This window comes from Salvelinus namaycush, chromosome 1 (genome assembly GCF_016432855.1).
Source record: "Salvelinus namaycush isolate Seneca chromosome 1, SaNama_1.0, whole genome shotgun sequence".
In the NCBI taxonomy this organism is placed as follows: domain Eukaryota; kingdom Metazoa; phylum Chordata; class Actinopteri; order Salmoniformes; family Salmonidae; genus Salvelinus; species Salvelinus namaycush.
The window spans coordinates 65,964,363-66,083,678 of NC_052307.1; the positions used below are offsets into that span (position 1 = coordinate 65,964,363).

Here is a 119,316-nt window from a genome sequence, read left to right on the forward strand (position 1 = left end):
ATCAACGAATTGGTGATGGCACTAGAACAGTCTGCAGCACCCGGCCTCACCCTACTAGAATCTGAAGTCAAATGTCTACTGTTTGCTGATAATCTGGTGCTTCTGTCCCAAGCCAAGGAGGGCCTACAGCAGCACCTAGATCTTCTGCACAGATTCTGTCAGACCTGGGCCCGGACAGTAAATCTCAGTAAGACCAAAATAATGGTGTTCCAAAAAAGGTTCAGTTCCCAGGACCTCGAATACAAATTCCATCTAGACACCATTGCCCTAGAGCACACAAAAAACTATACATACCTCGACCTAAACATCAGCTCCACAGGTAACTTCCACAAAGCTGTGAACAATCTGAGAGACAAGGCAAAAAGGGCCTTCTATGCCATCACAGGAACATCAAATTCGACATACCAACTAGGATCTGGCTAAAAAATACTTGAATCAGTTATAGAACCCATTGCCCTTTATGGTTGTGAGATCTGGGGTCCGCTCACCGGAATTCTGAAAAAATATCTTCCGTGTACAATGTAAAACACCAAATAATGCATACAGAGCAGAATTAGGCCGATGCCCGCTAATGATCAAAATCTAGAAAAGAGACGTTAAATTCTACAACCACCTAAAAGGAAGCAATTCCCAAACCTTCTATAACAAAGCCATCACCTACAGAGAAATAAATAAGGAGAATGGTCCCCAAAGCAAGCTAGTCCTGGGGCTCTGTTCACAAACACAAACAGACCCCACAGAGCCCCAGGACAAAAACACAATTAGACCCAACCAAATCATGAGAAAACACCAAATATCAATGTACATTTACATTTAAGTCATTTAGCAGACGCTCTTATCCAGAGCGACTTACAAATTGGTGTGGTATCCAGTGGAACAACCACTTTACAATAGTGCATCTAACTCTTTTAAGGGGGGGGGGGGGTTAGAAGGATTACTTTATCCTATCCTAGGTATTCCTTAAAGAGGTGGGGTTTCAGGTGTCTCCGGAAGGTGGTGATTGACTCCGCTGACCTGGCGTCGTGAGGGAGTTTGTTCCACCATTGGGGTGCCAGAGCAGCGAACAGTTTTGACTGGGCTGAGCGGGAACTGTACTTCCTCAGAGGTAGGGAGGCGAGCAGGCCAGAGGTGGATGAACGCAGTGCCCTTGTTTGGGTGTAGGGCCTGATCAGAGCCTGAAGGTACGGAGGTGCCGTTCCCCTCGCAGCTCCGTAGGCAAGCACCATGGTCTTGTAGCGGATGCGAGCTTCAACTGGAAGCCAGTGGAGAGAGCGGAGGAGCGGGGTGACGTGAGAGAACTTGGGAAGGTTGAACACCAGATGGGCTGCGGCGTTCTGGATGAGTTGTAGGGGTTTAATGGCACAGGCAGGGAGCCCAGCCAACAGCGAGTTGCAGTAATCCAGACGGGAGATGACAAGTGCCTGGATTAGGACCTGCGCCGCTTCCTGTGTGAGGCAGGGTCGTACTCTGCGAATGTTGTAGAGCATGAACCTACAGGAACGGGTCACCGCCTTGATGTTAGTTGAGAACGACAGGGTGTTGTCCAGGATCACGCCAAGGTTCTTAGCGCTCTGGGAGGAGGACACAATGGAGTTGTCAACCGTGATGGCGAGATCATGGAACGGGCAGTCCTTCCCCGGGAGGAAGAGCAGCTCCGTCTTGCCGAGGTTCAGCTTGAGGTGGTGATCCGTCATCCACACTGATATGTCTGCCAGACATGCAGAGATGCGATTCGCCACCTGGTTATCAGAAGGGGGAAAGGAGAAGATTAATTGTGTGTCGTCTGCATAGCAATGATAGGAGAGACCATGTGAGGATATGACAGAGCCAAGTGACTTGGTGTATAGCGAGAATAGGAGAGGGCCTAGAACAGAGCCCTGGGGGACACCAGTGGTGAGAGCACGTGGTGCGGAGACAGATTCTCGCCACGCCACCTGGTAGGAGCGACCTGTCAGGTAGGACGCAATCCAAGCGTGGGCCGCGCCGGAGATGCCCAACTCGGAGAGGGTGGAGAGGAGGATCTGATGGTTCACAGTATCAAAGGCAGCCGATAGGTCTAGAAGGATGAGAGCAGAGGAGAGAGAGTCAGCTTTAGCAGTGCGGAGCGCCTCCGTGACACAGAGAAGAGCAGTCTCAGTTGAATGACTAGTCTTGAAACCTGACTGATTTGGATCAAGAAGGTCATTCTGAGAGAGATAGCAGGAGAGCTGGCCAAGGACGGCACGTTCAAGAGTTTTGGAGAGAAAAGAAAGAAGGGATACTGGTCTGTAGTTGTTGACATCGGAGGGATCGAGTGTAGGTTTTTTCAGAAGGGGTGCAACTCTCGCTCTCTTGAAGACGGAAGGGACGTAGCCAGCGGTCAAGGATGAGTTGATGAGCGAGGTGAGGTAAGGGAGAAGGTCTCCGGAAATGGTCTGGAGAAGAGAGGAGGGGATGGGGTCAAGCGGGCAGGTTGTTGGGCGGCCGGCCGTCACAAGACGCGAGATTTCATCTGGAGAGAGAGGGGAGAAAGAGGTCAGAGCACAGGGTAGGGCAGTGTGAGCAGAACCAGCGGTGTCGTTTGACTTAGCAAACGAGGATCGGATGTCGTCGACCTTCTTTTCAAAATGGTTGACGAAGTCATCTGCAGAGAGGGAGGATGGGGGGGGGGGGGGGGGAGGGGGAGGAGGATTCAGGAGGGAGGAGAAGGTGGCAAAGAGCTTCCTAGGGTTAGAGGCAGATGCTTGGAATTTAGAGTGGTAGAAAGTGGCTTTAGCAGCAGAGACAGAAGAGGAAAATGTAGAGAGGAGGGAGTGAAAGGATGCCAGGTCCGCAGGGAGGCGAGTTTTCCTTCATTTCCGCTCGGCTGCCCGGAGCCCTGTTCTGTGAGCTCGCAATGAGTCGTCGAGCCACGGAGCAGGAGGGGAGGACCGAGCCGGCCTGGAGGATAGGGGACATAGAGAGTCAAAGGATGCAGAAAGGGAGGAGAGGAGGGTTGAGGAGGCAGAATCAGGAGATAGGTTGGAGAAGGTTTGAGCAGAGGGAAGAGATGATAGGATGGAAGAGGAGAGAGTAGCGGGGGAGAGAGAGCGAAGGTTGGGACGGCGCGATACCATCCGAGTAGGGGCAGTGTGGGAAGTGTTGGATGAGAGCGAGAGGGAAAAGGATACAAGGTAGTGGTCGGAGACTAGGAGGGGAGTTGCAATGAGGTTAGTGGAAGAACAGCATCTAGTAAAGATGAGGTCAAGCGTATTGCCTGCCTTGTGAGTAGGGGGGGAAGGTGAGAGGGTGAGGTCAAAAGAGGAGAGGAGTGGAAAGAAGGAGGCAGAGAGGAATGAGTCAAAGGTAGACGTGGGGAGGTTAAAGTCACCCAGAACTGTGAGAGGTGAGCCGTCCTCAGGAAAGGAGCTTATCAAGGCATCAAGCTCATTGATGAACTCTCCAAGGGAACCTGGAGGGTGATAAATGATAAGGATGTTAAGCTTGAAAGGGCTGGTAACTGTGACAGCATGGAATTCAAAGGAGGCGATAGACAGATGGGTAAGGGGAGAAAGAGAGAATGACCACTTGGGAGAGATGAGGATCCCAGTGCCACCACCCCGCTGACCAGAAGCTCTCGGGGTGTGCGAGAACACGTGGGCAGACGAGGAGAGAGCAGTAGGAGTAGCAGTGTTATCTGTGGTAATCCATGTTTCCGTCAGTGCCAAGAAGTCGAGGGACTGGAGGGAAGCATAGGCTGAGATGAACTCTGCCTTGTTGGCCGCAGATCGGCAGTTCCAGAGGCTGCCGGAGACCTGGAACTCCACGTGGGTCGTGCGCGCTGGGACCACCAGGTTAGGGTGGCCGCGGCCACGCGGTGTGAAGCGTTTGTATGGTCTGTGCAATGTAAAACACTAAATGTCAACATAAAACACAAAATAATGCATGCAGACCAGAATTAGGCCGATACCCGCTAATTATCAAAATCCAGAAAAGAGACATTAAATTCTTGACAAAAAAACAGAGCAAACTAGAATGCTATTTGGCCCTAAACAGAGAGTATACAGTGGCAGAATACCTGACCACTGTGACTGACCCAAAATTAAGGAAACCTTTGACTGTGTACAGACTCAGTGAGCATAGCCTTGCTATTGAGAAAGGCCGCCCAAGGCAGACCTGGCTCTCAAGAGAAGACAGGCCATGTGCACACTACCCACAAAATGAGGTGGAAACTGAGCTGCACTTCCTAACCTCCTGCCAAATGTATGACCCTATTAGAGACACATATTTCCCTCAGATTACACAGACCCACAAAGAATTCCAAAACAAATCCAATTTTGATAAACTCCCATATCTACTGGGTGAAATACCACAGTGTGCCATCACAGCAGCAAGATGTGTGACCTGTTGCCACAAGAAAAGGTTAACCAGTGAAGAACAAACACCATTGTAAATACAGCCTATATTTGTTTATTTATTTTCTATTAACTATTTGCACATCATTCCAACACTATATATATACATATTACATTTGAAATGTCTTTATTCTTTTAGAACTTTTGTAAGTGTAATGTTTACTGTTAATTTTGTATTGTTTATTTCACTTTTGTTTATCTATTTCACTTGCTTTGGCAATGTAAACATATGTTTCCCATGCCAATAAATCCCCTGAAATGAAATTGAAATTGAATTGAGAGAGAGAGAGAGAGAGAGAGAGAGAGAGAGAGAGAGAGAGAGAGAGAGAGAGAGCGAGAGAGAGGGGGGGGGGTGAAGTAGAGAGAGAGAGAGTGAGAGTGAGAGAGGTGATGTAGAGGGAAAGAGAGAGAGAGAGAGAGAGAGAGAGAGAGAGAGAGAGAGAGAGAGAGAGAGAGAGAGAGAGAGAGAGAGAGAGAGAGAGAGAGAGAGAGAGAGAGAGAGAGAGAGAGAGAGAGAGAGAGAGAGAGAGAGAGAGAGAGGGAGGGAGGGAGGGAGGGAGGGGAGAGAGAGAGAGAGGGGGGGGGAGGGAGGGAGGGAGGGAGGGAGGGAGGGAGGGAGGGAGGGAGGGAGGGAGGGAGGGAGGGAGGGGGTCAGTATGTTTTGGGGAGCTCTTAGCCCAGGTGGAAGTCTCCTCCTGTGAGGATCTCAGACTGCAGTGTGGGGTCGACTCAGCAAATGTCACACCTGTCAACCACAGCTAAACCCCTGACAGCTCTCCTGAGGTTGCTCTGATTGACAGCTTATTATTTGCCCTAGATGTTTTTCCCCCCTTTTTCTCCTCTACTGTTGAGCTGATGCTTTACCGTCCTTCTTAAAGGGTCAGGAACTGAAGGAGCCGGGGCTGGTTTCTGTCTTAAAGAGGATGTGTCCTGTGTAGAGGGGTTCACAGATGGGCTCTCACCCTCAGTAGTTCACAGTTTTCATTCTGTGTGTGGTTAGTAAGTCAAGTTAGGAAGAGTTTTTCACTTTTCAAGTAGTGCTTTCATATTTTTGAATTGTAGTTCACTGTGACAGATTTGATTAGGGTTGCTAGATCATTTCAGAACAACTTAGAGGGACATGAAAGAGCTAAACTCTCCTTTATCTGGGTATGGCATATTAAAAGGGCTAGTTGGATTAATTACAGACGCCAGTTTCTGACAACCTTTTAATTGAGCGTTTTTACTTTTACAGTGACATTTTAAGGTATCTCTAACAGTGAACATCCTGATCTCCCTGAACAGTATCCTCTCCTAGAGACAGAGATGTGGTGGGGGGGAAGGACACACACACACACACACACACACACACACACACACACACACACACACACACACACACACACACACACACACACACACACACACACACTACATACACCCTCCACTGCCGCCGCCACTGTCACTCATCACCTTACTACTGTCTAATGCTCCTAATTAACACTAACCATCCTAATGAATGCTTTTCATCTTTGAAATTTCCAATTACTGTTCTGTCCCTTGTTCCTGGGCTCAGACAGACCATAAAGGGACAAAGCTCTGACTGAGACTGGAGAGGAGGCTCACACACACAAACTCATAATCTTCGCTGAAAATGATGAGGGTCATGTGTCACCATGGTTACAGCGAGGTCATACTATACCTAATTATTAAAAGTCAGTTGAATGTATGATGGTTTTGGACTGAGAAAGTGGTGCTTTGGAGAGAGAGGTGGCTGGGTGGATGGGCGGCGGGGGGTGGGGGGGTTCTCGGGAACAAAGACCTTTAGGATGCCATCTGAGGTACATTGTTTAGGACATAAATGCAGTCAGAAATGTTGTAGATTGTGCTCCTCTTCCAGACATAGTGGGTGTTTTAGTGAGATGAATGAATCTAGTCTGTGAAAAACCAAAAGAGGAATGTCTCTGATACAAACACACACACATGCCTTAAGATGTACTTCCTTTGTTGCGAGTGTTTAGAGTAAAGCACCCTCTTGTTTGCAGCCTCCTGTCGTCCTGTTTCACAAAGAGATTAGTTCAATCTATCATTGAATCTGATTACCTGCAGGTGTTTCCACCAGGAAAAGGCAGGATGGTATGCATATATCCCCCCCCCTCTCTCTCTTTCTCTTCCTCTGTCTCTCTCTCTCTCTCTGCCAGGAGCCTAAGTGAGTAATTATAATAATAGCGTTTGGTTGGTAATCACAGTAAACACCTGTAACCTGGGCTGATTTGAAAGGCAAATGAATGCTAATCTGTTGTTTAACCAGCCAAAGCTGTTGTTGCCCAGAATTTGTTCTCTCTCTCGCTCTAAAATATACTTTCATACACTGGACCACACTACTGCTTTGATACACACACGATGGAGGGAGTCATTTGGACCTCTTGTTACCTCTTCTTCTCTCCTTTTGATTGAATTGTTTCTCTCTTATCTTCTCTTATGTCCTCCTCTCTTCCTCATCTCCTGTTTTCTTTTTCTATTCCCTCCTTCTCTTAATATTTTACCTCTGAAAACATCATTTGTTACGTTGATATCTCACAAATCATATTTTATTCTAATATGATTGCTCAGAGAAATAGATTTTGTTTAACAAGTAATATGTTTCCAAAATTATTGGCACCCCTGTTTCCAATACCTTTCAATACCTCACCTTGCGGGGATGACGATACTGTTGAATGAGATTGGAGAACACATTGGGAGGGATCTTAGACCACCATTCCTCCATACAGAATCTTTCTAAATCCTTGATATCCTTCGTCTGCACTTATGAACTGCCCGTTCAAACCACAGGTTTTCAATGGGGTTCAAGTCCGGAGACTGAGATGGCCATGGAAAATGTTGATTTTACTTGGTAAAGTTCATGATGCCATTGACCTTAAGAAGGGCCCCAGGACCAGTGGAAGCAAAATAGTCCCATAACATCAAAGATCCACCACCATATTTTACAGTAGGTACTGGTGTACATGGCCAAAGAGATGTATTTTAATGTCATCTGACCATAGCACCGGTTCCAAGTGTCAATCCCGTTTAGCAAACTCCAGGCGTTTACATTTGTTGGATGACATGAAAATAGAGCTCTTTGGCCACGCACACCAGTGGTGGGTTTTACGTGGAATAAGGATGCATAAGCAGTAATAGTCCTGCTCCCTCACAACACAGTAGAGCACAGCAGTGAAAGAGGAGTGACTGGTGAGATAGTAGCAGGTGAATGTCAGAGGAGCAGGGGGCAGGGGCTCCCACTGTGGGAAAAGGATAGGGCCCCCCACTGTTAACCATCAATACTCAGACAGAGAGAGTGGACAGTCTGACTCTCTGCACAAACACAAACCCACACCACACTGGCTGGTCCCTCTCAGTTGGTTTGTCAGCTCATTCTCAGGAAACAGCAATAACCCCCCAGGGAGAGGTGTGTGTGTCGTGCGTGTGTGCTTGTTTGCGTGTGTGTGCGTGTGTGTGTGTAGGTGCGTCATGTGTCCATGTGTTTGTGATTGCATACCTGCATTCTATGTTCAAGACCCAAACCCTCCAGACAAACTCCAACTCACAACCTCCTATCCTAAACGATTTCCTTTGTTCCTCTGTGTTCTGTCTGTCCCAGTCTCCTGTGTTCTGGTGCACAGCTGTCTGCTCTATCTGCGCTGCTCCAGGCCCAGCGTTTACTCTAGCTCCAATGCCTTATCAATGCAGCACACTCCCATTCCTCTCTATCAACCTCTTTAACTTCTCTTTTAGTTGTGCTCTTCTAGTCAAACTGTGAAGAGGCATCAGTCAGGCCTACTCAGTACAGAGGAGCAGACACAGGGTGCCTTGAGGTTTTATTTCAGTCACTCAGTCTGGCTCTGAGTAGCTAACGATGAATACTGCATTTATCCTGACTTAATACATCACTTGCCTCTTGTGGTGCACTCGCTTACTCTCTCAGGGACAAATCATCTCGCCAGATCCATATTTGTGTTTCAGACTTTTGCATCAATCATGCACTGATGTAACAGGGAGATTTGCACCATGTTTTAGAAGATGCTACTGTGATCGTCCAGAGCCTATGTTCAGCAGCCAGACCACCCTGTGTCCCTCTGCTGCTGACCAGTGAGTCGGTCTGTAATGGATGTTGAACACTAGATTACATGGCTCCCAAGTGGCGCAGCGGTCTAAGGCACTGCATCTCAATGCTAGAGGCGTCATTACAGACCCTGGTTCGATTCCAGGCTGTATCACAACCAGCCGTGATTGGGAGACCCATAGGGCGGTGCACAATTGGCCCAGCGTCGTCCAGGTTAGGTTTTGGCCGGGGTAGACCGTCATTGTAAATAAGAATGTGTTCTTAACTGACTTGAATAAAGGTTAAATAAATATAAATAAAAACATTGTGGTGTGTTATTGATTAGGCTCTGTAGAGGAGGTACCATTTAATTTTATTTAACCTTTATAGGCAAGTCAGTTATGAACAAATTCATATTTACAATGACGGTCTACCAAAAGACAAAAGGCCTCCTGCCGGGACGGGGACCTGGGATTAAAAATACAAACTTAACACAATATAAAAATAGGACCAAAGACACATCACAACAAGAGAGACAACACAACACTACATAAAGAGAGACCTAAGACAACAACATAGCAAGGCAGCAACACATGACAACACAGCATGGTAGCAACACAACATAACAACAACATGGTAGCAACACAACATGGTAGCAGCACAACATGGTAGCAGCACAAAACATGGTACAAACATTATTGGGCACAGACAACAGCACAAAGGGCAAGAAGGTAGAGACAACAATACATCACACAAAGCAGCCACAACTGTGAGTAAGAGTGTTCATGATTGAGTCTTTGAATGAAGAGATTGAGATTAAACTGTCCAATTTGAGTGTTTGTTGCAGCTCGTTATAGTCGCTAGCTGCAGCGAACTGAAAAGAGGAGCGACCCAGGGATGTGTGTGCTTTGGGGACCTTTAACAGAATGTGACTGGCAGAACGGGTGTTGTACTGTATGTGGAAGATGAGGGCTGCAGTAGATATCTCCGATAGGGGGGAGTGAGGCCTAAGAGGGTTTTATAAATAAGCATCAACCAGTGGGTCTTGCGACGGGTATACAGAGATGACCAGTTTACAGAGGAGTATAGAGTGCAGTGATGTGTCCTTTAAGGAGCATTGGTGGCAAATCTGATGGCCGAATGGTAAGGAACATCTAGCCGCTCGAGAGCACCCTTACCTGCCTATCTATAAATTAAGTCTCCGTAATCTAGCATGGGTAGGATTGTCATTTGAATCAGGGTTAGTTTGGCAGCTGGGGTGAAAGAGAAGCGATTACGATAGAGGAAACCAAGTCTAGATTTAACTTTAGCCTGCAGCTTTGATATGTGCTGAGAGAAGGACAGTGTACCGTCTAGCTAAGTACTTGAAGTGACTATCTCAAGCTCTAAACCCTCAGAGGTAGTAATAGCACCTTTGAGAAGAGGGGCATTCTTCTTACCAAACCACATGACCTTTGTTTTGGAGGTGTTCAGAACAAGGTTAAGGGTAGAGGGATTGTTGGACACTAAGAAAGCATTTAACACAAAATCCGGGGAGGGGCCAGCTGAGTATAAGACTGTATCATCTGCATATAAATGGATGAGAGCGCTTCCTACTGCCTGCGCTATGTTGTTGATGTAAATTGAGAAGATTGTGGGGCCTAGGATCGAGCATTGGGGTACTCCCTTGGTGACAGGCAGTGGCTGAGACAGAAGATTTTCTGACTTTATACTCTGCACTCTTTGAGAGAGGTAGTTAGCAAACCAGGCCAAAGACGCCTCAGAGACACCAATACTCCTTAGCTGGCGCACAAGAATGGAATTGTCTACTGTATCTAAAGCTTTGGCTATGTCAATAAAAATAGCAGCACAATATTGCTTAGAATCAAGTGCACTGGTGACATCATTGAGGACCTTTAAGGTTGCAGTGACTCATCCATAACCTGAGTGGAAACCAGATGGCATACCCGAGAGAATACTATAGACATCAAGAAAACCAGTCAGTTAATTATTGACAAGTTTTTCCAACACTTTTGATAAACAGGGCAAAATAGAAATAGGCCTAACAGTTAGGATCAGCTTGATCTCCCCCTTTAAATTAAGGACAACCCGTGGCTGCCTTCCAAGCAATGGGAACCACCCCAGAAAGGAGAGACAGGTTAAAAGGTTGGAGATAGGCTTGGCGATGATAGGGGCAGCAACCTTAAAGAAGAAAGGGTCTACACCATCTGACCCAGATGGTTCTTTCGGGTCAAGTTTAAGGAGCTCCTTTAGCACCTCGGACTCAGTGACTATCTGCAGTTAGAAACTTTGTAGCGGGGCAGTGGAAAAAGAGGGAGAAGCATCGAGGATAGTCACATTAGATGGGGTGGGAGATGAGGAAATGTTTGACGGGCAAGGACGCATGGCTAAGTCAAATGGGAATCCTGACTTAATGAAGTGGTGATTAAAGAGCTCAGACATGTGCTTCTTGTCAGTAACAACCACATCATCAACATTAAGGGACATGGGCAGCTGTGATGAGGAGGGTTTATTCTCCAGGTCTTTAACCGTTTCCAGAACTTCTTGGGGTTAAACCCACAGAGAGAGAACTGCTCCTTAAAGTAACTAACTTTGGCCTTCCGGATAGCCTGAGTGCACTTATTTCTCATTTGCCTGAACGATAGTCAGTCAGCCTGAGTGTGCGTGTGCTGAGCCTTTCACCAAGTGCAATTCTTGAGGTGGGGTAACTCTGCAAGATCATGGTCTAACAAGGGGCTGAACCTGTTATTAATTCTAATTTTCTATACGGGGGCGTGTTAACAATACAACTGAAAATATAAAAAAAGAAGGTCCAAGCGTCTTCGACAGAGAGGATCAAGCTGATTCTATACCATTTTACAGAGGCCAGTTCATGAAGGAAGGCTTGCTCATTAAAGTTTTTTAGCAAGCGTCTATGACAAATCAAGACAGGTCGTTTCACTGAGCAGCCATTACGAACACATGCTGTGAAACAGTGATCACTAAGGTCATTACAGAAAAAACCAGGGGGCGTGTTAACAATACAACTGAAAATATAAAAAAAAGAAGGTCCAAGCGTCTTCGACAGAGAGGATCAAGCTGATTCTATACCATTTTACAGAGGCCAGTTCATGAAGGAAGGCTTGCTCATTAAAGTTTTTTAGCAAGCGTCTATGACAAATCAAGACAGGTCGTTTCACTGAGCAGCCATTACGAACACATGCTGTGAAACAGTGATCACTAAGGTCATTACAGAAAAAACCAGACTAATACCTATCAGGATTATTTGTGAGGATAACATCGAGGAGAGTAGCCTTTTCTGGGTGTTTGGAGTCATACCTTGTGGGATTGGTAATAATCTGAGAAAGATTTAGGGAGTCCCATTGCTTTAGGACTTGGTCAGGTGGTTTAAGCATGTTCCAGTTTAGGTCACCTAGCAGGACAAATTCAGACTTAGTGTAAGGGGCCATTGATGATGCATGATGCTGATAGCTGTTTGTTTAAGTATTGCCTCTCACTGGGAGTGGCTCAGACGAGCGATTGAAAGATTTAAGGTTATGTCTCTCTCAGAACCTAATGTCTAGAATTGTAGACGTGCTGTGTCTCTGACTGTTCTTCTGAACATGGGGTGAAAATGTGTGTGTGTGTGTGTCTGGAGGGGGAGGGGTGAGAGAGAGTAAAGGAGAGAAGACCAGAGAAGATGAGTGCGGGAGAGAGAGAGTAATTGAATGAGGGAGCGAGAAGGTTAGCCTTGTCCGGAGGATCTCCCCAGAGTGTGTGCTGTTTGAGGAGAACAGGCTGGTCTGAAATCCCTTGCCTCACTGCCCTCTCCCTCCTACACCCACGCCTCTCTCCACCTATATCTGGGTCACACTGACCTGTAGCTACCAGTATTTCATTTTCAGTATTTCGTATTCAGTATTTAGTTTTTCTCCTTTTCTTTCTTTCTTTCTTTCTCTTTCTTTCTTTCTTTCTTTCTTTCTTTCTTTCTTTCTTTCTTTCTTTCTTTCTTTCTTTCTTTCTTTCTTTCTTTCTTTCTTTCTTTCTTTCTGCATAATGTGGCCTGCTCTGACGTTTAGTTCACATAATGTACCAGCCTTTCTCCAGCAGCATGTTTAATTCCATCTCCTTTTACCCATTTCATCCTTCATTCTATTTCATCCTTCATTCTATTTCATCCTTCATTGAAATAAATATATCATTATTTCCTAAAGAGGGGACATTTATGTTCACTTTGAGCTGGGACATCTCTTGGGTTGTGTCCAAATATCCGTACTTGCATTCTAAATAGTAGGCTGATTCGTTGTTTGAAAATATGTTTTATATTATGTCACATTTCGATTGAGTATGCTTTAAATACCAGGATGCCATACTCCTTTCAGGTTTTTATCTAGAATGAATTGCCTGCATGTTATTTAGGAAGAGAATCGTCTTTTCAGACACACATGTGTTTAAAACATACAATATACTCGCAGTGAAGCCGCTCAACAACTGCATCATACCAGTCATCCAACAGATTCCCATTCAGAGCGACACACAGAAGCATCCAGGGTCAATGCCCTGCTCAAGGGCATGTTGACCGATCTACCACCAGGCCAAGAAACGTGAACCTGAATAGCTGTCCCTCAACCATTTGAGACCCCTCCCACCCCTCCCCAGGAAGAAAAAAAAACAATGAATTCCATTCCCCACCCTCCAAGAACCCCCCAATGCACCAACAACCAAGAGAATGAGCTAAAGAGAAAAAAGGAAAAGACAGAAGAAAACAGCAAACAACAATGCAAATTTTGTAATAAAAATTTAACAAAATAATAAATTTAAAACAAAGGACATCAAGGACAACTAAAATCATAACAGCAATGCAACTGTATATGTTTGTGTGCAGGTCTGGCACTATTACATGTATGTGTGTGTTCTTGTCTGTGTTTATTTGAATGAGAGTGTGTGTATATATGCATGTGTGTCACGCCCTGGCCATAGAGAGGTTTTTATTCTCTATTTTGGTTAGGCCAGGGTGTGACTAGGGTGGGCATTCTAGTTTTTTTATTTCTATGTTTTCTATTTCTTTGTTTTTGGTCGAGTGTGGTTCCCAATCAGAAGCAGCTGTCAATCGTTGTCTCTGATTGGGAATCATACTTAGGTAGTCCTTTTTCCCTCTTTCATTTGTGGGTTCTTATTTTTGCATTGGTTGGATTTTTGCCCTGCAGAACGTCACGTTCGTATTTTGTTTTGTTGTTGTTGGTGTTCGTTAAATAAATAAAGAGAATGAACACGTACTACGCTGCGCTTTGGTACACTTCTTCCCATGACGATCGTGACAATGTGTACAAACACCTGCATGGCATCAGCCTCAGGCAAACCGGCATTAGTTGTAAAAACACTGCCACTTAGTGCCATTCAAATGTACTTTTATTATGTTTTATGACTTTTTATATATTTTTTTTTACTTTTATCTTCGACCATCATTCTATCTCCCACACAGCAGCTCCACTCCCACTTGTTTCCAATTACACATACCAACCCTCAGCTTCCCTCAGGCCATCCCATCTACTGTTGAAGTCTGAAGTTTACAGACACCTTAGCCAAATACATTTAAACTCAGTTTTTCACAATTCCTGACATTTAATCCTAGTAAAACATTCACTGTCTTAGGTCAGTTAAGATCACCACTTTATTTTAAGAATGTGAAATGTCAGAATAATAGTAGAGAGAATGATTTATTTCAGCTTATATTTCTTTCATCACATTCCCAGTGGGTCAGAAGTTTACATACGCTCAATAGGTAATTGGTAGCATTGCCTTTAAATTGTTTAAGTTGAGCCTCCCGAGTGGCACAGTGGTCTAAGGCACCAGAGATTCTGGGTTCGAGCCCAGGCTCTGTCGCAAATGGCTGCGACCGGGAGGCCCATGGGGCGGTGCACAATTGGCCCAGTGTTGTCTGGGTTAGGGAGGGTTTGGCCGGCAGGGATATCCTTGTCTCATTGTGCACTAGTAACTCCTGTGGCGGGCCGGGCGCAGTGCATGCGACAGCCAGGTGTACGGTGTTTCCTCTGACACATTGGTGCTGCTGGCTTCCGGGTTGGATGTGCATTGTGTCAAGAAGCAGTGTTGGGTTGTGTTTCGGGGGACTCATGGCTCTCGGCCTTCACCTCTCCCGAGTCTGTACGGGAGTTGCAGCAATGAGACAAGACTGTAACTACTACCAATTTCATACCATGAAATTAGGGTAAAAAAATAATTGTTTAACTTGGGTCAAATGTGTCGGGTAGCCTTCCACAAGCTTCCCACAATAAGTTGGGGGAATTTTGGCCCATTCCTCCTGACAGCGCTGGTGTAACTGAGTCAGGTTTGTAGGCCTCCTTGCTCCCACACGCTTTTTCAGTTCTGCCCACAAATTTTCTATTGGATTGAGGTCAGGGCTTTGTGATGGCCACTCCAATACCTTGACTTTGTTGTTCTTAAGCCATTTTGCCACAACTTTAGAAGTATGCTTGGGGTCATTGTCCATTTGGAAGACCCATTTGCGACCAATCTTTAACTTCCTGACTGATGTCTTGAGATGTTGCTTCAATATAGCCACATAATTTTCCTTATTCATGATGCCATCTATTTTGTGAAGTGCACCAGTCTCTCCTGCAGCAAAGCACCCCCACAACATGATGCTGACATCCCCGTGCTTCACGGTTGGAATGGTGTTCTTCGGCTTGCAAGCATCCTCCCTTCTGCCTCCAAACATAACGATGTTCGTTATGGCCAAACAGTTCTATTTTTGTTTCATCAGACCAGAGGACATTTCTCCAAAAAGTACGATCTTTGTCCTCATGTGCAGTTGCAAACCGTAGTCTGGCTTTTTATTGGTGGTTTTGGAGCAGTGGCTTCTTCCCTGCTGAGCGGCCTTTCAGGTTATGTTGATATAGGACTCGTTTTACTGTGGATATTGTCACGTTCCTGACCTTGTTTTCCTTTTGTATAGTTGTGTTTAGTGGGTCAGGACGTGAGCTGGGTGGGCAGTCTGTGTTGTTTGTTCTATGTTAAGTGTTAGGTTTAATTGACCTTGTATGGCTCTCAATCAGAGGCAGGTGTTTTCGTTTTCCTCTGATTGAGAACCATATATAGGTAGGTTGTTTCACATTGTTTGTTGTGGGTGGTTGTCTTCCGTGTCTGTATGTCTACCACACGGGACTGTTTCGTTTGTCGTTTCGTATATGTAGTCTGTTCCTGTTCGTGCGTTCTTCATAGTTTGTAAGTTCTCAAGTCAGGTCTGTCTACATCGTTTATTTGTTTTGTAGTTTGTTGTAGTGTTTTCGTGTTTCGTCTTTACGTTAATAAATTCATTATGTCATATAACAACGCTGCGCTTTGGTCCAATCCCTACTCCTCCTCTTCGGACGAAGAGGAGGAGAATGACCGTTACAGAACCACCCACCTAACAAGGATCAAGCAGCGTGAGAGGAACCAGCAGCAGCGGCCAAAAAAACAGGACTCGTGGACTTGGGAGGAAATATTGAACGGAGAAGGACCCTGGGCTAAGGTGGGAGAGAATCGCCGCTCTCGGTAGGCGATGGAGTCAGCGAAAGCCCAGGATCGGTGGTATGAGGAGGCAGCAAGGAGACGTGGCTGGAAACCCGAAAATAAACCCCAAAAATTTATTGGGGGGGGGGGCTAAAAGGGAGTGTGGCGAAGTCAGGTAGGAGACCTGCGCCTACTCCCTGTACTTACCGTGGAGAGCGAGAGTACGGGCAGACACCGTGTTACGCAGTAGAGCGCATGGTGTCTCCTGTACGCGTGCATAGCCCGGTTCGGTACATTCCAGCTCCACGTATCGGCCGGGCTAGATTGAGCATTGAGCCAAGTGTCATGAAGCCGGCTCTACATATCTGGCCTCCAGTACGTCTCCTCGGGCCGGCTTACATGGCACCAGCCTTACGCATGGTGTCCCCGGTTCGCCTACATAGCCCGGTGCGGGTTATTCCACCTCCCCGCACTGGTCGGGCGACGGGGAGCATACAACCAGGTAAGGTTGGGCAGGCTCAGTGCTCAAGGGAGCCAGTACGCCTGCACGGTCCGGTATTTCCGGCGCCACCTCCCCGCTCCAGCCCAGTACCACCAGTGCCTACACCACGCACCAGGCTTCCAGTGCGTCTCCAGAGCCCTGTTCCTCCTCCACGCACTCTCCCTGTGGTGCGTGTCTCCAGCTCAGTGCCTCCAGTTCCGGCACCACGCATCAAGCCTCCTGTGCGTCTCCAGAGCCCTGTACGCACTGTTCCTTCTCCCCGTACTCACCCTGATGTGCGTGCCCTCAGCCCGGTACCACCAGTGCCGGTACCACGCACCAGGCCTATAGTACGCCTTGAGAGTCCAGTGTGCCCTGTTGTTGTTCCCCGCACTAGCCTGAAGGTGCGTGTCCTTAGCCCGGTACCTCCAGTTCCGGCACCACGCACCAGGCCTACAGTGCGTCTCAGCCGGCCAGAGTCTGCCGTCTGCCCAGCGGCGCCTGAACTGCCCGTCTGCCCAGCGGCGCCTGAACTGCCCGTCTGCCCAACGCCGTCTGAACTGCCCGTCTGCCCAACGGCGCCTGAACTGCCCGTCTGCCCAACGCCGTCTGAACTGTCCGTCTGCCAAGCGCCGCATGAACTGCCCGTCTGTACTGAGCCTTCAAAGCCGCCCGTCTGTACTGAGCCTGCAAAGCCGCCCGTCTGCCATGAGCCTTCAGAGCCGTCCGCCAGACAGGAGCCGCTAGAGCCTTCCGCCAGACAGGAGCCGCTAGAGCCTTCCGCCAGACAGGAGCAGCCAAAGCCTTCCGCCAGACAGGATCAGCCAGAGCCTTCCGCCAAACAGGATCAGCCAGAGCCTTCCGCCAGACAGGATCAGCCAGAGCCGTCAGCCAGACAGGATCAGCCAGAGCCGTCAGCCAGACAGGACCAGCCAGAGCCGTCAGCCAGACAGGACCAGCCAGAGCCGTCAGCCAGACATGACCAGCCAGAGCCGTCAGCCAGCCATGACCAGCCAGAGCCGTCAGCCAGCCATGACCAGCCAGAGCCGTCAGCCAGCCATGACCAGCCAGAGCCGTCAGCCAGCCATGACCAGCCAGAGCCGTCAGCCAGCCATGACCAGCCAGAGCCGTCAGCCAGCCATGACCAGCCAGAGCCGTCAGCCAGCCATGACCAGCCAGAGCCGTCCCTCAGTCCGGAGCTGCCGTCCCTCAGTCCGGAGCTGCCGTCCCTCAGTCCGGAGCTGCCGTCCCTCAGTCCGGTGCTGCCCCTTATCCCGGTGCTGCCCCTTATCCCGGTGCTGCCCCTTATCCCGGTGCTGCCCCTTATCCCGGTGCTGCCCCTTATCCCGGTGATGCCCCTTAATTTAGGTGGGTTTATTTGGAGGGTGGTCATTGGGAGGGGGATACGGAAGCGGGGAGTGACTATGGTGGTGTGGGGACAGCGTCCGGAGCCGGAGCCGCCACCATGGACAGATGCCCACCCAAACCCTCCCCTTGAGGTTGAGTTTTGCGGCCGGAGTCCGCATCTTGGGGGGGGGGTAATGTCACGTTCCTGACCTTGTTTTCCTTTTGTATAGTTGTGTTTAGTGGGTCAGGACGTGAGCTGGGTGGGCAGTCTGTGTTGTTTGTTCTATGTTAAGTGTTAGGTTTAATTGACCTTGTATGGCTCTCAATCAGAGGCAGGTGTTTTCGTTTTCCTCTGATTGAGAACCATATATAGGTAGGTTGTTTCACATTGTTTGTTGTGGGTGGTTGTCTTTCGTGTCTGTATGTCTACCACACGGGACTGTTTCGTTTGTCGTTTCGTATATGTAGTCTGTTCCTGTTCGTGCGTTCTTCATAGTTTGTAAGTTCTCAAGTCAGGTCTGTCTACATCGTTTATTTGTTTTGTAGTTTGTTGTAGTGTTTTCGTGTTTCGTCTTTACGTTAATAAATTCATTATGTCATATAACAACGCTGCGCTTTGGTCCAATCCCTACTCCTCCTCTTCGGACGAAGAGGAGGAGAACGACCGTTACAGATATAGATACTTTTTTACCTGTTACCTCCAGCTTCTTCACAAGGTCCTTTGCTGTTGTTCTGGGATTGATTTGCACTTTCTGCACCAAAGTACATTCATCTCTAGGAGACAGAACGCGTCTCATTCCTGAGCGGGATGATGGCTGGGTGATCAAATGGTGTTTATACTTGCGTACAATTGCTTATACAGATGGACGTGGTTCCTTCAGGCATTTGGAAATTGCTCCCAAGGATGAGCCAGACTTGTGGAGCTCTACAATTTTTTTTTGAGGTCTTGGCTGATTTCTTTTGATTTTCCTATGATGTCAAACAAAGAGGCACTGAGTTTGCAGGTAGGCCTCGAAATACATCCACAGGTACACCTCCAATTGACTCAAATGATGTCAATTAGCCTATCAGAAGCTTCTAAAGCAATGACATTATCTTCTTGAATTTTACAAACTGCTTAAAAGCACAGTCAACTTAGTGTTTGTAAACTTCTGACCCACTGGAATTGTGATACAGTGAATTATGAAGGAAATAATCTGCCTGTAAACAATTGTTGGAAAAATTACTTGTGTCATGCACAAAGTAGATGTCCTAACTAGAGGTCGACCGATTATGATTTTTCAAAGCCGATACCGATACCGATTATTGGAGGACCAAAGAAATCCGATACCGATTAATTGGACGATTTTTATATATATATTTGTAATAATGATAATTACAACAATACTGAATTAACACTCATTTTAACTTAATATAATACATCAATAACATCAATTTAGTCTCAAATAAATAATGAAACATGTTCAATTTGGTTTAAATAATGCAAAAACAAAGTGTTGGAGAAGAAAGTAAAAATGCAATATGTGCCATGTAAAAAAGCTAACGTTTAAGTTCCTTGCTCAGAACATATGAAAGCTGGTGGTTCCTTTTAACATATCTTCAATATTCCCAGGTAAGAAGTTGTAGGTTGTAGTTATTATAGGACTATTTCTCTCTATACCATTTGTATTTCATATACCTTTGACTATTGGATGTTCTAATAGGTATTTTAGTATTGCCAGCAGCTCTTCGCTGTGCTTCAAGCATTGCGCTGTTAAGTTTAAGTTTAATGCTAGCTAGCACCTTACCTTGGCTCCTTGCTGCACTCGCATAACAGGTAGTCAGCCTGCCACACAGTCTCCTCGTGGAGTGCAATGTAATCGGCCATAATTGGTGTCCAAAAATGCCGATTACTGATTGTTATGAATACTTGAAATCGGCCCTAATTAATCGGCCATTCCGATTAATCGGTCGACCTCTAGTCCTAACCGACTGGACATAACTATAGTTTGTTAACAAGACATTTGTGGAGTGGTTGAAAAACGAGTTTTAAATCAAATCAAATCAAATGTTATTTGTCACATACACATGGTTACCAAATGTTAATGCGAGTGCAGCGAAATGCTTGTGCTTCTAGTTCCGACCATGCAGTAATATCTAACAAGTAATCTAACCTAACAATTTCACAACATCTACCTCATACACACAAGTGTAAAGGAATGAATAAGAATATGTACATAAAAATATATGAATGAGTGATGGCCGAATGGCATAGGCAAGATGCAGTAGATGGTATAGAGTACAGTATATACATATGAGATGAGTAATGTAGGGTATGTAAACATTATATAAAGTGCCATTGTTTAAAGTGGCTAGTGATACATTTATTACATCAAGATGGCAAGATGCAGTAGATGGTATAGAGTACAGTATATACATATGAGATGAGTAATGTAGGGTATGTAAACATTTTATAAAGTGTCTTTGTTTAAAGTGGCTAGTGATACATTTCTAACATCAATTTTTCCATTATTAAAGTGGCTAGAGATTTGAGTCAGTATGTTGGCAGCAGCCCCTCAATGTTAGCGACGGCTGTTTAACAGTCTGATGGCCTTGAGATAGAAGCTGTTTTTCAGTCTCTCGGTCCCTGCTTTGATGCACCTGTACTGACCTCGCCTTCTGGATGATAGCGGTGTGAACAGGCAGTGGCTCGGGTGGTTGTTGTCCTTGATGATCTTTTTGGCCTTCCTGTGAGATCGGGTGGTGTAGGTGTGCTGGAGGGCAGGTAGTTTTCCCCCGGTGATGCGTTGTGCAGACCTCACTACCCTCTGGAGAGCCTTACGGTTGTGGGCGGAGCAGTTGCCGTACCAGGCGGTGATACAGCCCGACAGGATGCTCTCGATTGTGCATCCTTAAAAGTTTGTGAGTGTTTTTGGTGACAAGCCGAATTTCTTCAGCCTCCTGAGGTTTCTTCACCACGCTGTCTGTGTGGGTGGACCATTTCAGTTTGTCCGTGATGTGTACGCAGAGGAACTTAAAACTTCCCACCTTCTCCACTACTGTCCCGTCGATGTGGATTGGGGGCTGCTCCCTCTGCTGTTGTATCCTGTAGTCCACGATCATCTCCTTTGTTTTGTTGACATTGAGTGTGAGGTTATTTTCCTGACACCACACTCCGAGGGCCCTCACCTCCTCCCTGTAGGCCGTCTCGTCGTTGTTGGTAATCAAGCCTACCACTGTAGTGTCGTCTGCAAACTTGATGATTGAGTTAGAGGCGTGCATGGCCACGCAGTCATGGGTGAACAGGGAGTACAGGAGAGGGCTGAGAACGCACCCTTGTGGGGCCCCAGTGTTGAGGATCAGCGGGGTGGAGATGTTGTTACCTACCCTCACCACCTGGGGGGCGGCCCATCAGGAAGTGCAGGCCCCCGTTGCACAGGGCGGGATCGAGACCCAGGGTCTCGAGCTTAATGACGACTTTGGAGAGTACTATCGTGTTAAATGCTGAGTTGTAGTCGATGAACAGTATTCTTACATAGGTATTCCTCTTGTTCAGATGGGTTTTTAGACTTTTTAGACTTCCGGCGCCGACAGAGATGGCCGCGTCGCTTCGCGTTCCTAGGAAACTATGCAGTATTTAGTTTTTTTTATGTGTTATTTCTTACATTGTTACCCCAGGAAATCTTAGGTTTTATTACATACAGTCGGGAGGCACTATTGGATTTAAGAGCAACGTCAACTCACCAACATTACGACCAGGAATACGACTTTCCAGAAGCAGATCCTCTGTTTGGTCCACCACCCAGGACAATGGATCGGATCCCAGCCGGCGATCCAAAACAACGGCGCTGCAGAAGGGGCAGACGGAGTGGTCTTCTGGTCAGGCTCCGTAGACGGGCACATCGCGCACCGCTCCCGAGCATACTACTCGCCAATGTCCAGTCTCTTGACAACAAGGTAGACAAAATCCGAGCAAGGGTTGCCTTCCAGAGAGACATTAGAGACTGTAGCGTTCTTTGTTTCACGGAAACATGGCTCACTCGAGACACGCTATCGGAGTCGGTACAGACACCTGGTTTCTTCATGCATCGCACCGACAGAAACAAGCATCTCTCTGGTAAGAAGAAGGGTGGGGGTGTATGCCTTATGATTAACGAAATGTGGTGTGATCATAACAACTTTTTGTTCACCTGACCTAGAATTCCTTACAATCAAATGCCGACCGCATTATCTACCAAGAGAATTCTCTTCGATCATAATCACAGTCGTGTATATTCCCCCCCAAGACACATCAACGGCCTTGAAAGAACTTCATTTGACTCTATGTAAACTGGAAACTAGATATCCTGAGGCTGCATTTATTGTAGCTGGGGATTTTAACAAGGCTAATCTCCCTAAGGCTCCCTAAATTTTATCAGCATATCGATTGCGCGACTGGGGCTGGAAAAACCCTGGATCATTGTTATTCTAACTTCCGCGAAGCATATAAAGCCCTCCCCCGCCCCCCTTTCGGAAAAGCTGACCACGACTCCATTTTGTTGCTCCCAGCCTATAGACAGAAACTAAAACAGGAAGCACCCGTGCTCAGGTCTGTTCAACGCTGGTCCGACCAAATGGATTCCACGCTTCAAGATTGCTTCGATCACGTGGACTGGGATATGTTCCTCAGAGCGTCGAACAACAACATTGATGAATACGCTGATTCGGTGAGTGAGTTTATTAGCAAGTGCATCGGTGATGTTGTACCCACAGCGTCTATTAAAACATTCCCCAACCAGAAACCATGGATTGATGGCAGCATTCGCGCAAAACTGAAAGCGCGAACCACTGCTTTTAATCAGGGCAAGGTGACCGGAAACATGACCGAATACAGACAGTGTAGCTATTCCCTCCGCAAGGCAATCAAACAAGCTAAGCGTCAGTATAGAGACAAAGTAGAGTCGCAATTCAACGGCTCAGACACGAGAGGTATGTGGCAGGGTCTACAGTCAATCACGGACTACAAAAGAAAAACCAGCCCCGTCGCGGACCACGATGTCTTGCACCCAGACAAATTAAACAACTTCTTTGCTCGCTTTGAGAACAATACAGTGCCACTGACACGGCCCGCTACCAAAACCTACGGGCTCTCCTTCACTGCAGCCAACGTGAGTAAAACATTTAAACGTGTTAACCATCGCAAGGCTGCAGGCCCAGACGGGCCCAGACGTCCTCAGAGCATGCGCAGGCCAGCTGGCTGGTGTGTTTACGGACATATTCAATCAATCCTTATCCCAGTCTGCTGTTCCCACATGCTTCAAGAGGGCCACCATTGTTCCTGTTCCCAAGAAAGCTAAGGTAACTGTGCTAAATGACTACCGACCCGTAGCACTCACTTCTGTCATCATGAAGTGCTTTGAGAGACTAGTCCAGGACCATATCACCTCCACCCTACCTGACACCCTAGACCCACTCCAATTTGCTTACCGCCCCAATAGGTCCACAGACGACACCTATCGCAATCACACTGCACACTGCCCTAACCCATCTTGACAAGAGTTGTAATGACTCCAACCTAAGCGTATGTAAACTTCCGACTTCAACTGTATATTATACTGGAAAAATTCAGTTATAAATTATTTTGTCTTAGTTAAAAAATAAGTTGTCCTCCAGTCATGAGCTGCCCTCCAGTCATGAGCTGCCCTCCAGTCATGAGCTGCCTTCCAGTCATGAGCTGCCCTACAGTCATGAGCTGCCCTACAGTCATGAGCTGCCCTACAGTCATGAGCTGCCCTACAGTCATGAGCTGCCCTACAGTCATGAGCTGCCACTCAGTCCGGAGCTGCCACTCAGTCCGGAGCTGCCACTCAGTCCGGAGCTGCCACTCAGTCCGGAGCTGCCACTCAGTCCGGAGCTGCCATTCAGTCCGGAGCTGCCATTAGTCCAGAGCTGCCTCTCTGTCCGGAGTTGCCTCTCTGTCCTGAGCTACCTCTCTGTCCTGAGCTACCTCTCTGTCCTGAGCTGTCTCCTTAATCATGTGGGGGCCTTGGGGAGGATTCCTAGGCCAAGGTCGGGGGCGAGGGTCGCCACTCAAAGGACGCTAAGGAGGGGGACAAAGACAGTGGTGGAGTGGTGTCCTCGTCCACCGCCGGAGCCGCCACCGCGGACAGATGCCCGCCCAGACCCTCCTCTTGAGTTTTAGGGGTGCGTTCGGAGTCCGCACCTCAGGAGGGGGGTACTGTAACGTCCTGACCAGAGTTCTTATGTGTTTTGCTTGTTTAGTGTTGGTCAGGACGTGAGCTGGGTGGGAATTCTATGTTGTGTGTCTAGTTTGTCTGTTTCTATGTTGGGTTAAATGTGTTGCCTGATATGGTTCTCAATTAGAGGCAGGTGTTTGACGTTTCCTCTGATTGAGAACCATATTAAGGTACGCTGTTCTCACTGTTTGTTTGTGGGTGATTGTTCCTGTGTCAGTGTTGGTGCTACACGGGACTGTGACGGTTAGTTTGTTTTGTCATTTTGTATAGTGTCTTGTTTTGTTTGATTAAATTCATTATGTCTAATTACCACGCTGCACATTGGTCCTCTGATCCTTCTCGCCTCTCCTCGTCTGAGGAGGAGGACGACGTAGACTGCCGTTACAAATTGACGTTTCCCATGATCATGGAAGAGACCTTGCATTACTCTAGAGACGGCTTCACTACAGTACAAATGTATTCCGCACAATATGTTATTATTCCCCAATGCCCCTATTCTGATATCTTCCCCTTGATTGTTGTAAATGTATATAAAAGTGTAGACAAATACATAAAAAAGATAGACAAACAATAAACACATTCAATTATAAAACAGTTCTCGACAATAGAGAGAGAGGGAGAGAAGAGAAGAGAGAGTGAGAGATGAGAGCGAGATCAGGTGTGTGTGTGTATGTATAAGTCTGTATGTGTAAGCAAGCGTGTAATTGAGTTCGTGTGTGTTCATATCCACTTCATAATGTTCAGATATTGTTACAGTTCCCATACCTTCTTTTTTCCGTAACCTGAAGACCCTGTAGAATTTAGTACAGCCACAGTGTTATGGAGCTGTCTCGGAATAGCTGTCCATCTATAAAGAGTTTGTTCACAATGATAAAGGCACGCTTACCATTCTCCCTTTGCTGTCTTTGTACCGGATACAGTTTCTTAAGACGTTCGTTTATCTCCCTTGGAAACTGGTCATTGAGACCGAATTTGGTCCCTTTAAGCTCCCTTCCCCTGCTTTTGATCAGCTCCTTTTGTTGGTAGTGTTCCAATTTTGCGATGATCATTCGGGGACCCTTGGTCTTGTCGCTCTGAGCTCCAAGTCTGTGTACTCGGTGGAAAGCCACCTTGTTTACAGTCTCTATAGGAAGTTTCAAGGCGGATTGCATAAATTCTCTGATCGCGCCCTCTGGATTATTGGATGCGTCTTCAGGAATCCCAGAAAAAAATTGATTTTCATGCATGCTACGACTTTGTATGTCTAGTAGCGACTCCTTCAACACCCTGTTTTACCTGAGTAAACAATCCATGTTGGAATCGTGGACTTTTACCTTGGCTGCGAGTGTCTTGTTTTCTCTTTGGAGCGTGAGAATTTCACTCTGGCTGAATTCCAAACTCCCCCTCAGCCCTGCTACCTCCTCACACAACTTTTCCAGTGTTGCATGGATTCCAGCCAGAGCACTAGCCTCTACCTCAATGGTAAGTAAATCGTCCGTGTCTGTACATTAATTTGTTTTTCTTTTTTTGTCGGGTTAAAGTTATTTTGTGAGGTGGTCGGATCTTTCCATGATGGAGTATGTTGTTCCTCCATAGCGTAAAGCTGTTGGTACTTGTCGATTTCCCTCAGGATCTCCTTAGTATCCAGATTGGCTCTTTACTGCAAGTGTAACGGATGTGAAATGGCTAGCTAGTTAGCGGGTACGCGCTACTAGCGTTTCAATCAGTTACGTCACTTGCTCTGAAACCTATTAGTAGTGTTGCCCCTTGCTCTGCAAGGGCTGCGGCTTTTGTGGAGCGATGGGTAACGACGCTTCGTGGGTGACTGTTGTTGATGTGTGCAGAGGGTCCCTGGTTCGCGCCCGTGTCGGGGCGAGGGGACGGTTTAAAGTTATACTGTTACATTGGTGCCGTGACCCGGATCACTGGTTGCTGCGGAAAAGGAGGAGGTTGAAAGGGGGGTGAGTGTAACGGATGTGAAATGGCTAGCTAGTTAGCGGGTACGCGCTACTAGCGTTTCAATCAGTTACGTCACTTGCTCTGAAACCTATTAGTAGTGTTGCCCCTTGCTCTGCAAGGGCCGCGGCTTTTGTGGAGCGATGGGTAACGACGCTTCGTGGGTGACTGTTGTTGATGTGTGCAGAGGGTCCCTGGTTCGCGCCCGTGTCGGGGCGAGGGGACGGTTTAAAGTTATACTGTTACACAACCAGTTGTTTTAGGAAAAAATAACAATGAGTCTTTCCCACGACGACGACAGGTGTCTGTAGTACAGCCAGCTAGGACTCGCGGAATCCACGCAAAAAAAGGAACACAAACTTGCAGTCCCAGCCGACCCACGTGTGTTGACAACAGCTGATAATCAGGTAAGGGGACTGGCTGTACCAAAAATGAACATATGGCGATAAAACAATGTAATTGTACATTAGATGACACATTCTCAGTATAGATGAAGCTAGTATGTTGATATTTGTTGCTTACTACATACGTTTTTACTAAACAGTACATTCTAAATACTATTTAGTACGATTAGTACAGTTTTAGTAAGTAGTAGGTAAGACAGATTGTGGACACGGCCTTAGTTCCTCATGCACATCTAAAAACTGAAGTCACCATATGTCACTCTGCAACTCAGACACAGTCAGACAGAAGCATTGAGGTTAGTGTAGTATTTAAGAGGGAATTCTTTATCCCTTAGCATGCACAGTGCCCACTGATGTTCATTTTTCTGTCTATGTTAGAGAAGGACTCAGTGAGAGACTCAGTGAGAGACTCCGTGAGAGAGACTCCGTGAGAGAGACTCCGTGAGAGAGGCTCAGTGAGAGAGACTCAGTGAGAGAGACTCCGTGAGAGAGACTCAGTGAGAGAGACTCATTGAGAGAGACTCAGTGAGAGAGACTCAGTGAGAGAGACTCATTGAGAGAGACTCATTGAGAGAGACTCATTGAGAGAGACTCATTGAGAGAGACTCCGTGAGAGAGACTCAGTGAGAGAGACTCAGTGAGAGAGACTCAGTGAGAGAACCTCCGTGAGAGAGACTCGGTGAGAGAGACTCCGTGAGAGACTCCGCGAGAGAGACTCCGTGAGAGAGACTCCGTGAGAGAGACTCAGTGAGAGAGACTCCGTGAGAGAGACTCCGCGAGAGAGACTCCGTGAGAGAGACTCAGTGCATGTTCCTATGATGACTATATGTGATACAGAGCCTCTCTGGGAGGTTTTTCTCTCTTTCCATTATCAGTCCATTTCCCTTGTGGTTTGATGTATGGTGTTGGACGAGATGATGGAGATGGATAGAGGCTGAGGATATGACTGATAGAGAGAGAGCCAGGGGCAGATATACCATCTGATAGAAGGCAGGAGAAATTGTAAGCTGCACTGGCAGCGCATGGATTCCTCTATGCTTTATCTCTGAAATGGCAAAATAAGAGAGATATAGAGATAGAACGATGGAAACAGAGATTGGAGGAAAGCCGAGAGAAAGGGGCATATGAGGTGGGGTGGTGGAGTTTAGAGAAAAACATTGAGTTGTAAAGAGGGAGATAAATGGAGAGCATGACAAAAAAATTGAGAATTACCACAGAGAGCCCAGACTGAAAACACCTTGCCTTGTATAGCTCTGCAGCTGCATGCTTAGTTTAGTTGCAGCATGGAACTGGTAATAGTAGTGCTGGGCAGGGTGCACAGCCAGCACCACACAGAGCACTACCAGCCTGGGCCGGTCTCTTACCCAGGGCTCACAGTGGGGGATCAGGGGCTTACGAGGGACCATTCTTGGGCACATGGTGGAAAGTTGGAAAGGCCACAGCAACAAAACAATAACTTATTCCTCTGGCTCTGGCTGATGATACGGAAATGCCCTCCCCTCCAGGTTTGCTGTATCTCTGCAGCTGTCTGTCTCTGCGTGTATCTGTCTGTCTGCCTGGAGTCCCTGGCTAGGATCAACAGATTATCAGATGAGTCAGTGTGAAATAGTTTGACTCTATTCAATGTTCTGCTAATCCAACTAGAGTCCAATAGGCCTGTCCCACAGATAGATGCACTGCAGGGACCATACTGAGGGAGAGGACAGGAGCGGAGAGGAGAAAGGGGAGTGAATGAAAGGGGGATAGGAAAGGGAAAAGTTGGGGGAGAATAGGAAAGGGAAGGAGGGAGAGGAGATCATAGAGAAAGGATAAGAGAGGGGAGATTCATGGAGGGGGGGGGGGGTGTTGGAGAGAGGATAGTAGGGAGAAACAAGCAGAGTGGAGAGCTCTTATCTCTGAGCCCAACTCCCTATAGCTCTCACTGTGCTAAATTTGACCTTTATCATACACAGAAAATGTGAGGGTGTTAAAAAATCTTGGTGTTAAAAAAGTGGTAAAAGTGTTGTGTTATGAGGGTGTTGATTTTAGTGGGGTTAACACAAGTGGGATTGAAATTGACACCACCTGCAGTGAATAAATTAAGTGTTATTTGAATCACAGTGGAATCAACACCACATGGTGTTGTTGTTACTTGAATGTGTTTACTTAATTTCCGTCAACTCTTTCAGAGTGAAAAAGACATTGGAAGGGCCTGGAATATTTTGTCTTAATATCAATGTTTTTGCATGCACATTGATTGATTCGTTGATCTTATACTACACAAACATAAATAATATACATTTTTCTAAACTTTTCAAATCTGTAAGTGGTTAGACTTATTTTACCCGTTATTGAGATGGTTCTTCCAGTTTAGATAGTTTAGGTAGTCTAATTTCAGAATCTTCCTTGGCAGTCATTCTAATGGCAGATTGTGGGTGATTAAAAGTTCCAATTGTTGGATATCTGAACTGGCTGGATTTCAATAGGAATTACAGTGCCTTCAGAAAGTGTTCATACCCCTTGACTTATTCCACATTTTGTTGTGTTAGTCTTTTTTTTCTTATCCATCTACACACAATATCCCATAATGACAAAGAGAGAGCAAGTTTTTACAAAATCAAATACAGAAATATCTCATTTACATAAGTATTCACACCCCTGAGTCAATACTTTGTAGAAGCACTTTCTGAAGGCACTGTATATTACACCTTGCAAGACAGCATAATATGACTTGCCAATGTGGCCTGCAAACCAGGAGTTTCAGACCACTGTGTTAGGGTAAAACTAGGTTGTCAAAGTATGATATTGTCAAAAAAGGTCATTTATTGTCACGAATAATTACATTTTTATGATAAAATATTAACTTAGGCACTCACCTGGTGAAGGCTACAGGACTGAAAGCCATCGAATGCAAAAAATAATGTCTCTGTCACTAGCAAACACTGTTATTGCTGGTACTGGTACCTAGAAAATTCACTCAAAAGGCAGCCTGGGAAATATTATAAAAATAAGGCGTAACCACAGGTGTTAGCATCAGCTCTAATAAAGAGGTAATTTAAGTTGGAATTTGCAACACCCATGGTGTTAGGGACCCTACACCCTTGAGGTGCTAGTTTATCAACACTTTGAAAAGTGTTAATTGAATACTATTTTTGTGGGTCACAAATACACACTAAGAAAGTGTTAAATGGAACACTGTGGGTGTTTAAAATTCAGATCTCAAATGTTCTGTGTAGGAGCTTATAGAATGCACCCACTTGGATTGTGTTCAGTACTAAACTATATACAGTGCAAAAATGTCAGTGTACAGTGCTTCACTGTGTGTATACATGTACATGTTTGACACTGCATGATACTCTGCCCCCTGATGTGCACAGTCTAATCTCAGAGTGTACAGTACAGATAGTTGTGCCCCAGCTAGAGAGCAGAGGAGCCCTGCTAAATCCCTTGTTTACCAACGCAGGAGCAGTCAGCACTTTTCTCTAATAGCCCTCTAAACACACCCCCAGTGGGGAGAGAGAGCGTTTCCCCCAACTCTATAACCTAGCCTGCCCGTACAGCACTGGACAAGCCACGGCAGTGAGATTGATGTCTCTTACCTCCACTACGTCCACGTTAGTAGCAAGAAGCGGAAATGTCCTGCACGGCCAGTAGGAAAGGCTCAGTTCATCAAAGAGAAGTGTGAAGCTGGCAGAGAGCAGTGAGGCGCTACAAGCTCAGTAAAACACACCTGAGTTAAGGCTTCAGAGTGTTCCATTCCTCTATCACACTCTCCTTTCTGTGTCCGACTAGAGACTTGGACTGGGCTCTCTGGACGTTCTCTTGTAAGAGTTGAGTGTGAGCATGATTGTACGGCTCTCTGACCGTTGGCAGTCATAACTCAGGGCTGATGCTCCTCCCCTGTGTTTAAGAGGCTAGTTCCATTCCCCCTGCATTAGACTGATATGATTTACACCAGCACAGCACGGCTCAGGTCGGAGTGGGAACTTTATCTGAACATAAATCACCTGCTACCTGCCTACAAGGGCCTCAGGGAGGAGAGGGACGAAGACAGCACTTCACAACTAATACACCAGGGAGGGAGGGGAGAGAGAAGGAGAGAGGGGGGAGGAAGTGGAAGGAGAGAGGGAGGAGGAGGTGGAAGGAGGGGGGGAGGAAGGAGGAGGTTGAAGGAGGGGGGGGGGTTGAAGGAGAGAGGGAGGAGGAGGTGGAAGGCGGGAGGAAGAGAGCAAACAGTGGAAGGGTTGTTCCACAAAATTAGTCCCTTTTGGGTAGTGTAACTTGGTAGTGTCACTTGGTAGTGTCACATGGTGGCGGGAAATTTGTTTTTATTTTTACATTCTGTCATGAAGAGCACATGTGCAACTTAATAAAAAACATGTTTTCCCATCTCAAGGGGTTCAATTAAAAAAATACTATAGTAAGTACTTATTAAGTGCCAAATAAAGTAACAGGGTTGACCTTAACAGGGTTAACGACTTAATCTTAAATCAGTCATAAATGGAAGCTTGTGTGCAACAGGGATGGGCAATTGAATGCATGGTTCACAATATAAATTGCTAAAAAATGTCTAGCCTGTCTATAGGTAACATGGTTGACGTGTTATGCTCGACCCACTCAGTTTTCCACCACAAAACACCAGACAATGGTCAAAAAGAGTAGAACCAGCTCACCTGCTTTTACACTAGGATTTGGCTATTAGATGTTCAATGTTTATTTAGATTTTCTTTCTAAGGAATAGTTTCACCATATTAAAACAATAAATAATTTCATGCAACGGTAAGGACCAACGCTGGAGATGAGAAGCAGGTACAGGGAGTCAACATGTAATATATCACAGACATTAAACAGGACAGGGACAGCATCGGCACCGGGTAACATAACGACATACGAACATTAATCCTGAAGCACGGAACAGAGCTTGGGAACAGACAGATATAGGGGAGGTAGTGACCCAGGTGATTGAGTCCAGGTAAGTCCAATAATTGCTGATGCGCGTGACAGGGGAAGGCAGGTGTGCCTAATGATGGTGGCAGGAGTGAGTAACGCTGGGGAGCCTGGTGCCTTCGAGTGCCAGGAAGGGGGAGCGGGAGCAGGCGTGACAGCAACAGGGTTGACCTTATTTTTTTAACCTTAATATGAATCACTAAATAACATGAAATAAATAATACTCTTCAGAAATGACTTTGTCAAAGCAACAAAATAACTACGGGTTCTTCCCCACCCCTGTTTCAGTCAGAATCTGAGGAATAAGGCTGGAGAATTGAACCACTCTCAAATTCATAGACAGAGCTATGGAAGTAAGGACTGACCATGATATCAAAACTATAAACACTTTTTCAGGACCCTGTCTTTCAAAGATAATTCGTAAAAATCCAAATAACTTCACAGATCTTCATTGTAAAGGGTTTAAACACCGTTTCCCATGCTTGTTCAATGAAGCATAAACAATGAATGAACATGCACCTGTGGAACGGTCGTTAAGACACTAACAGCTTACAGACGGTAGGCAATTAAAGGTCACAGTAATGAAACCATAGGACACTAAAGAGACCTTTCTACTGACTCTGAAAAACACCAAAAGAAAGTTGCCCAGGGTCCCTGCTCATCTGTGTGAACGTGCCTTAGGCATGCTGCAAGGAGGCATGAGGACTTCAGATGTGGCCAGGGCAATAAATTGCAATGTCCGTACTGTGAGACACCTAAGACAGCACTACAGGGAGACAGGACGGACAGCTGATCGTCCTCGCAGTGGCAGACCACGTGTAACCACACCTGCACAGGATCGGTACATCCGAACATCACACCTGCGGGACAGGTACAGGAAGGCAACAACAACTGCCCGAGTTACACTAGGAACGCACAATCCCTCCATCAGTGCTCAGACTGTCCGCAATATGCTGAGAGAGGCTGGACTGAGGGCTTGTAGGCCTGTTGTAAGGCAGGTCCTCACCAGATATCACCAGCAACAACGTTGCCTATGGGCACAAACCCACCGTCGCTGGACCAGACAGGACTGGCAAAAAGTGCTCTTCACTGACGAGTCGTGGTTTTGTCTAACCAGGGGTGTTGGTCGGATTTGCGTTTATCGTCGAAGGAATGAGCGTTACACCGAGGCCTGTACTCTGGAGCAGGATCGATTTGGAGGTGGAGGGTCCGTCATGGTCTGGGGTGGTGTGCCACAGCATCACCGGACTGAGCTTGTTGTCATTGCAGGCAATCTCAACGCTGTGCATTACAGGGAAGACATCCTCCTCCCTCATGTGGTACCCTTCATGCAGGCTCATCCTGACATGACCCTCCAGCATGACAATGTCACCAGTCATACTGCTCGTTCTCTGCGTGATTTCCTGCAAGACAGGAATGTCAGTATTCTGCCATGGCCAGCGAAGAGCCCGGATCTCAATCACATTGAGCACGTCTGGGACCTGTTGGATCGGAGGGTGAGGGCTAGGGCCATTCCCCCCCAGAAATGTCCGGGAACATGCAGGTGCCTTGGTGGAAGAGGGGGGTAACATCTCACAGCAAGAACTGGCAAATTTGGTGCAGTCCATGAGGAGGAGATGCACTGCAGTACTTAATGCAGCTGGGGGCCACACCAGATACTGACTGTTACTTTTGATTTTGACTTTTGATTTTGGACATTATTCTATTTCTGTTAGTCACATGTCTGTGAGACTTGTTCAGTTTATGTCTCAGTTGTTGAATCTTGTTATGTTCATACAAATATTTACACATGTTAAGTTTGCTGAAAATAAATGCAGTTAACAGTGAGAGGACATTTCTTTTTTTGCTGAGTTTAGTTTTAACTATGTTTTGAGGCTGTATAGTGTGTGTTTACATTAATTTGTTTACAAACATTGGAGTGAAAAAGCTTATATTTTGGGTTCTGATGGGGTATGACAGTTAAACTAAGCTCATGAGGCATTTATAAATTATATTCATCAATATGGGAACATTTCATTAATCCAGAAGTCCCAAAATGGATGAAGCAACTACAGATTGCCCCTTAGTCTTAAATCTTCCTAGATGTGCACAAAGGTGCACAAAGTGAAATGTCAAATGCTGAATTTTGGCATTTTAGCAAGTCTTTATTCATTAAAAAAATCCTATTTATTGAATTATCCATGTGGTCTATATTTAAGGGGACTTTATTTAATATAACAGTATTTTACAATTCAATATTGGGGCACAATTGGTACTTAAAATATCAAAGGGACGCAAAAGGATCTCATTTCATGGAACGACCCAGAACAGCAGAACATTATTACGCTGAAATCAGTCTTCTGTGGCTTCTGACCCATCCCCCCTGCCGTGTGATTGGGCAAAATGCCCTCTGACCCTTCCCCCTCTCGTGTGATTGGGCAGAGGGGGCAGATTGGGCTTGGCGGCTCTCTGGAATAGATAAATATGTGTTCTGTCTGGCCCATTGCCCCACTCCCCAGCCAGATGAGCAATTAACCATCACAGTGAAAACCATAGAGAGAGGGAATAAGAGGAAAAGGGAGGGGAGAGAGGGAAAGGGGGAAGAACGTGAGAAAGCATACGTGTGTACGTGTGTGCATTTGTTCGTGAGCTGCAATCCATCCTGTGTATGACGTGGGACTGTGCTCACTCTTCTCTGGGGCTCGTCAAACACAGATCAATATGAACACTTGACACACACCATTACACGGATGACGACAAACTACTGGGACAGAATGAGAGGGGAGGATATTTATGAGAGTGTTTGATTCTAGGGGAGTTGGAGTGAGAGTAAGTAAGGTTGTGTCCTTATGCCATGGGATGACTTGGCTGTTTTATGGAGAGAGTAGATGAGGGCGCATGTTCCTCCCTAGGCTAATCCCCTAAGAGCAATGAACACATACTCATGAGGCCAGTTTCCTGATCAAAGGGATTGATGATCATGGCATCCTGTTTATATCAACATATAGTGTATGTAGGGATGTGTGAATATACACTGTGTGTTGACAGGAGGAAGTATAAATGCTTACCACAGACAGCACCTCCACCTTCCACATCTGCACTTGTGCACACACACACATACACACACACGCTATCCGACCAGCAAGGTGAGATGATTTGTAGCCAGCCATGTCTAATAGATTGCCGGGGAACTCGAGAAATTATGAAAATAAATTAATTAGCCTTTAGCGACCCCGCTGTCCATTTGGCTGTCCCTGCACTGCCTTTTCACACACACACACACACACACACACACACACACACACACACACACACACACACACACACACACACACACACACACACACACACACACACACACACACACACATACACACACACACACACTTCACTGAGCTGCCACTCTCTCTCAAATACGTTTCCACTCACAAACTCAGAGACCATTATGTAATTAAAGAGAACCAGCGTGTGATTGGTTTACTCAAGGTGATGCTGTTGCTGGTTGAGTATTGCTGAGCGATTAACAGAAATGTCAGTAATTTTTTGTTTTATAAACAACTTATTGACCAACGTTGGTTCAGTTATTATAATTCCATTTTGTTCGTTTTTTTTCTGTGAGCTCAATGCTCATTTTCTCTAGAAATAAATCAGATCAGCCCGAACTGCAATGTAGTAGGGAGTTGTAGTTTCCAACAGGCCAATATTCTACTAGTTTGGCGCGAAAACGTGGTAATTAACTCCAATGACCACAATCCCTTGCGTGCCTTCTTGTCCGATCTATGCGTGAGCGCAAAGACACGGAGAGAAGAGACAGAAGAACGTGTGATCGAGAGAGATAGAGAGCAGTTGCTTCACGAGGTATCTCTCTCTGAAAATACATGATCTAAGTGATTGATAGTTAGTATTCAGCAGTCATAAAATGATGCCTTATTAACTTTGAAGAACTACTAAAATTGTGATTTTGTCAGACAGCATAGGCAGCAGCTCTATAGAGCTATAAATACCCTTGCGACAGGGGGAATGGAAGCTTATTGTGTGCAAGGGCACCTTGCTTTGTCAATGCAACCAAGCTTCCATTCCAGAGACCATTATGTCATTAAAGAGACAATCCAGAGTGTGATTGGTTTACTCCAGGTGGTTGTGTTGCTGGATGAGTAGTGCTGAGTAATAAACCAACATTTTGCTAGGTATCTCTTTCTGAAAATATATGATATAAGGGATTGATAGTTTATATTCAGCATTCGTAAAAGTACGCCTTATTTGCTTTGAAGAAAAAAAACGGGAAAAAACTCCAAAATAGTGATTTTGTCAGACAGCATAGGCAGCAGCTCTATAGAGATGAGAGGATGACTTGGAATTAAATAATAAAGTCATCAAATAAAACAAATGTAATATACACAAATAAAATATTTTATTAAAGTAAAGTGAATAAATTATAAGTAGTAATTGTCATGTACTACCATCATGGGACTTGTTTTATTATCTGTTGTTACAGCATTCAACCCACATAATTAATTAATTAATGAAAAAGTGTAATTAATGAAACAAATTATCATGTGAAACCGACATTTTTAGAATCGAACCGAAACCAAACCGACCTCAAAAAGCACTAATCGCTCAACATTATTTTCGAGAGATGTGCTGTGGTTCTAATAGATTCTGTTTATGTCTAGCGCTATTCAAACTTTTTCAGCGGGGACCCCATTTTACCGTCAGATTTTCTGGGGACCCCATTTTTTCCCCAAAAAATTCTCGTGATCCCACGCCAAATCTAACCTTAAACCTTAAGACCTTAAAATTGGTACATTTAGAATTTTACATCAACAAATAACCTTCAATTCATTGCATTAAAAATATATTTAAAAAATTGGCTACCCCATTGAAGTTCCCCCACGACCCCACTAGGGGAATAACACTGATTTATGGTCTCACATCAGTCGTTTTGGTCATGGTGACCATTCTGGAGCCGGGAATCAGTCTTTTCACCAGGCAGGTGGTGTTACAATCACAATGCCTCTCCGAAGTGCTCGGCTAAAAGGATGATGATACTGTAATGCACTATGCGGTCTCCTATGTTTCCAAACTGCAGAAAGGCACTAATACCTGACATGTCTGTCTGTTTGTCTCAGACTTGGTTGAAGAGTTTAGCCACTCTAATAACAGAAGATGGCTTGGATAATGGAAGAGGAAATGGAAATTGTTTTCTGTCCTGACTCTCTCTCTCTCCTCCCAGTGCTAAATGACACAGATTACCAACTAGAACATTGCTGCAGGGAGAGAAAATGATAGAGAAAAAAAGGGAGAAAGAGAGTTAGAGTGAGTCAGTCTGTCTTAGTTTTCCTGCTGTGAGAGTTTGGCAAATAGTTGTTATTTTCTCTGTCTTCCGCTCGAGTTCCCCATTAGGACACAGAGCCCCTCATCTGTGCCGGGGACCATGGGGCTGTTCTCTCTCCCGATTGCTCACTCCGCCTCTTCTCCCTGCCTGAGCACAGAACTTCTATTGGCCGCCAGATCTGTTAGCTCATGGTGTTCTGCTGAGCGCAGGGAATCTGTGGGTAGAGGTTGAGAGGTTGTGTTCAGTTGGTTCCTATTAGCAGACTGAGTGGAGAGGTTCTGTTTGAGTTCAGTTTCAATGGTGGCTAAGTAGAACGGTTTTGTCAGGGTCTTGGAACTGGCTAAGTAGAGTGGTTTTGTTTTGGTTCAGTAGTACAACGCACATAAACCCTAATCCACACAGCCAACCCCGCACTGTGCAGACCAACACACACATTTGGACATGGAAAGAAACCTTCAACCAAAGTGTGCTCCCCTGCAGAGGACTGAGTTTCCATCATGTTAAATAGGGATAGCTGGAAACATAGATGTCTACCATTTCACATGAAAGGCCTACCGGTATTTAGAATAACAGAAGGCTTTCTGCAAATTGATCAGACCTCGAGCTAAATCATAAAACACAGTTGGGGAAGAGCGTGATGAGGCGTAAATGTTTACACTTATTACAGATTATTTGAAGCTGTCAGAATCTGGAGCTCAGAAAAACCAACTGTCTTCAGAGGAGGGGAGAAAACCAGAAACAGTTTGGCTGTGGGTAGCTGGAGGAGAATTCATTAGGAATTCACACACACCTCAGGTACACAAACACACACTTTTATACCAACACTGCTAGCTATCTCAACACTTCAGGGACAGCGTTGCTACATTCTGAATCACATTTACATACAGAGTGAGCGAGAGAAAGTGTGTGTGTATGTGTGTGCAGCACATCTGTCTGTGTGTCTGTGCTCATGCATGTGTGTACTGTATGTTTTTAGCTGTGAAAAAGTGTTACGTTTAGTCTCCTGCTGTACTTCCTGACATGTTTACTGATACATCACTTTCCTCCAGTCAACAGCATGATTACAGCACTGAGACTCACCAGCCCCCTGCAGAGACAGATAGGACAGAGGGGCTTTAGGTGTGTGTGTGCGTGCGTGCATGGACGTGATGAGAGTGTGTTATGTGTCTGTCATTCATCTGTGTGTGTACGTGGGTGTGATTGTGTGTGTGTGTCATCTGTATGTCATGTGTCTGTGTGTGTCTGTGTGTGTCTGGTTTGATCCATCTGTTTGAGAGCCTCTGATGAACCCATGTACTGTATGCTACTCACTTTGAGGTGATCATGTATTAGATTCAGTAGAGGCTATGCTGATGGTTCTATTTATACAGTGTATTAATATATGTGTAATAAATAGGAATTAGTATGGGTACATGAGTCACCTTTCAGGCACCTATAAATACACTGCTTCTCTATGGTTGAAAGTTTTACAGAAAGCAAAAGTGGAGGGTGTTTGCTGATAATGTCTATGTGCTATGTGTGTATGCTTGTGTGTGCGCACATGTGTGTGTGTGTGTGTGCGCGTGTGTGTGTATGCTTGTGCGTGCGTACTTACATGCGTGTGTGTGTAGACTTTAGGGCTGGGGTATCAGTGTCCAGGCAGGGATTAAACACACAGAGAAATGCTGAGCTCTATTTAACTACACACCAGGGTATGAGCTACTTACCATCAGGCTTAGTGTCACTCCTCTCTCTGCCCTGGTCCTCTCTACACACCAAACCGTACAGGGTAATCTATAAACTACAACCTACAGCAAACTCTGCCCATATATTGTAGGCAAAGGTGTGAGCAAGTTGAGTCTAATCAAACACACACAGAGATGCACAAACACACACACACACAGGCACATACACAGATGGGTGCATACACACCAACACACACACACACACACACCTGACAGTCCAACTTCACAGTAAATGAGCTGGAATATGTAGAAGCACATAGAGTGCGCAGCCTGTGGTCATTGGTGCATAACACAGGACAATTTCTATGGATTTTCCACCTTGGGTGCTGTGGCACAACAAATCCATTGTCTTTTTCCAGCTGGCTAGAAATCATGAATAGCATATTCCTTCCAGTTGCCAGAGCCCTGCTCTAACTATGTACACACTATTCCAGCAGCCTGCTTACAGAGTGAAATATCTCTGATGGCACAGTATATTTAGCTCACCTAATAAGGAACAGATCTGAAAGGCTGCTTGTATCCGAGATAGATGTTGTTTGATCTCTCAGTTTTTCATCAGCCTCTGCTTTCACAGAGGATGACTTTGTATATGTGTGTGTGTGTGTGTGTGTGTGTGTGTGTGTGTGTGTGTGTGTGTGTGTGTGTGTGTGTGTGTGTGTGTGTGTGTGTGTGTGTGTGTGTGTGTGTGTGTGTGTGTGTGTGTGTGTGTGTGTGTGTGTGTGTGTGTGTGTGTGAGAGAGTGTGTGCGTGCATGTGTGTCAGTAACACCTCTGTCAGTCAGCTGTGAAGACAGTTGTGAGCCTTTGTGTCAGGCCACTGTCAACTCACTCTCTCTCCCCACCCCCCCCCCCCTCTCTCTCTATCCCCCCTCTTCTATCTCTCTCTCTCTCCCCCCTCCTCTCTCTCTCCATCTTCCCTCCCCTCCCCCCCTCTCTCTGCAGATCTGACTATGACCTGGACTATGAGTGCTATCAGGAGGACCTCTATGACAGGTACTCTCAGCCCGCTCTGCACCGCACCTCTCACACAAACCCTGAATGTTCAGAGTCGGACAGAGGAAAAGTCTAAAACACACACTTAACCCTCCTTGTCTCCCCTGTCTCCTGCTGGCCCTCTCCCTCCTCCCCCTCCCCCTGCCTGTCACTGAGCTGTCAGTCATGTGTCTCTGCTAACAGAGCTGCCTGCCACTGCCCACTAATTGTACCTTGGTAAATCTTCACTCCACTCAGCCTGGCAGGTGTTTGAGGCACACACATATGAATGAACAAACACACACACATACTGTACACATAGACAAACACACACACACATACATCCTGTGCACGAACCCACACCCTGTTCAAGTGTACACACACACACACACACAGACAAACACTCCCAAGACACACACATCAACACACAGGGAGCTGATATGTGCTGTGTGGCCTCTATACGGAATCCAGTCAGGTTGTAAGCCACTCTGACCCTAGCTGAGACTCTAATAATTATGAGTCAGCTTAAACTGTTCTAAGTGCAGCAGCTTATATTACAAGTTCCATTAAAGCTCAGGTTAGTTTTCTGTGGCTCACAGCAGAGGTTGGGCCATGGGTCAGGGAGGCTACGTTACAGTAACTGAAGCATATAGAGAATTAATTGTAGGCTTCAAAACTGCCATAAAGTTCCTGTTCACTTTCCGGCGGTACAGTACTGTAGATGGTACTGTGTTTTGACATGGAGCTGTGGAGTGTTTTTGCTACAGCTCCAGCCAAGAGATCATGACCTCAGTTCAGATTCCAAGCCAGAATTTGACAGCCAGTCCGGTTCAACACAATTAATTCAAGTTTAGTGCGGCCCTACCCAGGTCACAGTTCAATCCCGTTCAGTCCACTCCAGTCTTGCTCAATGCCTTTGTCTGATGATCTCTGATCTCGTCGGATTCCGTCCATATCAGTCCGGTTTAGTCCAGTTCAGCATGGCTTAACCCAGGTCAGTCCTGTTCAGTCTGACTCAGTTGTGCCAAGTCCAGTTAAGTCTGATTCTTTCTGGTTCAGCATGGCTCAACCCAAGTCCGTCATGTTCAGTCTGACTCAGTTATGCCAAGTCCAGTTGAGTCCGGTTCTGTCTGGTTCGTCACCCAGGTCAGTCACTCAGGTAATTGCTGTGGGAGCTCTCCACCCCCCTCTGGCACACTGAAGGTGACACGGCTCATTCATAAACACAGCACTCAGCACATTTGAATAAAGAGTGCTCTCTCTCTCACACACAACACACACACACACACACTGAACAACCTTGTTGTCCTCTGTGTGAATGCACTCAGAGGCAGTCAGATGCTGTAGATGTAGTTATGCACAGAAGAGTTGAGGACGTCCTCTATGTTTATGTTTCTATCTTCAGTTTAAACAAACATGCAGAAAGAAAATAAGATAGTGTAAGGAGGGTGGTTAGAGAAACAGGCTGTCCAACATAGAGATTACAACTCCACCTCCCTTTATCTCTCTCTCGCACACACACACACATACAGTATTGTACAGCTAACCTTGTGGAGACACACAATTCTCTCCCATTCAAAATCCTATTTTCCCTAACCCCTAACCTAACCATAACCCTAACCCGTACTCTTACCCTAAACCTAACCTTAACCGAAAAACCTAACCTTAGTCCTAACCCTAAACCTTAGCGCCTAACCCTAACCCTAAAACTAACCATAGCTCCTAACCCTTAACATAATTCTAACCCCCTAGAAATAGCATTTGACCTCGTGGGGACTAACAAAATGTCCCCAGTTGGTCAAATTTTTGTTTACTATTCTTGTGGGGACTTCTAGTTAAACATGTCCACACACACACACACACACACACACACACACACACACACACACACACACACACACACACACACACACACACACACACACACACACACACACACACACACACACACACACACAGTACTGTAGCTGTGAGTTGACACTGTCAACTTTTCTTTGCATTTTGTTGTTTTGCCGCACTCTGCATTTTTCTGTCTTCACACAGGAAAAAACCCTCACCACTGATTTTCAATTTGCTTCAAACACGGTACATGATTTTGCCCTACGTGGCTGGCTTGCTCCATCAACAGCGTGTGTGTGTTAGTGCCTGTGTATGCGTGTGTGTCTGTACATCTATTTGTGTGCATATGAGAAAATGTCTGCCTCTACACACAGATAACAGCTCTAGCAGAGACAAAGCCTCTTTTATAATCTCTCTTCTAATCCACACACACACACTTACACAGACACTTACACACTCTCGCTCTGTTTTCTCTAATACTCACACATCTACACTCTCTCGTTGTCTGTTTCACGAGCTCCTATTCTCTGAAACTACACTTCAAAGTCGTTGTAGCAGCACACTGCAAACTCCACTAAAGGACTTTAAACTCCCATAAGTCTTTAGTCTCCCAGCGTCTCTGCTGAACGGCAACGGTCGCAGCCCTCTCACTACATTGGTGGCCGGTTGATATACTTCATGCACAGTGAGGTGGCTGTATCTGGGGAACTGAAGTGTGAGATAGATTTCAGTAAAAGGGTAACACACGTTCCTCAACTGAACACTAAAGTCTTGTCTCTCTCAGCGACTTACAGCTCAATCACTGAACCCAAACTTACATCACACCACAAGGCTTCCCGACTGGCATCCTGTTTGCAGCTGGTTTAAAGTGTGTTTCTCTCTCCTCAGCAGTCTGCCTGGAGCCTTACTGCAGAGAGGGTGGCTATCTCCACACAGCCCTGACTGTGTAAAGGCCACTCAGGCTTACATAGGACATGTAAATAAACAATAACCAAATCTGTCCATGAGTCTCTGAGCCCTGCTCTGCTGTAGGCTACACTCAGGGCACAGGAGAACAGGGCTATGGTTCCTGGGGTGGGTGTTTGGTGGTGCAGGATCTTCTTGGTGTGTATGGAGGGTGATGTGTCCTTCTCTCTCTCTCTCTCTTACTTTCTGTTTTGCTCCAACCCTCCTTTTCCCCCTCCTCCTCCCTCCTCTCTCTCAGTTTTTAAGAGCTGGAGCCAGTGCCCAGGTCTCTGTCTGTCTGGCTCTCAGCCCTAATGGCTCTCTGATGCTGTAAGCAGATACCATATGAAAGGCATTCAGGTTGGAATGTGACTCAGTCTGACTCAGTCAGTCTCGCAGGATTTAATTAGGTGGCAGAGCTTATTAAGAGGTTAGGATGATAGCCAGCCCTTAGATAATGTAGACTGGAGCCAGGTAGGCAGTCCTGTACTTCATTTCAGAGTGGAAGACATTCATTAAAGCTGTGGTTATAGGGCCTACAGGTTAACATAGGTCCCAGTCAAGCTGAGACTAAATTGACTTACAGCCTATGGTTGTTATCTGATTGGAGTGCTGACTCCTGTAAAGTGTGTGGTGTGTGTGATTGGCTAGCTCTGACCCTCGGAGGAATCTGATTTGCTGGCTGTGCTCCTGTGTCTTATTGGTTCGTTTTTAGCCTTTAACAGTAGGTTGACATGTGTCCTTCCCCCTGGCTGAACGCCACCTCTCTCTGTCACAGCCTCTGGCCTCTCCAATCCCACACACACACACACACACACACACAACATACACTCTCCCATGTTTCTGTAACTGCTATATAGCGAGTGTGTGATACACTCTCTCCTGTCACCTGCTCCGCTGCGCTGCCAGAGAGCATTTGATTGGCCCTGACAGAACCAATTAGATTTAGCTATAGATGGGCATACGGAGCTAGGGGGTGGGGGAACGAGGGAGGAGGGGGGACTGACAGTGGAGACTGATCCAAATCTAACTTCTGTCACATAGTAGATCTCTCCCCTTCTCCTCATCTCATCTCCATTCCCATTTCTCCTTCAATCCCTCCATACCTCGCCTCTCCTTCAGTATGTTCAGTCATTAGTAGTCATTACACTCATTAGTCATTTGTAGTTTGTTTGTGTTTTGTCACATGATGTGGTGAGACTTCCAAATCCAGTGGTACTGTTTTCCTGTCGGGTAATACTATAATGGTTGTGTGAGGAGTACCAGGGGTCTTCAACCTGTAGGCTAATACTATAATGGTTGTGTGAGGAGTACCAGGGGTCTTCAACCTGTAGGGTAATACTATAATGGTTGTGTGAGGAGTACCAGGGGTCTTCAACCTGTAGGCTAATACTATAATGGTTGTGTGAGGAGTACCAGGGGTCTTCAACCTGTAGGGTAATAGTATAATGGTTGTGTGAGGAGTACCAGGGGTCTTCAACCTGCTCAACTTCATTTCCTCATTCCCTATCTGGGATATCCTCTGCCTCACCTTATCAGATACTATTTCTTATTATTTTTTCACTTGTGTACACATTCTGTATGTGTGTGTATATTCCCTCTGCTTGTCAGATCGTATTACACCATCCTGTCAACCTTCTCCCTCTGTGTCCTTCATTATAAGAGACATACATTCACAAATACACACACACACCCACGCACACATCCATCCAACCAGGTGGATCCATCCAACCACTGCCCATACACGCAAACACACACACATGCTTGCTCACACACTCACTCACAAACATCCTGTCACTGTACTTTTCTGACATGCGTCAAATACACATCTAGTCACACTGACAATACTACACAAAGTACTAGTAGTTGGATGACAGTGTGTGTGGATGTTTCCCTCTTCAGGATGTATGACTACCAGCGCGTGCCAGCTTCCCTACCTCCCCTGTCCCAGGGACCTAGCCTGGCCAAACGACCCCGCTCCTCCTCCACTTCCTCTGGGCACAGACGTAGCCGAGACAGGCCCCCCTCCAAGAGCTCCAGAGCCCACTCCACCAGCTCCAACAGGGCCAAGTGTGAGTAATACACACACACACTCACACACACACAGTCACACACTACACTCAAGATGGTTCTCTCATTACAACACTTCCATAGCAGCCTCTTTCCTTAATGGATCCTAGCCAATCAGGTCGCATTATTAGGCCAAATCAACAGAGCAGAACCAATAGGCAGTGTATATGCTGTTCTAATACCCACCCTCATCACCTTGATAGTCCTTATTACCAACACATTCACAGAAACTTGCCTTGGATCCTTTTCTTCCTTCTCTCCCCCTCTCTCATTCTTTATATCTCTCCTCCCCCCTCCCTCAACCTCTCCCTCCTTGTAGTGCGGATGGAGGAGCTGCAGGTCATTAAGAGGGAGCTGACTCTGATAAAGACACAGATTGACGGGCTGCTCGACAACCTGGACAGGATGGACACACAGAGGCGGGACCACACAGGTGAGACAACCAATCAGAAAGAGAGACAGGGGAGTGGACAGGTGAAACAGCAGTAAAGCATGATAGGGGAAGCCACAGTGTGTGCTTTCACCTGTACAGTTCTTACGAATCAGTGCAGAAGAATGACAGTGAGAAGTACAGAGATGGCGAAAGAAGGCTTATAGGAGAATAAATACAAAGCCCTACATGGAAGTGTTGTAGCTGCTGCTGCCCTCATGTGGCCACATGGACAAACTGCACCTTTGTCCTTTCAACGACACACATACTGTACCGACAAATAAAAAAAGAAATGTGTTTGGGTGTGTGTGCCATCTCATCCTTTCTATCTATCTCTTATCTGTGCGCGTTGCCTTTGGGTGATTGACTGATCTCATCTTCATATTAATTTATTCCAGCGTAAATTACGATCCTCCTCCACTCAGTCCCCCACTCCTTCATCTCTCCTTTCTGTCTCCCCTCTCCCATTTCTCACTCTATCGCCACATCTCTCCCTCGTCCTGTCATTCTTGTTCTCTCCTCTCGTCTGTCAAATAGTGCATTGAAGTTGACCATCGATGGTTTAGATTGAAAGTGAGCACAGGCACACCAACACTAATCTGCCCTATAGAGGGAACTTAGTGAATGTTCACTCCTATTCACTCCCTCTCACGCCATGTTTTTTAGGGTCTCCCGTGAGGGAGGGCAGTTTGGCCGGGTCACCGTACCCCCCCTCCGCCAGCAGCGGTGACCGCTCCCCCTCCCCCCTGTCCCCCCCACGCCGCTGCATCCAGAGAGAGAGCCCCGAACTCGGGGAGGCCAGCGACGATGATCACACGGTAACTGGCTTGATGTCTGTGTGTGGAGAATATCTGAATGTGAGTGGGAGTGCTTTCTCCTTGTCTCAGAGCAACATGAGGACCTAAGCATGTCCTATGGATGGCTGTGATTTAGCAGTTGTCAGAGTGATTCGCCATGCAGCAGAAATAAAGTGCTTATCGCCACACACATACACACAGAAACACACACACACATACACACAGAAACACACACACACATACACACACACACACATACACACAAAGAGAACAGTGACAAGAGCAACAAATCCATAGCCATCAGTCATTTTGAGTAATACAGACACATCAATAGCATGACACTTGAAGATCTCATTCTGGGTTCATCTCACCCACGCACAGTTCACACTCATAACTGACATGCAACTCAAACACACAAAGAAAATCTGAGAGTAAAAGCAAGAGAGCGAAAGAAAGAGAGATTGAAAATAGGACAAACGAAAGCAGGACAGGATGCTCTTACCCTGACAGATGAGTGGGTGTTTATATAGAAGACTATTATCCTCCAGACCTTCCTCATCACTGTGTATAATCACCCTGGAGAGGGGAGCCTTACCTGAACAAAACACTCTTTGGTGTTTTGACACACTGTTGCTGATTGAGTGTGTGTGTGTTACAGATGAATAACCACAGCTCTGACCCTGAGGACGAGATGTGAGGATGGAAACAGAGAAGAAACGGAGGAGCGCCAGACATAGAGGAAGAGAACATCTTGTCAAGAAGTTACCATGCCAACAACTGATTCAGAGGCCCCACTCCTGTCTAACCAACCAGTTACATTGTATTCTATATCCACATATACATCAACAGCACACATACAAGGACACACTGTAATTATAGTTTATCAGAAATCAAGTATCTCCCTTGGATATTCACCACTGAGATCAGCTTAGATTACACACACATTTTATATGTAGAGTGTAATTATTAACCAGAACAGGAAAGTGAAATAATTTTTATATTCATAATTTTCTTATGTTCTTTTTAGCCCGTCTTCATATTTTCCAGAAAAACATTCTGATTACCAGTTCGTATAAATTTGACATGCATATTGAGAGACTGACGGTATCTGAAATGAGCATACTATAGATGTCGCAATCATAGTTTTTCGGTGACTTGAGTTACTTTGTTTTCTGTATATCATATCACTACCAGAGCATGAGTCCATCAGTTGATACTTGTCCATCAGTTAATCCCCCCCCCTTATGTCTGTGTAATGTTATCTCTCTGCTGTATTACTACCTGCCTGTATTAGGTATGAGGAGACAGTAACCCATCTCTTCCTCTATGTACCTGGCGCTATGAGCTGAGGAGAGGCCCCGGCCCGGTCCATGTGTAATATTGTGTATTACTGTAAAACTTTACTGTATTAGGTCAGCTGTACGATTTTAATCCAGCATTTTGTTTTAGTTTTTTTTATTTGTTAATGTTTTTTAAAGCGAGAAGAAAACAACAATGTTAATTGTTTATTATAATTCCAGTGGTGTTAGATGTTTTGTTAGTTCTGTTTGCATTCATGAAGAAGCCAAGTGGAAACACTACTCACACTGTCACAGTAGTAAAGGTATTTTCATATTGATTAAAAACACCTCTGGGAGTGTTTTTTTAAAAATCATTGTGTGTGTGTGTGTGTGTGTGTGTGTGTGTGTGTGTGTGTGTGTGTGTGTGTGTGTGTGTGTGTGTGTGTGTGTGTGTGTGTGTGTGTGTGTGTGTGTGTGTGTGTGTGTGTGTGTGTGTTTGTTTGGTTTTACTATCCTAGTGGGGGCCAGAAGGAAGTTTCGGACAAGTGGGGACATTTCGCCAGTCCCCACAAGAAAATAGGTTATTTAAGGCTTAGGGTGAAAATTAGGGTTACGAGTCAGGTTTAGAGTTTGGGGTTAGGGAGAATAAGAATCAGTTGCTTGGTTCCCGTGTCTGTGTGTGTGTAATAAAGGGAAACAGGATGAAATTCAATGCTGTAGTGTGTGTAACTAATGCTGCCTGAACAACAAACATTGTAAAGCTCAATATCAGACACAGCGGAACGTGTGTAAACTGTGTGTGTACAGTATGTGAGTGTTACAGAGAGGATGGGGAGAGCAAGATGCTTTTTATCTCTCAGAATCACCTTTATTCGCCAAGTACATTTACACATACTCAGAATTTTATTCGGTGATATAGTGTTGCAGCTGCTAGTGATATACAACATTTAGAGACAGAATACAGACAGTGGAGTTTCAACAAAGTTTACATACAGTACATTTGGAAAGTATTCAGACCCCTTAACTTTTTCCACATTTTGTTAAGTTACAGCCTTATTCAAAAATGTATTAATGACATTTTTTTCCTCATCAATCTACACGCAATACCCCATAATAACGAAGCAAAAACACATTTAAAAAAAAATGTTTGCTAATTTATTAAAAAATATATATAAAAAAATGTTACATAACTATTCAGACCCTTTGCTATGATACTCGAAATTGAGCTCAGGTGCATCCTGTTACCATTGATCATCCTTGAGACCCTTCCTAGAGCTGGCTGCCCGGCCAAGCTGAACAATCAGGGGGGAAGGGCCTTGGTCAGGGAGGTGACCAAGAACCCAATGGTCACTCTGACAGAACTCCAGAGTTCCTCTGTCGAGATGGGAGAACCTTCCAGAAGGACAACCATCTCTGCAGCACTCCACCAATCAGGCCTTTATGGTGGAGTGGCCAGACAGAAGCCACTCCTCAGTAAATGGCACATGACAGCCTGCTAAAAGTTTGCCAAAAGGCACCGAAATGACTCTCAGACCATGCATGAGAAACAAGATTCTCTGGTCTGATGAAACCAAGATTGAACTATCTGGCCTGAATGCCAAGCGTCACATCTGGAGGAAACCTGGAACCATCCCTACCGTGAATCATGGTGGTGTCAGCATCATGCTGTGGGGATGTTTTTCAGCTGCAGGGACTGGGAGACTAGTCAGGATCGAGGGAAAGATAAACGGAGCAAAGTACAGAGAGATCTTTGATGAAAACCTGCTCCAGAGCGCTCAGGACCTCAGCCTGGGGACGAAGGTTCACCTTCACCTTCCGACCCTAAGCACACAGACAAGACAACACTGTAGTGGCTTCGGCACAAGTCTCTGAATGTCCTTGAGTGGCCCAGCCAGAGCCTGGACTTGAACCCGATCGAACATCCCTGGAGAGACCTGAAAATAGCTGTGCAGCGCAGCTCCCCATTCAACCTGCCAGAGTTTGAGAGGATCTGCAGAGAAGAATGGGAGAAACTCCCCAAATACAGGTGTGCCAAGCTTGTAGTTTCATACCCAAGAAGACTCGAAGCTGTAATAACTGCCAAAGGTGCTTCAACAAAGTACTAAGTAAAGGGTCTGAATACTTATGTAAATTAAATGAAATGAAATTCAGTTTTAAAAAAAATTGCTAACAAAAACAGTTTTTGCTTTATCATAATGGGGTATTGTGTGTTGAGTGATGAGGGAAAAAATCTATGTAATCAATTTTAGAATAAGGCTGTAATGTAACAAAATATGAAAAAAGTCAAGGGGTCTGAATACTTTCTGAATGCACAGTTCATTATATACAACTAGCTTCTAAACTGGATTGAAAGGGAAATAAAGCAACTCATAGAGCAGTGTTGGGATGTTTTTAAGCTTGCTCCCCTGTGTAGAGCAGTAGCCGATATGTTATTCACCCTGACTGAACCGATGTTAGGCTACACAATTATGCTAATAATGGCATTTAGGCCTACAATCCTCACGATTATCATTATTAAGGACTTATCTAACGTGTGCTAAATCGCACTTTGACCCAAGCCTGTTTCCAAAAATGTTAAAAGGCCATTTGTGACTGGGATGTTTGCATACTCTGAACCATTAATAAATGCTGATGTTCCTCCCAACGAGATATGTAAGTTGCAACAGCAAACAGAGCAGCCCTAGTCATATGAATAACCTCGTGAGTTTTGAATTTGTGCTTAAAATCTGTTACAGTTAATTCACCGTAAATGCCATACTTTTCACTAGAGGGGGAAACTGGTTTGGGATTACTTTGAAATCAGCGCGCATGAGTACCAGCCGATTACAGCACATAAAGGGTCATCTTTTGGGTGAATACACGGTAGGCTAATATATTGCTTTTGATTTTCAGAAATAGTGTTTTTTGTATTACAATATTATAAACCGAAATTATTGACATGTGACATTCGTTTGTCTGCAGGATTGTTATGAAATGTATGAAAATAATAAAGCGAAAGTAAAAGATGGTCAATCTAACAAATGTTGGGTTAGTTCAGCTCATAGACATTAAGGGTTCAGCTTGGCCTACCTTCTATTTTAACCCAAATAATACATAATTTATAGGCTACAGTTAGCCTACAGCTTTCTGTATATATTGTGCAAAGTTACAGTAGCCATATGTCCATAATGCTTACTCACTATGCTGTCGGTGTATGCGCTGTAGAATGCAGAGATAGCAGCTCCATACAGCCCCCTGACCACTCACATCCTGAACACCGGGAGCCCACATGGCCCTCAGCCTGCATCGCATGGATCCCTCCACTTCACCCTGGAACCTTCTCACCACAGGGTAACCTCATCACAGAGAGTGCTGCAGCACCAGTTAGCATAGACAGAATGGAAATTAACACAATAGTTACTTAGCAGCTCCATAATAATCAATTTAATAGACAAATACACATTTAGTATTTATTTTAGCATTTTCAGATTCACCTCTACAGCCTCTTTCAGTAGGGCTGCATAATATGATCAAACATGAATATATACCGGTAGTAATGTTAATGAGCCAAGGCTTATTTAAGGATCATATCAAACCAATGTCGAATGTATTCAGTATTTTATATAATTTCAAATAATTTCTTCTCAGGACTACTAATGATGATGGGCGCTGCCCAGGACTCATCACCAGAGAAAATTTCACTCCAGCGGTGTACAAGATGCGCTTTGAGACGGGCCAATACTGGGAGAGACCTCTTTCTACCCATACGTTGAGGTTAGTTGAAGACAGTCTTCAATGCTTTTATCATAAATAATAGGTGTATTTAAATGTATAACTGTTGGACATATAGAGTTAGACATAAATGTTTCTTTATATCTACAGAATCAGTTTATGTTTATTTCCTTGTCAGCTATGCGATCGCTAACTGAACGCTAAATGATTTGGTAACTCCTATTGGTTGGCTGAGTGGTTACTAACATATCGGTGGTCTGTGTTTATCTGCAGATAGTCTTCACCATAACGGACCACAGTCAGAAGTTCCATGTTCCTCTGCTCTGCAGCCGCTTCTCCTTCACTACCTACCGGGGAAACTAGAGAGTCTGTCACTCACCATCTCTCACCTGGGCCACGTTCAGCTGCCAAACGTTGTCTAATCCCGGTTAACCCAGAACTGATGACTTGCGTAATTGTCAGATGCTTGATTAAGTTCCGGGTCCATATGTGTTAAAGGAAGAGATCGGAACCGGAACGAAGAGCTCCACCCTTCTCGCTTTGCAAGTCTATGGTGTAAGAAATTGTAATAGATACTGGAAACTTGTTATAACAAAATTCTCAACACAAGCTATACTTGACACAACAGGCACCCATCCCCTCTCTTCCCCACACATGTTGTTCTCATCAGATAACAGCCACAGACCCACACACACAACCCTCCCCCATGAACAGGAATCTGCTAAAACAACCCCACACACACACACTATGTTCAGGGTTGGGACTAAAGACAAAGAACTGTGTTGGGAGCCAACGGAACGTCGACATCAGGCCGAACAGGACTACCCACGACCCGGAGCGACCAATCAGAAGGCCAGACTACCAGATCAACCTACTTCATTCAATGCATATATAAAGCTGTACAATATGTTTAGCGCTCTCTTCTCCGACGATTCCATAAGAATCAGACAGAAAGGGGCCGTGCTGCACGCTTTGCCAGATATTTTTACACTTGAATAAACTGCCTTATTATACAATTATACACCTCGTCCTATGTCTCAACTTGATCTCCTGTCTCTAGTAACTGTTTTATCAACAAAACTTGGTATGCAGAGGATGGTTGGTTAAAATCTTGGAATTCGGTCCATAGAAAGTGATGAGAGAGGAGACGGGTTGGAGAAAGATTCGAGAAGGAGGGGTGACTGGTAATCAAGAGCATTTCGGTGATTCAGCCCGCCTCAGGATACTGATCAAAGAGCTCGACAAATAAAGAGGTAAGCAGTACCTGTTAAATCGAAATCTGCATATTATATTATAGTCATTACCCAAATTAAGATCAGTGTTTCTGAAGGCGAGTATGGATTATTGTTAAATTTTATGTGAAAACTGTCCGTAACCGAAGGCATTGTGTAAAGATATCTGCGAAGTATAAAATCAAGTCGAATTAGTAATCTGGAACTAGTTGAATTGTTCTTCAACTAGGAGTATCGGTGAGAAATCTAAGCTTGATGAAGTGTTGAAATGTCATGTAATCTGTTCAAGTCGTATTAGTAATCTGGGGCTAGTGGAAATGGCACCCCACTAGGAGCATCGGTGAGAAATCTAAGCTTGACATTTCGGGATTCAAGTCGCATTAGTAATCTGGGACTAGTCGAAATATTCTTCCACTAGGAGCATCGGTGAGAAATCTAAGCTTGAGCTAGGAGTAATGGTATTAAACCTGAAACTCTCCAAATGAATGTGAGTGATTGAACGTTCCACGAGACTGATTGCTACTAATTACTGATATGCTAAATTGAGACTGTGTTGAAAGTGACCGCCGAGTCCTAATTTAGGCCGTTGTCCAGCCGCCGCGCTGAAAGTTGACCTGATTTTTCCCTCTCGTGCTGTTGGTAAATCCTTAAGGGTTAGAATTAATTTGACAATTATTTTAGAAGCGCTAGAATATACTAGTATATTGTTCCAAAAGGAAATTTCTGAAATGTTTTGGCAAAGTATTTAATTAATCGAAAAAGTTAAAATTAATCGAAAAAGTTAAAAGCAATAATAACTTTCGAATAAAAGACCCTAACATTATTATTCCAATTATATCAGGAGCGCTTGAATTCATTAATATATTGTACCAAAAGGACAGTTCTGAAATATTTTGCCAAAGTATTTAATTAATCGAATAAGCGAAAAGCAATAATAACTTTCGAATAAAAGACCCTAACATTGTCATTCCAATTATATCAGGAGCGCGTGAATATATTAACATATTGTTCCAAAAGGATATAGCTGAAATATTGTTGGAAAACGAAAAATAATTCATTGAATACACGGTAATAAAATTCTTTGTGCACGCGGGTCGGACACGAGAATAGGTCGGTGTTAGAGCCAAGGATACTTCGCTGGTTTCGATCAGTGACGGGCTAAAGTATACAAAGATAGTAATAGACCCAGACATAGCTTAACGACAAAATGGCCACGACCATCGTCCCCAAACACAAATTCAATGAATGCTTAGATCAGAGAATGCAGGACAGAAGAGGGGGAGGGGTCCGTCCCATGATGTATCAACCACGTGCGGCCCTTCAACCCGCATACAATCACCCCAATCCAGACCCGAATCAGCAATCACCTCCCCCTTTCCAGGGCATGTCTGACGAATATGCCCCATGGCCCTGAAGCTGCCCACCACTAACCTACACTCATCATTGACCTGGACTACTGAAGCATAAAAGGCTTTTGCACTCTTGAAAACAGATCTCTCAGTGGCAGCAGCCTTAACAGCACCTGACTACAAAAACAAGTTCCATCTGGATGTTTCTGAAAAAGAAGGATTTACATCATCCATCTTTTTCCAGGAAAAGAGGGGGAGAGAAGAGTGTTGATGTATCACTCCTCCAAACTGGACCACATTGAAGTGGGACAAACCACATGCTCCAGGTATGTGGCTGCAGTGGCAAAAGCTATTGAAAAAACAGCCCACCTGGTAATGTGCCATCCATTGGAAATCCACACCCACCATGGGGTTGCAGCATATCTGATGAGCAAAGAATTCACGTTCAGCGCTGAAAGAAAAAAAAAAAATCCAGAATAAATGCACACAATCACACATCACTTTTGTCAACACTGACAAAAACATGGCAGACGCACTCAATGCTGAAGAAGGTCTACCCCACTCCTGTGCAGAAAGAGCTGCACAAGAACTGAAACTGAGATCTGACCTGGGGAACGAACCACTCACCAACCCTGACCTATGGTTGTACACAGATGGATGCTGTTACAGAGGAGAAGAAGGGAACATAGCAGCATACGCAGTGGTGCAGCAGCTTCCGGATGGATCACACGTGACTTTGGAATCTGCTACCATCCCACAACCTGCATCAGCCCAATTAGCTGAAATCATAGGTTTGACACAAGCATTGGAAAGAGCTGAAGGGAAGACTGTGAACATCTACACCGACTCAGCTTATGCTCATGGAGCAGTCCATACGAATGGATCACAATGGCTGAGACGCAACTTCACCACCACAGGAAACCTTCCAATCAAACACAAGACACAGATGGAAAAAACTGATTAAATCGGTCTCACTACCTGAGAAGGTGGCCATCATGAAGTGTAAAGGACACCAACAACTGAAAAACAGAGTCGGCGAGGGAAATGATGCAGCTGATAAAGCAGCCAAGAAAGCTGGCGGATACACCCCGAGACAAATGGTACTACGGACCCAACCAGCTCGGACTGAGCTCACAAAGCAACACATAAAAGAACTCCAGTTCACAGCAGGACCCTATGAACACTCAGTATGGGGACAGAAAGGGGCCACCAAGGGACCTGATGAACTGTGGAGATGCCATGATGGCAGACTAGTGGCCCCAGCAAACCTATGTCCAGAACTAATACGAGAAGCTCATGGGCCCACACACGAAGGCAAACTAAAGACTTTACAGAAGGTGTCCCACATCTGGTGGCACCCACACATGAAAGACATGACAGATTTATTCTGTGATAAGTGCGGCATTTGTGGTAGCCACAATCCAAAGAAACCATATCAAACGCCCATGGGTTCATACCCAGTCCCTAACGCTTGTTTTCAGGACAGAAGAATAGATTACACTGACATGGAGCCAGATAATGTGACATATGGGAAAAGGTGCCTTTTGGTAATGGTAGACAGGTTTTCCAAATGGGTCGAGGAAATACCAACAGCACGTGAGGATGCCAGGTCAGTCATTAAGTGGCTGCAGACTGAACTCATACCAAGGTATGGAGTTCCAAGGCAAATCCGATCCGACAAACGGGTCCCATTTTAGTAACCAACACCTGAGACAGGTGGAGGAAAGATTGGGTATTGTGCACAAGTTTGGGTTAGTGTACAGGCCACAATCTCAAAAGCCTCGTGAAACGCGCCAATCAAATGTATGTGCAGGTTTGAAGTTGATTTGGGTTGAAGCCCTGCCCCTGGCGTTGATGGCCATGAGAGCCTCTCCAGGTGCAGGCACCCATCTCTCTCCTCATGAGATAATGGCTGGAAGAGTCATGCCTGGTCCACCAAGGGAGGGAGGTCATATGCCCGCCCTTGATGTACAACAAATTGTAATGTCTGATATTTGTCAGAAAATTGACGGAACTTTCTGCAGCTCTCTCCACACAGATTCACAAGGTCCAATAGGGGGAGCTGACGGGAGATCCGCCACCACTGAAGGTAAAAAATTGGTGACTGGGTGGGGTTAAAGTCCACAAGAGAAAGTGGCTAGAACCCAGGTGGACTGGACCGTACGAAGTGAGGGAGGTTACTTCACACTCAGTCCAGGTCAAAGGTAAATCAGGCGCACCTTGGCACCACCTCACACATTGCACTCCAGCCCCAATCCCTTCTAGAACACTGACAGAAGTCAGAGCTGATTTAAACAGCTTAAATTCGATTCCAAATGAAGACATTCCTGACTCAGGGGATGCGGCATCAAACTCCGCCTCCCCTGAAAAAGGAACCTCGCCCAGTTAGAGGGACATTTCTCCCTCCCTGGGCAAGGCTAGGGAGATCTGGCCCCTTATTTGTGATATTCCTACTGATATTTGGGGTGTCCCTGGGCACTTTCACATGGTTGATAGAATAACTATAACCGGATCCCCATGGATGTATGTCACGGACACTCTAGTCTAACTAGGTAATAACAGATTTAAAAAAAAAATAATAATAAAAAAATAAAAAAAAAAAATAAATAAAAAAAAATATTAAACAAAAGTTAAAATAAGAAACTAATATGGATTAAATTGGGAAGGTTGAATAGAGCGGGTGGAGAGCTGTGCAGAGAATGGACAGAAGATGGCAGTATTGCAGCACTCAACGGTCTCCCAGCCGACGGGGAGCCTGGTTGAATGCTGGTGACATAATTTTGTTTTTGTAGTAAACGTTTAGGTTAAGGGTTTCCGTGTTCCCAGAGATAAGATATCTTAAAGGAGTACACTTATATATATATTAGGAGGATTATTTTCTGAGTTTTATTTAGACAAGGGATTTTTTAAGATAAAGGGTTCTTTTAGTATGTCTAGATATAGTATGGAACACGAATGTAAGGAGGTGATGTAACCTCTTGACCTGTCTTCATTGCATTTTCATGTGGTTTGATCACCCACGGGGGAATGTAGTGAGGATAATGAAATTGTGGTCATTTGGAATACTAATTTTGAGGTAAATTGATTATAATAGAGTTTATAACTCTTGACCATAATTGTAGTTTTAACCACAGAGGAGTCAGGTTTCTGTTTTTAAACATTGGCTATGACGGTTTTGAATGGGTTGTTATTGATTTGGTAATACAACAGAAAAAATCCCATTTGTCATCGATAATAAATGGGGGAAGATATGATACATTGAGGTGTGAACAGGAGATATTTTAAGCCTATAGGGCAGGAAAATACATAAGCATTTAAATATAAGAATATTTTACTAATCTTACCTAAGTCAATATTAAGAGTAGGTAAGGTTGATACCTGGCCAGGGCCAGGTATCAAACGGGAGAGGGGTACATTGTGGTCTAGGATAGGTTTGGGGCCTATTGGATAATAAACTAATTTAAAATTAAAAATTACTAGCTAACAAATGGGTATAGAAGTTAAATATATAATCAGATAGAACAAATGAGAAACTGTTTGTTAGCCAAACTTGTATGTCCAGGATTTTATGCGTTACAGGTGAATTAAAGGAGAAGGTGATTCACTCGACCTGGGGGCATATCGCACTTGGAGGGTGAGACACACTGACACTGTCGAATGATCACAGAGTTAAGGAGAAGAACCGTTGCTAATAGAGCTCGGGGATCAACTCCTTAATGAAGAATCCCTGACCCCGACCTCTCAACACTGTGTACGTTCATAGAAGTGGAAAGTGTTGCTTGATCTCTGGCTGATGATGTGTTCTCTGGGAGAGGGTGGGGTTTTTACAGGACTGCTTGTAGTCCTGAGCTGTCTGATTAGGATACGATGGGGATGTTACCATCACAGTACTGCCAGTTCCAACGGACCAGGGTTCAGCCGGCCTCCTCCACCACTTCAAGACCAAGTCCCACACCACCACCTAAGCTCTCCAATCCGGTACAGGTAATAAATGTAAAAGACATCTCAGATAGTGACCAATTGGGGACTGAAACTGGTTATGAGGAAAGGGAGAATATGTGGTTGGCCTACAAAACACTTAATAGAAAGGACTGTGTCGTAGGTGGACATGCCAGACCTATTCTGGCTGCTCACCCAATTGCCCTTAGTAATGGGGAAGGTTGGATGTGTATATTGGAAAGTTTAAGCCAAATTCAACCCTGTGTAAAACTCTGAGTCTTGTGTTCCCAGAAGTCCCTCCCCAGAAGGTACCGTGGGGAGTTAAGGCATAGGGGGGATATTACAGCTGTATCACTGGTACAGGTAGAGGTATAGACTATGGGAGGCTCCCTACTACTGCCTGCATCACTAATGTCACTATTAACTAGAGGTGTTGCTGATGTATGGTGGATGTGTGGACCTACCAGGCGGTTGACCCCCATTTTGAAAGGAAATTGTCGTTGCACATGTGCTTTGGCCAGTCTGATACCACCATTGCCTATTATTGAGGTTATAGCTAACCAACTTCTGGGAGCTGCACATGACACAGAGACTCGGTACCAACACAGGAGACGGCAGAACCGTGACGCTCCTTGGTCCGAGGGTACAGATAACATGCACACCAACCTGTGGGGGTCCCAATAGGGGTCCCCCACGAATACCAGAAAATCAAACAGGAATGATGGCCTGTGGCATTTATTGCCCATTTTTGGCCCAGCTATTGTTGATGCTAAGCAGAATGCCTGGATCAATTATATCTACTATAATCAACAATGATTTGTTAACTACACACACACAGTACTTACGGGGATGGCTGAACGATTGGATTGGATGCTACCTCTCAAACCAGTAGACAAAATAGACTAGAACTGGACATGATTCTGGCCAACCAGGGAGGTGTATGTAAAATGATTGGAGAACAGTGTTGCACGTTTGTCCCTAAACAATACTAGTCCGGATGGGAGCATTTCAAAAGCTCTGAGTGGGTTGGCAAGGTTATCAGTGGAGATGAAGGGTCTTGCAGGTGTGGAGGAGAGTGGACTGTTCCCCTGGCTGGGTGGTTGGTTTGGTAAGTACACTACAATGATGGTTACTGGATTTCTGACTCTAGTTGTTGTTGTTTTTCTTATGCTCATGTGCTGTGCTGCCTGTATCATACCTTGTTTGAAGAAGTCTGTTACAGATGTGGCAAGGACCTCTGGTATGATGCCGTTGCTTGATGCTCCAGTTGGAGAGGCTGATACGGAATCAAGCTTTCGCAGGAGAGTGGGCCTGACAGAGGAGGACCCTTGGTTTGCTGTAGAAGAGGTTGTCGAATGAATAAAAAGTGATGTTTGTCCTCCCTGTTGTGAAGGTTTGAAGTTCCCGGGTGGCGACGAGCCCACCTGGTACAGGTTGTATAGAGGGATGGACCTGAGGGTTTAAATTTTTTTCGTTTTTTGGTTAATAATGTGTGATTTTGGACTCAACAAGGCTTCGAGGCGGTCCATGGCCAATTGGCAGCTACATCCCTGATGGCATTTCAAAATAGAATCACGGTAGATATGTTGTTGGCTGAACGCGGAGGTGTTTGTGCCATGATTGGGGAGCAGTGTTGTTCTTTCATTCCCAACAACACAGCTACGGATGGGAGTCTGACTGTAGCATTGGAGGGACTTCGTACCCTTAATGGTAAGATGAAACAACATTCTGGAGTGGACACTTCTATGTGGGACTCATGGATGGATGCTTTTGGTAAATATAAGACGCTGGTTTCCTCTGTCCTGGTATCTATTTCCGTTTGTGCGGCTATTCTTGTACTTTGTGGATGCTGTTGCATTCCATGTGCTCGCACGCTTGCTAGCCGTGTTATCACTGCCGCCATAGACCCTAATCAGGAAAGGGCCCAAATGTTCCCATTGCTTGCTGATGGGGAAGCTGGACCTGTCTATCTATTTGAGGACTAAGAAACTTTTATGTCACGTCTCTTGTGAGACGTGAAGAGAGGGAATTAAAAATTTGTCTTCTGACAAATTTTATCCCATAGCTTTGTCTTTTATACTTTTATGTCACGTCTCTTGTGAGACGTGAAGAGAGGGAATTAAAAATTTGTCTTCTGACAAATTTTATCCCATAGCTTTGTCTTTTATACTTTTATGTCACGTCTCTTGTGAGACGTGAAGAGAGGGAATTAAAAATTTGTCTTCTGACAAATTTTATCCCATAGCTTTGTCTTTTATACTTTTATGTCACGTCTCTTGTGAGACGTGAAGAGAGGGAATTAAAAATTTGTCTTCTGACAAATTTTATCCCATAGTTTTGTTTTTTACTTTTATGTCACGTCTATAAAGACGTGAAGAGGGGGATTTGTAAGAAATTGTAATAGATACTGGAAACTTGTTATAACAAAATTCTCAACACAAGCTATACTTGACACAACAGGCACCCATCCCCTCTCTTCCCCACACATGTTGTTCTCATCAGATAACAGCCACAGACCCACACACACAACCCTCCCCCATGAACAGGAATCTGCTAAAACAACCCCACACACACACACTATGTTCAGGGTTGGGACTAAAGACAAAGAACTGTGTTGGGAGCCAACGGAACGTCGACATCAGGCCGAACAGGACTACCCACGACCCGGAGCGACCAATCAGAAGGCCAGACTACCAGATCAACCTACTTCATTCAATGCATATATAAAGCTGTACAATATGTTTAGCGCTCTCTTCTCCGACGATTCCATAAGAATCAGACAGAAAGGGGCCGTGCTGCACGCTTTGCCAGATATTTTTACACTTGAATAAACTGCCTTATTATACAATTATACACCTCGTCCTATGTCTCAACTTGATCTCCTGTCTCTAGTAACTGTTTTATCAACAATGGTTCAAATGTCTCCTTCCAAAATTCGATTCGTGATCGTCATTAATCCAAAGCACCGGAACTAATGCTGCTCATTATCTCATGCATCCCGTTGTATCATGCCAGATCTACGCAACCATTTATGTTTACGTAGTCTGTCCACGAGATATTAAACATTGTCGAACGTTGCAGATAGAAATGCCATAACCAGAGTCGACATGATTCCTTGTTCTACATGTCAGATAAAAATATGTTATGAAGAATAAACATCTGAACGTTCCAAAACGTTGTGTCCTGATGGAACGCGCCCCTGGCTGACTGTAACCCGCACCTGTCACCTGGGCCTATTCAGGTGGTTGAAAGTCATCCTTCAGTTATTATAGGTAGAAATGTACCTAAGAAAGCACTCTCTTCTGTAATACTAGTTATACTATTATACTTATTGAGTACAGAACACAAGAACTCTATCCTTTCTATGTGGTACATAGAAAGGATAGAGTAGACATTCTCTGAGAGATCCCAGTCATTTGTTTCACTGGCCTTTAGATGACAGCAAAAAATGTAAAAGCTTTATTGGACAGTGGGGTTGCAAAATAAACAATTACAATCTTATGTTTATGTATGATTACAATAATTATATTTTATGTTGTAAGTGTGACTGGTTGATGGGTTGGCCTAAGGTGTCCAGCCCCTCATCATTTCTACCTAGATCATCCTTTTGTGGCTCGATTGCTTTATTCTGGATGCATATTGGATTATTCTGAGATCGATTACATTATACTGAAGCAGGGCCCGGCCCCCAACGAAACACAAGACTCGTGAAGTAACAGATTTTCTTATTTTACCACTAAGGCCTATTTTCTATCAATTCTAACACAATGGCAGACGACGAATTGGAGGCTATCAGGCGGCAACGCATGGCCGAACTGCAGTCAAAACATGGGGTAAGGAGAGAACCCGAGGGGACCAAAAATGCATAGTTCCGACCATATATGGAGATCCACTGTTCAGTCTGTCGCTAGCTAGCTAGTGTTAGCCTTATAGTTCAAGTTTAGAGTATTTTAAGCTAACGAATTCTCTATTACTGTTCATTGCATGTTTGCATAGCAGCCAGATAATTCTTTACCTAGTTAACTAGCTAAAGTAGTTATAAGATACTGTAGCTAGATAGCTAGCTAACGTTAGCAAGCTAACTCATGCCATAGTGAGAAACGAGTTATACTACCAGTAACTAGTAAGCTATATAATGTAATCAGCATTTATGAATAGCAGACACTTCAAGGAATAGGCGAAACAAATGTACATTTAAGTAATGAACAGGACAATGATCAGCTAACAAGTTGACTTTGGCGCTTGCGTCTCCCACTCCTCTGGGGTTGACAATCGCGTGCCCGCCCCACCACTCCCCTGGTGCGCGTGCATGTGCCCAGGTGTTTAGGTGAACATGTGCGAGAGTAGTGTGAATGTCAGTTTTTCAGACCTAGTTTGTAACAATAAACTAAACATCATTGTCTGTTTGGATTATCTAGCAAGCCTGTTTGGCACTGATTTCTGAAGCTCATTAAGCAAAACACTTTACTGAATAGATATACCTAGATTAGCCCAATATTGGACTAAAGGTGCCTAAAATCACACCTTTTAGTCCAAGGACCTTACATGTTCTGTTTAGAGGTGTTGGCTCTGGCAGCCAAAATAGCCATCAAAACTTGAATCGATTCTCAATTGCGGTACGGTTCTAGAAACATAAAGCCCTAAAACTTCAAATCACATTTAAATAATTTCACAAATGCAAAATGTACACATTACTGTACACTGTTTTAACTGGTTAAAAACAGTTGCAGCAGACAGTATTTTTCAATGACAACACCTTTGTGGCATCCTTCTGTTTACGCACTGGTGTTCAAAGCGCAGAGAGCTAATTAGCACAACAAGCGCTTCTCGGATTTCTATCACCTGAAACAGTCACAGAAGATAAAATTACATGCACGAGATGTGTGCGTACTTGCCGAGCTCGTGCATGTGTTTACATGGTTCTGCTCATGCTTCATGTGATAGAAGTCTGAACACATTTCCAGCGCTTTGAAACATTTATGTAATTATACTTTCCTGTGGATATATTGTTTCAAATTCCTACTGCCAAAAGGATCAACTTCACAGACAACCGGTTAAGTACACTATAATATTTTATTCAACATTCTAGCTTGTAGAGGCCGTGAGAGGAAACATTCTTGACTGAAACGCTCATTTCTGCCCAAAGTAGAATTCAATGCATTTCAAAGTAAGGTTTTCAGGCAACTGCACGACAGAAGTCAATGTATATCTTCTGATGGAGTTCAGTCTAATTTTCTTAACATAACCAAAGGAGTGCCACAAGGCTCAATACTAAGCCCTTTACTGTTCACTATTTACATTAATAATGTTGGTTTGTCCCTGAAGAAGAATAATAATAACTGGGGCTTACATCTCTATGCAGATGACAGTTATTTATTCCCGTGCCGCCTCAGTGCAGCAAGCCATTCATGACCTTCAGCTTGGCTTTGATTCAATTCAAGAATCGCTCACCGATCTTAAATTAATGCTAAATGTGGATAAAACCAAGTTTGTTTTTCTCCAGGTCTTGTAAAATTGATGCATTAGACCTTGAGAGGAGCCCAAAATGAGCTTAGTTCCCATTTTATAAGTAGCTAGGCATTTGGATTGATGATAAGTTGGCCTTTAAAAAAACGAAAGAGTTGCAAGTAAAGATTGATTACCTGTATACAATGGCAATTTTAGCATATCAATCTTGGTGGGGCAAACTCATTATTATGATGTTTTATGTATGTCAGCAAAGTCACAACACTAAACAATATATTAATTGCACTATAACGGTGACAAACGTTACCCACAAACTGTTAGGGCCTACATAAAGCAGTCCCAACTGCAGAGCTTTCTTTTCAGCACCATGGAGTGAATCCTTACTACCGCTACACCTGGCTGTCAGTGGAGCCTTGTCTGGCAGCGAAACAGTTCATTCAGCCTCATTTACTGCCTTTTTTAAAAACATAGCTGATATGGCTGACTTGCTTAAACAAATGTGGTTTCTACTGACAATTGAGATGTACGAACTATGGCTTAAAGGAACAACGAGCGGATAAGAGGCAATACGTAATTTCGACTAAGACATTAATGAGCGAGGTCTTACCTCGTGGCTTGCTTGTTTGCAGACTCTTTTGTACATCTTTGACAGTGCTACTGTATATTTTTTGACACGTAAAGACCCAAACGGCGTTCCATAGTATGTATCGCGTGAAGCTAATAGCAGTGACGCTATCAATGTGTACTACTTGGTAGTGTGTACCGGTGCTCGACCAGTCGGCGAAAGCCAACATCACCCACGACAGAGAACGGTTGATTGTCAAGGGCAATGAATCCCATTATCTTGGCTTTAATGGTTTTCGGCTTTGAGTTGTCTCGCTGAAATGTTCTTACTCTTTCAAATGAGTGCTCGACTTTTTTAACTGCTCGATCCACACAGCAAACATTGTGTGGGCTAGGTTAGGAATGCTGTGTTGCACGTGTAGCGCAACATTTTACGTGCCGTTATTACGTCATGTGCCAACGTTATATAGGTATGCATGATATCTTTGACATCGGTTTTTAACATCGGCGTTAAACTAGACATCGACCGATAGCGATGTTGGCATTTTTAGCTAATATCATCCGATTCCGATATATTCACCGATATATCGTGCACCCCTACTATCCTCAATAGGTGCTAAAGGTTGTTAGCCTCTATGAATGGGTTATACCTAAATATGAGTGACATGATGACAGAGATTATCAATCAAAAGATTGGGAATGGGATGGACATAGTCACACTAGGAATCCTTTCCTCCAACAGAGATGTTGTCATTGAGTTTGAGTTGCTAATTTTTCAGAGTCTGTCATGGAACCAAATGAATCCAGGGGTAAGCTGCTGTACAGCTACTGTACTGCACATTGTGTGATGAGGGTGACATGGCAAAAGGCTGTATAATTAATGACCTGGACTGAGCAATGCAGCATGTCTGCCAGTTCTGCTTGTGCTCCATGAGAAATGTGACCCAAGTATGTTTGCAATAAAATGTTTGAATGCCAGACCGTGGAGTATTGTGAATGGTTTGGGACATGGTTATCAAGCTTATATGAAGCTTATATGTTAAAGTATTTAAAATGTTTTTGTATTATTTTGAAAGATTTAGTATAAAAATATTTTCCAGAAACCTGTAAATATGAACTTTCTATTCTACTGTAATACAGTTTTTTTTGTATCCCAGTCCAACTCCCTATCCCTGTCCTCAAGGTAGGCTAGATTTGAAGGAACCGGGTAGGTGTAATCAATACGGGGGTGGCTCCACCCAGTCTACCAATAGGTTCCTTCAGATCTGCAAACTCCAAAGGAGTAGGATAGGGGAGGGGGCAAAGGGTTGTTTTCTGAACCACGTTTTGGTACAAGTTAAGCTGTGTTGTTCAAGGATCTAATCCCATTGTTTTATAATGCTTTGCCATGGGTGTGAAAAATGAATATCGATATTAGGATAGGCTACACTTCAAGAGAGAGCTGATTTGCGCTCTCAGCATGGCTGTGTGATACAGTAGCCTGTTGGCTAATGCAAATAAAATACACATTCTCTCAAATAGCCTGTATCCAGTGGCTGGTCTGTTCTCTTGTTGTTGTTTAAAAATAAATATTTATTTTATGCAATTAAGAAAAAGGCAGAGTAATGTGTGGACTTTCTGACTGTCTCTTTCTCCCCTCGCTTCCCAGGACTCCTCAAATGACCAGCAAGGGCAGCAGGAGGCCAAACAGAGGTTAGTTTTCATTATCTATCAAAACTTTTATTCCTGTCATGCATTCACAACTCAGCGCTGAGTATAGCTACATTTCAGAGACACAGATGTCTCCCCTGATGTTGGTTTAGTTCACAGTAGTTTGCTAATGTTGCATGTATTGACCTGCACTTTGCAGCTCTGGTTTATGAAGAACTATGTGACAGACTATTTATAAAGCTAGTCAATGTGATAAAACAATTGGCTTCGTTTACACAGGCAGCCCAATTGGGCTGCATGTGTCAATGCAGCCACTGTGGCCTAACTAATCTTCTGTTCGGTCTTTTCACAGGGAAACAGAGATGAGGAACTCCATGCTGGCTCAGGTTCTAGACCAGTTCGCCCGCGCCAGATGTAGGTCTTTCATATCCCCCTGGTTTGAATTAATCATTGATCTGATATTGGAACTTTCAGTACCTACACATGGTTAGCAATAGGTGGCGCCATTGCCTAAAAGTCTGCTATGTTTTGTTGCAGTGAGTAACTTGGCTCTGGTGAAGCCAGAGAAGGCCAAAGCAGTGGAGAATTACCTCATACAGATGGCCCGCATGGGCCAGCTGGGAGGAAAGGTGAGAGAACTGGACCTAAAGCAGTGTACAAAACATTAGGAACACCTTCTTATTATTGTGTTGCACCCCCTTTTGCCCTCAGAACAACCTCCATTCATTGGGTCATGGACTCTACAAGGTGTCAAAAGCGTTTCACAGGAATGCTGGCCCATGTTGATTCCAATGCTTCCCACAGTTGTGTCAAATTGGCTGGTTGTCCTTTGGGTGGTGGACCATTCTTGATACACACAGGAAACTGTTGAGTGTGAAAAACCCAGCAGCGTTGCAAAAATCTGGCACCTACTACCATACCCTGTTCAAAGGCACTTAAATGTTTTGTCTTGTCCATTCATCCTATGAATGGCACACATACACAATCCATGTCTCAATTGTCTCTTGGCTTAAAAATCCTTCTTTAACCTGTCAACTCCCCTTCATCTACACTGATTGACATGGATTTAAGTGACATCAATAAGGGATCATAGCTTCCACCTAGTCAGACTGTCATGGAAAGAGCAGATATTCCTAATGTTTTGTACACACTTTATTTATTTTTTAAACTGTTTGGACAAAAAAAAAACTCTTAGACGGCCTGCCGGTTCTTTCTCTTCACTAGTGACTGCATTGCCCCCTAGCAGTCATACGCAAGACCATATTTTTCCTTGTGAATTCACATTAAATGTTATGATTTTTTTCCTTATCGTTTAATGGAAAGTTTTAAAATTAAGAAAAATTCCCTATGAAAAGCACTGACTTGACCCATCTGCTATTGGCTCTTCCTTACATTTGGATTGTCTCTTTCAGATTTCAGAGACTGGTTTGATCGACATCTTAGAAAAAGTTAGTCAGCAAACAGAAAAAAAGACAACTGTCAAGGTGAGTCCACGGATCAAATACAATTTCACAATTTCCGACAGGCTTTTAACTGACTGCGTCCCCTCTCCTACCCACAGTTCAACCGACGAAAGGTGATGGACTCAGATGATGAGGAGGATGATTGATGCGTTGAAAGGAGCCCAGGAGCCAGTCAGACGGCTGGCTTAGGGCGGGATTCAGGACATAGGTTGGAGCAGGGCTCTGTTCGTTGGCGGCCATCTTTGACTTGCCAAAGGCCCTGCATTAGTGATGCACCCTGGGATACCACATCAGCCCCTGTGTGCATCTGGAACTCGTTACTATATTCTCTCTTATATCCATTTTCACCACGTTTTACTTTTTCTCCACAACAAGAAGCAGAACAAAATGCAACTTAGGGTATATTCCTGCTGCTGCATTTTTTTGAGACTGCTTTGTGAATACTGTGTGTGTGCTGCTACTGAGCAATAGTGAAACCAACAAACTGGACAGAGCACATGGGTATAGTCATCGTTTTTTAAATTCATTTTTGCTGACCTGTATCTTCAACAGTTTTACATTTAAAAAATAAAAAAGCCTTACATTTGAATGCTTATTCCACAAATAATCAACACAGTTTTATCATGATGATATTTTGTCTTTGAGCTGAGTGCTTGAAGACTCGTTGATTGGTCATATGGGTTTGCACTATATTTGCTTTCATAAAAAAAAAACTTCAAGTATAATCACATAAGAGCAATGGTGTAAGAAAAAAAGTCTAAAATATAGTTTGTATTAAAATGTAGTCGATATTCTTTACAAGGCCTCCTAGGTCGTGTATTAGGCTGTATGTTGCATTACATTGAAATGTATAGGCTGACATTACATAGTTGGTTTGACTCACTAGGTTCAAATGCTCTTTTCTGAAATGTATGCGATATGTGCATTAAAAGGCTGAGATGTATTTGTAGCAGGATTTGTTAAATTATCCCACTTGTTAGTCTACGACAGCACTTGAAGAACTTCCTGCTTCACTCTTATTGAACAGGTGTATGGTGAGACCACATATATATGAATGGTTGCTTCTATTGTACACCTGCTACAGGTAATACTCAATATCTGACAGTACATTGATGTTCTTACAAGCAAGATGTAACTGAATATTTGGAGATAAGTTCATGGGAGATTTGGTTTCATGTTCATAGTGTTCACCCCAATAAATCAATGTCAGCATTGATAAAGCAGACAAGGAGTCATTCTTCTTGATCATAAAACAAGTGTTCCTCTTATAATAATAATGATACACTAGATTACTATAACACACAGGCTGTACGTTTTTCCTTCCCTTGTAACCATGATTTCATATAACAGAATTTCACAGACGGTACAAGAAGAACATAACACAAGAGCTGTTAATATACGGCATATGGTAAAAAATACCCCACACTACTATTCATATCCAGTCACTGTACAGTCGTGGCCAAAAGTTTTACGAATGACACAAATATTACTTTTCACAGTCTGCTGCCTCAGTTTGTATGATGGCAATTTGCATATACTCCAGAATGTTATGAAGAGTGATCAGATGAATTCCAAATAATTGCAAAGTCCCTCTTTGCCATGCAAATGAACTGAATCCCCCAAAAACATTTCCACTGCATTTCAGCCCTGCCACAAAAGGACCAGCTGACATCATGTCAGTGATTCTCTCGTTAACACAGGTGTGAGTGTTGAAGAGGACAATGCTGGAGATCACTCTGTCATGCTGATTGAGTTCGAATAACAGACTGGAAGCTTCAAAAGGAGGGTGGTGCTTGGAATCATTGTTCTTCCTCTGTCAACCATGGTTACCTGCAAGGAAACACGTGCCGTCATCATTGCTTTGCACAAAAAAGGGCTTCACAGGCAAGGATATTGCTGCCAGTAAGATTGCACCTAAATCAACCATTTATTGGATCATCAAGAAATTCAAGGAGAGCGGTTCAATTGTTGTGAAGAAGGCTTCGGGGCGCCCAAGAAAGTCCAGCAAGTGCCAGGACCGTCTCCTAAAGTTGATTCAGCTGCGGGATCGGGGCACCACCAGTACAGAGCTTGCTCAGGAATGGCAGCAGGCAGGTGTGAGTGCATCTGCATGCACAGTGAGGTGAAGACTTTTGGAGGATGGCCTGGTGTCAAGAAGGGCAGCAAAGAAGCCACTTCTCTCCAGGAAAAACATCAGGGACAGACTGATATTCTGCAAAAGTTACAGGGATTGGACTGCTGAGGACTGGGGTAAAGTCATTTTCTCTGATGAATCCCCTTTCCGATTGTTTGGGGCATCTGGAAAAAAGCTTGTCCGGAGAAGACAAGGTGAGCGCTACCATCAGTCCTGTGTCATGCCAACAGTAAAGCATCCTGAGACCATTCATGTGTGGGGATGCTTCTCAGCCAAGGGAGTAGGCTCACTCACAATTTTGTCTAAGAACACAGCCATGAATAAAGAATGGTACCAACACATCATCCGAGAGCAACTTCTCCCAACCATCCAGGAACAGTTTGGTGATGAACAATGCCTTTTCCAGCACGATGGAGCACCTTGCCATAAGGCAAAAGTGATAACTAAGTGGCTCAGGGAACAAAACATTGATATTTTGGGTCCATGGCCAGGAAACTCCCCAGACCTTAATGCCATTGAGAACTTGTGGTCAATCCTCAAGAGGCGGGTAGACAAACAAAACCCCACAAATTCTGACAAACTCCAAGCATTGATTATGCAATAATGGGCTGCCATCAGTCAGGATGTGGCCCAGAAGTTAATTGACAGCATGCCAGGGCAGATTGCAGAGGTCTTGAAAAAGAATGGTCAACACTGCAAATATTGACTCTTTGCATCAACTTCATGTAATTGTCAATAAAAGCCTTTGACACTTATGAAATGCTTGTAATTATACTTCAGTATTCCATAGTAACATCTGACAAAACTATCTAAAGACACTGAAGCAGCAAACTTGAGGGAAATTAATATTTGTGTCATTCTCAAAACTTTTGGCCACGACTGTACTGCATTTCTGGCTGTGATCATGATACGCCCTCTAAATGTGTCTCTGGCCTCATTTTCAGGCGACCGTGGTCTGATCAAAAGGATTGGCTGCCTCGTTTCAGTGACGGAACATGTGTGGCTCTAATTGGTGGGAGGTTTAGTCATGTGCTCTACCCCTCCAATCAACAGAGACGTTTTGTAAAGCGCTAAGGTTGTGCAGACATTATTTTATCAGTGGATCTCAAAATAGTATACAGTCTCGCGTTTATAGTAATTTTTGTTATTTTATTGATACTGGTTTTACTTTTTATCAAAATGACCGAGGACAGCGGCAAAAAGCTCACCATGGTAACATGCAGTGCGCCTGTGAATATTGCTGTTATCAAATACTGTGAGTATCGTCTGTTCGTATAATCCACTAAAGACATCTCTGATCGTCTGACTCGGTCAACCAAAGAACACTGTCAATCAAGTGTAGCCTGTCCTTAGATGGCCACATCTATCTTCATGTAACGTAAATTGTAACATTGACTGAATCGTTGAAGCGCTTGCTCGCCACACTGTAGCCACGCTTTGATGTTTGTGCATTGGTACATGACAAATGTATTGCCACAATGATGTGAAAAGAATGTTCTCTGTACAATCTTTGGAAATGACTATGTATTGAATTGTAAATGATTTGTTGTTATTGCTGTTTCAAAGGGGGGAAGAGGGACGAGGAGTTGATTCTACCCATAAATTCATCTTTGAGTGTCACATTACATCAAGACCAGGTAAGACTAATATTGTACACCAGACGCTCAGAAAGTGGCTAAATATTACTGTTTTGTTAAAACAACAAAAACTAACGATTACTGCCTTGTTTCCTTATTCCTCCCAGCTCAAAACGACCACAACAGTGGCGTGCAGCAGGTCGTTCCAGGAGGATCGTATCTGGCTCAATGGCAAAGAGGAGGACATAACCCAGCCCAGACTACAGTCCTGCCTTAGGGAGAGTGAGTCACTATATGTAATGATATGATGGCAAAGGGGGAGGACAAGCAATGATGTGTTGTTGTTGATGGTTTCCTTCCTCAGTTCGGCGCCTGGCCCGTAAGCGACGTAGTGATGGGGAGGCTGATGTAGACACGGCCGGTTTGTCCCATAAAGTCCACATCTGCTCTGTCAACAACTTCCCAACTGCAGCCGGACTGGCCTCTTCTGCTGCCGGCTATGCCTGTCTGGGTAAGACCATCATAATGGTTTGTACCTAACACAGCATTAAATGGATCAAATTAAATAAAAGCTTGTGTGAAACTAGTTTTATGCTTACTCCTTCTTTTCCTTTTGTCTCTCCATCTTGTCTCCTCACTCCACTCTCCTGTTCCAGTGTACACCCTGTCCCGGGTGATGGGAGTGGAGGGGGAGTTGTCTGTGGTTTCTAGGCAGGGTTCAGGTAGTGCCTGTAGGAGTATGTATGGGGGCTTCGTCCAGTGGATTATGGGCCAGCAAGGAGATGGCAAGGACAGTCTGGCCCAGCAGGTGGAGCCAGAGACTCACTGGCCTGAGCTCAGGGTCCTTGTACTGGTGGTAGGTCTCTCTGATCATTACTGAAGTTGGCTTTTTCTGTAGCAAATGTTGGCATATACATTTCTCCCATGTCTTTAATAATTTCAACACCCCCATCTCGCTGTCTCCCTCTCTCTTTTTAGGTCAGTGCTGAGCGGAAACCAGTTGGCAGCACTTCTGGCATGCAAACTAGTGTAGAGACGAGCAGTCTCCTGAAGGTACACACACACACACACACACACAGAGTTATATGTTATTAACCCTTACCCTTAACCCTTGCGCTCTCCCCCTCAGCACCGGGCAGACTCTGTGGTCCCAGCCAGGATGAAGGAGATGATTGAGGCTGTACATAAGAGGGACTTTACTGCGTTCGCTGAGCTGACCATGAAGGACAGCAATCAGTTCCATGCCACCTGCCTGGACACCTACCCACCCATCTTCTACCTGAATGACGTGTCGCGCCGTGTTATCAACCTTGTGCACCGCTATAACCGTCACTACAGGGAAACAAAGGTGAGCGCCATCAGGGAGTTAGTTCTTTCTTATAGTCATGGAAATGTGCTAGTCATATGAAACATTGACAGTTCTACAAGGGGTCTAAGCTAAGAAACAGAACAAGGTGCAGTAATTGTTGATATTCTGAGATTATGAAATAGAGATATGAAACTGGTAGTATTTCTACAGTTCAAGAAGAACAGAAAATGTGTTAACAAGCCCAAGTATAGATGTGGTAAAGTCAATGGAACTTGACCAAAACAATGGAAATGCCATGGAAAGATCCAGAATCTCCTTATTTCCCCTAAGTGGAATTAGCCTATTAGGCTATTGTTTATGTGTATTTCACACTATGTTGTGGTACAAATCGGAGTATAATGCTTGTATTGATGTCAACTTCAATACATGTTCATGTCATCGTCACCAATCAACTCCATTAGTTAGAAAATGACTGACTACCACCACTGATTTCTCTATGCTACCAGCTTATACAACGGGAGTTAGCATTTAGCAGTCACTTCTTCTGAAACTGAAAAGGGACTACTTCTAAATGTTATGCATTGAAAACAGCCAAGTATATCCAAATCGGACTTTGTAAACACATTGTGGGCCTGTTACATTACATTGATCATGGCGGATTTGACGAATATCCACTTTGTTAGATCAGATTTGTTGAATGTGTGCCAATCCGGCATCCTTCTTCTATCCCCCATGGTCTGCGTTCTATTGACCTCTTTACCATGTCTATGATCTAGTACTTCTTCATGAGTCTCAGAGGACTAGTGCAGCATCACATCCCTCCTTCTGCTGACACTGTTATAACACTGCTGTAACAAAGCTATCACTTTGGTCCAGAGTTCTTTTCCTGAGTATAAGCAGTGACCGATGTTTTCTCTTCTCCACCAGGTGGCATACACATTTGATGCAGGTCCCAATGCAGTGATCTACACTCTTCAGCAGAATGTGGAAGAGTTTGTCCAGGTGGTCAAACACTTCTTCCCACCAGAGACCAATGGAGAACAGTGAGTTTTTCACAAACACACAAACACACGCAGTCAGACAACACTCCCTCCTGTGACTTTACCTGTCCCACGTCAGGTTTCTAAAGGGTCTTCCGGTTGCCCCAACAACACTATCCGAGGAGCTGAAGCAGGCCATTGGTATGGAGCCCATGGTGAAGGGAATCTGCTATATAATCAGCACTAAGGTACACACATACATAGGCACATACACATAGGTAGCACCCTCTGGGTCCTTTACCCGTTTCCTGTGCATCTCTGCGGGTTGGCGTAGTGGAGGGTTTTGGGGAGCGAGCTTGATGCTCTCTCCAACCAGCTTACGGGAAATCACCAGGAATGCAGATCCTATAAACACACACATTATGTTTGGATCTGCTACATTTTGATGTGATATTAAGTTGGTTTGTCTGAGTGATTATTTCTGATTTGTGTATAAGGCTGGACCTGGACCTCGCGTGGTGGAGGACCCTAGTGAGCATCTGCTTGGATCTGACGGGCTGCCCAAGGAGAGTGCATGATACAATCCAGCCTCCCAGCTGGGCAGAGACAGAACTCTTTGGTGAAAAAAAAGACCAAACATATTAACAACAATTCAATCAATTGGATACATATGCATAGACGTAGTCATAAAAGGGGCAATCTGCAGTTGCTATATCCATTTTTGGACTTATAAATGTATTATATGTAACCATTGAAGAAGATAACTTATAAATGCTGCATGAGTTTAGTTCAACTGTCGTACCACATCAGAACTCAAAATATAAGCTTGTTTTACTACAATGTTTGTAAAGAAAGTAAATGTAAACAAACATTTAAAACATGGTTATAACTATAATTTTGATATCATGGATGGTCAGTCTTTGCATCCATAGCGCTGTCTATAATTTTGAGAGTGGTTACATTTCTCCAGCCCCATCCCTCAGCTTTTTACCAAAACTAAGGATTGCCCCTTCAACTGGAGCGAAACAACCACACATGGCTGAATACCTCTAACACTGTTGACTAGTGCTTCATTTAGACACTTTTCCTATTGCGAGTTTGGATGAAATGTTTTGTAATGTTAAAGATGCGGGGATGCCTTGTGAGAATGATCAGAAATGTTTTAGTACTATATTACTAAATTATATTATATTTATAGTACTTTAGTATAACTGTAAACTACCTGTTGATTTGATTTATGTAGATTATGTACATGATTATGTACATGTTATTAAAGTATAATGGTTTAACAGTCACCTTTAGAGTGAATGAATCAAAGACAATCTAATTGAAATTGTTAAAACCATTAAAAAGTATTAGAAATGACAGTATTGAGAACAATGTCAGTGCTTTAGTATAAGAGCTGTATATATATAGCCTACATGTCATCTTCAGAGGTGGCACTACAGGTCCCAGAGTGGTGGGGGCATTTTTTTCTCTCCTGATGGTAACCAGGTAAAACTACAAAAACTCTACAACCTAGTTGTAGCAGGGACCTTAAGTGTTGCCCTATTGCCTGGGGCAAGTGAACTGAGCAGTCGGGCAAGTTGAGTCTGCTTTAAAGTTGGCCCAGCTAAAAATGTTTTACTGAAAACAACTGATATTTCTGGTTCATCCCCCATTGTTTAAGTCAGGGTTTCCAAACATGGTCCTGTGCCCCTCTCCCCCAGCACTGCACAGCTGATTCAAATAACTAACTAATCATCAAGCTTTGATTATTTGAATCTGCTGTGTAGTGCTAGGGCAAAAAACAAAATGTGCACCCAGTGGGGGGCCCAGGACTGAGTTTGGGAACCCTGGTTTAAGTGCAAGTTGGACAATTTATGTCTGCTGGGCAAGTTGAGCCTGCTCTATATTACAACAGCTGAACGTTTCCCCCTTGACCAAATCATGTCAGGCAGCAAAGTTAGTTAAGGCAAAGATTATGGATATACTGACAAGGGTTACGGTCCAAACACTTGAAAGACACACCCTCATCCACTTACCCTCGCCTTATGCCCTTGGGGGAATCCCAGTTGCCATCTTGGTGTGGCGGTCCAAATGATTAGCAAAGCAAGGGAGGTTTGCAACGTAAGCACCGTAGCCCTCGTTTTTAGGCGGCTTTGCGAGTGTATAATTATGTTCACTCCGGGGCATGAAACTCCCCAATTCAATTCGCGACGATTGTAAATCCGCTAAGAAAAGTCAGAGAAAACTCAAAAACAACATAAATGGAGAAGTCAACATTCACGTGTAAATAAAAACGAATGCAAATAAGTTAGAAATTCTGCTACTAATGCACAAACAAGTCAAATAAAAAGTAAATATGTTTTTGTTTGGTTATCTTTTGGAAATTGTAGAAATAAAACATGTCATCAGAAGTGTCCACTTAATTTGAGGGCTGAGGGGATAGGGTGTGTCTTTTAAGTGTTTGGACCGCAATTACTTGTCTCTCTGCCCTAACAATGGAGTCGTTGTCCACAAAACGGCACAGATTAATAAGCATAGCTGGTTGTCTAGCTTCTGCCTATCCTCTTTTTGGATTGGTGGATACATCTCATAATGTTTTACCATTTTTGAATATTCGTTGAGTGTTGTTGACGTCAACCGCCTTTATTCAATGGAAAGAGAGATGCTGCTAGCCTCATGCATAGCCATCTCGAAAAAAATTAATAATATTTATTTCACCTTTATTGAACCAGGTACTCTAGTTGAGAACAAGTTCTCATTTACAACTGCGACCTGGCCAAGATAAAGCAAAGCAGTGCGACACAAACAACAACACAGAGTTACACATGGAATAAACAAACATACAGTCAATAACACAATAGAAAAAAAAGTCTGTATACAGTGTGTGCAAATGAGGTAAGATAAGGGAGATACGGCAATAAATAGGCCATAGAGGCAAAATAATTACAATTTAGCGATTAAACACTGGAGTGATAGATGTGCAGAAGATGATTGTGCAAGTATAGATACTGGGGTGCAAAGGAGAAAAAAAAAAAATAACAGTATGGGGATGAGGTACTTGGATGGGCTATTTACAGATTGGCTATGTACAGGTGCAGTAATCTGTGAGCTGCTCTGACAGCTGGTGCTTAAAGTTAGTGAGGGAGATATGTCTCCAGCTTCTGTGATTTTTACAATTCGTTCCAGTCATTGGCAGCAGAAAGCTGGAAGGAAAGGCGGCCAAAGGAGGAATTGGCTTTGGGGGTGACCAGTGAAATATACCTGCTGGAGTGTGTGCTACGGGTGGGTGCTGCTATGGTGACCAGTGAGCTGAGATAAGGCGGGGCTTTACCTAGCAAAGACTTATAGATGACCTGGAGCCAGTGGGTTTGGCGACGAATATGAAGCGAGGGCCAGCCAACGAGAGCATACAGGTCGCAGTGGTGGGTAGTATATGGGGCTTTGGTGACAAAACTGATGGCACTGTGATAGACTGCATCCAATTTGCTGAGTAGAGTGTTGGAGGCTAATTTGTAAATTACATCGCCGAAGTCAAGGATCGGTAGGATAGTCAGTTTTATGAGGGTATGTTGCAGCATGAGTGAAGGATGCTTTGTTCCGAAACAGGAAGCCGATTCTAGATTTAATTTTGGATTGGAGATGCTTAATGCGAGTCTGGAAGGAGAGTTTACAGTCTAACCAGACACCTAGGTATTTGTAGATGTCCACATATTCTAAGTCAGAACTGTCCAGAGTAGTGATGCTTGCATTTAAGAGCAGTTGGAGGCCATGGAAGGATAGTTGTATGGCGTTGAAGCTTTTCTGGGGGTTAGTTAACACAGTGTCCAAAGAAGGGCCAGAAGTATACAGAATTGTATCTTCTGCGTAGAGGTGGATCAGAGAATCACCAGCAGCAAGAGCGACATCATTGATGTATACAGAGAAAAGATCTCTGATATAAAGTGTTTTTTCTCAAAATTGCCGGGATGTCACGTGTCCTACTTATATCAGTACACTCGTAACAATTTAAGCATTACGAAACTTCTATTCGATCAAATAAACCTCACGTAGCAAATAAGCCATAACATTTTTTGTTGACCAAGTTCGACACGCTTATTGGCCTCCATACAACAACTTGGTGAGCGATAGAAACGAAACAACGTCACCTGCTTGTATAATACAGATTTTTGGCCGAGTTGGTGCTCTCGCTTCGCTTCGCTTCGCCTCTTCCTCTCTGCTTAAGGTTTACTCCTCGCAGGTCACATCCCCAACCCTTTTGCCTATCGCTCAGAAGTTACGAGACCGAGGCCGGACAAGGCGGCTGCTACCACCCACCTTTCTTCCTCCAAAATTTATACATTTTCACTTTCCATAATAATCGAACGTGACAACCGCGATCAGTTGGATAACTGTGGAGGGGGTTCTGTTGGTCCGAACGGAGACAGAATGGGGAAAATAGAATGGGCTATGTGGGCCAATGAACAGTCTCTGGCGGCGGGGCTCAGTGAGTAGAGCACTTTTGACAAGTTTAGACATCTGAGTTTGGTATTTGTATAATGGTGTCAACTGTTAAAGGACTGTATAATCTCATTGAGTGTGATTTATTACTGTATAAGAATGTGTTTTTTCCAGTAAGGTACGCCTAACAAACATTGGTCATTAAAACCGACCAAAAACAAAATGTATAAAATGTTCCAGACAAAAATATTATAAATCATGAAATTATATTGGTAGTGAGAATATTTGTAAAATGAAAAAATATCTGTATAAAACACTAAATCAAATCAAATTGGGAAAAAAGTGTACAAGTGATTTGGTTCTTGGCACATTTCGATTTGAAAGTTACAGTATATAAAAAAAAGTGTCTTCATCTGTGACTTGCAGAAACTGTTTTGATAAACGAATAAAAATCTTCTTCCTACTTCCTCATTTCAGTTCTCCTTACTGGTGGCATAGTGGGGGTGGCAGGCCAGTTCAGGGACTGGGAGTTTGCTGCTTATGCTATGTATCCTTTCACTGGGGCAGAGCTGTCTCTCACAGTATAATTCCATGCACAAAATTGTATCTATTGTCGTGATTAAATGCTGATTTACTATTGACACGTCACAAGGAAATGTTTGTAGATGCATTATAGACATCTACACCATAATGTATCTTATTTGTGCATTTATGTCCAGATGAGACCCAAATGTATATTTGCATTGTATAGTGAGGTCCAAGTGTACCTGTTGTTGTTGAGTAACCTTGACTGGTGTGCCCAGAGCTGCAGGGGTGTTTGTCTGTCTACTAGAGTACCCAAGGGGCAAGAGAAACAAGGGCACCAGCGTAGAAAGGACGTGAGTACCCACATATGTAACAGTATTGCTTCCGTCCTTCTCCTCACCTCTACCTGGGCTCGAACCAGGGACCCTCTGCACACAGGCAACAGGCACCCTCGAAGCATCGTTACACATCGCTCCACAAAAGCCGCGGCCCTTGCAGAGCAAGTGGAACAACTACTTCAAGGCCTCAGAGCGAGTGATGTCACCGATTGAAACTCTATTAGCGCGCACCCCGCTAACTAGCTAGCCATTTCACATCGGTTACACTCACCCCTCTTTTGACCTCCCCCTTTTCCGCAGCAACCAGTGATCCGGGTCACGGCACCAATGTAACAGTATTGCTTCCGTCCCTCTCCTCGCCCCTACCTGGGCTCGAACCAGGGACCCTCTGCACACATAGACAACAGCCACCCTCGAAGCATCATTACCCATCGCTCCACAAAAGCTGCAGCCCTTGCAGAGCAAGGGGAACAACTACTTCAAGGTCTCAGAGGGAGTGACATCACCGGTTGAAACGCTATTAGCACGCACCCCGCTAACTAGCTAGTCATTTCACATCGGTTACACATACACCATACTAAGGTAACATTTCTGTAAAGTCACTCTAACAGTGATGCAACAGATATGATTCCCCCAGTTGAAAGCAAGTCATAAGAAAGTCTTCATCGCTGAAAGTTTGAAAGTTCACGATAAATAACTCTTAATATTGTGATTCTTCCAGGGGTCAGTACTGCTTCACTGTCTGTGTGAAGTCATTCGGCCCACTGACCAGGAACTACTATGTCAGAGCATTTCTACATGCAGCGTGAGTACATTGTGTGTCAGTCTAGTCAGATCTCTGGGCTGAGACAACATTCTTTCCCTTCACTGTCTCCTTCCAGCTGTAGCAGAGACAGGTTGTGTCATTGTGCACAGTCATTCTCGACACCATCTTCATTGTTTAAATATCACATTGCATGTTATCAGTGCCTTACCTTTGTAACATTCTTTTTCTGTGTGTGTGTGTGTGTGTGTGTGTGTGTGTGTGTGTGTGTGTGTGTGTGTGTGTGTGTGTGTGTGTGTGTGTGTGTGTGTGTGTGTGTGTGTGTGTGTGTGTGTGTGTGTGTGTGTGTGTGTGTTCATAGGATCTGCATTCCTGGTGGTTTCCTCCTTGCAACTGTTCTTGGCTGTGTCTGCCTCGGCATAGCTAGCCTCATCTACCTTGCGGTTAGTATTTCAAGTATTTGACCCAAGTTAGGTGGTCAGACAACAACAAGGTAGTGTTGTTGTCTGACCGCCATATAAAGGCAGTGTGATAAATCTAATTGGTGCAATATCAGCTGATGCCATCAGTTGATGCAACACTCAGGTTTCCTGTATGAACCTACTGCGCTTGATTTACAAGGAAGTGTTTGTTTCCCCTCTGTTATTTTTATTGAGACATTATTAGCTAGTTAAGAAACTTAGGCTGTCAGGGGAGTGACTTGGCTGTTATCACCTATTGTTGTTGGGAATTCACTCCATGCATGTTTCTAGAGAGCAGCACCAGAGCAACCCATTTATCTATGTTATTGAGGGAGCCTGAATGATCTTTTGTCTTTTGTGTCTGTATGTCTTCCAGGCGGCCATCCGAGGGGAGCAGTGGGAGCCCATCCTGCCCAGCAAGGAGAGTGCCCGTAAGCCGGTGGGAGAGAGCATCAAGCTCCCTCCCCAGAACCCTCCACCACGCCCACCCGCAGAGATGCGCAGGAAACGGGCAGAGGACCTGGAGGCGGCTGCCTATGTCAACCCCATCGCTGTCACTGCCAATGATGACTAGATCCCCTTACTCTCCTTACTTTAGGCCTGCTGGGCTAAGCTCACTCAGGTTAGCTTATTGTTCCACTGAGCCCCAACCAAAACAGATCTACAGTGGAGCCCCACCCAGGCCATGCTCAATCCCAGCTGCCGTTGGCTGAGGACCGAATCCTAAATTGAGATGGATAAGCTTGCATAACTTAGGTTTTGTGTAAATTGGGAATTGGCGTCAATGGGAATTTTTTATGGACTGGTATCAAGTTAGGAATCAGGCCTCGGAGAGTAGAGGGTTGTGGAGAGGACACACTGCTGCTGATGTTTGATGATGTATAAGGGATTGTATTGAACTGAGATGTTGCTGTGCCTTAGTTCCTGCAAAAGGTTTGTGTCCTATATCTCTGAACCGCCTGCCACAACTCTTTCAGTTATAATTTTGGTCCCCAAAAGGCTTTGGAATGTAAATGGAAAAGTTTGTATTCTTGTTGTGACAGTAAGTTATTTTGAGAGGAATTGGACAAATAGATGTGGATGAGAATCAACCACATTTACTGGCACAGACATAATGAAATTATTTTAAAAGAGAATGAAGAGCTATTTCTACATTTTGTATCCTCAAAATATACTGTATTCTTCTACACTGGAATGTTAATTGTTTATAAGCAAGCACTGTTTTGCTTTATCTCTTTCTCTTTTTGGCCGGTTTACTATGTCAGTGGCCAACTACCTGTATGTTGGATAGTTGTGTATTCACCTCTCTACAAAACAATGTGTGTCTATGTTTTATGCTTGTTATGCTTTTGATACAATCTGAAAATAAACATAGTTATTCTAGTTATTAAAATGTGTATGTTTACCATATAACTACAATTAATGTTTGTGTCTGTTTCATCATTGATGGACTGTGGGTTTGGAATGACAATTACGTGTCATGTCTCAAGTTTTACATTTCCTCTTTTCTAATAGTTCCTTCCTTCTCACAGTGCAACACACAAAGACGCTCACACACTTTATTACGACACACTAGAAGTTTGTGCACTATTCAGATCATACACAGCCACAGAGATGTCATACATTAGTTATAACAGATGATACAGATTATGTTTATATACCCTAATGACATTTCCAGAGGTTGTGACATACACATACATTTCTTTTCTCCATATGAAGCAACTTCTTCATTCCTATGTTCACAGTGACCTTTACCTCAAGAATGAGGAATATAATGTGTGTTTCCTTGAGTGCTCTGGGGTTGGCAACCATTACATCATAACAGCAGCAGGAACAGGTGAAGCTTCCTCTTTGGTTTATCTGTGTTATACTCAGTCTAATTTATTATTTAAATGGCCATTTCTTGACACCATGACACACTGCACCTGACACCATGACACACTTGCACATTAATCTTCTGCACATCTACCATTCCAGTGTTTAATTGCTATATTGTAATTACTTCGCCACCATGGCTTATTTATTCCCTTAACTCCCTTATCTTACCTCATTTGCACTCACTCTATATTGACTTTTTGTTTTCTTTTCTTCTACTGTATTATTGACTGTATGTTTTGTTTATTCCATGTGTAACTCTGTGTTGTTGTATGTGTCGAATTGCTATGCTTCATCTTGGCCAGGTCGCAGATGCAAATGAGAACTTGTTCTCAACTAGCCTACCTGGTTAAATAAAGGTGAAATAAAAATAATAAAATAAAAGCTATTGATAGACCAAGGGCAACCCTTGTTTCCAAAAAAATATGCATTGGTCATAGGCTTTGAAACCATTAACTGACTTTACACCAACAGCCTTGGCAGTGGTTGCCGCTCCTCCAGCATGCAAATAATAGTTTAAATGTTGAACGTCGTTATTTCACTTTTGTGTTAACTAATTTCAGGCATTTTCAGAGCCTTTGTCCTTACGCACTACTGCTGCCTAGTGGTACAAAGGTAAACGGCAGCGAACTGTGATTATCAAAACGAAAATAGTTGGCATGCACCAAGATTGTCTACATGGAGCACCCGTAGAATAAACTCTTTGGCATGCGTATTTTGCTCATGTTGTTTATGGTTGAAACTGGGTCAAATCCCAGCTGAACCATAACCCATCTTCGTGACAACTCTGTCCCGGGAAGATGTCGAGTCGTGCTCTGAGGAGGTTGAAGGGGAAACAGCGGGGGCAGGAGGCCCTGGACCTCGGGGATCTTGTGCCAGGTGAAGGGCCAGAGGAGCAGGCTGCGGATGTTGAGGAAGAAGAAGAGGAACCGGATGAAGCTGTTCTCCAGACTGTTAAGAGCAGCATCAGAAAAGCGAAGAAGAATAAGAAAAACTTGAGCAACATTTACGAACTGGTGGAGTGTTTCTCTTTTTCTAACACACATTGCAAAATGTTTACGAAATGTCTCGCTAACTGCCACGTAGCTCCACCCCCTAGGCTACATAACTGTGTGACATAGCTAGCTAGTTTGTTATGCTAGTCAATGAAAAAAGCAGCAGGACACATTGACATATGCAGACTGTCAACAAATCAAACCAGCATTATACTGACTAACCGATTTTGCCTGGCCAGACAGGAGTCTTACAGTACACCCCCTTGCCTTGACCATATGAATGTCACGATGATAGGTTGGAATCCCAATGGCAAGAAATCAAGGCAGAGACTGACCAGAGATGAATTAAAACTGTGCAATGTAGAGATTTAATCTCTGATATACAACCTTAACCTGAGCCTTTCCGTCCTTCTTGCTGGACCCACGTCGCTGCAGATATGTGACGCAGAGAATGAAGCAGAGAAAGCCACGACGGATGAAGACACAGTGAAGCCAGAAGAACAGAATGGTGATGAAAGCAAGGAGAAGAGTGACAGCGGGGAAACAGAGAAGAGAGATGCACAGCCTGAGACAGGTGCTGCGAAGGTGAGGAGAGAGACGGACGCCCCTGATGCACTGTAGCCTCTACAGTATCATGGGGTATTGTGAGCCCCATTCCTCCTCAGTCTTGTTGTTATTATGGATGATTGATCTAGTCTAAATGTTTTGAAGAGTTGTCTAATAGTTTTTATTTTCTTATGATGTCAGTCCGGAGATAAAGCGAGCAAGAAAAAGAAAAAGAAGAAGAAGAAAAAGAACAGTACAGGAGATAAACAGGTATACAGTCCATCTTGACAAATCACTTACACATATGTCCCCCAATGTGAGGGCACTGTTGTGCACATTGCCATATTAACCACTTGCTTTAGCAGCATTTAATTATGTATTGAGGCTATGGGGGTGCTGCCCTGATGCCGTCTCACTCGGTCACATAGGCTGCTCTGTCTTATGTGTGGTTGTCAGGAGGGAGCTGGGGAAGACATTGACGCGTTGCTGGAGACCATAGAGCAGTCTAATGGACTGACCCTGCAGAGTGAGGGCTGTGGAGCCTCAGACAACAGGCCTGTAATCTATGTGGAACACAGGTGAGTAGGTTAACAGCACAGCAGCCAATCAGACATCAGGTCTCTTAGTGGGGTAACGTCATACAATCATAATATACTTAATTTATGGCAGTCATTTATCAGTGATACATTTTATTGGGACATACCCTATTTTGTTTGTTAGGAACCTGAATCCTGAGACGGAGTTGAAGAGATACTTTGGAGCTCGAGCAGTTCTTGGAGATCAAAGGTAAGATCTTCACAGAACTCCTTATCAGTGGGACTACTACTATTAAAGGTTACAGTGTAAGGCCATCTCTTCATTCTTTCCTCAGACCTCGTCAGAGACAGAGACAGTTCCATCGCAGCACCTGGATGACCATCCCTAAAGACACCTGGCCACGCTTCAGTCGCCCAGGTCAGACCTACACTCAACCTCTCACACTCGGCATCGCTCAGAACGCTGAAAGCCTTGTGAATACATACTATTTATGCAACATTTAACATAAATGTTTTTGTGGATTAAAATGTAATTAAGTATCTCCCATGACAAAGTCACAAAACAAAAGATAATGCCCTCATACTAGGGCTGTCCCCAACACCAAAAATGATCGGTCAACCAAGAGTCATCTGTTCTTTCGAGCAATCGATTGGTCTAAATTTTTAAACGTGCATTTTTCCATATATTTTGGGCTCCCGAGTGGCGCAGCAGTCTAAGGCACTGCATCTCAGTGCTAGAGGCGTCACTACAGACACCCTGGTTCGAGTCAAGGCTGTATCACAACCGGCCGTGATTGGGAGTCCCATAGGGCGGCGCACAATTGGCCCACGTCGTCCGGGTTTGGCTGGTGTAGGCTGTCATTTTAAATAAGAATTTGTTCTTAATTGGCTTGCCTAGTAAAATAAAGGTTACATTTAAAAAATATATAATAATAATTATATATATATATATATAGAGAGAGAGAGAGAGAGACACGTGCTATGTGTTTTAATCAAATCAACTATATGCACTGAGCTTGTCTGATGCTTTAAGCGAACTGTTTGATTAAATATTTAAGACACACAAAGACACACATCAACAGTGAGTATAGCACTGTACGCGTTGCTGAAGCCATTTCTGACTGAAAAGTTATGTTACCGAAATCCCTAATTTGTTTAGGAAAAACATTCCCTATTCCCTCAACCCTTGCTCTCTCTACGTGACACATGTATGCTTCGCATGCACGTGACCAATGGGGCCTGACATATAGCATATCATAATCACATCAATAAATTGGTTATAACAATCTCTGAACACCGTAAGACAAACACTCTTAACAGGCAACAGAAGCAGGAACTGCCTTATTTCTGTAGATATATATGGATGATTTATAAAGCCAGGCACGTTTAACAGTTAGGCTATTGATTATATACCTAACTAAGTTGAGGTTTCCTCTCTTCTCACTTAGGGCTGTTTTCTCATCTCCTAACTCTGCTGCTGCCTCTGTTGCATTGTTATCAACACCAATATGCAGGTTAACTTTGCTATTAGCAACATGGTCTAGGAAAAGGCGCCAATTCAACAGCGCACTGATGTTTCAGAACCGCAGACAGCGACCACTGTCCAACGCAGGAGAAAGCACATTTGTTATAATATGATTTTATTTTTGTTGCACCATTGTTCTTACGTAGTATAAGCATATACAATTCCAGTATCACGTCTTAGACTGATGAGCTGTTCCATCCCCACGGCCTCCACAATGGATCAGTCCACTCAGACAGGCGCAAATCAGACAGGTGTCTTGTACAGCATGATTGTTATTTTTTTTAATGATTTTGCTTCTGCTCAACTAAAGAAATCTTGGTCGACCAAACAATCGACCAGTCGACTAACTGAGGTTAGCCCTACCTCATACAGTAAAATACTGTAAGTATGATGGCATAAATTAAGTTCATGTAAACAATCGAGAGGCATGACAGGATCCCCGTTAGCTGCTGCCAAGGCAGCCGCTATTCTTCCTGGGGTCCAAACAGGAACAGAAAAATAAGCTTGGGCGATACCCCGGTATGCAGTATAAATGGTTTATTTCTAAATATTTCAAAATAAGTATGATTTTCAATACCGTTCAGAAATGAATAATTAAAAAAATGTAAAAATACTTTTTGGGGTTAAGGGCACCCCTGCCTCGTGAGGTTGCGTACTACTTCACTGCTTATAAATATAATTTAAGTATTACTATAAGAAATCTAAGATGTGTCAAATAAATTATATCCAGCTCAGGGCTCCAGCTATGCATTTGGTTTCCTAACTTGTTAGCTAAGTGGCTAGATGTCAAGATCAAGGTTCTTGGTTACAGAAGACACATTCAATCCCCTCCTGGATCAGGATCCATGTTGCCTAAATGGTTTTGTGTGTAAATAAATAAATACATATTTATATTCATTATTATTTGAAATAGCGCCCCTTATGTGCATTTCGGGTAATACCGTATACCCCGATATGGTAAAAAAAAAACGGTATGACGGTAAGAAAATCTGGATACTGCCCAACCCTACAAAACAACACATCAAAACAATAGTCTACATCATAAATAAATCATTACATTACAACAAACATTGTGTGCTATACAAATTCACACTGCTCCACCATTACAAATGTACAGTCTAAAATGTACAATCATACAATATTACAATGTGTGTGTCTCTTCGCAGTCCCTGTTGTGAGGTGTTGTTTTATGTTTTTTAAATCTGATTTTATTGCTAGTTTGGGTTACCTGATGTGGGAGAGAGTTCCATGTAGTCTTGGCTCTATAAAGTACTGTGCGTTTCCCAACCTCTGTGCTGGCCTTAAGGCAGGCCTCTACAACCCTGTTCCTGGAGAGCTACCATCCTGCAGGTTTTCACTCCAACCCTAATCTAGCACACCTGATTCTAATAATTAGCTGGTTGGTAAACTGAACCATCTTATTTACAACTGGGGTTGGAGCGAAAACCTACAGGAGGGTAGCTCTCCAGGAACAGGGTTGGAGACCCCTGCTTTAGGGACTGTGAAGAGACCCCTGGTGCCATGTCTTGTAGGGTATGTATGGGTGTCTGAGCTGTGTGTTAGCTGTTTGAACAGATTGTTTGGTGCTTTCAACACGTCAATACCTCTCACAAAGACATGTAGTGATGCAGTCAGTCTCTCCTCTACAGTAGCTCCAGTTCTCTGAAATACATTTTGATATGCCAGTTTCTATTTATTAGGATTTAATCAATTATGCTTATTTTAATCCCCATCTCCTCGTGCTGGTGCCTCTGTGTTGAGCAACAAGACAACATTACCACATTCGGAATTGTCATCTGTGGGACTCAGTTTGGGTAGCATATAACCAATCAAGAGTAGCAGCAGAAGAAAGTACATGTTAACAGCAGTGGTCAGCCTGAAGCCTTGTTTGACAGAGACAGCTTTTCTGGGTAGGATCACACTAAAGGCTGTGTTCTTAAACGTTGCCCTATGACGTCTTGTTAAAAAACAGTCCAATCACCACATATCATTAATCAAGTGCTGCTTAGCCCTCGACCTCAAAGACTCTATTGATGTTTGGGAAAGAGTCCATTTATGTTTGGGTCCATACTGCCCCTGGTGTTGTGGGATACTGGGCTGTTTAACCCAGAGCTGAAGTTGGAGAAGAATCAGGGTCTCTGTTATGTTAGTGTTAGCTACTCCTCAGGGTGTTAAAGCTCCCCCAAACTCAAGGCTTATGCAATCACCTGACTGGAGATTTGGTCTGGGAAATAAAATTTCCCTTCCAAAATATAGATGGGTGATTTTATCTTTTACCTCTCACTTTTTGAGTGGTCTCAATGCCTTGGCTTGAATGTGGTACACCAGGACTGCTGTGTCACCGTGAAATGCTTCCCTCTCCTTAGCCCAAAATGTGTTCATTCAAATTCTAGGGTGCTATACTGTACATGGGCATGGAATGAATGGGACAGATTGCAATTTTTATTCCACTTAAATATATACAGTGCATTCGGAAAGTATTCAGACACCTTGACTTTTTCCACATTTTGTTACGTTACAGCCTTATTCTAAAATTGATTAAATATATTTTTTCTCATCAATCTACACACAATACCCCATAATGACAAAGCGAAAATAGATTTATAGACATGTATTCAAAATAAAAAACAGAAATGCCTTATTCACATAAGTATTCAGACCCTTTGCTATGAGACCGAAATTGAGATCAGGTGCATCCTGTTTCCATTGATCATCCTTGAGATGTTTCTACAACTTGATTAGAGTCCACCTGTGGTAAATTCAATTGATTGGACATGATTTGGAAAGGCACACACCTGTCTATATAAGGTTCCACAGTTGACAGTGCATGTCAGTGCAAAAACCAAGCTATGAGGTCAAAGGAATTGTCCGTAGATCTCAGAGACAGGATTGTGTCGAGGCACAGATCTGGGGAAGGGTACAAAAACATTTCAACAATCAGGCCTTTATGGTAGAGTGGCCAAATGGAAGCCACTCCTCAATAAAAGGCACATGACAGCCCATTTGGAGTTTGCCAAAAGGCACCTAAAGACTCTCAGACCATGAGAAACAAGATTCTCAGGTCTGATGAAACCAAGATTGGCCTGAATGCCAAGCGTCATGTCTGGAGGATACCTGGCACCATCCCTACCGTGAAGCATGCTGGTGGCAGCATCATGATGTGGGGATGTTTTTCAGTGGCAGGGACTGGAAGGCTAGTCACGGTCAAGGGAAAGATGAACTGAGCAAAGTACAGTGATCCTTGATGAAACCTGCTCCAGAGCGCTCAGGACCTCAGACTGTGGCGAAGGTTCAGCTTCCAACAGGAAAACGACCCTAAGCACACAGACACAGATCTGCAGAGAAGAATGGGAGAAACTCCCCAAATACAGGTGCACCCTAGAAGACTCAAGGCTGTAATAACTGCCAAAGGTGCTTCAACAAAGTACTGAATAAAGGGTCTGAATACTTGTGTAAATGTGATATTTCAAATGTCTAAAAACCTGTTTTTGCTTTGTCATTATGAGGTATTGTGTGTAGATTGAGGGGAGAAAACTATTTATTCCATTTTAGAATAAGGCTGTAACGTAACAAAATATGGAAAAAGTCAAGGGGTCTGAATACTTTCCGAATGCACTGTATAGCTATATATCGAATTGTCTTATCATTATCTTTATTCCACATACACATCTATATCAAATTGATGCAATTTCAACATACTGCAACTGTACACACATTTAACCAATAATGTGTATAAATCCTGGATAACTGATGGGGCGCTGTATTGAAGCCACCGCGCAGCCATCTTGGTACTCCTCCTCAATTGTAAAAAAAAATTTAATTTTTTTTAAAAAAAAAATAAAGATTTTGGAAGCTATAGAAATGCATTTATTAATGCTTGTTTTGTTGATGTTGATTGAGAGGTTATTTTCCTGGCACCACACTCCCAGAGCCCTCACCTCCTCCCTGTAGACTGTCTCGTCATTGTTGGTAATCAAGCCTATTACTGTTGTGTTGTCTGCAAACTTGATGATTGAGTTGGAGGCGTGCGTGGCCACGCAGTCATGGGTGAACAGGGAGTACAGGAAGGGGCTGAGCACACACCCTTGTGGGGCCCAAGTGTTGAGGATTAGCGAAGTGGAGGTATTGTTTCCTACCTTCACCACCTGGGGGCGGCCCGTCAGGAAGTCCAGGAGCCAGTTGCAGAAACTTAGCCTCTGAATGGGCAATACATAGCATCAGCAATCCAGGGTTTATATACGTCATTGCATGTAACTCACATAGAATAATACTGTCTGTAATATTTCCTCCCTCAGGTATCTCAATGACCCTACTGGAGTCCAGGGATGGTCTACAGTACTTCACCTTCGAGCACAGCCGGGACTACCAGCAGATTCAGTTCAAATTCCTGGACTCAGTGGAGTCAATGGATCCCAACAACATTGTGGTAAGGCTACACCCACGGTCTCAGGGAGATTGATCAGCAAAGCCGTGATGCATGTCTCAAATATCTAGGACAACTGATATGCATGAATTTAGATTCTAGATAAATCCCGACTAAGATTCTAGGTCACGGCATGAGAAACTAGAGGTGAATTCATTTGAAATTTCAGGTTGAAGACATACAGTAGCAAGAAAAAGTATGTGAACCCTTTGGAATTACCTGGATTTCTGCATAAATTGGTCATCAAATTTGAACGGATCTTCATCTAAGTCACAACAATAGACAAACATAGTGTGCTTAAACTTATAACACACAAATTATTGTATTTTTGTTGTCTATATTGAATACATCATTTAAACATTCACAGTGTAGGTTGGAAAAAGTATGTGAACCTCCTAGGCTAATGACTTCTCCAAAAGCTAATTGGAGTCGGGAGTCAGCTAACCTGGAGTCCAGTCAATGAGACGAGATTAGAGATGTTGGTTAGAGCTGCCTTGCCCTATAAAAAACACTCACAACATTTGAGTTTGCTATTCACAAGAAGCATTGCCTGATGTGAACCATGCCTCGAACAAAGAGATCTCAGAAGACCTAAGACAAAGAATTGTTGACTTGCATAAAGCTGGAAAGGGTTACAAAAGTATTTCTGAAAGCCTTGATGTTCATCAGTCCACGGTAAGACAAAGTGTCTATAAATGGATAGAGTTCAGCACTGTTGCTACGCTCCCTAGGAGTGGCCATCCTGCAAAGAGGACTGCAAAAGCACAGTGCAGAATGCTCAATGAGGTTAAGAAGAATCCTACAGTATCAGCTAAAGACTTACAGAAATCTCTGGAACATGCTAACATCTCTGTTGACAAGTCTACGATACGTTAAACACTGAACAAGAATAGTGTTCATGGGAGGGCACCACAGAAGAAGCCACTGCTGTCCAAAAAAAACATTGCTGCACGTCTGAAGTTTGCAAAAGTGCACCCGGATGTTCCACAGCGCTACTGGCAAAATATTCTGTGGGCAGATGAAACTACAGTTGAGTTGTTTGGAAGGAACACAACACTATGTCTGGAGAAGAAAAGGCACAACACACCAACATCAAAGCCTCATCCCAACTGTAAAGTATGGTGGAGTGAGCATCATGGTTTGGGGCTGCTTTGCTGCTTCAGGGCCTGGACAGCTTGCTATCATCGACGGAAAAATGAATTCCCAAGTTTATCAAGTTGTTTTGCAGGAGAATGTTAGTCTATCTGTCCTCCAATTGAAGCTCAACAGGAGTTGGGTGATGCAACAGAACAACGACCCAAAACACAGAAGTAAATCAACAACAGAATGGCTTCAACAGAAGAAAATACACCTTCTGGAGTGGCCCAGTCAGAGTCCTGACCTCAACCCGATTGAGATGCTGTGGCATGACCTCGAGAGCAGTTCACACCACACATCCTAAGAATATTGCTGAACTGAAACAGTTTTGTAAAGAGGAATGGTCCAAAATTCCTGCTGAACGTTGTGTAGGTCTGATCCGCAACTACAGAAAACGTTTGGTTGAGGTTATTGCTGCCAAAGGAGGGTCAACCAGTTATTAAATCCAAGGGTTCACATTCTTTTCCATCCTGCACTGTGAATGTTTACACAGTGTATTCAATGAAGACATGAAAACGTATAATTGTTTGTGTGTTATTAGTTTAAGCAGACTGTGTTTGTCTATTGTTGTGACCTAGATGATCAGGTCACAACAATTTATGGGTTCACATACTTTGTCTTGCCACTGTACATGGTTTCTAATGTTTAGACAAACAGTGATCCTGTCCCCCCCACAACTCCCCCACCCATCTCCCTGTCTTCCCCACCCTGTCCCCCCTGCCCACCCCAATCTCCTCAACCTCCCCCGTCTCCCCCACCCTGCCCCTGTCCACCCTACCCTCTCCCTCTCTCCCCCACCCTCTACTTTTCTCCCTCACCCTGTCCACCCCAACCTCCTCGTTTCCCCCACCCTATTCCTGTTTCCCCCACCCTCTTCCTGTTTCCTCCCCCTGTCCCCCCACCCTCTTCCTATTTCCCCCACCCTCTTCCTGTTTCCCCTACTCTCTTCCTGTTTCCCCCACCCTCTCCTTGTCTCCTTGTCCCCCCCGCCCTCTTCCTATTTCTCCCACCCTCTTCCTGTCCCCACCCTCTTCCTGTTTCCCCCACCCTCTTCCTGTTTCCCCCACTCTCTCTCTGTCCCCCCCATCCTCCCCCATCTCCCTGACCCTGCCCCTGTCTCCCCCACTCTCTCTCCCTGTCTCCCTCCCACCCTGCCCCTGTCCACCCCCTTGTCTCCCTTACCCTCTCCTTGTCTCCCTTACCCTCTCCTTGTCTCCCCAACCTCTCCCTGTCTCCCCCACCCTTTACCTGTCCACTCAACGCTCCCCTTGTCCTCCCCCATCCTACGCTCTCCCCAGGCCCTGCTACAGATGAACCCCTACCACATTGACTCCCTGCTGCAGCTCTCTGATGTCTGCCGCATACAGGAGGACCAGGAAATGGCCAGGGATCTAATCGGTGAGTGTCAGGGACCTGATTGGTGAGTGGGACTCCTGTCTTTGCTCTGGTTGGCAAGGAGGGTCATACTCAAAGCTCTTATTGGTGAGTTGAGGATCCTCTCTGCTGTATCCTCTTGCTCAAGGTTTGTAAATGTGTCATGAGACCCCTTTGGTATGTTTCCTTGGACTCTTATACAATTTAATCTAGGTCCCAAATAAATAGTTGGAATAAGTTTATGCAACATTATTCTTGATAAACATCGGTGGGCAGTACATGTTTAATAGGTTAGTGGATACACAATACCTATACCACACACAGCTCTAGTATGTCATATATTACCTGATGCCAGGGTTTCTTCAACTATGGTTTGGAAACCGACGTAGGCCCTGAGCATGTGAGTGGTGGGTCGCGAGTTAGGAGTAAACATTTATAAACACACACTATTTCTTCTTAATTTGGGTGGTTTGAGGACAGTAAATTTCTCATTTGGGTCTCGAGCTGAAAAAGCTTAAGAACCTCTGCCTTATGCAATTGATCTAGATAAGGTATAATAGTTAAATTGAGTCAGCTGTATCCACCGCATGTTTATTCTCTGAAAGACTCTAAATTGGAAAAAAAGAACAACAAGGGGCCAGCATGCAAAGTAGCGTATTTGAGATTCCTCAGGTAATGCATTTAGGCAGGAAATGTTACCATACTGTTACTCCAAGCCTGTTGCTACTAGCCTGCTATCATCATCTATAAATGAGTTGATAAATACAGTTAAGGCAGAGCAGAGCACACTTTGGTCAGGGCTAAATCACATCAATACAGAGGGCAATCAAAAGCAGCTTCCATTTACAGTGACTTCTCTCTGACCTCCAAGGTGAAAGTACATTTTCAACCACACGTAACTGAATTGAACCCATCTCAAATATTTATTGGTTATCTAGCCACATGTTTATACTGTACGCAATACATTCAAACAACCCACTGATTGTTCAGATATAGTCACTGAAAGTGCATGTCAAGATTCTTGATGTGTGGGTGTAGCCCCTCTCATCCTGTCAGCTGCTCCTGATCATGCTAATGAGGTCCTACTCAAATCAACTCATTACAGCAATTCTGGAATTTTTTTATACAGTTGTATAATCTTATTTTGCAGGGGCTTAGTACATTGGGATCCTACCAGTGTTTTGACCAATGAGAAATGCTGCTACCTCTAGGTAGCTAGTCTTGTTGATGTAGTTGTTGACACCGGAACTTGCAAGGGAGAAGGTGAGTGGTTTCACTTAAAGCTGTTTTCATGCCTTCCAGCAGAGGGAGACATTTATGTTTTTACAAAAGACAAACACAGACAGGTGGAAGGTATGGGTATGGTGATCTACCAATTGAGAATCACTGAGACTGTTTAGCAGCCAGGTAGTGCTGGCTAAAGTTATATATTTTCACTTGTCTTTGATTAAAGACTGTGTGGTGTGTGTGTGTTTTCAGAGCGTGCCCTGTACAGCTTTGAGTGTGCATTCCACCCTGTGTGCAGCCTGACGTCAGGAACCAGCAGACTGGACTACCTGCGACCAGAAAACAGGTTAGATAATACATCTCTGCTATACAGGTCAATCCACAAACACTGTTATGAAGGGCCTTTCTCTTAAATTTCCATTTAATATTTTAATTTTACAAGGTTTAATATAAGTATCTCATTTGTCTGTATATTTATCCTCTCTGCAGGGCATTCTACTTGGCTGTTTATAAGCACATGATGTTCCTGGAGAGGAGGGGATGCCCCCGGACAGCCCTGGAGTACTGCAGACTCATCCTGAGGTGTGTGTGTGTGTGTGTGTGTGTGTGTGTGTGTGTGTGTGTGTGTGTGTGTGTGTGTGTGTGTGTGTGTGTGTGTGTGTGTGTGTGTGTGTGTGTGTGTGTGTGTGTGTGTGTGTGTGTGTGTGTGTGTGTGTGTGTGTGCAGTGTGCACCCTAGGTGTCAGGGGTGGAGGGAAGGTGAGAATCGCATAATGGAAGAAGTACAGCGACGGACAACGTGTGTTATTTATTCGGACAAAAAAAGCCAATTGAAAGACAAACAGTGCAGATAAAGACAAAATGTGTGCATTTAAAAGATTAGGGTCTAATACATTTTTATCAATTCACTGATTTCCTTATATGAACTCAGTAAAATCTTTGAAATTGTTGCATGTTGCAACAGGTGTATAAAACCGAGCACACCGCCATGCAAACTCCATAGACCAACATTGGCAGTAGAATGGCCTTACTGAAAGAGCTCAGTGACTTTCAACATGGCACCGTCATAGGATGCCACCTTTCCAACAAGTCAGTTCATAAAATGTCTGCCCTGCTAGAGCTGTCCCGGTCAACTGTAATTACTGTTATTGTGAAGTGGAAACGTCTAGGAGCAGCAACGGCTCAGCCTCAAAGTAGTAGGCCACACAAGCTCACAGAACAGGTCCGCTAAGTGCTGAAGCAGAGCAGCCGCACACAAGCCTAAGATCTGATCTCACTAATGCTCTTGTGGCTGAATGGAAGCAAGTCCCTGCAGCAATGTTACAACATCTAGTGGAAAGCCTTCCCAGAAGAGTGGAGGCTGTTGAAGCAGTAAAGGGGGGGACCAACTCCATGCTAATGCCCATGATTTTGGAATGAGATGTTTGAGATACTTTTGGTCATGTAGTGGATATAAAAAACAGATTGTTCAAACAATTTAAATAAAATATATTAATGATGTGATATTTGTAGTTTATTAAATGGCACAAAGGCTGCGCTTTGCTAATCTGTGCCCGATCCCAATTGTTATCTAAAATGTCCTCTTATAAAGATTCCTTCTCATATATTATCATAATAAAGGTCTTACCACACTTCATATCAACTAAACAAACATAAATCCAAGTCAGATTTCTATATATTACCCAGGAATGACTCCTCTAAATGGATCCATTACTGGTCATAAAACCTGGCTAAGCGGTATGACAGTACAACACCCATGGGACAGTCCACACACTATGGAAGGGCTATTACTACACATTCATCTGCCTCGACCCTGTGTTTTAGGCCTTTATCTTATCTAGGATGTGGTGGTCATGGTGTATTAAACATTATGAACACCTGCTCTCTCCATGACATAGACTGACCAGGTGAATCCAGGTGAAAGCTATGATCCCTTATTGATGTAATTTATTGAAGGGGAGTAGACAGGTTAAAGAAGGATTTTTAAGCCTTGAGACAATTGAGACATGGAGTGTGTATCTGTGCCATTTAGAGGATGAATGAACAAGACAAAATATTTAAGTACCTTTGAATGGGGTATGGTCGTAGGTGCCTGGGTTTTTCACGCTCAACAGTTTCCTGGGTTTATCAAGAATGGTCCACCACCCAAAGGACATTCAGCCAACTTGACACAACGGTGGGAAGCATTGGAGTCAACATGGGCCAGCATCCCTGTGGAACACTTTCAACACCTTGTGGAGTCCATACCCAGACAAATTGAGGCTCTTCAGAGGGCAAAAGCGGGTGCAACTCAATATTAGGAAGGTGTTCCTAATGTTTTGTACACTCAGTGTTTATCTATGATTTCCGTCAAACACTGGCTTCCTCCCCTCACGGTGGTGTGTGTCTGCTCTGTATAAGCATCCATGGTGGAACACATTGTGACAGCTGTCCCTCTCAGGCCTGCTGTATTATGATCAGGAGGACCTTATCTCTGCTTCAGTAGATGACTGAAAGGAATACCAGATGAACAGCCCTGCCGCCCGCAGCAGCTCTGTCATATACCACATATAGGGCCCTGCTTTTTGTTGCGGAAATGGAGGCACTGTGCTTTTACCGGTATTTCCAGCATTATCCAATAGTGTTGGAGGTAGAAAATCCTAGGAAATGTTATTTAATTGACACAAGCTGTCTCCAATCAATATCTGACCGTGACTCGAACCCAGGTCCAGCGACTGCCAAGCCCTTAACCTGTTACTCCAAGAGGTCCGAACCTCTTGACGAGCTCGCTAGGTGTTGGGTTATGGTTGCTTCACTACCCCCTTCCTTCGGGAGAGTGTGTCCCCAAGCTATGCCTAGTCCCTCACGAGTACACGCCGCTCGGATGGCCTAATGTGCACCAATCCCACTTCTGACACCAATGTAACAAAATTGGAGGGTAGCCCAGACCGGGACTCAAACGCGGATCCACAAACCCAGATCCAGTGACTGTCAAGCCAACAGGTAATGACTTTATAGTCGCTGGATCTGGGTTTGAATCTGTTGGGGCTACCCCCCGAATTACATACAATGTATTTCCATGGTTGGTTTCATTGAATCTCCCCTTTAACTGACCCCAATTTACAGCTACATCTTCCAAGTCTGTTGGAGAGGATCAGCTTGAGCAAAATAAGGTGTAGAATCACTGATCTACAAATAGTATTCCATGCCAAGTTATAGTAAATAAAAATATCACACGCACAACCAGACATTGATTGATTGGAGACAGTGTCAATTAAATAACATTTCCTAGGATTTTCTACCTGCAGCAATACGAGTGGATAAAGCTTGAAATACCAGTAAAAGCACAGTGCCTCCATTTCCATTATGTATAGTGTCACTGTATTTAGGATCCCCAGGATATTGAGTGTTTCCAGCAATGGCACAGATTCTGGTCACGGGTTGTCATGGGTCCACTTTTAATAAAGAAACCATTTATTTTATTTATGTAATGTTTATTTATATAATAGTTATGTAGACGAAACTGAATGAAGTATTCATTGAAGAAGAGGAGCTGTTGTGTGTTTTATTCCGTCATCTCCTTTTTCTCCCAAGTCTGGACCCCGACAGCGATCCCCTCTGTATGCTACTGCTCATTGACTTCCTCTCCCTGCGCTCACGAGAGTACAACTTCCTCCTCCGGCTATACCAGGATTGGGAGGTGAGACGAGTGTGTGTGCAAGATTTTCCCTGTGTGTGTGACCTCATACCAGTGTGTCTGATTTCTGTGTGTGGTGTGTGTATTGTCTGATTCCTGTGTGTGTGTGTGTGTTTCCCAGGTGCACAGAAACCTGTCCCAGTTGCCAAACTTTGCCTTCTCTGTGGCTCTGAGCCACTTCCACCTGAGTCAGGAGGATCAGACTGAGTCAGAGGAGAGGGAGAGGCTCAAAGACAAGGCTGACCTGCTGCTGCAGAACGCTCTCATCATGTTCCCTGGAGGTTAAAGTCACACACACACACATACACAGGCCTGAGAGGGACAGCCGTCAGAATGTGTTCCACCATGGATGCTTATATAGAACACACACACACACATACACACACACACACACACACACAGAGAAAAGAGACCTATGCCTGATATCTGTTTGTTTGTGTGTTCCCCAGTGTTGATGCCTCTGTTGGACCTGTGCACAGTGCAGCCAGATGCTGCTGTATCGTCACATGACTTCTTTGGACCCAGAAGCCAGTTGGGGTAAAACATCTGCTTCAACCGAGGCATCATGTCTCCCTGTCTGTCATGTCATTCCTATATCAATGCGCCGAATACAACAGGTGTAGACCTTACAATGAAATGCTTACTTACTTACAGGCCCTAACCAACAGTGCAATTTTTAAGTAAAAAAATAGGTATTAGGTGAGCAATAGATAAGTTTTTTTTATTTTTAACAACAGTAAAAAGACAGTGAAAAATAACAGTAGCGAGGCTATATACAGTAGCGAGGCTATATACAGGCACCGGTTAGTCTGGCTAATTGAGGTAGTATGTAGGTATGGTTAAAGTGACTATGCATATACAGTGGGGAGTATTTGATACACTGCCGATTTTGCAGGTTTTCCTACTTACAAAGCATGTAGAGGTCTGTAATTTTTATCAAAGGTACACTTCAACTGTGAGAGACGGAATCTAAAACAAAAATCCAGAAAACCACATTGTATGATTTTTAAGTAATTAATTTGCATTTTATTGCATGACATAAGTATTTGATACATCAGAAAAGTAGAACTTAATATTTGGTACAGAAACCTTTGTTTGCAATTACAGAGATCATTCGTTTCCTGTAGTTCTTGACCAGGTTTGCACACACTGCAGCAGGGATTTTGTCCCACTCCTCCATACAGACCTTCTCCAGATCCTTCAGGTTTCGGGGCTGTCGCTGGGCAATACGGACTTTCAGCTCCCTCCAAAGATTTTCTATTGGGTTAAGGTCTGGAGACAGGCTAGGCCGCTCCAGGACCTTGAGATGCTTCTTACGGAGCCACTCCTTAGTTGCCCTGGCTGTGTGTTTCGGGTCGTTGTCATGCTGGAAGACCCAGCCACGACCCATCTTCAATGCTCTTACTGAGGGAAGGAGGTTGTTGGCCAAGATCTCGCGATACATGGAACCATCCATCCTCCCCTCAATACGGTGCAGTCGTCCTGTCCCCTTTGCAGAAAAGCATCCCCAAAGAATGATGTTTCCACCTCCATGCTTCACGGTTGGGATGGTGTTCTTGGGGTTGTACTCATCCTTCTTCTTCCTCCAAACACGGCGAGTGGAGTTTAGACCAAAAAGCTCTATTTTTGTCTCATCAGACCACATGACCTTCTCCCATTCCTCCTCTGGATCATCCAGATGGTCATTGGCAAACTTCAGACGAGCCTGGACATGCGCTGGCTTGAGCAGGGGGACCTTGCGTGCGCTGCAGGATTTTAATCCATGACGGCGTAGTGTTTTACTAATGGTTTTCTTTGAGACTGTGGTCCCAGCTCTCTTCAGGTCATTGACCAGGTCCTGCTGTGTAGTTCTGGGCTGATCCCTCACCTTCCTCATGATCATTGATGCCCCACGAGCTGAGATCTTGCATGGAGCCCCAGACCGAGGGTGATTGACCGTCATCTTGAACTTCTTCCATTTTCTAATAATTGCGCCAACAGTTGTTGCCTTCTCACCAAGCTGCTTGCCTATTGTCCTGTAGCCCATCCCAGCCTTGTGCAGGTCTACAATTTTATCCCTGATGTCCTTACACAGCTCTCTGGTCTTGGCCATTGTGGAGAGGTTGGAGTCTGTTTGATTGAGTGTGTGGACAGGTGTCTTTTATACAGGTAACGAGTTCAAACAGGGGCAGTTAATACAGGTAATGAGTGGAGAACAGGAGGGCTTCTTAAAGAAAAACTAACAGGTCTGTGAGAGCTGGAATTCTTACTGGTTGGTAGGTGATCAAATACTTATGTCATGCAATAAAATGCAAATTAATTACTTAAAAATCATACAATGTGATTTTCTGGATTATTTTCCATATCTCACAGTTGAAGTGTACCTATGATAAAAATTACAGACCTCTACATGCTTTGTAAGTAGGAAAACCTGCAAAATCGGCAGTGTATCAAATACTATGTTAAACAGAGAGTAGCAGTAGCGTAAAAGAGGGGTTAGTGGGTGGCGGGACACAATGCAGATAGTCTGGGTAGCCAATGTGCGGGGGCACCGCTTAGTCGGGCTAATTGAGGTAGTATGTACATGTAGGTATTGTTAAAGTGACTATGCATATATGATAAACAGAGAGTAGCAGCAGCGTAAAAGAGGGGTTGGGGGGGACACAATGCAAATAGTCCGGGTAGCCATTTGATTACCTGTTCAGGAGTCTTATGGCTTGGGGGTAAAAGCTGTTTAGAAGCCTTTTGGTCCTAGACTTGGCGCTCCAGTACCACCTGCCATGCGGTAGTAGAGAGAACAGACTATGACTGGGGTGGGTGGGGTCTTTGACAATTTTTAGGGCCTTCCTCTGATACCGCTTGGTGTAGAGGTCCTGGATGCCAGGAAGCTTGGCCCCAGTGATGTACTGGGCCGTACGCACTACCCTCTGTAGTGCCTTGCGGTCAGAGGCCGAGCAGTTGCCATACCAGGCAGTGATGCAACCAGTCAGGATGCTCTCGATGTTGCAGCTGTAGAACCTTTTGACGATCTGAGGACCCATGCCAAATCTTTTTAGTTTCCTGAGGGGGAATAGGCTTTGTCATGCCCTCCTCACGACTGTCTTGGTGTGTTTGGACCATTCTAGTTTGTTGGTGATGTGGACACCAAGGAACTTGAACTCTCAACCTGCTCCACTACAGCCCCGTCGATGAGAATGGGGGCGTGCTCGGTCCTCCTTTTCCTGTAGTCCACAATCATCTCCTTAGTCTTAGTTAGGTTGAGTGATAGGTTGTTATTCTGGCACCACCCGGCCAGGTCTCTGATCTCCTCCCTATCGACTGTCTCGTCGTTGTCGGTGATCAGGCCTACCACTGTTGTGTCGTCTGAAAACTTAATGATGGTGTTGGAGTCGTGCCTGGCCACATAGTTGTGGGTGAACAGGGAGTACAGGAGGGGACTGAGCACGTCCCCCTGAGGGGCTCCAGTGTTGAGGATCAGCGTGGCAGATGTGTTGCTACCTACTCTCACCACCTGGGGGCGGCCCATCAGGAAGTCCAGGATCCAGTTGCAGAGGGAGGTGTTTAGTCCCAGGATCCTTAGTTTAGTGATGAGCTTTGAGGGTACTATGGTGTTGAGTGCTGTAGTCAATGAATAGCATTCTCACGTAGGTGTCCCTTTTGTCCAGGTGGGAAAGGGCAGTGTGGAGTGCAATAGAGATTGCATCATCTGTGGATCTGTTTTGGCAGTATGCAAATTGTAGGTCTAGGGTTTCTGGGATAATGGTGTTGATGTGAGCCATTACCAGCCTTTCAAAGCACTTCATTGCTATGGACATGAGTCCTACGAGTCTGTAATCATTTAGGCAGGTTGCCTTAGTGTTCTTGGGCACAGGGACTATGGTGGTCTGCTTAAAACATGTTGGTATTACAGACTCAATCAGGGACAAGTTGAAAATGTCAGTGAAGACACCTGCCAGTTGGTCAGCACACATCCTGCTAATCCGTCTGGCCCCGCAGCCTTGTGAATGTTGACCTGTTTAAAGATCTTACTCACGTTGGCTACGGAAAGCGTGATCACACAGTCGCCCGGAACAGCTGATGCTCTCATGTATGCCTCAGTGTTGAGCGAGCATAGAAGTGATTTAGCTCGTCTGGTAGGCTCGTGTCACTGGGCAGTTCGCGGTTGTGCTTCCCTTTGTAGTCTGTAATAGTTTGCATGCCCTGCCACATCAAATCAAATGTATTTATATAGCCCTTCTTACATCAGCCTATATCTCAAAGTGCTGTACAGAAACCCAGCCTAAAACCCCAAACAGCAAGCAATACAGGTGTAGAAGCACGGTGGCTAGGAAAAACTCCCTAGAAAGGCCAAAACCTAGGAAGAAACCTAGAGAGGAACCAGGCTATGAGGGGTGGCCAGTCCTCTTCTGGCTGTGCCGGGTGGAGATTATAACCATGGCCAAGATGTTCAAATGTTCATAAATTACCAGCATGGTCAAATAATAATAATCACCGTAGTTGTCGAGGGTGCAGCAAGTCAGCACCTCAGGAGTAAATGTCAGTTGGCTTTTCATAGCCGATCATTAAGAGTATCTCTACCGCTCCTGCAGTCTCTAGAGAGTTGAAAACAGCAGGTCTGGGACAGGTAGTACGTCCGGTGAACAGGTCAAGGTTCCATAGCTGCAGGCAGAACAGTTGAAACTGGAGCAGCAGCACGGCCAGGTGGACTGGGGACAGCAAGGAGTCATCATGCCAGGTAGTCCTGAGGCATGGTCCTAGGGCTCAGGTCCTCCGAGAGAGAGAAAGAAAGAGAGAAAGAGAGAATAAGAGAGAGCATACTTAAATTCACACAGGACACCGGATAAGACAGGAGAAGTACTCCAGATATAACAAACTGACCCTAGCACCCCGACACATAAACTACTGCAGCATAAATACTGGAGGCTGAGACAGGAGGGGTCAGGAGACACTGTGGCCCCATCCGATGATACCCCCGGACAGGGCCAAACAGGAAGGATATAACCCCACCCACTTTGCCAAAGCACAGCCCCCACACCACTAGAGGGATATCTTCAACCACCAACTTACAATCCTGAGACAAGGCCGAGTATAGCCCACAAAGATCTCCGCCACGGCACAACCCAGACAGGAAGATCACGTCAGTGACTCAACCCACTCAAGTGACACACCCCTCCTAGGGACGGCATGAAAGAGCACCAGTAAGCCAGTGACTCAGCCCCTGTAATAGGGTTAGAGGCAGAGAATCCCAGTGGAGAGAGGGGAACCGGCCAGGCAGAGACAGCAAGGGCGGTTCGTTGCTCCAGAGCCTTTCCGTTCACCTTCACACTCCTGGGCCAGACTACACTCAATCATATGACCCACTGAAGAGATGAGTCTTCAGTAAAGACTTAAAAGTTGAGACCGAGTCTGCGTCTCTCACATGGGTAGGCAGACCATTCCATAAAAATTGAGCTCTATAGGAGAAAGCCCTGCCTCCAGCTGTTTGCTTAGAAATTCTAGGGACAATTAGGAGGCCTGCGTCTTGTGACCGTAGCGTACGTGTAGGTATGTACGGCAGGACCAAATCGGAAAGATAGGTAGGAGCAAGCCCATGTAATGCTTTGTAGGTTAGCAGTAAAACCTTGAAATCAGCCCTTGCCTTAACAGGAAGCCAGTGTAGGGAGGCTAGCACTGGAGTAATATGATCAGGGTCCAGAGAGAGAGATCAGGGCCCAGAGTAACGCCGAGGTCCTTCACAGTTTTATTTGAGACGACTGTACAACCATCAAGATTAATTGTCAGATTCAACAGAAGATCTCTTTGTTTCTTGGGACCTAGAACAAGCATCTCTGTTTTGTCCGAGTTTAAAAGTAGAAAGTTTGCAGCCATCCACTTCCTTATGTCTGAAACACAGGCTTCTAGCGAGGGCAATTTTGGGGCTTCACCATGTTTCATTGAAATGTACAGCTGTGTGTCATCCGCATAGCAGTGAAAGTTAACATTATGTTTTCGAATGACATCCCCAAGAGGTAAAATATATAGTGAAAACAATATTGGTCCCAAAACGGAACCTTGAGGAACACCGAAATGTACAGTTGATTTGTCAGAGGACAAACCATTCACAGAGACAAACTGATATCTTTCCGACAGATAAGATCTAAACCAGGCCAGAACTTGTCCATGTAGACCAATTTGGGTTTCCAATCTCTCCAAAAGAATGTGGTGATCGATGGTATCAAAGGCAGCACTAAGGTCTAGGAGCACGAGGACAGATGCAGAGCCTTGGTCTGATGCCATTAAAAGGTCATTTACCACCTTCACAAGTGCAGTCTCAGTGCTATGATGGGGTCTAAAACGAGAGTGAAGCATTTCGTATACATTGTTTGTCTTCAGGAAGGCAGTGAGTTGCTGCGCAACAGCTTTTTCAAAAAAAATTGAGAGGAATGGAAGATTCGATATAGGCCGGTAGTTTTTATATTTTCTGGGTCAAGGTTTGGCTTTTTCAAGAGAGGCTTTATTACTGCCACTTTTAGTGAGTTTGGTACACATCCGGTGGATAGAGAGCCGTTTATTATGTTCAACATAGGAGGGCCGAGCACAGGAAGCAGCTCTTTCAGTAGTTTAGTTGGAATAGGGTCCAGTATGCAGCTTGAAGGTTTAGAGGCCATGATTATTTTCATCATTGTGTCAAGAGATGTAGTACTAAAACACTTAAGTGTCTCTCTTGATCCTAGGTCCTGGCAGAGTTGTGCACACTCAGGACAGCTGAGCTTTGGAGGAATACGCAGATTTAAAGAGGAGTCCGTAATTTGCTTTCTAATGATCATGATCTTTTCCTCAAAGAAGTTCATGAATTTATTATTGCTGAAGTGAAAGCCATCGTCACTTGGGGAATGCTGCTTTTTAGTTAGCTTTGCGACAGTATCAAAAAGAAATTTCGGATTGTTCTTATTTTCCTCAATCAAGTTGGAAAATAGGATGATCGAGCAGCAGTGAGGGCTCTTCGATACTGCACGGTACTGTCTTTCCAAGCTAGTCGGAAGACTTCCAGTTTGGTGTGGCGCCTTTTCCGTTCCAATTTTCTGGAAGCTTGCTTCAGAGCTCGGGTATTTTCTGTATACCAGGGAGCTAGTTTCTTATGACAAATGTTTTTCGTTTTTAGGGGTGCAACTGCATCTAGGGTATTGCGCAAGGTTAAATTGAGTTCCTCAGTTAGGTGGTTAAATGATTTCTGTCCTCTGACGTCCTTGGGTAGGCAGAGGGAGTCTGGAAGGGCATCAAGGAATCTTTGTGTTGTCTGAGAATTAATTGCACGACTTTTGATGCTCCTTGGTTGGGGTCTGAGCAGATTATTTGTTACGATTGCAAACGTAATAAAATGGTGGTCCGATAGTCCAGGATTATGAGGAAAAACATTAAGATCTACAACATTTATTCCATGGGACAAAACTAGGTCCAGAGTATGACTGTGACAGTGAGTAGGTCCAGAGACATGTTGGACAAAACCCACTGAGTCGATGATGGCTCCGAAGCCTTTTGGAGTGGGTCTGTGGACTTTTTCTTGTGAATATTAAAATCACCAAAAATTTGAATATTATCTGCTATGACTACAAGGTCCGATAGGAATTCAGGGAACTCAGTGAGGAATGCTGTATATGGCCCAGGAGGCCTGTAAACAGTAGCTATAAAAAGTGATTGAGTAGGCTGCATAGATTTCATGACTAGAAACTAGTGTCACCAGGAGGTGAGGCCTCATTTTACACAGTAAATTCATCAGGCTTAAGCCATGTTTCAGTCAGGCCAATCACATCAAGATTATGATCAGTGATTAGTTCATTGACTATAACTGCCTTTGAAGTGAGGGATCTAACATTAAGTAGCCCTATTTTGAGATGTGAGGTATCATGATCTCTTTCAATAATGGCAGGAATGGAGGAGGTCTTTATCCTAGTGAGATTGCTAAGGCGCCATGTTTAGTTTTGCCCAACCTAGGTCGAGGCACAGACATGGTCTCAATGGGGATAGCTGAGCTGACTACACTGACTGCTAGTGGCAGACTCCACTAAGCTGGCAGGCTGGCTAACAGCCTGCTGCCTGGCCTGCACCCTATTTCATTGTGGAGCGTCGGAGCCGGTGTAGTACGATTCAATCTTAGCCCTGTATTAGTGCTTTGCCTGTTTGATGGTTCGTCTGAGGGCATAGCAGGATTTCTTATAAGCTTCTGGGTTAGAGTCCTGCACCTTGAAAGAGGCAGCTCTACCCTTTAGCTCAGGGCGAATTTTGCCTGTAATCCATGGCTTCTGGTTGGGGTATGTACGTACAGTCACTGTGGGGACGACGTCCTCGATGCAATCGGAAGAATATCCTGCTAGCTGAATATCCATGTCATCATTCAGCCACGATTCCGTGAAACATAAGATGTTACAGTTTTTGATGTCCCGTTGGTAGGGTATTCGTGATCGTACCTCGTCTAATTTATTGTCCAATGATTGTACGTTGACGAGGTATATTGACGGTAACGGCAGCTTTCACACTCGCCTTCTGTGGATCCTTACGAGGCACCCCGCCCTGTGTCCTCTGTACCTGCGTCTCTTTCTCTTGCGCATAACGGGTATGTATATACTGTTAGCAGTATATCCTGTGCATCCTGCTTGTTGAAGAAAAATATTTGTCTAATCCGAGGTGAGTGATCGCTGTCCTGATATCCAGAAGCTCTTTTTTGCCGTAAGATACGGTGGCAGAAACATTATGTACAAAATAAGTTACAAATCATGTGGGAAAAAACACATAATAGCACAATTGGTTGGGTGCTCGTAAAACTGCTGTAATTTCTTCTGCCGCCATTTTACTAAATGCACCTCTTCTGTGTCAGTCAGCCTAATGGAATCATGTCTCCCTGTCTGTCATGTCTTCCCTATATGCACCTCTTCTGTGTCAGTCAGCCTAATGGAATTGAATCATCATTTATTGTCATGAAATTGTATTCGAGTGACAAATTTAATTATTCCTTTTTCCCATCTCTTTCCCTCTTTCTAGGCAGTCTCCTGCCCTGGATGAACTGGTATCTCTGTACGTGGGGCGGACGCACACCCTGTGGAGGGAGGGAGGGGTCCTGCTGTGGCTGGAGGAGTGTGTGAGGGAGGTGTTACGACGAGTCGACACTAAAGACCCTCTGGTGGAGGACTGCCAAAACAAGTAAGAGCCCCTTGGACTCTAGACCACTGGCATTATTACCTTTCCAACCGCCCAAACTGTTCCTCTTTACCCCATTCACCTCTATCCTGAGTATTTCTGTTTAATAAGTAATATTCATTGATTGATTGGAGCAATGTTCAGTGTGGATTCCAAGCTTGCTGCCTTAAAACGAAATACAAAAATAGATTACATTAGATTGTTTTTCTATCATTGTTCTACTCCACATTTCCAATGTGAAAGAAAAATTATAGAACATTTTCCAAATTAATAAAATATAATTAAGATGTCTGGATTGCGTATGTCTTCACACCCCAGGGTTATTACTTGGTGGAAGCACATTTGGCAGCCATTACAGCTGTAAAACATTTGGAATAAGAATCTACCAACTTTGCACAAATGTTAGGGCAACATATATACATTTTTTAATTATTATTTTTTATTTCTCAAGCTCAGTAAATTTGATTGGAAGTCATTGATGGACAGCAATATTCAAACCTTGTCTCTGATTTTCAAGCAGATTTAAATTAGGACTGAGACTGGGCCATTCAGGAACACTCAACACCTCTTGGCATTACAATTACGGCATTACAATTTGTTTAATTGTCCTGCTGAAATATAAAACTATACCAGGGTTATGTGTTCAGAAGACTGAGACAGGGTTTCCTCTAACTTTTTATCTGGGCTTTGCTCCTTTCATATTTATTATGATCCTGACAAACTCCCGAGTTCCTGCAGGTGACAAGCATAACCATAACATGATGCTGCAAGCATATAACTTGAAAATACAGAGGATAAACTACATTGCATTCACTCCACATATCTGTCATGTATGGCAATGTGAAAAGAATGAAGCCGGTGTTAAACAGTCCACTTCATTCATTCTGTTTGCAACAAGGCCGTTAAGTAATACTGCATGACAACACGGCAAAGAAATGTGCTTTTTTGCCTAAATAAAAAATGACAGGCTTGAGTCCAATACAATACAACACAACACAGAGTGAAACCCACTGTATTTTCAAGTATTGTGGTGGCAGCATCATAGCCTATGTGTCTCTTTTTTATTTTATTTTATTATTATTATTATATCGTTTTTGTACTGTTACGATGTTTTTGTGATCCCGGCCGGCCAAACCCTCCCCTAACCTGGACGACGCTGGCCCAATTGTGCGCCGTCTCATGGGTCTCCCGGTTACGGCTGGCTGTGACACAGCCTAGAATCTAACCCGGGGCTGTAGTGACGCCTCAAGCACTGCAATGCAGTGCCTTAGACCGCTGCACCATTCGGGAGGCCCCGGCCTATGTGTCTCTGACTTTGGTTTCCCCTCCTGTCTCCTCCACCTCCCTAGGAGGAAGCAGAGGTACCAGAGTGCCCCCCTAAACATCCATCGCCACGTCATCCTGTCTGAAATCAAAGAGGCCACCTCCACTCTACCGCTGGTGAGAGCCTCAGGCAACAGCCACTCTACTATACCCTGGCCACCAGTTCTGTTTCTGATTTAGCCCAGTCATTCATTGTCATGTTGTTTGTTAAATCAGAAACGGATTTGGCAACCAGCTTTACTCTATTATTATGTCTGTGTCTCAAAAAGCACCCTTTCCCCTTATATTGCATGACTTTTGACCAGCCATAACCCTGGTCAATAGTAGCACACAGTATATAGGGGAATAGAGTGACTTATCTAATCATAGTATAATTTCCTTACTGCTTTATCACATGATCATGAATGGTTGTATTCATTCATTCTGTACAATGTATATCCTGTATGTTTATAACATGAAATGTCCCACAGAGTAAATGTGGTTTGCATGAGAGTAGCGTACACATACACAACCGCTACAGTACAGAGCATGCCAAATTATGCTAAGAATGTAGTCCTCTAGTTGAAAGAGGGAATTAACCACTGGCATACGGCTTCCTTATTGGTTGCATGAAGAACGCAATCAAATATAATGATTGGACATCCTCATCGAGAGGTCCTCATAACACAAACAAGATCAACGTTGATGTTTTGGATGCCTGACAATTACATCAGTAACAGTGTTAGTGAGGATAGGCCGTCAATATGTTTACTGTAATGGTGAATTGTGTGTGTTCTCTCCCAGGAGGTGACCACTCAGTCGGTGATGGGGTTCGATCCTCTCCCCCCGCTGGACTCAGTGGCCTCATACACCCGGCCTGAGAGGTAACCCTCCAAACATGTCCTAACTTGTGTCATTATACATATCTTGTGCAAGGTAAGGTATGTACCAGTGTAGGTTTTTATATAGTACACACAATACAGTTGAAGTCGGAAGTTTACATACACTTAGATTGGAGTCATTAAAACTAGTTTTTCAAGCACTCCACAATTTTCTTGTTAACAAACTATAGTTTTGGAAAGTCGGTTAGGACATCTACTTTGTGCATGACATAAGTAATTTTTCCAACAATTGTTTACAGACAGATTATTTCACTTATAGTTCACTGTATCACAATTCCAGTGGGTCAGAAGTTTACATACACTAAGCTGACTGTGCCTTTAAACAGCTTGGAAAATTCCAGAAAATGATGTCATGGCTTTAGAAGCTTCTGATAGGCTAATTGACATAATATGAGTCAATTGGAGGTGTACCTGTGGATGTATTTCAAGGCCTACCTTCAAACTCAGTGCCTCTTTACTTGACATCATGGGAAAATCAAAAGAAATCAGCCAAGACCAGCAAAGGTCTCCTAGAGATGAACGTACTTTGGTGCGAAAAGTGCAAATCAAACCCAGAACAACAGCAAAGGACCTTGTGAAGATGGTGGAGGAAACAGTTACAAAAGTATCTATATCCACAGTAAAACGAGTCTTATATCGACATAACCTGAAAGGCTGCTCAGCAAGAAAGAATCCACTGCTCCAAAACCGCCATAAAGAATCGAGACTACGGTTTGCAACTGCACATGGGGTCAAGATCGTACTTATTGGAGAAATGTCCTCTGGTCTGATGAAACAAAAAATAGAACTGTTTGGCCATAATAACCATCGTTATGTTTTGAGGAAAAAGGGGGATGCTTGCAAGCTGAAGAACACCATCCTAACCGTGAAGCACGGGGGTGGCAGCATCATGTTGTGGGGGTGCTTTGCTGCAGGAGGGACTGGTGCACTTCACAAAATAGATGTCATCATGAGGCAGGAAAATTATGTGGATATATTGAAGCAACATCTCAAGACATCAATCAGGAAGTTAATGCTTGGTCACAAATGGGTCTTCCAAATGGACAATGACCCCAAGCATACTTCCAAAGTTGTGGCAAAGGGCTTAAGGACAACAAAGTCAAGGTATTGGAGTGACCATCACAAAGCCCTGACCTCAATTCTATAAAAAATCTGTGGGCAGAAATTAAAAAGCGTGTGCGAGCAAGGAGGCCTACAAACCTGACTCAGTTACACCAGCTCTGTCAGGAGGAATGGGCCAAAATTCACCCAACTTATTGTGGGAAGCTTGTGGAAGGCTACCTGAAATGTTTCACCCAAGTTAAACAATTTAAAGGCAATGCTCCCAAATACTAATTGAGTGTATGTAAACTTCTGACCCACTGGGAATGTGATGAAAGAAATAAAAGCTGAAATAAATCATTCTCTCTACTATTATTCTGACATTTCACATTCTTAAAATAAAGTGGTGATCCTAACTGACCTAAAACAGGGAATTTTTACTAGGATTAAATGTCAGGAATTGTGAAAAACTGAGTTTAAATGTATTTGGCTATGGTGTATGTAAACTTCCAACTTCAACTGTATATACAAACAGTACATTCGGAAAGTATTCAGACCCCTTTACTTTTTCCACATTTTGTTACGCTAGTCTTATTCTAAAATTGATTAAATCAATTTTTCCCTCATCAATCTACACACAATACCTCATGACAAAGCAAAAACAGTTTTTTGACATTTTTGCAAATGTATTCAAAATATTAAACTAAAATAATCCATTTACATAGGTATTCAGAACCTTTACTCAGTACTTTGTTGAAGCACCTTTGGCAGCGATTACAGCCTTGAGTCTTCTTGGGTATGACGATACAAGCTTGGCACACCTGTATTTGGGGAGTTTCTCCCATTCTTCTCTGCTCCTCTCAAGCTCTGTCAGGTTGGATGGGGAGCGTTGCTCCAAAGCTATTTTCAGGTTTCTCCAGAGATGTTCGATCGGGTTCAAGTCCAGGCTCTGGCTGGACCACTCATGGACATTCATAAACTTGCCCCGAAGCCACTCCAGTGTTGTCTTGTCATTGTCCTGTTGGAAGGTGAACCTTCGCCCCCAGTCTGAGGTCCTGAGTGCTCTGGAGCAGGTTTTCATTGAGGAGCTCTCTGTACTTTGCTCCGTTCATCTTTCCCTCGATCCTGACTAGTCTCCCAGTCCCTGCCGCTGAAAAACATCCCCACAGCATGATGCTGCCACCACCATGCTTCGCCGTAGGGATGGTGCCAGGTTTCCTCCAGACATGACACTTGGCATTCAGGCCAGAGAGTTCAATCTTGGTTTCATCAGACCAGAGAATCTAGTTTCTCATGGTCTGAGAGTCTTTAGGTGCCTTTTGGCAAACTCCAAGCGGGCTGTCATGTGCCTTTACTGAGGAGTGGCTTCTGTCTGGCCACTACCATAAAGGCCTGATTGGTGGAGTGCTGCAGAGATGGTTGTCCTTCTGGAAGGTTATTCTGTCTCCACAGAGGAATTCTGGAGCTCTGTCAGAGTGACCATCGGGTTCTTGGTCACCTCCCTAACCAAGGCCCTTCTCCTCCGATTGCTCAGTTTGGCCGGTCGGCTAGCTCTAGGAAGAGTCTTGGTGGTTCCAAACTTCTTCCATTTAAGAATGATGCAGGCCACTGTGTTCTTGGGGACCTTCAATGCTGCAGAAATGTTGTGGTACCTTTCCCCAGATCTGTGCCTCGACACAATCCTGTCAGGGTTGTCCTCTCTAGGTTGCTCCTGAAACTGGATGTTGGCCAGCATGTCCCTGATGGCCACCATCAGACGATTTACTTCCTGGTTCAGCTCCCGACCCGCCTGAGCTACTTCCAGGTCGTCCTGCGGCATCGGCTCACCCTGCAGAGACAGTGACTAGAGAGTGAGCAGTAATTATAATCATCACTGAACATGACAATACGGAAGTGTGTGTGTGTGTATACAGTACCTTCGGAAAGTATTCAGATCCCTAGTCTTTTTCCGCATTTTGTTACGTTACAGCCTTATTCTAAAATGGAATAAATAGTTTTCCCCCTTATCAATCTACACACAATACCTCATAATGACAAAGCACTTTTTTTTTTTTTTTTTTGTGTGTAAAAAAAGAATGAGAATGATGGAGGTCCATGTGTTCTTGGGGACCTTCAATGCTGCAGAAAATGTTTTGTACCCTTCCCCAGATCTGTGCCTCGACACAATCCTGTCTCGGAGCTCTATGGACAATTCCTTTGACATTACGGCTTGGTTTTGCACTGACGTACACTGTCAACAGTGGGATGTTACATAGACTGGTGTGTGCCTTTCCAAATCATGTCCAATCAATTGAATTTACCACAGGTGGACTCCAATCAAGTTGTTGAAACATCTCAAGGATGATCAATGGAAACAGGATGCACCTGATCTCAATTTCGAGTCTCATAGCAAAGAGTCTGAATACTTGTGTAAAGAAGGTTTACATGTTTATGTCTAAACCTGTTTTTGGTTTGTCATTATGGGGTATAGTATGTCAATTGATGAGGAAAACAATGAATTTAATCAATTTGTGGAAAAAGTCAAGGGGTCTGAATACTTTCTGAATGCACTTTAGCTAGTTATAGAATGTGGCTCCTTCAGATCGCTAGGTTCTTCTCTATGTCTACTTGGATCAGCAATCCTGTTGGTGCCTCTGGACTGAAAACCAAGAGTCAGGACAGTATCTGCTTGTGTTTTCCTAAGCAGAACCAATAAAGCTGGGTTTGTTTCAGTCTACCTAAGACTGACTGGCCCACTGGTCACTGACTCCATTGAGGATCTCTAATGAAGGTATATTAGGGGATGGTGGTGATCCATTTATAATGTTCAGGAGTGTGGACATTGGAAGGCACACGGTTATGTAGACCGGGGGAGGTGAGTTAACCCTCTCTCTGTCTTTGCCAATGGTGGCAAACGCCATTGATGTAAGTTTGGCATAAAGAGTAGCCTTGATTTCACATGGCTTGCATCTCTCCTCTCGATGGTCTATCCCTGACACACCCTTCCTTCTCTGCCTCCCTTCTTTCTCTCCCTCCCACCTATCCCTCTCTTCAATCTCTCTCTTCTCCCCTCTCGTTGTTATCAGTTTCTCTGAAATAGCATGTGGTTACAGGAGTGTTGTTGGCTCCTGAGTGAGGCATCTTTCCTCCCGTCTTGTGATAGCTGTTAACCCGCAGGGTCAGTGGTGGATGGTAGGGAGGCATCAAACCATCAGAGAGGTGAATACGGTGATAACTAAAAACATGACAAATTGACCCCTAGTCAAGAGAAAGTGTAGTATTTGTTTTAAGTGGGGAAGACCTAAAGTTCTGAGGTCTGTTGTGTGGAGCACACTGTACATACTGTACCCTGTCCTGATGATCTCTGGTGAGAACTACTTAGAATGGCAGCACACCCATGTCTGAGGACAGCCCTACTATTTCTTCCTGATGGTTGCTTTTTCCATACAAGCTTTACAAACATGGTCATGGAGAAGTGTTTTGATTGATAAAGAACTGGGGGTGTGTAAGTGGTTGAAGTAATGATTTTCATTAATGGGTGGGGGGTTAATGGTTACAATTTAGCACTGATCTGTAACCGCAACATAAAAGCAGAGCATTCTTTGGGTTCAGAAAAACTATTGGACCTACTTATGATGATCTACAGTGAGGTCCAAAAGTACTTGGAAAGTGACACATTTTTGGAATGGTTAATAATACATTATAATTTATTTCTGTTGGGCACACATAATCTGAAACATAACCAAAACTAACTGCAAATGCATCCAACAATTTTGTAGTATTACAAGCTTGTTGAAGTCGTTGCATGTTATGAATATGGGGCCAAATATTACATTTTTGACTACTTTAATACACATATAAGTACATTTGTCCAATACTTTTGGTTCTCTGACTATGTACACATTCCAAAGTGCAGGAGTACAGAGCAAAAACAACAAAACATGGACCTCACTGTATATGATGGTTGATATAATTTATGGTCATGGGAGAATCCTTATCAGCAGAAGAGTGTGAGAAATGTATTGCATGCTTGTGTTATCTTGTTAGCTTTCTCACTTGTCTTTGTGTTTGCAGGCAGAGTTTGGGAGCCTCCAATGAGAGCACCCTGTCACTGTTCTTCCGCTCTCTGCTGCCAAACTTCAACCTGCAGGTAAGTGAGTGAGCTAGGCCGAGGGTGAGCTACAGTAGACCAGGGGTATGCAACCATGGTCCTCAGGAGCTGTAGTGTCAGGCAGATGGCTTGGGTTCTTTCATTCAAGTCCGTGCCTGATTATTTAGATCTGGAAAACTCTGATTCCAATCAGTGACATTAATGGATATGGATTTGACAAAGAAGTAGCAGAGGAAGAAGAGGACATCAGCAGACACTGTGGTCCCTGAGGTCAGAGCTGCATGCCCCCAAGCGTGGCAAATCTAAGAAAAGGTCCCCTGCTTCATAGAACATCATGACTGCTTGTTCTTTGACCCCAATATCCCATCTTCCGTTAATGACCTCATAAACCCACTAATGTGTGCCTGTGTGTGTGTGTGTGTCTGTGTTTTTTAACATAGGGCAGGGACCTTGAATAAGATGGGATGGGAAACACAGCCTTATAATGATAATATAGCTAGCATCTCCACCGTGCCTTTCCCAATGGGAGACCAATAGGGAACATCCGCTGTTGAGGCGTATGACCTCCCACACACGGAAGAGTGTAAAAAGAGATTAGAAAGATCACAGGATCCTTCAATTGGCACGTTGCTGCAGCAGACAATGAAAACATTCATAAAGTGTCCCGAGAGTCAGAGAACCTGGTCTGTCTCTTCCTCAGAGCTCCCAGATTCCTCACGTACACTAGCCCAGTTTGTTGCAAGGCCACGGTCAGCGGGATGAGACATCATCATAATCATCTCTAAACTTTTTGGTTTACATTTGTGGGAGTGCTGAGCTAATGGAGACATCCTGGGCTACTGTTGGGCTGAGCTAATGGAGACATCCTGGGCTACTGTTGGGCTGAGCTAATGGAGACATCCTGGGCTACTGTTGGGCTGAGCTAATGGAGACATCCTGGGCTACTGTTGGGCTGAGCTAATGGAGACATCCTGGGCTACTGTTGGGCTGAGCTAATGGAGACATCCTGGGCTACTGTTGGGCTGAGCTAATGGAGACATCCTGGGCTACTGTTGGGCTGAGCTAATGGAGACATCCTGGGCTACTGTTGGGCTGAGCTAATGGAGACATCCTGGGCTACTGTTGGGCTGAGCTAATGGAGACATCCTGGGCTACTGTTGGGCTGAGCTAATGGAGACATCCTGGGCTACTGTTGGGCTGAGCTAATGGAGACATCCTGGGCTACTGTTGGCACAAAGGGTTCTGACAGGATGGAAGGGAACATTGATTAGCTGGAGTTTGGGTAGATATTCCCTAACACTCTGGAGGTTTCTGAATGGATTAACCATACGACTCATTTCATGCCTATTTGTGCTGTGGCCAAGCCTGAGAAAGTGCTTCTGAGTAGCTTCCTACTCCACTAGATCTACTGCAGCTTAACCACATTAAGTCTACAGTAGCGTAACTTTGCCACAGAAAAACGGGTTCCTCTGTTGGAACTAACCAATATGGCCCATGAAGAACATGCTCTTGTCTTGAAATGGTGTTTGCTGGCGCGTTTTGGACAGGTCCGAGCAATGTTGACCCGTTGATGATGTTATGTAGTGTCTGACTCTGACCTCTATCTGATTTCCACTAATACAATCTGATCACGATCTACAACCAACACTTTGTGACGAGACATCGGAGGCCGAACAAAGTTTGGCTCTATCATTTGATACAGCACATATCGTGGAGACAGGATGATGAGGCAAACTTGGCTTTTGGTACAAGAACTCTTGATTGACTGTGTTTTGTATGGTCTAACTTGATTTGAAACAGTTTACTGCTATGGATTGGCTAACATCGCCTCTCTTTGATGCACTGTTTTTAATGGTGCGTTACTTGAGTCCTGTTGAAGCAGAACAGACAACTGTTGTATTTCAAGAGAGAGTCTTGATTCCTCTCTGACTCAGTGTTGTCCATGGCAACCAACGAGGAGGGCATGTACTGTCCGCCCCATTTCCCCCTGCTTCTCAGGCAGAGTGGAGAGGAGGTAAAGAGTGGGCAGTGTGACACAGGGTGAAACACAAGAGACAGATGGTGACAAACACCCCTGGAGAGGAGAGGATAAGCACTCAGCAGCCTGGCACCAGCAACCAGAGGATAGCCTATATTTACACACCACATTGTCTCTCGTCACGTTGACCTACTTCAGAACATTAAGTTGTCTATATAAAAAAGATCCACATGATCAACACATCAATGGACAGTATACATGTGTGGGAGTGATTTTTACATTTGATGAGGTGTCTCACACTGACTGGCAGTGTGTTGCCATGTAACCTTGTGCAGTGGGATGCAACGTGAAATGAAGGAAGCAAACATCGTGTCCCATTTTACTCACTCCAATGCCCATGCTAGTTCGGAGTGTAGCTATCCATGCTAGTGATCAGAGGACATGTGGCTAATTGTAAAGATAATCACTAATGTGGACCACCAACCTGGGAGCTCCAGTGTCCTCAGGTCCTCCTGTGCCACAACTGGCCATGCAAGTTCCAGAAACACCCACTGACCAACAGAAACACACATGCCCAGCGTTTTAACCAATGCCCAGCGTTTTAACCAATGCCCAGCGTTTTAACCAATGCCCAGCGTTTTAACCAATGCCCAGCGTTTTAACCAATGCCCAGCGTTTTAACCAATGCCCAGCGTTTTTATGCAGCGAGTTTTAAACCATCTTGAGACTTATCTGATTAGGAAGAGGAAGAGATGCAATTAGGATAAGAATGAGACAGTTTAGGAGGAAGAGAGTCTGCTTGCAGTTGTTTTATTGCACTAGAATAGCTACAGTGTTATCCAACAGGTCTGAAATCACAATTTAGGTGTGGAAAATGAAGTCAGCCCATGATCACAGAGGACCTGCGTGTTGGAAAGGAAATTCATCTAATAAATGGATGTTCTGTGTGAAAGTCCCGAAACACTTAGACACAAAACACTGACATACTGTATGTCACCTAGGCTCGTATAAAGGTCCTGTTTGTCTCTTAAAAATAATTTGTTTACACGTGATACCTTATTGCAACGTTTGAAACATTTTGAACCTGAGAGAGACAGGAGAGAATAATGTGGTGTTCTTTAGAAATGGCATTGTGCTTTTCCTGGTGAATTTAAGCAACACATACACATACAGTGTATTTGGGAAGTATTCAGACCCCTTGACTTTTTCCACATTTTGTTACATTACAGCCTTATTCTAAAATTGATTAAATACATTTTCTACACCCATAATAAAAAAAGAAATTGTTGTTCCAAATTTATTAAAAAAATAAGAACAAATACCTTATTTACATAAGTATTCAGACCCTTTGTTATGAGAATTGAAATTGAGCTCAGGTGCATCGTGTTTCCATTGATCATCCTTTTTTTAATTTTTTAATTTTTTCCCAAATTCGTGGTATCCAATTGGTAGTTACAGTCTTGTCTCATCGCTGCAACTCCCGTACGGACTCTGGAGAGGCGAAGGTCGAGAGCCGTGCGTCCTCCGAAACACAACCCAACCAAGCCACACTGCTTCTTGACACAATGCCCACTTAACACTGAACCCAGCCGCACCAATGTGTCGGAGGAAACAACATACACCTGGCGACCTGGTCAGTGTGCACTGCGCCCTGCCCGCCACAGGAGTTGCTAGTGCGCGAATAGACAAGGATATCCCTGCCCAGCCAAACCCTCCCCTAACCCGGGCGATGCTGGGCCAATTGTGCGCTGCCCCATGGGTCTCCCGGTCGCGGCTGGCTGCAACAGAGCCTGGACTCGAACTCAGAATATCTAGTGGCCTTAGACCACTGCGCCACTCGGGAGGCCCCTCCATTGATCATCCTTGAGATGTTTCAACAACTTGATTGAGTTTGAGTTTATTTTATTTTTACAGGGACAGTGCACATTAATCAACGTTTCAGTAAAAGTGCCGGTTTTAGCCAGCCGGCTAATTTTCAACCGCAGTCCCTGGGCAGGTTATTAAAAACAATTACAATATAGACAATAGCAGCATGGAACAAGACGTAGCATACAGACAGAGCAACATAGAACAAAAAGCAGCAAGACAAAATTCATAAAAGCAACAAAGTGTTTCCACACCTCACAAGTTACAGACAACAGACATGGAAAGCGGCAACACACAGCTAGGGACCATGTTCACCTGTGGAGTCCACCTGTGGTAAATTCAATTGATTGGACATGATTTGGAAAGGCACACACCTGTCTATATAAGGTTCCACAGTTGACAGTGCATGTCAGTGCAAAAACCAAGCTATGAGGTCAAAGGAATTGTCCGTAGAGCTCCGAGACAGGATTGTGTCGAGGCACAGATCTGGGGAAGGGTGCAAAACATTTTATGCAGCATTGAAGGTCCCCAAGAACACATGGGCCTCCATCATTCTCATTCTTTTTTGTACACAAAAAATATATAACTTTTTTTGCTTTGTCATTTTGAGGTATTGTGTGTAGATCGATGAGGGGGAAAACAATTTATTCCATTTTAGAATAAGGCTGTAACGTAACAAAATGCGGAAAAAGTCTAGGGATCTGAATACTTTCCGAAGGTACTGTATACACACACACACTTCCGTATTGTCATGTTCAGTGATGATTATAATTACTGCTCACTCTCTAGTCACTGTCTCTGCAGGGTGAGCCGATGCCGCAGGACGACCTGGAAGTAGCTCAGGCGGGTCGGGAGCTGAACCAGGAAGTAAATCGTCTGATGCTGGCCATGAGGGACATGCTGGCCAACATCCAGTTTCAGGAGCCACCTAGAGAGGACAACCCTGACAGAGACGAGGGGGAGTGGGACTGAGATGAGTAGGACACAGAGAGAGGTGGAGTGAGACTTGAGGGAGGGGTACATAGAGATGGGAATGGATAGAAGAAAATTAAAGGTTGATTAAGATGAATGGAGATGGAGTACAGCAGGGTGGTAGGAGGATGAAGAGTGAGTGAGGGAATAGATTCAGTGAGGGTAGCAATAACAGATGTACTGTAACCTTAAAGAAAGAAATGGCAGGTCATCTATATGACCCAAACATCAAACCAACTCTCCCTTTCTGATAGGCACAGTAGTATCACCTCTTCCTCCTGTCATAGTCAGTCAGTCCATCAGCCCTCTCTCCTTCCTCATGTTGTCCCATTCTCTTTCCTCAGAACAGTTGTTCTTACTGATCTAGAAGATCAGGAGGCTGCGTTCATCAAGACAAAAACTCTTTCAGTTGTTCTTTAAATCTTTTTTAAAGGAACATTGCTTATCAAAAACATGAATATTGTGTTTCATCAGAAGGATAATGATGCCCTACTGCTACAGTATATCTGAAGTGGAATCATTTATGATTGAATAAATCCCTATGGTGTTGTCTTAGCAACTCAACGTCGTACACGCATTGACAGTCTACTGCCATATGGGTTGATGAGAGTCAGGTTAAAGGTTAATGAGTGTCTGATAAAAGTCCGAATTATACAGTAATACACCTTATGAGTGGAACAAATGGACTTAACTTCTTATTCCATTTTTAATATTAGCCACAACTTTCATTTTTAACTTCGACTCCCAATTAACCCTGTTCATTATTGCTAAGACAACAGCATTTTAAATTCTATCTGATTTTGAGGATTACATTTAAACTGATCAGGATATTTTTCTGTTGTGATTCTCTTTGAAGAGGTATTTTTGACCTTACCTGAAATCAATTCTAGGCTGTTTCTTAACTAGGGCCCGAAGTTGGTCCCAATGAGGTCACGTTGGCAGGAAAAACTCCTGGCCCAAGTCATCTGTTAATATCAGGAAGGGATTGCATCCAACCCACTACTGTAAATACTCTGCTTAGAAATCATTTATCACACAAGCTAATGTAAAGACAATAAACTTGCTGTGCATATGGTTCAATATTGACTTGAGTAAAAATATATTCTATTTCATAATTAATCTCTTTCCAGGCCAATAGTAGGTTCATTCTGTGTCTTAGCCTCCCAAGCCGCCTGATCATGAGTGTTCGCTGCACGGTTAGTGGTAATCAGTCTGGAAATAACAAGGCTATCTGTGTCTACCATCCCAAAATATCTGTCCTTACACTTCTCTTGAAGTCTTTGATGCTGAGAAGATTGACTGCATATCAGATAACACCTACCAGTTAGTCAGTTGTTGCTAATGCATCTGCCATTACTCAATCTGAGGACACTGCCTCTCAGGTTCCCGTTACAATAGAGCAGTGTTACCCAAACTTGGTCCTCGGCACCCCAAGGGGTGCGCGTGGTTTTTGCCCTAACACTACACAGCTGATTCAAATGATCGAAGCTTGATGATTAGTTGATGATTTGAATCAGCTGTGTGGTGCTAGGGGAAAAAACTAAACGGACACTCCTTGGGGTCTCGAGGACCGAGTTTGGGAAGCCCTGCAATAGAGAGTCTTACGTATGTTCTATTGGTGCTTGTTCCAATATCAGTTTACTAGGGAAATTACTGAGTCTATCCCTCCCTAGTGTCCTTTTATGACCCTGCAATGACCAGAATATTTATTAGTCATATTTTGCCACCCTGCATTCATGAGCACTCTTTCTCTCTGTCTGGTGTCGTGGGTGTCAAAAGTTGTTTTGACAACATTGCTTTGATCTTCTTGTTGGTGACCTTAGCTAACCTGTTTCTAACGGAATATCTGTCCACCGAAGCTTTATGATATTCAGTATTAACTTCATTCATTGAAACGTGGTGTGTTGTATTCAGTAATTTCTCATGAATTCAAGATGCCATGTGTCCTCTTTAGCTGGCTACGCTCCCCATTTTGGGGAGAATATTCTATATTATTTTCAACCAAACGTTTTGTCTCCCAGTTGTGGAAAAAGTACTCAATTGTCATACATGAGTAAAAGTAAAGATACCTTAATAGAAAATGACTCAAGTAAAAGTGAAAGTCACAGAGTAAAATACTACTTGAGTAAAAGTCAAAGTATTTTGTTCTAAATAAACTTAAGTATCAAAAGTAAATGAAATTGCTAAAATGTACTCAAGTATCAAAAGTAAAAG

At 44.2% G+C, this 119,316-nt stretch overlaps 5 protein-coding genes, 1 long non-coding RNA gene and 1 pseudogene across 6 annotated transcripts in view; all 7 read left to right on the top strand.

Moving 5' to 3' along the window:
* LOC120056283 overlaps nt 1–39,263 on the top strand; it is a 77,176-nt gene extending 37,913 nt beyond the window's left edge. The window contains exon 3 of the long non-coding RNA XR_005477768.1: nt 39,212–39,263. This is a non-coding gene — a long non-coding RNA (uncharacterized LOC120056283). The remainder of the gene's footprint in view (nt 1–39,211) is intronic.
* A 4,665-nt stretch (nt 39,264–43,928) lies between these two features.
* On the top strand, nt 43,929–46,533 carry si:dkey-234i14.2 (RNA-binding Raly-like protein). Its single transcript, XM_038999698.1, has 4 exons — nt 43,929–44,097; nt 44,415–44,528; nt 45,192–45,343; nt 45,981–46,533. Exons 1-4 carry the CDS (start codon nt 43,929–43,931, stop codon nt 46,017–46,019), a joined length of 474 nt encoding a protein of 157 aa, XP_038855626.1. The 3' UTR covers nt 46,020–46,533.
* A 2,693-nt stretch (nt 46,534–49,226) lies between these two features.
* On the top strand, nt 49,227–51,319 carry LOC120056291 (annotated as a pseudogene).
* Nucleotides 51,320–60,488: 9,169 nt separating this feature from the next.
* LOC120056302 (programmed cell death protein 5-like) lies at nt 60,489–67,201 on the top strand. Its single transcript, XM_039004546.1, has 6 exons — nt 60,489–60,666; nt 64,512–64,555; nt 64,866–64,927; nt 65,051–65,142; nt 65,926–65,997; nt 66,075–67,201. The coding sequence occupies exons 1-6, from the start codon at nt 60,601–60,603 to the stop codon at nt 66,120–66,122; spliced, it is 384 nt and encodes a 127-aa protein (XP_038860474.1). The 5' UTR covers nt 60,489–60,600; the 3' UTR covers nt 66,123–67,201.
* A 1,970-nt stretch (nt 67,202–69,171) lies between these two features.
* Nucleotides 69,172–72,853, top strand: LOC120056314 (diphosphomevalonate decarboxylase-like). The gene is made up of 10 exons (XM_039004556.1): nt 69,172–69,365; nt 69,677–69,747; nt 69,855–69,969; nt 70,052–70,198; nt 70,344–70,543; nt 70,666–70,740; nt 70,817–71,035; nt 71,924–72,039; nt 72,116–72,224; nt 72,474–72,853. The coding sequence occupies exons 1-10, from the start codon at nt 69,290–69,292 to the stop codon at nt 72,552–72,554; spliced, it is 1,209 nt and encodes a 402-aa protein (XP_038860484.1). The 5' UTR covers nt 69,172–69,289; the 3' UTR covers nt 72,555–72,853.
* Nucleotides 72,854–76,019: 3,166 nt separating this feature from the next.
* Nucleotides 76,020–79,899, top strand: LOC120056328 (cytochrome b-245 light chain-like). The gene is made up of 6 exons (XM_039004557.1): nt 76,020–76,447; nt 76,879–76,948; nt 77,205–77,279; nt 77,986–78,069; nt 78,389–78,470; nt 78,865–79,899. The coding sequence occupies exons 1-6, from the start codon at nt 76,390–76,392 to the stop codon at nt 79,060–79,062; spliced, it is 567 nt and encodes a 188-aa protein (XP_038860485.1). The 5' UTR covers nt 76,020–76,389; the 3' UTR covers nt 79,063–79,899.
* A 1,121-nt stretch (nt 79,900–81,020) lies between these two features.
* On the top strand, nt 81,021–118,182 carry LOC120047673 (transcription factor 25-like). Its single transcript, XM_038993228.1, has 18 exons — nt 81,021–81,379; nt 81,794–81,943; nt 82,106–82,174; nt 82,361–82,482; nt 82,625–82,690; nt 82,776–82,858; nt 88,261–88,391; nt 90,824–90,923; nt 92,379–92,472; nt 92,616–92,708; nt 95,699–95,804; nt 95,923–96,082; nt 96,251–96,338; nt 104,796–104,954; nt 106,301–106,391; nt 107,058–107,137; nt 112,250–112,325; nt 116,935–118,182. The coding sequence occupies exons 1-18, from the start codon at nt 81,164–81,166 to the stop codon at nt 117,100–117,102; spliced, it is 2,052 nt and encodes a 683-aa protein (XP_038849156.1). The 5' UTR covers nt 81,021–81,163; the 3' UTR covers nt 117,103–118,182.
* The last annotated feature ends 1,134 nt before the right edge of the window (nt 118,183–119,316 follow it).

What these genes read in the sequence shown, in the direction of transcription:
- si:dkey-234i14.2 (XM_038999698.1), top strand. Translation starts at nt 43,929, where the DNA reads ATGTATGACTACCAGCGCGTGCCAGCTTCCCTACCTCCCCTGTCCCAG. An exon ending in CAGCTCCAACAGGGCCAAGT is followed by an intron (nt 44,098 to 44,414) that starts GTGAGTAATACA and finishes CCCTCCTTGTAG; the next exon opens with TGCGGATGGAGGAGCTGCAG. An exon ending in CCAGCGACGATGATCACACG is followed by an intron (nt 45,344 to 45,980) that starts GTAACTGGCTTG and finishes TGTGTGTTACAG; the next exon opens with ATGAATAACCACAGCTCTGA.
- LOC120056302 (XM_039004546.1), top strand. Translation starts at nt 60,601, where the DNA reads ATGGCAGACGACGAATTGGAGGCTATCAGGCGGCAACGCATGGCCGAA. An exon ending in AACTGCAGTCAAAACATGGG is followed by an intron (nt 60,667 to 64,511) that starts GTAAGGAGAGAA and finishes CTCGCTTCCCAG; the next exon opens with GACTCCTCAAATGACCAGCA. An exon ending in AAAAAAAGACAACTGTCAAG is followed by an intron (nt 65,998 to 66,074) that starts GTGAGTCCACGG and finishes TCCTACCCACAG; the next exon opens with TTCAACCGACGAAAGGTGAT.
- LOC120056314 (XM_039004556.1), top strand. Translation starts at nt 69,290, where the DNA reads ATGACCGAGGACAGCGGCAAAAAGCTCACCATGGTAACATGCAGTGCG. An exon ending in TATTGCTGTTATCAAATACT is followed by an intron (nt 69,366 to 69,676) that starts GTGAGTATCGTC and finishes GCTGTTTCAAAG; the next exon opens with GGGGGAAGAGGGACGAGGAG. An exon ending in TGCCGGCTATGCCTGTCTGG is followed by an intron (nt 70,199 to 70,343) that starts GTAAGACCATCA and finishes CTCCTGTTCCAG; the next exon opens with TGTACACCCTGTCCCGGGTG.
- LOC120056328 (XM_039004557.1), top strand. Translation starts at nt 76,390, where the DNA reads ATGGGGAAAATAGAATGGGCTATGTGGGCCAATGAACAGTCTCTGGCG. An exon ending in GTCTCTGGCGGCGGGGCTCA is followed by an intron (nt 76,448 to 76,878) that starts GTGAGTAGAGCA and finishes TCCTCATTTCAG; the next exon opens with TTCTCCTTACTGGTGGCATA. An exon ending in AGAGCATTTCTACATGCAGC is followed by an intron (nt 78,070 to 78,388) that starts GTGAGTACATTG and finishes GTGTGTTCATAG; the next exon opens with GATCTGCATTCCTGGTGGTT.
- LOC120047673 (XM_038993228.1), top strand. Translation starts at nt 81,164, where the DNA reads ATGTCGAGTCGTGCTCTGAGGAGGTTGAAGGGGAAACAGCGGGGGCAG. An exon ending in GCAGTTCTTGGAGATCAAAG is followed by an intron (nt 82,691 to 82,775) that starts GTAAGATCTTCA and finishes TTCTTTCCTCAG; the next exon opens with ACCTCGTCAGAGACAGAGAC. An exon ending in GGCTATACCAGGATTGGGAG is followed by an intron (nt 95,805 to 95,922) that starts GTGAGACGAGTG and finishes TGTGTTTCCCAG; the next exon opens with GTGCACAGAAACCTGTCCCA.